Below are 144,179 nucleotides of genomic sequence, written 5' to 3' on the forward strand. Positions count from 1 at the left end.
CCATGCCGTGTTATCTCCGTGGTTAAAAACTAATTCGTATGGTTTCCCATTCATCTATACCATTGTTGTATGCATAAGAAGCTGTGTAATTGGCTTGCATGTAGAGAGATTTCCGTTCGCCTCTTCCGTATTTACACAAAAATTATATATCCCGAGAAAATAATTTCAACTTTTCTCTCTCTCTCTTTTTTTTTTTTTTTTTAAGAGAAGGATGATATAATAGAAGATGTAAACATGTCATGTAAGTATATAACGGAGCATACAATGCAACTAATTATTTAAATTTCAACAACTCGTATGTAGGCTACTATTAAATTATATAAAGTGAAAAAATTATAAGTCTGAGGGCTGGTTTCACCAAGCTTCACTAAGTTTTTAATGATTCATTACTTTATTTACTGGTTCATTAAATCATTTTTATATCTCACCAAGCATCTTTAGCTAATGAACCAGTAAAACTACCATTAAATTTAGTGATAGAAATTTGCGTCTTTAAATTTTCAATGGTTCATTAGTTACAATATTAAATGGCGGAACGTTTCGACGCAGAATTGTTATATCTGAAACTGTTCGAAAATTAAGAGTCAGATGGCGATAATGTTAACCATTTAAGAAACGATCATTTTTAAAATTTGAATGACACAAAAATTCACGAAAGATACCGCGTCATGAAGATCGTGGTACTCAAAATTTTAGAATAAATAGATCATAGGTTAGAATATCATAAAAACTGCTGAGACAAAGCTGAAACTAGTCAACTAGGTAACATACAATTGAGTTTTTATTTTAACACTTGAAAGTGGATATTATAACTACATACCTAAGAAATATTAGTAAATTAATACATAATGTGCATTCAAACATAACAAAACTGAATTGGTATATTAATTTTCATTTATTAGAATTATATTATACCTAGCGATAAGATATGTTTGCACTGGCTTTAAAACAGAATTGAATGAACTGGATTCGTGGAATTTATAATCGTTTTCTTTTCGAAGGAAATTTAATTTTCCACCAGGATAACCACCACGCGCACACCGCCATAAACGTTCAAAGATGGTTCTTGGAAAGGCATGAAAAAGAGGAAGATTGACAAATACCGAGACATCCCACCTCAAAATCCAGATCAGTTTTGGGATTAACTTCTGGCTACCTGGGAAGATTTCGCTAAGGACCAGAACTATTTCCGCGATCTGGTGGACTCAATGCCCCGAAGATGCCAGGCAGTGATAGACGCCGATGGCATGTGGACAAAGTATTAGATTCACATGTGTATTTTTTTTTTAGCTTTTCTTTAATTTGTTTATCTTAGTTTTATTTCGGGAAGAAAATTTATCTCTCAATAGTTTTTTTCAATTCTCCCAGTGGAGCCAGAATTGCGAAATAATTCATTCCACTACAAAAACTGAAGAAAGGTAACATGTATAAAAATTAGTTACGTTAATAAAAAGAAGTTCTCGCCAAAAATCGAACTCGGGTTCCAGGGATGAAAAGCCAGCTCGCTACTGACTGTTCCACCGGAGAGCCGTGATGTAGCCTACAGTATTTAGCGCGACGAGGCATACTGTATATAGCTACTCGGCTTGAAGTCTACGGAAACAACGCACATATATATGTACTACTCCTGTAAATCGCGGTCAAAATTTTAACATTTCCACTATCAGGAGACACAACAAAACTGTTTTCTAATACTGTACACGATTTGCGATATAGTAGACTGGTTTCGTAGAAAGATGTTATGAAAAATTCATAGATCGCACGTACTTATCCGTAATGAGCCATTACTTACTGTTCATTAAATGTTAAGAAAATTTGGTTGGTGAGCAGCTCACATTTTAGTGAATCGTTAAATATTTTAACGTTCAGTAGTTAATATTTCATTTGGACTGATTTACTAAAGGTTAGTGAAACCTGCCCTGAATATCATAAAAACAATAACAGAATACATGCGAACACTATAAATCGATAAAGATACAATACAAGAAAGAGAGTGAGAGAGAGAGAGAGAGAAAGGGGAGTTGGTGAACGAGAATAAAAGTAGAAAATGGATAAGGGAGAAGTAAATGAAAAGAGTGAAAAAGGAGCAGGAATATCGAAAGAGAAGAAAGAAAAGTTAACGGGATGAAAGAAAATAAGGAAGATAATTTGAAAGTGGTGGAAGAGGAAGAAGAGGAAAAAAATGGAGGAAAGACGAAAGGACTGGAATAGAGAGACCAGGGAGAAAATTAATAAGGGAGAATTAATACATTAAAAGAAGGGGCATAAGACAAAAGAGAAGAGAAAGAAGAATTAGGATAATGCTGAAATGGAAGTAAAGAAATAGAAGAAAAAGTAGGAGACGGAAGAACATGACAAGAAAGGATAACAGGAAAGTTGTCGAGAATGAGGACAAGAACAAATGAAGAAAAGTGAAGAAACAGAGGAGAATGAATGGCCGTAAAAGAAGAGAAAATGAAAAAATGAAACAGAGATAAAAGCAGAAAAGAGGGAGGAAGAGAAAGCGAAGAACGTGGAGGAAGAAGAGAAAAGAAAGGAGAATAAGAAGACGAAGTAGAAGAAGAGAAAGGACATGAAAAAAAGAGAGAAAAATTCGATAAATATGTAACAAACGAAGAACTTAGATGAAGGGATAAGGAGGAGGAAGAGAGAAGAAGAAAGAATGGGAAAATTTAGAAATAGAAGGAGAAATAGAACACGAATACAAGAAGTGCAGTGACAATTGAGCTACGTCTGGGTCGAGTCAGTACACTTGTCACTCAGAAACTCTGAATAATTTAAGGTTATAATACGGGATTCCCTTTAATGGGTAAAGCTTTGTGAGGCGATGTTCCGCGTAGGGAATCGACCCGCTTCAGAGTGATTACGAATTCCGTCATGACACTTTCCGTGATAACGAATATCGGCTGCAATAAACATTTATAGGTGCCCGTGTATTTCGGGTCATCGTGCATGAAGTGTTGGTTATTTTCAGTCTCGCGTAGCATGCAAGTCGGGGCGATGTGGGGATGTTAATATTCGCTACGAGGCATTAGAGCTCCGCATTTCATTAAGAATGACCGACCGAGAGTGCTGAGATTCCTTTAGCCTGAGCGGTGCTGTTAACGACGCAGCGACTATGTTTGTAGAGGAAAGAAAGAGACAGAGAATACCTTTACGATCCCATTCGAAAGCAGTGCTCGCGTGTATACAGATAAAATCGGGAGAACAATCTTGTAGCATGTCAATGAAACGAAGTTTACATGTGTACTAAATTTTTCATTATTGAGCAACATTTGCACTGGAATTTAACAACTAAACTTCATATAACTTTCAAAAGTAATTAAATAAAATACATAAATATAATACATTAATTCTATGAATAACAAAAACTAGTAACTACAGTTTGACATACATAAATAAAACGTATTTCTATGCATAAAAAATATCAGTATATGGTTGACTGATGTTTATGTAAATAAATTACAATATACATTCTGATTGTAACAAAAGAAAAAGAGGTGGAGTCGGGTGAAAAATCTATGTTGGGTACTTGTACTCCGTGAGGTGGACGGGAGTTCTTCCTGTTGTGTTTTAACGTGAATTTTCATATTTTTACTATGTCTCCTTGAATTATACTGTGATTGAAAGAAATGTATTTTTTTTTTCGCTTTTATTTCCACATTACATACTTTACAAAATATATTACACTCTTTCACACAAAAGTACTCACAGCCAAATTCGTTTACCAATATTTGTTGCATGTTGTGTTTTATTATTTTCGGCATATTTCTGAACGTTCTGACTACCTCTTGTACTCGTAACAAACTAAATGTCCATGTACCTGAGTAAAGAAAACAAACCTTCACGGGACGACTTCTTTTGATATCGTATTCTCATTGTGAGTGTACGTTCGTAATTCTATACTTCAGACTGCAGCTATAGTCTAGACACCGCTAACCTATTTTTAATGTTTTGGTTAAAGGAATCGCAGCTCTGGTCATGATAATACGCGCGATCGTTCGCTCGCTTCGCAGGCTGGCTGCCGCGTGTTCTGACTTCGCAGAAAGCAAAACTACCAACCGAAGCATCACGTACGACCAGTCGTCCCGATCATACGAAGGGTGTCATAGACTGAAAACTGTCTTCGATCGATGTGTCTACAGTATGCGTTATGGAAATTATTAAACTGCCTGATGCCCTATCACTTGTTTAGTGAACTTAAAAGGTAGGCTATAAGATTGAATAAAAAATTACGATAAAATATTTAAATAATAAATACATAAATGGATGAATAAATAAATAAATAAATAAATAAATAAATAAATAAATAAATTTTAACAAACTATGTTCTCTATAAGAATATAAATATAAAGTATAAGCAGCACTAAAAAAAAAAGATAAAAAAAAACAAAAAATATGTTCGTGTTTGTTCTGTAGTTGAATGTAATAGTTACCTAACTTATATTATGTTGTAACTGTGTTATATTCGTAATGGCACAGAACAAAAGTAAATACATTAAAGGAACCAAAGAGGAAATTCTATATAAGATTAAACAAAAATTACTAATTTTAAAACCAAATGGCGATTTTCCATTGATTCTTTTAATTTTAGAATAACTTCAGCACGAATTTTGTTTGCTTCATCCTGACATTTCGCGATATGGTCGTTGAATGTGGAATAACAGAATCTGCATATATATCTTACCATAAGTAGCTCCAACGTCAATCATTGTCTGCGATTAAGCAACTCTTAATATACACTATTGTATAAAATGTTAAACAAAGTATACATGTAGATTTGGTTTATTTTTGTTAAATACTGTGATGAAATAAATTATGTCCACTATTGAAAAAATTTGAGACGCATCACAAAATCTCTGTTCTTTTTATGCAATCACATATTTATTAAGCTACATTAAATACTTTCGTTACTGATATAATGAGTTCGATAAGAAGGAAGCTAAATAACATTATTGATTATAAAAAGCATTATTTCATTTAAGGAATTGTGTTATTAAAAATTAATGTTTCCTTGTTAAACGTTCAAATACTTACTAATTTTCGTGCTATCTGAAATAAAAACAAAATGGTAACCTTCTTAGGTAGGCTGGTTTGGGTATCAGACATTAAAAGTTGATGTAATTGCAGTACAAGAACCTCGAGCGCTCGCGACCGATCGACCGAGTAAACATGTCAACTGATCGGTTATAAAATCTCGAGCAGTCGATAGAAAACAAAAGATGTGAAAACGAATGAATGAGGTGTATAAGCAATTGAATACTCATTCATATTTAAGTATAAAAATATAGGAGTGCCATTTGAAATTTCAAAGTGAGGGTGGCTGGGGGTAGGGGTGAGATCTAATTAAGTCTGGTTTCAGACTTCCCTCTCAATATCTAAATTGACGTGTTTTTGTTTAAATTGAATTCAATTTAAATAATTAGTTGCTTAGACTGGGAAAATTTTGAAATGAAAGCTCTGTAGCCTATAAGTGTAACAGCAGTTGGAAGAAGAGCAGTTTGACTTCAGGGAGGAAAAAGTTATGAGAGATGCAATTGGACTGCTGCGAACAGTCAGCGAAAGATATCTAGAGAAGAATAAGAAGTTTATGCAGTATTTGTGAACCTAGAAAAGACTTTTCACAGAGTGGATTCAAATAAACTGATGGGGATCCTAAAGAAAATATGTGTGGATTGGAGAGAGAGAGAGAGAGAGAGAGAGAGAGAGAGAGAGAGAGAGAGAGAGAAGGGTGTTCAGTAATCTTTGTATGAAACGAGTCAAAGTCAGGATAGAAGAAGAAATGTCAGAAGGAAGTGAAATCGGGAGAGGAGTACATGAAGGATGTTCCTTATGACCTATCCTCTTCAACATCAACTTGGAGGATTTAGTAAATAACTGTTTTCAGAACATGGGAGGAGGAAAAAAAAAAGCGCATAAGAATTGCTTAAGATATGGCGTTATTAGCAGAAGAGGAGATGTTACTAAGGGACATGCTACAGGAGCTAAATGACAGCTGTGAGTAGTATGGAACGAAGATAAATGCAAATAAGACGAAGACGATAGTCATAGGAAGGAAAATAAACAAAGTAAACATGCGAATTCTAAATAAGATAGTAGAGCAAGTGAACAGATTCAAATACTTGGGGTGTACTAAAAGCAGTAACATGAGCTGCTGCCAGGAAGTCAAAAGAAGGCTAGCAATAGCTAAGGAAGCTTTTAATAGAGAAGGAGCATTTTCTGCGGACCTCTGGAAAAAGAACTAAGGAAGAGACTAGTAAAGTGCTTTGTGTGGAGTAAGGCATTGTATGGGGCAGAAACATGGGTATTATGACGAAGTGACGAGAAGAAAATAGAAGCATTTGAATTGTGGATTGGAGAAGAATGAAGTGTGTGAAATGGACAGACAGAATAAGAAATGAAGCTGTGTTGGAAAGAGTGGGTGAAGAAATAATGATGCTGAAATTGATCAGGAAGAGGAAAAGGAGTTGGTTGGGTCACTGGCTGAGAAGAAACTGCCTATTGAAGAATGCACTGGAGGCAGAAGAATATATCAAATGATAGACGACATTAAGATAATATATGGATCGTATCGCATGAGGAGACAAAAAAGCAGTAAATAGGTAAGACTGAAAAAAGTTGGGTTTACAGTGAAAGACCTGCCCTTGGGCGGAACACTGAATGAATGAATGAATGAATGAATGAATGAATGAATGAATGAATGAATGAATGAATGAATGAATGAGTGTATTGTATTTGAGGGAGGTGAAATGTGATGCTAGGGACTGGATTAGTTTTGCTCCAGGATACGGTCCGATGGCGGGTTATATGAGGAAGGCAATGAACCTTTGGCTTCTCTAAAAGCCATTTGTAAGTTAGGTCTATAATAATAATAATAATAATAATAATAATAATAATAATAATAATAATAATAATAATATTAATCTTGCACAGGATAGGGACCGATGGCGGGCTTATGTGAGGGCGGCAATGAACCTTCGGGTTCCTTAGGAGCCATTTGTAAGTTAGTAAGTATTATTATTATTATTATTATTATTATTATTATTATTATTATTATTATTATTATTATGAAAGAATCCCCATGTCATGTCGTTCATAAATTGAAAGAATTCTCGTCGAGTGCTGTAGCATATTTTCTACGCAAGTAATCATATGAGAGATCCTTGTGGGACGATGGTACAAGAGTCATCTTGACAACCCACATTTATGTGTTGGGATATTACTGCACCATAAAACAGATGATATCCCGAAATGAACATGACCTACATTGATCCGATCATGATATAAAAGTCATGGAAGAAGCTTTCACAGAATTGAAAACCATACAGAGGGTCATACACTGAATGTGGGAAGCGATGAGCTTCGTGTATTCAGTTCAATAAATCTATATTATACGATTCAATGGAGAAAAGTACCCAAATTTAACATTGAAGAAAGAATATTCACTATTTGAACATGAACCTTTTTTGTTTATTGTCTCAGGACGAGTACAAAAATATTTTATTACTTTATTAGGTTAAAGGAAATAGCTTTCACAAAAGCAGACAAAACAAGTTCATGGAATCTTCTTTTCTAGAATGGTGAATTCTTAGCCAGTGACACGCGATATGGGACCACACATTTATTTTTAATATCGTGTTTAAACTTAAATTCTCTAAGCAATGAATTGGTAAAACAAGGTGTAAAACTATATTGAAATACAATTCCGTAATATGTTAGAAGTATAAATTTAATACTTCAGTCTTTGACTATAAAGACCAATTTTGGGTTTTCAAACAGTGCATTGAGATTTCTTCGACTTTCCGGAAATATTTAAAGATTCTAACCATATAGACCTATACAAAATTTAATCAGTTGTTCGGAGCATTCAGACTCAAAAGAGCTCACAAATCAGAACCACCTTCAACATCTCTGTGAGGACGAACATGTGAGTAATAAATATTTAATTAATATTGGCACCGCTATGATGGAATACAATCATTAGCGTCATCAGTATTTCTATTATTATTTACTTTTTATTGTTATCATCAGGCTTCGGTTCTGGGCACAGAAGCGCATGAAGTTCAGAACGCACGGGCTATAGTGTTGTGTTGGTCGAGTAGAGTGGGAGATGGAGCGCGCCGTTACTTCGTGTCTCAACATGTAAACAGTCCGTCACAGTACGGCACAAAATATATTTCACCCTGTACAGATGCAGTATATACAGTACATTCCTAGTGTAGACAATAAATGCCTACTATTAAAGTATTAACGTGAGTTGTAACCTTCAATCAGGTGTCCCTACGCCGAAGCCTGTTACACGTACCGTAGCCAAGCAGCAATAGGCCTACACACAACGGTAATGCATATTACGGACCCACCTGACTGCACACATATCATGACGTCATTTATACTCCGTGTACTATAAACCTCATACTGGTTACTCTGTGTCCCTAGGCCGAAGCCTGGTTATCATACAGGCATTTAATCTGAAGAACAAAAGATTAATAGCAAGATTTCGTTAACTATTTGGATCAGAAACATGCAGTAAACACCATTATTTTATAATTTTAGGCCTATTTAAATTTAATTTCTGTTTCACTTATGGCTATTATTATATTAAAAATAACATTGTTCTCAAACACTATTGGGGTTTTTCCTGAACTCATTAAGAGCAAATGCTGGGTAACTTTCGGCGCTGGACCCTGCACTCATTTCACTGGCATTATCATCTTCATCTCTCCAGATGCTAGCTAACCTTAGCAGTTGATAAAACATCGCCAAATAATCATTTAAAAAAGAATGGAAAATCAATTTACATGTCTACCATACGATGTGATGGTGTGTGTACCACATAGATGTCCAATTATTGTAACTCGTACGAGGTAACCCCTGGCTTAAGCAACCCGCAGCACATATTCTTTAAGGTCGTTTTCCCTATTTTATATGGAAAGTTATTGACCTTAGCAGAGCATGCTTGACGTGCAATATCTCCTGATTCCATAGGCGTTTGGACACCCATGGTGTACCGTATAAGCAGACAGCTTTACTTTCACGATATTGTGTAAGGCGTCTTTCCAATTTATCGTTTCCAGTATCAAAACTGTCTCTTAACAGCTGTATAATGGTTACTGCAATGATATGCTGTATAACTGAAGTTACTTGTTACTTATACAGGGTCATCATTTTATTTTTACTTCAATTTTATTGTACCTGCGTTTCTAAATGTACTTGACTCCCAACCATTTCACTAGTGTCCTTGCTAACTTCACTCACACAAACTTACGGCCGCTGTTGCTAGCAGTGAAATAAACAGTACAGAGTACAGTGTGTTTCAGAAATATGTTGCATTTTCTATAGGAGTAAAAGCTTATATTGTTGAAGTTTATTTTCACACAGGTATGGTGTGTAGCATAATTGAATTTATCTGTGTGGACTGAGCACAAGTGAAGATTAGAGTTACCGAAAGTACGGTACCCTATAATATGGTACGGTACTTAACAGCATTATTTAAACAAGAGTTTTGTTTTACTGTTTGTAGGTATGAAGTACGATAATGGGAACTGGAATTACAATATAACCGAATGTGAACAACAGTTTTTCTTTTTTTTTCACAATTTCCTGATTATATCATTACGGAATATTTTCGTAGAAATGTCATTAATGTGGTAGATAAATTTAGAGCAACAGAGTGTACAGAAAGGAAGAAAAGTGTAAGATGGCCAACAAAGGTGACAGAAGATACTGTAGATAATGCTAGAGAAAGGATGCAGCGAGGTTCTAATAATTCTGTCAAGAAGTTAGCTGTAGAAATTGGGGTTTCTTACGGAAGTGCTCACAAAATTCTCAGGAATAAATTAGGTTAGTAATATGCTGAATAAAATATACATTACATAATGTATATAATCACCTGAAGACTTGAGTTTGTGAAAAAAAAAATTGTTACTATTCTACTGTTTTTTGATAAAATACTGTAAAGTAATGACCAAACTGAAAATCGTAATACTATATTTCCCTGTAGCATAAATGGAGACATTACTTTTCTCTCCTCCTATGGCTAGTAAAATGATTTGTTTACATATTGCACTAGCAACTCCAAACTCCTGTAATGGAAGGGGGGTAACAGTGTTTCCGAGCATAGCCAGGTTAATGTTAAAAATGTTAGTAAAAATAAAGTGATGTCCCTGTATTTCATTATCTGTTATTAACACTATCTACCAGGAGCATTTTTGTATTTGTATTTAATACTGTTTTTAAAATTATAATCATGTAAATTCTTATCTCTCATTTTTTGTCACTTTAACAATGTCGTATTCTTAACTTAGTATGTTTATGTACATGTAACGTTTGTTTGTTTTTGTTTTTTTTTCCTATTCTTTTTAAATTTTATATATAAAGTTAACAGTTTATTCACAGTTGTAATTATTATTATTTTTTTTTCTATCCAGTTTTCATTATTGGTCACACCCGACCCCTAACATCTTGCTCTTTCGGGTGTGATCCAGTTACAATTCCATTTATACAACCATTTTTAATGCATTTGAATATGAGATTGGTAATCTATTTCGAATTCTAAAGAATGTTCATATAAGAGTATTACAGTAGTATTGTAAAATCTTTATTAATGTATGTAATTTTTGCTTGCAATAATAAACTTAAACTTAAATATCTGTAACTTCAACTCCGTTCTTATTGAGATGGTAACAGTTAAAACAACGAAAAACAGAAGAGTTTTCAATCGTTACATTGCAGTAAGTGACCGTAAAACACAATATTCGTTTCCTAGCACATGCAACTGCTGCCATTGAACCTCGTAAAAGTATTAATTTAGAACAACAAACAAAGAGTCCGTAACCGTCCGAGTTGGGTGAATGAATTTACGCTGCACTTGGAGTACTGTACAAATAAACCACTACTACCATCATTATGATCGTTCAGGAACTGAGTCCTGTGTGTATGTGAGTGCATGTACAGTAGTGGCAAAAAAACCGGACCGACTCTTGTAGCTGATTTTAGAGCCTTGTTCACAGTGACAGCACGATAGACTGGTAACTAAGACTTTCGTGGTTCGAATCCTGCCTGGTAAGGAAACTTTTTTTGTTCCTTTTTCAAATTTATTCCCAATACTTTTCGATTGCAGCGATATTTTATTACTTAATTAATTTATTATTCTCAGAACATGAATTTTACCAGCAATCGAAAAGTATTGGGAATAAATTTGAATAAGGAACAAAAAACGTTTCCTTCCCAGGCAGGATTCGAACCACGAAAATCTTAGTTACTAGTCTATCGTGCTCGAGTGAACATAGCTCTGAAATCAGCTACAAGAGTCGGTCTGGTTTTTTTTTTGCCACTACTGTACATAGCTCATCCGAAAATTAGCATCAATACTGATAGTATTCAGCTTCTTTAGCGGTAGTAAGCTGGTAGTACGAGGTGGAGTGATGCCTGATATGTGTTAGTTCTATTTGTAAATTATAAGGTAATATTCATATTTAAACTTTATATGTAGTGATTGTAATAATGCAGCCGTTATCTGCAACGTGAAAATACCAAAAGGCATAAATAAGAATAGAATCCACACAAAGTTATATTTATTGTTTTTTTATGATTATGAATACAGTCCTAAGATTAAGCTCCTAATCTAGCCCGCAACGTGTAGCATTACGTTTGTTTACTGCTGCGCGATGCAGCATAATATTGGTGACAGACTACGACAGACTACAGTCGCTAATCGCGATGAGCTTGGTCCCGTGTGGTCAACAGCTGAATTACTATAGAGTATATGTTTGTTTCCCTTCTGGACAACACCTAAAGTTCATACTTTCTTTTGATGTTTGTTGTTTTTTTTTCTTTTTTTGTTGTTTCTTGCAGCGTGATATGGGAATATATTTGTTAAAATTGGTATTATGCTTTACAATGTAAACTGATACAATTTATATCATTACTATTTATATTGTTTTGAAAATAGATTTTATAACCTATAAAATTTATATAACCATGCCAAAAATTTATATTATTTTGTAATAAAACATATTTTTAAAATCAACCCTAACCTCAACGATAGCGTCGTAATGGAGACTGAAATTGAAAATCTGAAAAAGAAACCAGTTCCAATTTGTAATCCATTATTTATTGAAATGAAACGTCTTTTAGCAGTCCTCTCTCTATCTCTCTCTCTCTCTCTCTCTCTCTCTCTCTCTCTATATATATATATATATAAATATATATATATAATTCGTCTGTCATTTGTTAATATATTTCTTTTTACTTTCCTCACATCTGCATTAAATTTCTCCACTACGTCTAATAGGAGCCAAATTAATTTTTTAGCCATTCATTTTCGTTTCTATTTCATATAATACAATGGAAGGGGTAAAAAAATTCCACAGCAGAAGCTATCACGACTTCCTAAATAATATAAATCAAGGTGGTTCGAAACCAAAGATTACTAAAATGTTACTTTTGTCCACTGGGCCGTGCCTCAGCGCGATTATCTAGTTCTGGAAACATGATTTAGCTCCTGATCGCGATCGGGACGGTGGCACACTACAAACCCAATCGCGATTAGGTCGATAATCGCAATTAGTGACTGTAGTCTGTCACTAGTATAAGGTACGTACAGTCGACTCATAAAGACACTCATGCAGTAGAACCTCAAGCTCCAAACAAAGCGGACAGTCTCATAAGTTTTTTGTGTGTTTAATAATATGATTAACCAAAACTTTTCACTTATTACTGAAACTATCACCATTTTATAATCATTGCAGTTGCCAATGTCTGAAGCTATGAAAACAAGTGGACAATATCTCACATATTCTTAATGGGTTACCTAATGTATCTTCATAATACAGAGGAAAAGATACAGCCTTCTCGGAGATGTATTTTAAAAAATGTGGTCAAAAAATTCATTTAATTTATCACAATCAGGTTTGAAAGCCATGAAGTCATCTGTAAAATAATCTTTCAATTAAAAAATTAAAAAGGAATACCAAAGAAATAAAGTAAGAATTTTTCACTCCTCGAAAACACTGCAGAGAACACTTTGGACAGTTTCAGATCGCATATTTTATGTTACAAATTTTTACATAGATGGAAAGTAGAAGAACGTATGGTAGGTACTATTGGAGAAAACTTCATATACGAGTACAACACTATGTTTAGATGGTTCAAAATCGAAACCAATGACTGAAGGCTGAAATTTAAACCAATGGATTTTAACGAACCAGTGTGTGTGTGTGTGTGTGTGTGTGTGTGTGTGTGTGTGTGTATGTATGTGTATGTATGTATCTCGCATGATTATAAAAATGACTGAATTAATATTAATAATAATAATAATAATAATAATAATAATAATAATAATAATAATAATAATTTATTTTATTTATTTAGAATATTAACGTGCAAAAACAACAGCACAAGGCCAATTACAGTTTAGTACAAGACACAAAACAAAACAAAAAAAAACAGAAGAAATGATGATGAGACTGAATGATAGAAATGGCAGTGAGATGGAATACAATCATTATAATAGTCATCATTAATTTTTTACCAAATGCAACAAAATAAATAGCAATATCTGACAATAATAAGTAAGGATATATCATGATAAACTTAAAAGGTGTATACTACATATTAAATGGAACCAAGTTCAATCTATGCAAATTAGAATATTTTATACATCTGCAGACCGGAGAGAGAGATTTTGAATTTCTATTATAAAAAAAATGTTATGAAATCTTAAACCCTTAGCATGAATACGAAGACTGATATTGCTTATGAATGATTCACAATCAATACCACCCTTAATTACTTTACAAAAAAAAATAAATAATCAAGATCTTGACGTCTGGCAAATAAACTGCAGCAGTTAAAATATTTACAGTTAATCTCATATTTATAGTCATCGGAATTTGGTAGAAAATCAATAAGAACACAAGGAAATACATTTTCTTTGAATGTTCTCCAATTTAGCCGAGTCAGTGGAAGTAATGGAGTTCCATACAACAGATACATATTCAAGCTTGGATCTAACCAATGTATAGTATAAAATTAATATAAATATAGGAGTAGAAAAAGAATAAGTTATAGATCTAATTAGACCAAGCATTCTTAATGAATAATAATAATAATAATAATAATAATAATAATAATAATAATAATAATATGAATAATATTAAAAATGAAAATCGTCACAATGGATGAGTACTAGCGAGCTGGGCTTATAAACAGAGACCAGAGGTTCAAATCCCGGTAAATCCTCCCTGAATTTATAATTTGTGTTGGAGTAGTCCGTAGTTCAGGCAACACAGGGCTTTTCTCCGGGCACACCAGTTCCCCTGCGACATTCCAACTATTCTACAATATCATTCATTATCAGTGTAATGTAGGCCCACCGCGTGTGGTGCCCTCTGGATAGATTCTGGCAAACTAAGTGGTCTAAGCTTCTAGGCACTAGTGGCATCTTTGAGAAAAACTCGTAGAGTCCGGTAGAATAGCGGTAGGTAAGCTAAGGACTCTGACAATGCACAAAGAACAAACGATAATAATAAATTGAAAAAATTATGCACAATTACCGAAAGTATTTCAATTAATGCGTTCCCACAATCCTGTAAATATGCCTACTATCTTCTTTTGGTTCTTGAAAAAAGCACATATACACTGTATCGCTATAAGCATGTAATGCCAGACAAAACAGTGGACTACAAGCCAGACATCATCTTACGGCTCAAACTTAATAGAAACCATTAAAATCTTGATGTTTCTTTCAGAATCAACTTCCAGAGAGAGAGAGAGAGAGAGAGAGGGAGGGAGGAAGGGAAGGAGAGAGAGGGGGAGAGGGGGAGAGAGAGAGGGAGAGGAAGAGGGAGAGGGAGATGGAGAGGGAGAGGGGGAAGGGGAGGGGGAGGGGGCGGGGGAGGGAGGGAGAGAGAGAGAGAGAGAGAGAGAGACAAAATCTTAAAATATAAAGCATTACAAAATGAGATTTAGAAGAATTTGAAGCAGAGAGAAGTTGCAGTGTTGTAATATTTCTTACTGCTACAGAAGTAATGCTTAAGTCAATTGAAATAAAATTATTAAAATTAGGTACTGTTAAAGCAACAAAAATGTTCTACCCGAATTGTAAAATCCATTATATTCCTGACATAAAACATCAAAAAGAAGATTCTGAATCTTATTTAATTAATTCATTCATTCATAGTGCTGCCCAAGGGCAGGTCTTTCACTGCAAACTCAGCTTTCTCCAATCTTTCCTATTTTCTTCCTTCCTCTTTGTCTCCGTTTATGAGCCATAATCTTAATGTCGCATATCATCTGATATCTTCTTCTGCCTCGAACTTTTCTCCCGTTCACCATTCCTTCCAGTGCATCCTTCAATATACATTTTCTTCTCAGCCAGTGACCCAACCAATTCCTTTTCCTCTTCCTGATGACCATCAGCATCATTCTTTCTTCACCTACTCTTTCCAACACAGATTCATTTCTTATTCTGTTTCTCAATTTCTTGGGAAAGATAAATGCGGTAGCTTCTCGTTGCTTTCCGCACACTACTCTTAAGATGTGAAAGATCCCAAAGGGATCCCAACGTGGAGGTTAGGAGAGCGAATTTGACTAATTAGGCCCTCCGAAATTAACCGCAAGAGAAAAATAGCAGTTCTATCAGAGTGTGTTTTTGATCCGATGAGAGAGCGGGAAATTCCAATTAGGCTCTTATTCCATATTGAAGAAAAATTAATAGACTGGATAATATGAGAGTATCTACAGTATGTACACTACCAAATAACTTAATGAAACGCTACCGTTATAAATGAAGAACATGTTCATTACAAATAGTCTAATCAAAACAGATGTACTTTACCATGATAAAGTGAAATGAACTTTCTCTAGGCGGAATTAATGAACGCAGCGGTAAAAACAAATTAACAGTACACGTAAAATACATTAAATCAGTTTTCCTGTTTACCAAATGATATCTATATCGTGTATTTCAAGAGTCACTACATAATTTTTTTAATTGTGTTACGGAAGCGTGTTCAAAACCAAAACTTTTTTTTAAATCCACCAACAATTTTATTTATTTTTTTACTTACGTCCTTTCACAAATAACCGATTTAATCTGTGTAGACTGTTGCATAGACTCATTTCGAGGAAGAAAAAGTGAACTATCATCAACTGGCTAATTGTAATGTTTGAACATTTTACTGCAGGGAACTGCTTAAGGATTAAATAATATATTTTTAATTCTTATGGAAATGATAGGAGGAAATGACCATGATCTTCCGTTTTCCGAGAACTACGGAAGAAGATGTTCGACCTTGACAACACATGGTCATTCACTCTCCAGACCGGCCGTCATAAATGAACAGCTTTCCGAAACAATATTTAACACAGATTGCGATGTTTCATTATTATTATTATTATTATTATTATTATTATTATTATTATTATTATCATCATGACAACGAAAATATCCATGTCCCTATGTCGATAGACTGCTAAACACAATGATTCCAAAAGTAGCTATTATTATTATTATTATTATTATTATTATTATTATTAAAGTAGCTATTATTATTATTATTATTATTATTATTATTATTAAAGTAGCTATTATTATTATTAATTATTATTATTAGGCCTATTATTATTATCATGGCAACGAAAATATTCATGTCCCTACGTCAATAGACTGCTAAACACAAGGATTCCAAAAGTAGCTATTATTATTACTATTATTATTATTATTATTATTATCATTATTATGACAACGAAAATATTCATATCTCTATGTTCGATAGACTGCTAAACGCAAGGATTCAAAAATAGCTATGAAAACATTTGTAATCTGGCGCAAATTTTTATGGGTTCAGCACCGTGCCATAGATGCAGAATTACTGTGTATCATAAAAGAATGTAAGGAAATTAGAATTTATTTTTATACACTGATCTTTTCAGATGAAGAGTAATGACAATCTGTGTAAATTGCATCTGTTTTTGATGCATTATCCTATTTCTCAGACAATGAGATTTTTTGAGAAAGATTAATCTTTAAATACATCTTTACTATTATAAAGTGTTATCAAGAGTAACTAACACAGTAAAAATTAATATAATTTCTTAACAAATAGAATAATCAAGATGAAGCGGCTATGGAATTATTATTATTACTATTATTATTATTATTATTATTATCATTATTATTATTATTATTATTATTATTATTATTATTATAGCCCCGACTTCGGCCCAATGGCTTGAGCGCAAGACTTATAAACCTGTGAACCCGGATTCGAACCCCGGTGTAGGATACTCTCGATTCGTAACTTGTATTGAGCAAGTTCGTGGTCCAGGTAACACAGAGGTTTTCTCCGGGAGCTCCGGTTTGCCTGTGGCATCCCAACAAATCTCCATCATTATCCTATGGCGAATCCTGGAACGATTCTGTCGGTAAATTGGTCTACACAACCGGCTTCATGTGGGTGAATGACGAAGTCAAGTATCCGTCATTAGCAAAAAAATATATTATTTGTTTACTTACTTTTTTACTTATTTATTTACTTATTTACTTATATGTTTACATGCTTAGTTATTTATTTACTTATTTGTTTACTTATTTACTTATTTATTTGTTGTTTACTTATTTATTTACTTGTTTACATGTTTATATATATATTTATTTATTTATTTATTTACTCTGGTGGAGTTAAGGCCATTAAGCCTTCTCTCCCACAGCACCAGTCTATTATTACTATGGCTAAAAATACATAGACTTCTTTGCTGCTAAACATAATAAATTGTAGCCATAAATTTTAAAGAGCAACGGATATTCACTACTTCGGTACTTCTCATCATGCGGTTAGCATGCACGTTCGCTTGAGACAACAAGTAATATAATTGTAGTATATGAGTAGACACACGGTTCCTTAGGAAAGGAGATGAATTTGCTTGTCTGCAGGGAACTGCACCCATCTCCACTAAATTTTTCAGTCCTATACGCTATAGCTTCGGCCGCACGACAAAATCAAATAGAAGTTGTCGGAATATTTTCTTCCCTACTTCGAGTAAAGCTTTCCCTATTTGGGCACCCCTAAAGGGAACAATAAGACATTACATGAAAGGAGGGTAGTTTCTGTTAAGGGATGATGGACGGTAGATGAGGTTACTTCAGAACAACAGGACTTCGTTACTGCACAAGACAGGTCTTTCTAACAATATATAACGTATTTTCATGTCACCTTACTTCCCTGATTAGGCTCCTCAACTACGCCCAAAGATGAGCCAAAAGCAATAAGTTGATATACTTACTATAACATTTATAATATTCCGTATGGCTATCTGGTATGCACTCAGTTTTAATGTTGCTTGGAAGAAATAATGTTACAAGCCGGGAGGTTACGGGTTCTTCCCGATGAGATAGTGGATTTTTCCCATTGATCTAGACTCTAATCCTTCCTGCAGCACTTAATACAATGTTTGGTACCAATAGTGATTTAATCTCTAATCGTATATTTTCATCTTTTTTTTTTAAATTTGTATTTGAATTAGATTCCTTTCAGTTATAAGCTCTTTTCTCTGCCATAGTTTTGTAAAAATATAGGCTATATATTTCTTTTTCCTTCCTTTCCCCTTTTTGTTCTCTTTATCGGTCGATGAATTTATTATCATAGCCTTTTTATCGTGAATTTTATTTAATTTTCGTATTTCTTTTCTTTTTTATTATTATTTTATTACATTCCATTTTGATATATTCTTCCTTATGTTTTTCCATATTAACTATTTGTACTAAATGAGTTGCTTTCACTATATTCCAATGTATTTTACTTTATTTTTTTTTCTATTATGGTATTATTTTCATGTTGTTTAGTGTCGATTTTATTATTATTATTATTATATTATTATTATTATTATTATTATTATTATTATTATTATTATTATTATTATTGTAATAAGTTAGTATTCTGTTCCTTAACCTTTTGTTAAATTTTGACTGATTGTATACTTTGTGACCTGGTAAAGTGTAAGAGAAGGCCCTATGGCCTTAACTCTGGCAGTATAAATAAAGAATTATTATTATTATTATTATTATTATTATTTGAATCGGTCATTGTTAAAAGACACTGAGTCAATTCATCATAAAATGGAGATTTTGATGGATTTCCTATTTTTTTTTTATGAATTTAATGGAGGATGAAACAAACCAATTAGCGAGTGATGCGTAAACACAACCACAACAGAACCATAACTTTAAAACTATGAGGCTAGTAGAACAGTTTTCTTCGATTGTGAAAATACTGAAAGAAATGACTTGGTGCCTTCCAACTATGACCGATTCTTTTTTACTTTCATTAAATATTTATTTTTATTATTTTCTTCGTCTCTCAGCATTTTCTTTTTGTATTGGTACTTCTGGTGACGTGGTAGAGAAGACCCAATATCCTTAACTCTATCAGATTAAATATATAAGTAACTAAACAAGTATCTTAGTAAATATATAAATAAATAAATAAATAAATAAATAAATAAATAAATAAATAAAAATAAATAAATAAATAAAAATAAATAAATAAAGTTAAATTAAATAATAAATAAATAAATAAAGCTAAATAAAATAAATAAATAAACAAATAAATAAATAAATAAATATAAATTAATAAATATCTAGTTTCACTCAGTTGTTGGCATAAAAAAGTGTCATGGTTTTTGTTTGGGGCAAAGGCATTCAGCACATGGACTGACATCTCTACTGCTACTCAGTGCCGACTGTTCCGTAAGATGGGAGTCTTAACATCCCCGTCACCCTAAGGAACTTTCGGAGTCTATAATTTGATAACCCTTCTTTTTGTTTGGAAGATGTAGTAGTTCATTTGAATCCGTCTATGGATTTGCATCAGTTATCACATGGACACGTAATTTACTAGTAAACCCTCGTAAAGGGCTTGAATTGGGAGCTCGTTACATTTTTTAACGTAAACTGCACGTAATTTACTAGTAACACCCTCGTAATGTAATTTACTAGTAGAACACCCGTAAATTGTTTGCACTGATAGCTCATTATATTTTTACGTAAATTACACGTAATTTATTATTATAGTAATTTACTTCGTGCACAAAAACTGTTTTCTATACAGTTGTAAAAAAATAATTTTATTTCGTGCATTAATACTAGGTCTATAAAAGCTACTTACATTATATTTTAAACTTTAATATTCCTACATTATATCATTATTTTCTAAGATTTTTTATAAAGCCAGTTATTAACAGATTTAAAGAGTAGGTCCTATACACCAATTCTTTCATTTCTTTTATTGAGAAAACTGGTGATATCTACTTCTTTTACTAGTACTTACAGAATAACAATTCATTTGTATTGAACTTCAAAATTTTATTTTGAAGTTAGCTCTGTGGTAACGTGTCTGCCACCAGACTAGCCGGCCCGGGTTCGATTCCCGGCGGGGTCAGAAATTTTCATATAAAATTTCTACCTCGAGACTAGGATAGATGGCGGCGCACAACTTCTAATCACTAGATTGTGCACCAATATGCCTGGGTTAAATCCAAAATTTCTCCGCAGTGCATATGAAGAGAAGGCATATGTCACTGTTGATAGTGATTCGTCCGTCGGATAGGGACTTTAAGCCTGGCGGCCCCCTTGGTGCTATTCGACAGGAGTAGGCTACGTGCCGGCACCGGTTTTCCTCTTCTCCCTTCCTCATCTTCATCATCATCATCATCATCACTCATTCCAGACACTACACTTACACGAACACTCACCCTAGTACACGACATAACCCGCCGAACTAGAAAATGGGTCACAGTTCTGCCAACTATCCGCAATATGCGGAACCCGAGTGAAGTGTGTAGGCATTTGACACACGCACGCAAGCACACACAATCCTGGAGTTTACTTTCATGTGTATGTGCAGAAAAGAAACACGTTTTATGTTATGCCCGAAAGAAAAACACTGTTGATTCAACAGAACATTTAACTGCTTTTTTTTTAAATGTTGCTGATTTTACTTCCAACACAGACAATATCACTGGTTAACACTATAATTATTCTAATTTTCACTGAAAAGAAATTATACACTATAAATGTTTAGACTTGTCACTTTCACACACAATTACACTAATATTCACAATTGGTACGATCTTGTAGATTAAGTGCGTAATTTGAAGCAGTTTCTTGAAACTTTCGAAGCTGAGCCGGTTTATTGTGATACTGTGGGTAAAGCACTACTGAGAGAAAAATCAAGTTCGGCTATAGATGCTGAGATGTTCGGTGGCTTGAAATCAAATTCTGAGAACTACTTGTATGTTACCATTCTGACTTTCTTTCGTACCACATTATCAAAAAGAAAGAGTTTTTCCTTTATGAATATGAAGGCTAAGAGTAAAAAAAAATAAAATATGACGCCCACAAATTCGAAACGCGATACTTACATAATTATGATAATGATGTAGCAGTTTGTAATGTTCCAATAAAGATTAAGAGTACATAGACAAAAATTCCGAAGGAAACGCTTCTTTTTAAAGCCTTTTTGTTTGCTGTATTGAACAATATTAATATTAATAATAATAATAATAATAATAATAATAATAATAATAATAATAATAATAATAACTAGAGACCGGATTTTAAAGGGAATCCCTTTTTTTATTTCAACATGAAACATGAAATAAATAATTACGATGTTCAAATTATGTGGTTTTGGCTTCCCTTTTTTCCCTTTTTTAGTCCATATTCTTTTTTTTTTTTACCCTTTTTTTTAAACATCTCTTATTTTGGTCCCTTTTTGACAAATATCGCAAACATTTAGATAATTTTCCTTTATTTTTTTAGATAGGCCTATAACTTCCTGAGCAAGTGAAAATAAATATCGTTCTTCTTCTGATTCCAGAGATTGAAAAACTAATAAAGTGTGCTGATTTAAAGTTCATAATAAAAAGAAAATTTTCACCTCTGGTTTCAGTTGATGTTGAGCGGTCATTTTCTGTTTATAAAGACATTCTACATTCAAAGAGGCAGAATCATATTAAAACATATTGAAATGTTGAATGTGGTCAAATACAATACTTTCCTTATGTTGTGAAGCGATAAATATAAGCTTGTGTGTTTTATGTGCACTCATGAATGTGCTGAAGTGTGTTTTCAATTAAAATTGCTCCCTTATGATGGAGCAATATAGTCCTTTTTGAAGTCCTTTCGTAACTATATCGAATACAACACTTTCCTTATGTTATGAAGAGAGAAATGTAAGATTGTGTGTGCCATTTATATCCATGAATGTGCTGAAGTGTGTTTTGGGGAGTAATATAGTCCTTTTTCAAGTTCTTTTTTTGGCTATAACTTTACCTTTTTTAGTCCTTTTTGACAAAAAAATTTCTCATTAAACTTCGGTCTCTAATAATAACCATCGCAAAAACCATGTCCTCTTTTAATGTTTCTATTTTTCTTAGTTTTTTTTACTGCGTTACGTTTTCTGCGTGAAATTTAAGTGTTTCGTAGAAAATATTATTTTTACGCGTAATTGCACAACTCTGATTTACAACCAAGAAATCCTTTGCTTTACAAGGAATTCGAACCTACGTTCCTGATCTGTAAGTAGCGAAATGCTTCGCTTTAGTTGTTACGTTAACTGCGGCCTATATAACAAGGTCCATGGCGTTTCATTATAGCATAACAGAAATATGATGATATGAAATGAACAGAATTATACCTAGGCTGAAGGTTCTTCCGTTTATTTATTTTTATATTATAATTTATCCTCATCGGACGTAGCATGTTAGCCTAATGACTGGCGTGACTGTCTCGCTTAAACGATTTCATATCAAGTCGGCCATCGAGTTCATATAGCTATCCGATGAATTATACACAGTGCTTTTTATAAATATTCCTTTTTCACTCTGATGAATACGTACTATTCTTTCTGTTCCGAAACAACAAATTATCCATTGAAACTGGATCTGCTACTTCTTGATAAGTCTTAAGTTCTCTTCTACGATGGTTGAATGCTCAGACCTCCAGCCTGTCACGCAGACGGTCAGGGTTCGATTCCCGGCCAGACCTGAGATTTTTCATTGGGGTGCTTGTTCGAAACCTGGGTACGGAGTGAACCTTAGTGTAATCAGCCGGTGTGGATTTGGGAATGTACAGCTGTCAAAAGAAAAAGTGGCCGCTCTCCTGTATCAAAGTTCCCTTCGGGTATCTTCGCTATAATTCGGAGACAGGCGATGTTACATGTTGTTGGACCACGTTGCCTGATATCTACAGTTATAATTGAAGTATACTGTGTGTTATTCGATAGCATAATGGTAGCATTCAGGCGTCTTATTCATGAGGTCCTGCGTTCGACTACAACCTCGTGCTTTTTATGTCCTTTTTTGTTCTGTTTTTGAGAGAGACAAACTAGACATAATGGCTCCTTTTTCTTTTATGATTATTTTAGTAATTAACATCAGGTTCATTAATATATTATGCCATGACTTTATCATTATCATTATGATATTGTGGCTGCAAATGGAAAGAAAAAAGATTTTATTCTCAATAAAATATCTTTCGTGGCATAAACATAACAAATTTACTGGCGTCGGCCTTAAAATATTCAAACAATTAAGCGTTCAAAAAACAAAACAAAAAGCCACAATTCAATATTTAGTCTATCTTCCTCTTATCTCGATCATCTTGCAGTCGAGTGGGCATGGAATTGACTAGTCTTTGCAAATAGCGACTGTTCTTAGACACGATATTCCAGGCATTCTGAACATACACACATAAATGTTCTGTCCATGGGCAGGTCTTTAACTGCAAACCCAGAAATCTCCAATCTTTCCTATTTTCTGCCTTCCTCTTAGTCTCCGCATATGATCCACATATCCTAATGTCGTCCATTATTCTTTTCAACCAGAGACCCAACCAATTCCTTTTTCTCTTTCTAATCAGTTTCAGCATCATTCTTTCTTCACTCACTTTTTCAAACACAATTTTATTTCTTATTCTGCCTGTCCACTTTACACGCACCGTTCTTCTCCACATCCACATTTCAAATGCTTCAATTCGTTTCTCTTCATTTCGTCGTAATGTCCATGTTCCTTCCCCATACAATGCCACACTCCACACAAAGCACTTCACTAGTCTCTTCCTTAGTTCTTTTTCCAGAGGTCCGCAGAAGATCCTTCTTCTTCTATTAAAAGTTTCCTTTGTTCATGTTTGCAGTTTTCTTAGGAAGGATAGGCCTAAATGCGGTAACATCCCGTTGCTTTCCGCACACCACAATCTCTTTCGCATTTTATTAAATTCCAAGGGGCCCAAGCGTGGAGATGAGGAGAGTGGATTTGACTAATTGGGCCCTCCGGACTTCACCGAAAGTCACGGCAAGGGTTAAATATTAATTCTATCAGGATGTTTGACCCGGTCAGAGACCGGGAAATCTCAATTAGCCTTTGCCCCCCGCATCCTGGACTAGCTTCTACGAATCATCAGAAGATCTTAGAGTGTGATTGGGCCAATTTTTCTAAAAATTTTTCCACACTTTTGCTCTCGTAGCTCAGCGGACGAACGTCGGAATTTAGATGTCAACGTCTCAGGTTCAATTCCTCGTTACTCCTTTTCATTTTATTGTGGTTCAATTGTATGTAATAATACAAAAAGAAAAACTAATACCAGTATTATGCAACTGGATTTTTCCAAACCTAATATTAAATTTATGTTATTTATATCGCTAAAGAACGATTACAATATAAATAACTTCAATATTATTTATACAGTCTCACTAAAGAACGATAACAGAATATAAATGATAAATATCGGTTTGTTTAATTAATATATTGCGAAAGAACAATAACAATATAAATAACTTGAATATTGTTTTATAATGCTAATGAAGGAAAACAGAATATAAATGATAACTTGAATATTATTTAAATCGCTAAAGAACGATAACAATATAAAAAACGTGAATATTATTCATATCGGAATTTCACAGATTTATTACAGATGTATTTAAGGAATTGTAGAAGAATAGTAATTAGTAACAGTGTCCTATTTATTCTTCTTGGAGCCAAATTTGTAACTTTTAAAAGTGTGGTTACTATGTTGAAGTGTATGTGTTGTAACGGATGCTTGATTTGTTATGTATGTGAGTCAGTTATGTGATGCTTGATGTCGTCGCAATGTCGTAATTATGGTTTGATTGTGTTTGTGTGACTATTGTGTATTAATTTATGATGTATGGTACGGAAAGCTGCATATTTGTGTTATAGAAGTGTTACGTATGTGTGTTGTTAATGTTTTTGTATGTTACAAATTGATACCTGATATTTGTTTTGCAATCGCAATGCCTAATTTACGGATTGTTTATGTTTTGTTTACATCGCGTAAGCTAATTTAATTTTCTTTTCCATTTCTCTTTATGCTTATCTTTTTTGTGTATAAAACTATAGCTCTAACATACATATGTAAAATACGGCTAACCCCCATTGGAAATACAATAATAATTATTATTCATATCGTTATAATACGATAACAGAATACAAATGATGACCTGAATTTTGTTCATATCTCTAAAGAACGATAACAAAATATAAATAACGTGATATCCATAAAGAACGATAACTGGATATAAATGATAATTTGAATATCATTTACATCGCTAAAGAAAGATTAAAAAATAAAATGAAAACTTGAAAAAGGCCCGAACCCACGACCTTTGAATCATTAAACAAGCACTCTACCACTGGTCCACGAGGCGTAGATATGGAACACTTTCATAGTTCCGGAACTGCTTGTACGAGCACATGCATCGTGTAACATCGCCGCGACCCGAAGTGGACTTTGAAAATATTCGCTGTTCACGAGTGCGGCCACTTTTTTTTTTTTTTTGACAGCTGTACCTACCTTAAGGGTTAGCGGAATAAATGAATCGCACTTTTTAGAAAGGAACTAAGTCAAAATGTTCTATTTTTCAGGAGAGCAAAAGAACTTACTTTCATGAATAAATACCAGTGTACCAGTGCCGTAATATAAACATCATTTCGATGTTAGAGATACAAGGAAAGATTTGTTTAAGTTCCTTCCTTTGTTTATCTTTGCGTCTTGGAAGTATTAATCATTTCATCAGAAGAAATAAAAATGACAAATTTTGACTTAGTTCCTTTCTAAAAAATGCGATTCAAATCTTGAAAGGTCTCAGTGTTGGATCATAGTGCTCCCTCAAAAAAGTTCAATTTCATTCCAATCCATTGCATTCAAAGTCTTAAGTTCGGATGGCTTCATTGTACTACTCTGAATGAAATGGTTGCGTGCTCTAAGGTCCTCCGAGCGTGAGATTCCCTCTGAGCTGCCCAAGCACTCCTCTATAGCTAGCACAATTCCTTTACTGCAGTCTCACAATCCCAGGTCACTTGAACTACCATGGGTCCTCAAGAGAGAACCTATGGTATATAGCACTACCACCAGCAACTAATGGCCACATAGCACGGGGTCCAAGTTAAGTCAGGAGAGGCAGTCCATCCTGACATATTTTGCCTACAAGTTCATTATAGATAGTGAACCGATGATATTATTAAAATTGATCCGAACAAATGTAACATTATAAAATTTCTTTGGGGAACGAAAAAGTTGCATTTGTTTGGATCAAATTTATGCAAATTTAAAGGACAAAACTAAAATTCTTTCAATTATTTATTATCATAATACGCTGCTCTCTGAAATTGAGTGAGCATATTGGGAATTAAATCAACGGCTTTTCCAAACCACGTTATGAAATGTTTCATATAAAACAATTTTTATCTCGAAAATGAAGCAAGAACAAGCAAAATTATATTAAATTTTTTTGTTTGAAATATCTCAAATAATACTCATCTGAAATTAATGGCATTACTATTCACTCTGTATATTTTATACCTCATATTTTTACGTTTTATATTACCTGTATTTTCTACGGGAACTTTTCCTAAATTTATTCAATTTTAGACCACTCTCTTTCTGTTCCACCTAATAATGACCTTAAAATTCTCACTTAATTTCCCTGCAGTTGCCTTTCCTCCTTATTCTGGACCCATTTTCAGTTTCATTATTAATAATTTATGTTTCAATATTAAAAAATTAGTGTTACTCATCTTACTGATAACAGCTTTCTAGTAGGTCTATATCCTGTAACTGATTCTGGTATCTTCTCCTTCCATAATCAGTAATCAGACTTCTGAATATTTAATACTGTTTACGTATTCTATTGTGTAATCACTCAATCACACCTTAATCTTCAATTTTCTTGAAAGCCAGTCTTGGCAGAGGGAATATTTCTGTTATATAGAGTGTAAAAGCTACAAGCTGCCAAGCTTATATAGATGGTAGAACTCAGTCCACTAAACAAAAGAAATATAATGATATTATTGTCTAATTACATTGATTCTCCTAGAGAGAATAAATAGGATATTGTAAGTAGGCCTATTCTGCTTTTATAAAAATGAATGAGATTGTAGGGTTATGAAACTTATCTGACAAAGATCATCAAATATAAACCTATGAGCCTAGCTATTAGAACCACCAGCATTAACAATTTGTACCAGACAGGTAAGTATGGAAGGTGGTGTTTTCTTTCCGTTCACAATCTTCATGAAATTCACTTAATACAGGGTTGTTTCCGATCTCTGATAACAAATTTGAATGACTCATGTGCTGAATTGCGGCGAGAGGTGACAGACCAGTAGTGAATGATTTCATAATCAGAATGCACGGTGTATCACAGTAGCAATGCCCAACAAAATAGAGCCTTTTTGGAAGAGGTACATAACAACCCTTTTTTGATGCCAAGTACAGTTACGTGAAAATCATAGGAGCCTGCAAAAAACGTGCTTTCGTTATTTACAAAAAAAGGCATCTTCTGTGTACCTAATAAGACTGGCAAAGCTCGGATGGGATTAATTACAGAGTGGAAAAAGCAAGTAAATCCACCCCCCTCACAAGTCGCCGCACCCCACGAGATGATACAAATTAATTCCATTCGAGCTTTACCAATATTATTAAGTACACAGAAGATGCCTTCCTTGGAAATAACGAAATCTCGTTTATTGCAGACTTCTTTTATTTTCATTTAACTGTACTTGGCATTGGAAAGGATCGTAATGTACCCCTCCCAAAAAGGCTCGATTTTCTTGGGAATTTCTGCTGTGAGTCGCTGTGCACTCTGACTATGAGATCACTCACTACTGGTCTGTCACCTCGCGCCACAGTTCAGCTGTCGTGTGACTCCTGACGCACATGATGTCATTCAAATTCGTTATCAGAGATCGGGAACAACCCTGTATATACAGAGGAATAATGGGCAGTGTCTAAAAATCAGCGCTTGAACTTCATCGAGAACGATTTCCGAAACGCCACCTTCCAGCAAATTTAACATTTGCAGGAACTGATTGCTGTCCATTCTACAAATGCGATAGAAATGTTTTATTATTTCGAAGTACGAGATAGAAGAAAACTTCATGAAACTTATCTGTTCACTGGACTATGCTGTTCCACATGTGCACTCTTGGTAATTCATAACATTTACACGTTGTGTTATTCATCTAGGTCTTATGCGCTTTTATGTTTTCGCCGTGAATGTTCCTCAGGTTAGTGCTACGAAGGGACATGCTGAAGTCGAAGTATAAGCAATAAAATTACCTGACGTTGCGGGACAAACATGCATTAACAAAGATTACAATCCGAAACTATCTGCTCCATAACAGACTACAATAGTGAACCGCTACAATGAAGGTTCGAAGACCCAATGAGATCATGACTGGGTACTCGACAAGTTGTCAAATAGATTGACCTTTTCATTCTCCAGCGATTTATTTCTCCGAGTTTGGAAGTAACGTTATTCTGTGAAAGTCATTACAGACTACAATTTGATGGCGTAGATCTAATACCACGTGGTAAAAATCATCAGACATAAAGACAAGAACGATATATTTATTCTATAAGAAGAAATTTGACATGTCCTTTAGCTAAACCTAAATGTTATACAGCCACTGGAATAAATCATAGCCAGAGTTACGGCCAAGGTTTTTTGATAGTGAATCCTGACTTAAGTTATTTTGATTTTAATAAATTTAAGGAAAAAATTAAGCAAATTATTTAGTATTAATGCTTCTTTTTTTTTCTCCTTTTTTTCTTAATTTCACTGACTATTTATTCATTCCAAATTATATTCTGTTCTTGACTTAATTCTCTACTTTTATCGTTTATTAATCTTGTTTTGTAATAATTGTATTGATTTAATGATTTTTATTGAATCTTTGTTATGTTCCATTCAGTAAAAAATAATTACACAAAGGAACCGACACCGAACACGAGCTTCCACAAATGGATGTGTACTGCGTCAACAATATGTACCTATTTATTTTGTATTGTATGTAGCAGCAACTACTACTTACCCTACACACAAATATACGAGTACACAAAAACCTATATTCACGCAGATATTACATAAAATTATGTTAACATACGTTAATCCAAATACCATACTGTAGGATATATACAGCACGAATTCATAGGTCTGCGACCTCAGCATAAACCGTAGTCTAACCTTACAATGGGGTCAGTGGCACGAAATGATGTGTGGTTTTATAGAAAGCAATAAATGAACCGTAAAAGAAGAATATATAACAGGGATGAATTTCTACACGGGCACTTGAGTAGTCTGTCTGTCAGGTAAGCGACGAAGTTGGGTCCGCTCTTCCACCCATTTGTATGTATCCTTACGAATACAACCAGGTACAACAAAGTAACTTTCGTGCTAGCTGAAGCTCCAGTCTCCAGGAACAGCAGGGCTCGTTGTGCTGCGACGATAGCGGAGTCTGCCTTCAATTTGAAGACGCAAGTTTCTTTTATAAAATTAGAAAAAGTTTCCATGTGGATCAGTGAGTTTTCGAAGATAGAAATCAACTGAAGTCTGCCCAGATCTCAGGATTGCAATTGCTTTGATTTTTTTTTTTATAATTTATCACTGTTCCATGTAAGTTACCTTACGTTGCTTTAACTGGCGATTCCGTGTTACTGTAACTGCTGTTATAATCTAAGAAGGAAGAGGTATCTAAGTAGCATCAATTCCTGACAGAATTTAGAGGCGAGTGTTTTGAAGTGAATGGGGAATATATTTCTTGGAAACTGTGTAGCGTAAACATGCGGGATGACAAACGTCAATATGTTCAGAAGGCATTGTAACACTAGAAAACATACAGAAAATAGAAAACTTGTACCGAAAAACAAAAGTGAAGATCTGTCAGCAGGTAATAGCATTTCAGATAAACGATCACAATTTTAACTGGATTTGTGTGAGATTATGGTAAAGGCTGGTGTCCCGATTTTCTACACTATAAAATTTCCACCTTAAAGTCTTTATTGAAAAATACATAAATAAAAACTTATCACTATATGTAACATTAAAGCAAAGTTATTTTAAAATATGTTACGATAGCACACTGCATTAAATAAGACATATGAAGAGTTCTTAAGGTTGATGTCATTATCTAATTCATGGATCACTACAAAATTTAATGTTGTTCTTATGAAAAATGGTGAAAAGGAGAATTATCACCACGAATACAGTAATCCTTTCCTTTATTTTCTATAGAAACAGCACTACATCTTGCAGTTATAGACTCAATTAGATCATTATCTAATCCTTAACAGAAATGTGACATTCATCGTTTTTCTCGCGAACTTTTCATATATATTTAGGTTATTTTCATTTTTAATATATTATTTATTTAATTTTCTATAAATGTTTTTATGTAACCCATCGTTCCTTGCAAGCAGTGTTTATGTTCATTAGACGACCAACATAGTTGTATAATATTAAAACTCAAACATCAGTGCCTGATTCTGAACTACACGATCAACACACATTCAGCAGTAAACAACGCTCCTTGAATTTTGATGTTTCTGTAAACCTCAATCTTCTGCAACTAGCAACGAAGCTTCAGTGTATACTCCGTGTTGCAGTCAATTTAACTCATCGACCCCCCAAGATGCTATGTCTTATGATGACTATAATTAAGGAAATGAACATACTAAGATTGTAAGGAAAGCAACATAATAATTACGACTATGACTTACTACTTACTTACTTACTGGTTTTTAAGGAAACCGGAGCTTCATTGCCGCCCTCACATAAGCCCGCTATCGGTCCCTATCCTGAGCAAGATTAATCCACTCTCTATCATCATATCCCACCTCCCTCAAATCCATTTTAATATTATCCTCCCATTTACGTCTCTGCCTCCTCAAAGGTCTTATACCCTTCGGCCTCCCAACTAACACTCTATATGCATTTCTGGATTCACTCATACGTGCTACATGACCTGTCCATCTTAAAAGTCTGGATTTAATGTTCCTAATTATGTCAGGTGAAGAATACAATGCGTGCAGTTCTGCGTTGCGTAACTTTCTCCATTCTCCTGTAACTTCATCCCTCTTAGCCCCAAATATTTTCCTAAGAACCTTATTCTCAGACAGCCTTAATCTCTGTTCTTCTCTGAAAGTGAGCGTTCAAGTTTCAAAACCATACAGAACAACCGGTAATATAACTGTTTTATAAATTCTAACTTTCACATTTTTTGACAGCAGACTAGATGACAAAAGCTTCTCAACCGAATAATAGCAAGCATTTTCAATATTTATTCTTCGTTTAATTTCCTCCCAAGTGTCATTTATATTTGTTACTGCCGTTCGAATATATTTGAATTTTTCCACCACTTCGAAGGATAAATTTCCAATTTTTATATTTATATTTCGTACAATATTCTGATCACGAGACATAATCATATACTTTGTCTTTTCGAGATTTATTTCCAAACCTATCTCTTTACTTGCTTCTAGTAAAATTTCCATATTTTCCCTAATCGTTTGTGGATTTTCTCCTAACATATTCACGTCATCCGCATAGACAAGAAGCTGATGTAACCCGTTCAATTCCAAACCCTGTCTGTTATCCTGAACTTTCCTAATGGCATATTCTAGAGCGAAGTTAAAAAGTAAAGGTGATAATGCATCTCCTTTACGACAATGTTTAAGGAAAAAAAAGTAGTTATGACAGTTATTTAGGAAAAATATACAGGGTGCTCTAAAATTCCCCTTACAAACTTCTAGGATTTGTTAAGGGGACTGAGTAGATAATATTTTGAATTGGAGCCCATGTCCGGAAACGCACCGTTTCCGTGCTACAGCCGTTTGAAAACATGTTTTTAACGCGACCACTTTTACAAGTAATTTATTTTATTATGAGGCGTGACCCAGTACATCACTTGTTTTTACAATTCAATTCATTAATAACCAAAGAAACAAAATGGAAACTGAATCATTTGTCACAAACACTTTTGTTTACAGTTCAACTTAAACTGCTTTTGTCCTTTTAAAATTATGCTTAACATTCAAATCCACTACAAATGCGGTTCGATGTGGCGACCACCAACTTCGTTGCACGCATTGCACCTACGAATGATGTTTTGGTAAACGCGCTCTATCACACCTGGTGTATCTGCAATCTCTCCTGCAGCGACCACAACTCGTGCCACCAGATCTTCTGCTGTCTCTACAGGAGTCTCATAAACCAAACTCTTCATACGACCCCAGAGGAAAAAGTCCAATGGAGTCAAATCCGGTGATCGTGGAGGCCATGCAATTGGACCACCTCGGCCTATCCATCTTTGTTCGAATCGTCGGTCCAGATGTTCCCGAACAGCAAGTGAAAAGGGAGGAGGTGCGCCGTCATGCTGAACCGAGAAGTAGGATAAACGTCAATTAACATCACATGATCTGACGTAAGCACTCATCATGTAACGCTGCAGGCGGACGAATCACGAAGCTATTACTTGTTGAGACACGTGACGTACGTTCAGGCAGTGCTTGCTTTCAAACGGCTGTAGCACGGAAACGGTACGTTTCCGGACATGGGTTCCAATTCAAAATATTATCTACTCAGTCCTCTTAACAAGTCCTAGAAGTTTGTAAGGGGAATTTTAGATCACTCTGTATAATAACGACTGTTATTATGAAAATGAAGATAATGATGACTGTTTTAAGGAAAGGAAGATAATGATGACTGTTTTTAAGAAAAGGAAGATAATGGTGAGTATTTTTAAGGAGAGGAAGATAATGATAAATATTATGAAGCAAAGGAAAACAGTAATGTCTGTTATTAAAAAAAAGTAGATAATGATTATGCTGAGTAAGAAAAGGAGGATAATGATAAATATGATGAAAAAAGGGATAATTTTGTTTGTGATTAAGACAGGGGACTGTGGTCAACAAAAAGAAGACAAGATAATGATCATGAAGAGGAGGAAGATAATAACTGTAATGAAGGGAACGCACACCATGGTGGTTCCAACGATGAATAATAAGTGGGAGGGAGGAAATAGAGGAACAGAAAATTTGGAATGTTATGAAAATTCCCGGTCTTCCAAGATGGACGATCTCTTAAGAAAGTTGATGAATGAAGGAATAACTCATGAATGGGGTCCCCTACCTTGCAATCCCCTCTCCACATTCTGTGCACCGAGACGAGATATATGCTCTTACACAGAACTGGATAGCGAAGTCCCCCCTTCCTTAATTTCCATATCCTTCTTTAAGAAACTCCTTTCCTCAGCCGTTTATTACTATGAAAAGGATACGACGAAAACAGGTTGTGACGCGGTTTTTTTATTAATACTAACCCCTTTCACCTCAAGCTTTTTATGTCTTAAAACCTCGGTCGTTACCGGCCACAATTCAAAATGTCCCCCAGCCCCTTCTTTAGCATCCCTAAACTCTTTTGACCAGGCATTTAAACTACCATCAGTTTGTCTTGATGAGATCAAACAGATGCGTTCTTTAAGATGTATGATGAGGATATTTCATTTAGAGACCCTCCGAAACCTCGCAGTATTCTGAACCCCTTCCTTTATACTCATTCTAGAATTGATTACCTCTTTTAGATCATATTGTACAACGCCTACTTTGAACACCCACCATAACAAATTCGATTTATGACCGTTATATCTCATTTATTCATAGTCAAAAGAAGGTTCAACAAGATAAACCTCAGATTATCCATCTATATGAAGAAGCATAACTTTCAACGTGACGTAGTAATTGAGATTTACAATTTGATTTTATGAACTCGTTTAAATTCTTATCAAATTTTAGTCTTCATAAACTAGATGGTACAAAATTTTTAATATTTCTTTATTTAATTTAATCTAGCATAAAACATAGACTACATAATACAGAGGGGTTCCAAATACAGGGTGGTAAATAATTTTATATGACGAAAACAACAGAGTTTCCGAATATATTCTCAAATTTAGATGTCAGAACTACATATTTCAATTCCATAATTATTTATAACTTAATTTCATATTTTACATAGTGTGAAAGACACAAAAATTGAATGGTTAGAATTTTTTCTTAAATTTATAGAATGGATATAAGCAGAATCCACAATAAAATTTAAGATTTACGATGCTCAAATATTAATAAACTAAGAATATTCAATTTATTAAGGACAAGACGTTACTCAGACCCTCAATTGAACATAAAATATTCCAATGCTGGATTGTAAGTGATTAAGAAATAAATATATTTTACTATTTCTTTCATTGATGGACATAAATAGCAATAGGAAATAATTATTTAAGAATAATTAAACTTTTCGAATTTAAGGATCGCAAAATCCACACTTCTAACATCAAAACATTCGACACAGCCCGAAACAATGTCTGGTGTGGTTTAAGTACAGAATTGTCAGGTTATGCTTCTTCTATGGAGCAATAGTAACTGGAACCGTGTAACTTGATATGCTGAAACAGTTCTTGTATCATCGAGTAGCTAATCTACAGATCATTGTATTATTTCAACAGAATAAGACTTTCCATATTTGAATCTGCAAATCCGAGTCTCATAATAACATATTTCCAGGTCGCTGGATCGGACGCAACGGGCCTATTTCGTGGCCACCACGTGCACCCTATATCACTCTCCCTCCACTGTAATTATTCTTATAGGGGTATACAGTGTCTGACTTTCCAACTTTACCATTCACTCAATATCCATCCATCCATCCACACATTGATGCATAAATATAACATCAGCCTATTCATGCCAGTTGTCCTTGGTGGTCTTGCTGTTATCTGATAGCCAATGAATTTCAAGTTATGAGGTTCAAACCCGATCCAAGACAATTTATTTGAAAGGGCGATGAAATATAGCATGGCTTCCTCAAATATGTAAATAAAACTGTGAGTCCCATGTTATAGATTTACAACAAGAAAGATAATGATGCTTGTGATTGAGGAAAGAAACGTAATTGTGGTTGTTAAGGGCATGAAAATAATGATGACGTTTATTAAAGGACAGGAAGATAATAGTGATTGTATATAAGAAGACGAACATAATTATGACTGCGATTAAGGAAACTAAGATAGTGGTGAAGGTTATTAAGGAAAGAAATATAATTATGCTCGTTAGGAAAGAATGATAATATAGCAGTTATAAGGAAACAAAGATAATGATGACATAAGGAAAGAAACATAGACATGACTGATTAAGGAAAGAAGATGACGACTTATGAAGGAAAGAAAGATGATGGCAGTTATTAAGGAAAGAAAGATGACAGCTATTAAGGAAAGAAACATAATTATGATTGTGATTAAGGAAAGAAAGATAATGGTCACAGTTATTAAGTAAAGAAAGATTATGCCAGTTATTAAAGAAAGCAACATTTTATGATTGTGGTTAAGAAAAGAAAGATAATGGTCACAGTTATTAAGGAAAGCAAGATAATGATGGCAGTTATTAAGGAAAGAAATCAATGCACACATGTACCTATTGATTCTTTTATAATTTGTTCTTTCTTTCTTTCTTTCTTTCTTTCTTTCGAAAGTCTGATAGCTGATTAAGTAGTTGTTTTTCACATTATTCTGTTTATCATTTCATTCCTTTATTAGTCTGGCTATTATTTCACTATTATTTATTCGTTTCAGCACTGATTATTACTATTCGACCGAGGCGAGTGGAGCCGCGGGCGTAATGTGAACTATCGCGATGCGGTATTACGAACGCAGGAGCAGTAGCGCCACTGATCCGGGCTGCAGGACTCTAATGGCCAATATAATCAGCAATTTTTTCATTCTGTAAATTGATCGTCTGAGTTTTATTTAGTTCATTTATTCATTAATATTTGTAAGTAGTTCCTTTGATAATTCTGTCATTAATTCAGTCATACGTCTTATATAAAAATTATTATTTAATTAACATTCGTCAAATTTTTAGTCAATTAATTTTATCATTAATTCGTTCCTTTATTTATCTATTCCTCAGTTAATTAATTGATTAATTAATTAATTCATTCATTATTTGCTTCTTTCTTGCATTCATTCTTTGTTCGTTCTCTTACACATCGATCTATGCATCCGTCTTCTCATTGAGCTGTACATTGATTTACGCACGCAGTCTTGCAGTAACTTATTTGGCTTTCCATTTAATTAGCGAACTTGTACTTCATTATGAAGTTTATCATTTCACTGCATATACAGTTAGCCATTATTTGTAATACTTTATGTAAATTATGAAGCTTTGTGAAGTTCACTCAGTGAAGCACACCAAGAATCACCCTGTATAAACTTACTGGTGCCCTAAATTCGAATTGTGCGGCAACACCTGGAAGATGGTCTCGCAGCGCCGTGCAATTATTCGTCAATCTTATGCTCTAAAAGAAAGGAGCTTTTCAACCAAATGCTTTAGCCAGAAGAGTGTTCCTTATGCTGCCCTCATAAGTCATATGGCCAGCACAGAGAAGGGAGCACCTCTACCCTTAGGGCCAATATCAAGGTAACAGAACGCACGCTACAAGGGTGAGCTACCAGCATGTCCCGAATGACATCTTCACGCTTCACCCAGCTGTGCCACTTGCAACGATGTGATTCATTAAAGTAGGCAAATTACATTTTTGGGGCATCATGCCTTTTCCCTATTTACCATTCTTGTTTACATCCTCCGTAACTTGACAATACCAGACGTTCTCTGGTTGCTAGGCAAACAAAAGAAATCACAGTGCTGTTCTAACTATTTCTGGCCGATAACAACCTTACCGATATTGTTGGTAGGTCTTAAACTTACAACATGCGTACTGTAAGCAAATAAATCAAATCAACTTTTATTTCTTTACTTAAAAGTAATGAACTATCAGTGTCGCGCACCACTATGTGCTATGATGAAATAACTAAATGTCATATTATACCTACTAGCCGTACCCGTGCGCTCCGCTGCACTTGTTAGAGATAAATATAAAGTAATTACATAATTAAAATAGGACATTTGCCCCAGGGAACATTCGTGTTTGAAAGAAGGATAAATAGTTTAATATGTTACTTAATTTAAATTGTATTCAAGTAATTAAAATGCAATCATTTTGGTCCAGAGACCACTCATTTGGTCCAATGATAATTCCTTTAACATATTTCTTATTTTGTTATTACATGCAAACATTTAAAATATGATAATTTGGTCCAGAGAACATCCGTTTTTGATGCAACGATAATCCGTTTAACATTTTTCTAAATTAGTGTTGAATGCATCTTTAATAAATCACTCCAAATTAATAGAGTGGATTGTGTACGAAGATAATTTTTCTGTGCGTAAAGATCTATTTTCATCTTACCTCATTCCTTATATGTAGTATTACATCCATCTAGAGAAACTACAAATTTCAGATAGTGAAGGATTTATCCAAATTAGCTTCTGAGATTACTTCATACAAACAGACAAATTTAATATTCTCTGTATATTAATATTGATAAACGTCAAGGTCGCCTTAAATAGACGGAGTCATTTGTTTTAATTTCATTATAGCCATCGATGTCGTTCCTGCAATAACTCCTTTGTGACATATCGATTTTCAGATTTTTGCTCTATTAAATGACTTAAATAGTTATACAGCAAATAATACAATCTCCTATAAGTAATTATATTTCTTTCTTTCGAAAATGTAAGAATTCACGATCTCCTATGTAGGTACCACTGCCATAGAATGAATAAATCTGTTTTTTCTTCCTGCTGAAAAATTTTATATTTAGCATATAGGAATTACGGAACAACGACACTATAATCTGAGGCGGCATTGAAAATGTATTGTATTGTTATTTTAAAACTCTTGTATATCCTTAAATATCAGTCCTATCAAAATTTTGCCTGGAATAAAACTTATCGGAAATAATGTTTAAAGAAACTTTTGTTATGTAACATTTATCACAAAAATCAATAATAAGCGAGATATTTCGATTTATTTAATTCAGGCCCCCTTATAGCCCCCTTTCAAATAAAGTATTTTGAATGCAATATAGCCTAAAATCTAAGTTACAACGAACTTAAATTATATTCGAATTTTCATCGAAATCCGTTTAGCCATTATCGCGTGAAAAGGTAACAAACATACAGACAGACAGACTTAAATATCAGTCCTATCAAAATTTTGCCTGGGATAAAACTTATAGGAAATCATTTTTAAAGGAACTTCTGTTATGTAACATTTTCCACAAAAATCAATAATAAGCGAGATATTTCGATTTATTTAATTCAGGCCCCCTTATAACCCCCCTTTTAAATAATGTATTTTGAATGCCATAAGTTAGAACGAAGTTAATTTATATTCCAATTTTCATCGAAATCCGTTCAGCCATTATCGCGTGAAAAGGTAACAAACATACAGACAGAGAGACAGACAGACATACAAACAAAAATTTAAAAAAAGCGATTTTCGGTTTCAGGGTGGTTAATTATATATGTTAGGACCAATTATTTTTGGAAAATCGAAAATTACCAGAAAAATTTCGGCTACAGATTTATTATTAATATAGATACTCTTTATAAATTAATTTATTGGACTGGAGATTTGTAAGAAAACAGGAATTAATGTGGATAAGACGTAACTGTGAAAATAATTTCTTACGACTTCCGGTTGTTGCTCTGAGCGCCACCCATGGGATCGTGACTGAGCGCGAAAACATCCATGGAGTAAAATACGTATTCAAGCATTAACCTATACCTACAGGTATGCAATTTATTTACATTGATGTATAATTAATGTATAATCTACAAATATTTTCTATAAGTTATATATAATTAATGTGTCACCTACCTACTTCTTTGAAGACAAAACTAAACTTTCCATAATTTATTTTATTACAACCTTTTGACAATCATCGCAGAATAATAACAAATGAATGACACTTATTTATAAATATGAATAATAACTAGAGACGAGAATTCCATGCAAATGCATGTTTTTATAGGAACATAAGACATAGCTCAAACTTAGTACTTATCCATTTCATTACTTTTCAGTTCCAAATATGTGTACTTTTTCCGTGCATGTTTGCATATTTTGGCCTTTTTGGGGATAAAAACAAGCATAATGCATATTTAAGCAATTTTTAGCATAATCATGCATATAATACACATTATATTCAGTTTAAATGCATGTTTAATGGTTTTGAGTGGACACCTCAGTTTCTCGATTTTTATGACCCTCATTTTAGCTTCAGGAATCAAGACTGAAAAAGGAAAAGAAAAAAACTAAGTAACAGAAAAGTTCATTTAAATTTGTACCCTCCTTCCTTCCCTTCCCTCCTTCCTTTCCTTCCCTCCTTCCTTTCCTTCATCCTTCCTTTCCTTCTTTCTTCCTTTCCTCCTTCCTTCCTTCTTTCGCTTCTTCTTTCATGTCTTCGTCCTTCCTTTCTTATTTTTTTATCTTTCCTACATTTTTTCCTTCCTTAATTTTTTCCTTCCCTTCTCCCTTTTTTTTTCTCCTCACCTTTCCTATTTTTGTTTGTTTGTTTCTTTCTTTCTTCCTTTACTATTTCTCTTACTTACCTATATTATATTCCGCTTTCGTTTCCTTCCTCCTATATTTATTTTTGTTCCTCATTTTTCATTTCTTTATATTGTTGTTGCTTTTGTGTTTATTTACTGTTCTCATCATTTCCTTTCTCTTTAGTTCTATTTTTATTGCTTTGTCTAAATCGTAATTTTCTTATTTTTCACTAGTATTTTATTACTTTACATTTACTCATTCCTCTTTCACTTACTCGATACTGATATTAGCATTCTCTATTCTTCATTAATCTTAGAAAGAACATCCTCGCTGCTAAAGACGTCGTTAAACAATCCTACAGTAATGAAGCGTATCTAGCATCTCAGAGATAGGGAGCCAGTCCACGGCTTCCTCCTCTCCGTTGTTCTCTGCTGTTATAGAAAACAACTTTGCATGTTTTAGAAGGGGACTGGAAGTGAAAAATCTAGAAGAAAAAGCCTCATATAAAAAAGGCCGAGCTTCCCCTGTTGGTGTCAGGTAGGTTTGTTTTCGAGGAACGGTACGCATCTGCTTTCGAGCGTCGTACAGCTGCAGCCTGGTGCGTAAGCAATCTGTACAATAAAGCTTCCATTCTTATGCGACAGGTTAGTTGCACGTGATAAGTTCCGGCCCCGAAAATTAAGGGATGATGAGTGGCGCAGATGTGCAACTTCCTTTCCAGAACGGAAACATGCTCTCAGTTAATTGATATCTTATTATTAATTCCATAAAACATCCTTTATAATGCATTATAAATTTTTCGAACCCTGATAGATTCTTAATACCATGTTCGAAATAGAAATTTTAGTATAAAATATTAACTTATGTTGAGGGTGAACTTTATTGTTATCAGATTAGGATGTCGAGACGTGATTTCTATATTGATTGAAGAGGTTTTATCAACAGTAATCTCAATAGAGGTTTTGATTTATCTAGAGCAGTGACCGGCATGTTCCGTGCTCTGTGACGTCATACCACGGAGCCGCCCCGCTCTTTGCTCGGCAATCTCTGCATACTGAGCACAGCGAGGAGAGAAGGTTCAACTGAACAGTGGTGGTACGGCGCCTATGCACTGACAGAGCGCGATCCATTCGTCTGAGGTAGTATGGGAACAGCACAATTACAATACATTTGTACGAAAACAAAACTGTACATTCGTGATAAATCAATTTAACAAAATATTTTGGTTTGTAATCAAATTTAATATACTTATAATAATATGAAATTCATAATATAACCAGCTGCAGAAGCGTTCGCATTATGTAGATGAGGCTCCGAAACTGCTATAAATATACAAATATAGAAATAAATAATTTAAGCAGTACTACAACACTTTGTCTACTAGGAAACTTGAAAACAGTTCAAGTGTTTTTAACAGACATTTTCCTACACAATATACAGATTGAACTATCTAGGCCCTAACTTGGTGAGTAGTATGCAAAGTATATTTCAACTTTTGAAACACATCATCACTTTGTGTTACTACCGTGCCCAAGTTAAATGCTTTTTCGAGATCAAACTGTGTTATGGAGTATGGAGGAATGGCGAAGTGTTTGATTTGTTGCAAGCTGTTTCAGCATGTAAAGAAATTTAATATACAATGTCATTATTCTCTATGCCACACAAATGATTATGACAAATATGGGGGAGAATATCGACAAGTACTAGTGCAGCAATTGAAAGATAAATTGTTAAGTGAAGCTAGGGAACACACTGTCAGTGAATCAATGGTAAGCTTAAGGCTTAAGCTATAGGATTTCACTAGCCATTGCAAAGAACATGCGTTCTTTTAATGACGGGGAATTTGCCAAGAATGTTGCCATCATGACCGCAGAGTAGTTATTCCCTAGCAAAATACAGGAATGTGATTCCATCGATTTATCTCCAAGAACTGTCGTATCATTGCTGCACTGACGCCACTGCGCTGGTGCGTGTTAACAGTAATACGACTCAACTGCTCGCTCTTCCAAGCTCTTGAGGCCTAACTGGCTCTTACGTCATAACTGCAGCTTCTGCCGGCCACTAATCTAGAGGAAATCAAAACTCGAGTGGGATTTAATTGACTATTACACGATTAGAAGAAAGTATGCGAAGATTAGAAGTAACGAAGTACTCCAATACAATAAAATATTGGCTTACGAAAATACAACTGTCTTCAAATGTATTATTGTACCATCTCTAAAATACAAATATTACGCTAGATGGCAGTAGTGTGTTATGATTAGCTGTTTTCTTGTTATCAGTTGTGCCAACTATGGAATCTTCATTGAACTCTGTGGACGGTTACTACTCAAGAAGGCTTTGTTGATTCAGTTTCATTTTTATTAAAAAGTTGCATTGCACTTCAATTATCCGGACCCCAGTAATCAACGTCACTTGACAGATGATTTTCAATAAATCTTAGTATTAAACAATCTCTGATACGTGACTATTCATAATATCATATAGTAGAAGCTATAACATAACCTAAATAATATAAACAAGTGTTACAAAAGTTTTAATTAGGAATGATGAAATAAACAAGAAAAGTTCTAATTAACGATGTTGAAATAAAAAATTAACATTAATAATTTTAAAAGGAACAATTCTTGAAATTACAATTTTCAAATTTGAATATTTTAGTGGTTGGTGGTTCAGTTGATGTTATGTTAGACGTGTACGTAAAAGAAGTGAAACTCGATGTACATGATGTATTCCTCAACTTATTCAGGATTTCCGAATAGTGCTCCTCATTTATTTGCAAATAGGATTTCAGGGAAAATGCATAGCTATGACCAGTGATCTTTATTAATTCTTGTTCTTGAATGCCAATGCGAGTCATATTTGAAACTGCTGTGCATCGACTGGAGTGGTTTGTAATTTTCTGTTCTTTTTCTTTTTTTTTTTTTTTTGACGTCAAGACCAGCGCAGTTTGAAATGTTGGCAAACAAAGAAACAAATGCTAGGGTAGTGATAAAAATAAACAAATGCTAGGGACGCGATAAAATTAAACAAATGCTAGGGACACGATAAAATTGTGCGAATAAGCAGCCATGATTGGTTGAAAGACGTCCTTTCGTACCGTTTTATTGGTCAAAAGTAGTATGACGTAGTAAAAATGTAATAGTCAACTGTAATCTCACTAGAGGTTTTGATTTATCTAGAGGAAATCAAAACTCGAGTGGGATTTAATGATTATTACGCGATTAGAAGAAAGTATATAAAGATTAGAAGAAATAAAGTACTCTAATACAACAAAATATTCAGTGATTTACTGAAATTCTATTTCACTAATGTTAACTTCACCAAAACGTTTGAACGGAGCCGCCATTTTCAGTTGACTGTCTATGCTGTAAACAAATGACGATCGCAAAGCATGTCTTATAGTACCGTAAAGAATTTCCGGTTTGAAATGTTGGCAAATAAAGAAACAAATAGTATGGAGGTGATAAAAACAGAAGAAAGTTTATAGAGACTAGAAGAAATAAAGTAACCTAATACAATAAAATAGATATTAATTGACTTGCTAAAATTCTATTTCACTAATGTTACCTTCACCAAAATGTTTAAACGGAGCCGCCATTTTCAGTCGAATATCTATATGGGAAACAAATGACGATCGCAAAGCATGTTTTATAGTACCGTAAAGAATTTGCAGTTTGAAATGTTGGCAAACAGAGAAACAAATGCTAGGGTAGTGGTAAAAACAAACAAATGCTAGGAAAGCGATACAATTAAACAAATGCTAGGGAAGCGATAAAATTGTGCGATAAGCAGCCATGATTGGTTGAAAAACGTTGTTTCGTACCGTTTTATTGGTAAAAAGTAGTATGACGTAGTAAAAGTATAATAGTCAACATTAATCTCAGTGGGATTTAACTGGCTATTACACGATTAGAAGAAATAAAGTACTGTACTCTAATACAATAAAATATTGACTTACTAAAATTCTATTTCACTAATATTACCTTCACCAAAACATTTGAACGGAGCCGCCATTTTCAGTTGATATCTGTGCGAGAAACGAATGACGATCACAAAGCATGTTTTATAGTACCGTAAAGAATTTGCAGTTTGAAATGTTGGCAAACAAAGAAACAAATGCTGGGAAGTGATAAAAACAAATAAATGTTAGGTAAATTAAAAAAAAAAACAAATTCTAGGGAAGTGATAAAACTGTGCGATAAGCAGCCATGATTAGTTAAAGACGTCCTTCCGTACAGTTTTATTAGTCAAAAGTAGTATGACGTAGTAGAAGTGCAATAGTCAGTGGAAGTTATAAACCTTATTTCTTCCTATAAGCTAATGATCTTCTATTCCAAATATATGACCTAAACATCCAGAGAGTCGAAGTATTAAAAAATTAGCTTGTAGATAGAACACGCTGTGCTTTCACAATAATAACAGCACAGTATATATTGCTTCACAACAATTATTTTAGTCGTAATCGCCTCACACAGTCATCGTATTTCTAATTAAGTCACAGTCTAATATACAATCCCTCTATCGCCGCCATTCTCATGGCTGTCCTGGCGATGATATTTCTTCGAAATTGTCCTCGTGGTCGCAGTCCCGTCGTCTTAATCGTGTTTTCAATCGTATCCCTTGGAAATTGTCCCCGTGATCATAGTCCTGTCGTCTTAGTCATCCTCACGATCGCAGTCCAGTTGCCTTAATCGTCCTGGCGGTGGTATTCTTCGAAATTTTCCCCGTGATCGTAGTCCCGTTGTCTTAATCGTCTTCGCTATCGTATCCCTTCGAAATTTTCCCCGTGATCATAGTCTCGTCGTCTTAATCATCCTCACGATCGTAGTCCAGTTGCCTTAATCGTCCTGGCGGTGGTATTTCTTCGAAATTGTCCCCGTGATCGTAGTCTCATTGTCTTGATCGTCTTCGCAATCGTATCCCTTTGAAATTGTCCTCGCGATCATAGTCACATCTTCCTAATCGATCTTACGATCGTAATCTCGTCGTCTTAATCGACCTCGCGCGATCTTATCACTTAGAAGTGTTCCTCGTCATCGTAGTCCCATCGTCTTAATTATCCTCACGATCGTAATCCCGTCGTCTTAATAGTCCTCGCTTTGGTATTCCTTCGAAATTGGCCTTGTGGTTGTAGTCCCTTCGTCGTAATCGTCCTTATAGCCCTAGTATTGTCGTCACCATCGTTCTCATGGTCGTCGAGCCGTCGTTCTCATCGTCTTCGTAACCTTCGACCCGGAATTTTAATCGAAGTCATGAGTGTTTAAGCGTCATCATCATGGTCCTCATGGTCGTAGTCTCATTTTCGTAAGGTCATCATCATAATCATCATCATCATCATCGTCATCGTTGTCATTGACCCGTCGTTACCACTGGTCTCCTAATCAAGACCCATAGTAGTAGTCGTCCTCGTGGTCGTCGATCCGTCGTCGTAATAGAGGGTTTTACCCTTCATCTTCAAGATCATCGCATTATCATTATGGTCCTAGTGGTCGTTGATTCGTCAGTGCCATCGTATGTGTTGCTTTTCGGTCATAGTCGTCTTCATAATCTTTTCGCTATCTTCATCGACATAATCTCGTCACTGTTTTCGTCTGTATCCCGTCATTGTCGTTTAATCAAAGTCATCGTTGTCTGTAATCAACATCATCTTGCCACGCAATCATTATAATCATCATTATCACTTTCGTCGCCATCAGCACCGTCTTTATCACTATCAACATAATCACTACCAGCATCATCATCATCATCATCATCATAGCCGCAGATGTAATCAACATTATCACTCTAATCATCACAACCATAATGAAGTATTTCAAGCGCATAAATTCAGTAGTAGCATTACACGGACTTCTTCATAACCATAACTCCACTATAACATCACGTGGAATAAGCACGATACATTTTTTTTTTTCACTTGATAGAAGATAGAATTGGAACAATGTATATAAGTATTTTCTATTTTACAATAATACGTGAGTATTACTGTTTATTATTGAAAGCATACACGAAATGTTTGTATGAAAAATATGTAAACCAACTATTTAAAATTTTTTTTTATAGAAACAGATGATCTGCACGAAACTTACCACTGCAAGGAAAAAATATTCAAAGAAAGATAAAGAAAGAAAGAATGAGAGAATGAAGTCCACCGATATGGAGTAACAGCGCGTCTGACCGGGAACCGAGCGAGCCCGGGTTCAAATTCTGTTTGGAACAAGTTACTTTGTTGGGGTTTTTTTCCGGTGTTTTCCCTCAACCAATTGGCGTAGAATTTTTGGTTACTTTCGGGGTTGAACCTAGGACTCATTTCGCCATCATTAATACACATATCATCATCATCATCATCATCATCATCATCATCATAGCTCGAGTTCACGGTGCGGTTGTACTTGCACAAGAGCGCGGCCGTTCAGCTACCCAGTCATTCACAGAATAGGAATGGTCAGGAAAATAAGCCTCAGGCTGTAGTGCAAGCCTTCGGGTCTCTCCTCCGTACAAGAGAAAAAAAAATGAGAGAATGAATAATCGAAAGAAGAAATGTTGTTGTTCAGTCAACTGTCCGAAGACAGGTTTGAACCTCTTGAGTCACACCAATAAGGCATTACTCATGAAGCAACTAGGCCAGGAGATAATGGGGTAGGGTGGCCAGTTCTTTTCTCCTCCAATGCATACATCGCCGATTAGCTACATATACCACTAATCTGAGTTCAGATGCATACAAATAATTTTACTTCCTCTGACACATCGTCAAGTGAGATGTACTGCCTGATAATAGATATACATAGAAGAAATTAATGAATTAATTATTAATTAAATAACGAGAAACTGAATAAATGCTGTGTTGTAAGAAGAAAAGAAGAAAACAAAGAAACAAATAAGAAAAGAACAAAGAAAATAGAAGAAATGAAACGGAAAGGACAGAGAAATAAAGAGTTGAAAACAAAATGGAAAGAAGAAAGATAAACTGAAACAAGCAGAGGTTGGAAATAGTGTAAAATTTATGTACCTTCTATTTTGGCATCCGAAATGGATAAATTTACAGTGTGTGTTGTCAAAAAATCCCTGAAGGCAGATCATTCACCCTTTTTAATGCCACTGAGCAGTTACAGGTGTCAGCCTGAGCCCGAAGCTGCTCGAGTCGACAGTGACAAACCATACCAACGCTAGCACAGTGAGCTGGGAATTCAGTTAATTGGTGGCACTGCTTCAAGAGGATACGAAGCTCATAAAATTCTTATCACAGGGCCATCCAGTATCAGCAGTACAATACGTTCTCGTCCTACTCTTGTCTTTCTTTTATCCTACTTCGTCTTCTACTCCATCTTTATCTTCTTTACCTTTCTATTTTCGTACTTGTTAGGCCTATACCTCTTCTCATTCTTAGCTTCGTCTACTAATTTATCCCCTTACGCGCCTTTATTTCTTTTCTTCACCCTATTTTCTTCTTTTTATATACTTACGTAACATTCTGTAGGCCTACTTTTCCTTTTTGGTTATTTTCACTCTTTTTCTCCTTCTTTCTCATAGAGAATGGGAACAAAAGACTGGATTGTTCCTCTTGAAGGCGAGAAAGATTTGAACTTCAGCTGTTGAAGTTTGTGACGCGAACTGAGGAACGGATAATAGCACCCACCCAACTGTACACTTTTATGTCTTTTAGGTTAGGATATATTATATAATATGTTTTATTGTGCCATTTCCATTTTAATGTGTGTGTGTTCTTTTAGAGAGTATTAGATGTAATCATAGGTGGGGGCGGGAGGGGGAACCTACAAAGGAGGACTTGTTTTGGGTACAAAGCACGTACGGTCAGAAGACTCGTGCATAGGATTTTAGAGAAAATTATGATAATATAAAATCTGTATATATCTTAATATTACTCAATAAACATATCTGTCTGCCTGTCTGTCTGTCCTTCTTTCTTTTTTTCACCGTAGTAGCTATTATTTTCATATATTCCGTTTTCTTAAACTTCTTCTCCTACTCGTTTTCTTACCATTCTCCTTCTATCCCTTAACTATCTGCTACATCTTTCATCTCCTCTATTCTTGCCTCTAATTCTTCACGTCATATACTTCTTCTGAATCTTCTTCCTTTAATCCTATTTTACTATCTTATTCCTTTAAGTTCCACCAATAACATTTTCCCTTACTTTCTATTGTTCTTTACCCACTATTTTCTTATATTTAACATTTTTAGGTATCTTTTCCTCTTTTATTTCAATCACCCACTTACATTCCTTTTCCTCCCTCCTTTTCTCTCCATTTTCTTACACATTTTTCGTCTCATTTCCTTTTTTTTCGCAGTTTATTTCATCTTAATTTGCTTATTTACGACGCTTTATCAATTGCAATGTTTTTCCAGCGTCAGTCGACAGTCTAGAGCCGAAAGTTACTCAGCACTTTCTCTTTATGGGTTCAGGAAAAATCTCAACCAGCTAACTTGTCCCAATCAGGATTTGAACTCGTACGCACTCGTTTCAAGATCCAATTTCTTCTTTTAATCTTACTTCCTCATACTTCTAGAATAACATCATTGTACAGAGCACACCTAGGTCAAAAATCATGGGTAGACATAACGGCTCGATTAGAGAAGCCAACGTATTATGGTAGTAACGAACGATCATGATTTTAAAATCGAATGTAGGAAACAGAAAACGGATGTAGGTAAATTCTCATTTTTAAATCGAACTATAAATGAATAGAATGACCTACCTGCAGCGATATTTTAGGGCTGTCCTTCCTTAAGGAGATCTAATAAAAATAAATAAAAAAGTTGTGTATAAAGTGTAAATTAAAAAAAGATGTTACATTACTTAAGGTGACATGTATTTACTTAGCTTGACGAGTTATTCCCTGGGTTTAACTTTTAACTTATTTTAAAATAGCTTGTAAGAAGGTCTTAGACTACAAACGTTCAGTTTAATGTAGTTCTACTTACTGTATAAGTATGAATAAGGATGTAATTCTGTCGTCGACTTGCAAAAGGGGACACGTCCAAAATAACAAAGTGTTGGAAAACCGCAAAAAAAACCATAACACACTTAAAAAATTAAAATGTTCATGAATTCTAAATGTATGTTTCCATAGTGATCTAATTAGAAAATAATATATTAACAATTTAATCTGTTAACTTAGTTATAGTTTTTGCGATCTTTAAACACTTTATCATTTTGTACATGTCCCTTTTTGCAAATCGACGACAGAATTGTTTTCTTATTTGAACTGTTGTATCAGTGAAGCATGGTGAGTCAGTGAAGTTATGGTTTACAATGGCAGTGAATAATTTCGATCAGTGGTAATTTATAATGTGTTCTATATATAGTGTCAGTGAAATGTGTTCTAAAGTGTCAGTGAAATGTGTCATAGTGCCAGTGCAGTGAGTGAGATGTGCCATAGTGCCAGTACAGTGAGTGAGATGAGAGTGAAGTGAAAAGTTATCAGCAGGGAACGGATTTATATGGACTAAAAATATATGAAATATGTAAATATATATGTAGTTATTTTTACCAAAATATGGAATTAAATATGGATTTTTACCAAAATATGGAATTAAATATGGACTTAAAATTATAAAAAAATGACTATGTACGTTAAATATTGGTACATTTTAATCAAACTAAACAAAAAATATAATGGACGTACCTTATCTTCCAATGTAGTTTCAACAAAACACAATTTTTATTGTCTGTTACCATAACAATAGGTTACAAACATTTCTTTCAAGTGCTGAAAAGTGAATCTTCTTCTATTGTCTCTGAGGATAGATTTATACTGACTAAAAGAGCGTTCGACGTCACAAGAAGTAACTGGTACATAATTCAATTTCACAATGTCTGCTGGGGATAAGTCCAAGTTAATCTTCACTGTTGATTCACCACTCATCACAGCAACAACCTTTTGTAGTTCTTCATATCCAGGGTTTTTTGAAAGTACAGTGTCCACCTTAGCTCTTACTGCATCTGCAACTTTACCTCTACCACGATTCAGTTGTTCCACAGTACTATTTATAATTTCAAAACTTTCAGATAGTGAAAGGTGCCTATTTTGGAGACTTTTGAGCGTTTTTATGATGCATGAAAATGTATGCTGAATGTGAGCTAAGTCATTCTTCACACTTATGTCACAGGTAACTGTTTTCGCAGTATCAATTGAGACTGCATCTTCAGAGTCCAATGCAAGGAGAACATTGTTAATAGAGTCTATATGTTCGGCATAATATTCAACTGCTTCTAGCCATGTACCCCATCTAGTTAAAATTGGCTTTGGTGGCAATGGAATTTCAGGGTACATTTCTTTCAACACGTTAACTCTACTGGGAGCTTTGAGAAATACTTTTTTCACTGATGAAATCAACAAATCTACTTTAGGGAAATTGTCTCTGACCACTTCTGCCACACGATGAAATGCATGCGCCACACAAGTAAAATGAGTCAATTTAGGATATACAACAGATAATGCTTGTCCAGCTTTGACCATATAAGGGGCAGCATCGCTAATAAAGAATAACACATTATCGTACATAATACCCTTTGGCCACAGGATACCCATAGCTTCGTTGAACAGTTTAACTATAGTTTTGTTATTGCACTTTTCTAGAACATCACAATGTAAAAGAATTCGTTCAGAATATTGTTCACTTAACAAACCGATAACTACATTACCAACAAGTCTACCTTCTTTGTCGGGAGTCTCATCAATGGAAACCCAAATTGAACTATCTTTAATTTCATCTCTTATCTTCTGTATTGTCTCATCGTAGATGGATGGAGCATACGTCTTCCTAAGTGTTGACTCATCCGGGATTGTATGTTGAGTATATTTTTCAAGGAATTCCCTGAAGACCTTATTCTTTAGTTTGTAGAGAGGAATATCAGCAGAGATGAGAGAACGGCACAGGTCGATGTTAAACTCAGATCTTACATTCGATGTTGTTGGTTGTGTTAAAAACAATTGTCTCTGCTTGGAATTTAGTTGTTTGTTGGCCTGATGTTTACTAGTTGTAATGTGTTGTTGCACCAGGAACTTTTGTGTAGATGATACTGCACACTGACACAAATTACAAAATAATATTTTATTGTCAGTTGATAAACCATCTTCTTTAAATTCTGAAATGTAACTTGTTAGTTTTGATTTTAAATTGACTGAATGACGTACTTTTGGCATATTTACCGTCTTTATAGTATGATTTACAAAACTGAACCTATGTGTACTCTGACTGGCATTTAACTGTTGAGCTGCACAACTGAAGTCTGTTAAAAATTTTAAATTAAATTAATACAGTTTTGTAACTTACTTTCCCATTGTTGATAGGACTGCTAATTTTCAAATAACTCTGATGTTAAAGGGATTACTGAACATGTGTTTAAATCTCTATTGTTGAAATGTATTTTTAAAAGTTAATGGAATTTTGTTTTGTTTTATTGTTAAACCTAATATAATATGGACTGTTTTATATGAAATATGGAAAATATATGGAAATTAACGAAAATATGTACTAAACTCTAAAATATGGAAAAATATGGAAAATAAAAGTAGGATTTTTCAACCCTACACATTGTGAAACATAAAGATAATGCAAAATATAAATTATATTAGCTTTATAAGTAAATATGTATTTACATATAAATCCTTTCCCTGGTTATCAGTATCAATATGAAACTTATGTAGGACCTGTACATATGTGGGTTGTAATAGAAAACTAGATTCACTTATTAATTAGGTTATTTTATGTATTATTATTAATGTAATTATTGTGTATTATTTATATTGCGTATTTTAATTGTATTGTGTATTATTTTTATGTGTAATTAAGTTACTACTGTCACCGAGTATTTGCCCACTTGTACTGTAAATAAATATATACATAAAATTCTTTTCCCTCCATTTGCTACATATTTTTCTTCTCTTCTAATTTTTATTTTACAGTTTCTTTCTCTGTCAGCTTTGTTCTCACCCTTCTTCTTCCTTCTACTTAATCCACTTTCTTCTTTGTTCTTCCTTCCTTCATCTTTCCATCAGTTCCCAATATTGCTTTCGAATTCATTCAGTTTTTCTTCTTTCCTCCATCTCTTCATTTTATTCTTCTTCTATTTCTTTCTTTTTTCATTTAGGTCAAAATTACATAAATTCTTATTTAACAGATTAATTACTGATTAATATTTGTTACTTACAATGAAACTAACTTCTGTCCATTCTTATTATTACAATTATTTTCTCTAAATAAAATACAAAATCTCATGACATTAATATTCTCATTATATCAATATATTTTAGATTTATATCTTGTTCCCTATAACATAGTTCTAGTAAACTTCTATTAAATTAATTCTCATCATTTTAACCAACTAGTTTTCTCAGCTTAATTATAATTCTTTACATATTGCATACAGACTGAATTGAATTACATTAGCTCATAAATTAAATTATTGCTTTATCTTACAGGTTTCATCTCAATTTAAATAAAAATGTACTAGTCGTTAAAACTTAACTGAAGAATATTGCTGGAGAATCTTTTAAGTGTGTTGTAAATATTCATAATTTAAATATGAAGAGTCTACTGCAAGAATGATGGATGTCACTTTCTTGTCGAAAATGAACCAAGACTGTCAATGCATAGCTTAAGATATATAGAATGTACATAAAGAGTTATATGGCATTAACACTGATAGTCATTGTCCAGTAATGATCGGAAAATCACAGTTTAGCTTTGAGCGCTAAGCATTTCAAACTTTCAATTGCTTCTCCTGCAAAATGTATTCCAAATGACATCCATCATTATTGCAGTGGACTCTTCATATGTATGTAACTATTATATTGATTAAGGCTGGTTGAGTGGAAGAGAAGACCTTATGGCCTTAAATCTGCCAGAGAAAATAAAGCATTCCATTCTATTCTATTTCTTCTTTTCTCTCTTTATTATTTTGTTCTACTATTCTCTGCTTACACTTCTTCCCGTCTGTTCCTATTTCTGCGTTTTCTCCTTATTTTCATTTCCTTCTTTCTCTATAGGTTAATTCTTGTTTCACTTTCACTTTATTTTCATGTTTCCGCCTTTTATTTACTCTGTTTCCGTTATTCTCATTATTAACATTCTCTTTATGTTACAATTTCTTAAGAATTTATTTTCTCCTATTGCTTTTCTTCCTTTCAACTATCTCTCCTTTTTCCTCATTTCCCTTTTCCTTCTACCCCTCTTCTTGTCCTTTCTAGGTTTAAGTAATTTACTGCTTCTTTGATCTAATAAAACAACCGAAGAAATGGACTGGACAACCTAACTTAACAACAAACTGACGTATCCATACTTAAAAGATTCTGTCTTTCTTTATACATATCCATGGACAAAGTCTCCGATTTTAAATCACGCAAAATAATTACAGTATTCGTATTCTGTACAAATGATAACACTCTTGGATTTCATGGAAACGTAGTTAAGACCCCCACATCGAGACTTTTAAGGATTAAGAATCATATCACTTATTCATAACATCAAACTTCAGTAATCCGAATTATCAAGTCACGTGCATGTTTCCGAGCGAGTCGCGTTGCTATGACAACTGTCCAATTCTGTCACAATGCTCTTCTGTTAGCATAATGACTGAAATCCTGTTACGCATTTCTTTTCTCTGAATGCAAATGACGCAATTATGCATGGACGCCGTGCACTTTAAACAGATTAGCACGCCAGGTGATCGGGCCGGCCCGTTCTGCAGAGGGTCCTCAATGCCACTTGACAGAGATATATGACGTAACGCGCGTGCCTCGCCAGGTCGCCTGTGTACTTAGCGACGGCCAACTACTCGACGCTTCATGAGTTAGACCGGATTTGTGCCATGTTTTTCTCGCCATGCTACATCTATTTTTTTCACTTCTTCCTCATCTCCTCCCTCCCTTTATAATCTTTCCTTTATACCTCTTGTTTTCTTCTTTCCGCCTATTTTTTACTGTTCCTTTACATTTTGCTTTCCATCTCTTATGTCATCTTCCATTTATTCCTCGTCCACATTTCTCTCCATTTGTATTTAGTATACGACTTTAATAGTTCATGTAATATGTGCACATGAACGTAATTACATTAACATTTCAAAATTCCAATTACGAAAATTAAGAGATTGTAAGTTAATTCATAGTGCGCTATTCCGAATTTACCTGATAGAGCTGAGAATCATGGAACTCCGTAACTTAATTCTCGACCTTCTCAACACGAAATAAGCAAGCTACAATCTGCCTAGTCCTATGGCTGAATATGTTACGCGAGCGTGTATGTATGTATGTATGTATGTATGTATGTATGAATGTATGTATGCATGTATGTATGTATGCGAGATGAACAACGATCGAGAAAGCCGAGAACCCGCACGACAATGTTGTATACGTCGCGTCGTTGACGTAAAGACTGCTTGTGAGTGTTTCAAGACGTCGAGATTGATCACTCCCGAAGTCCCGGACGTCATGCAGCCTTAAATCGCAACAGTTGTTTATACCTGACTGAACTTTTATCTACTTTGACAATTGTTGAATATGTATAAACAATCAAGTAGCCTATTTGAAACTTCATCTTTATCTTTCAATGTATAATAATCCGTTCCCCAGTCTTTATTTAAATACTAGGCCCTTATTAAAAGGCTAGGAATTTTCTTTCCATATGTTTGAGATCAAGTGTGCAATCTCAAGTAAAAAGATTTAAGGCTAATGTTATGTTTTATGTTTCTTAGAAATGCACATTTATTTGAGAATTGTTTTTTTTTTTCTATTTATATAACCATAGGTAATATCATACTGTTCTGTTTTGTCTTTTTGTTTAATTAAAAATTTATAATGTTGTTTAGTTCAATGATGTATGTTATTCAAAGTTACGAAATCTTTCCATGCCGACAAAATGCTATTTCGAGAATGATGAGCGAGACTCGAAGCACACGAGAATGACGAGACGAGACTCGAAAGACAAATGCAACGAACACAGCGAGCGAGAGCGGCAGTTAGTTTTATTCATTTCTAGTATATATGTAGGCCTATGTATGTATGTATGTATGTTATGTATGTATGTTATGTTATGTATGTATGTATTTTATATTTTAGTAGGTTATTTTACGACGCTCTATCATCTTAGGTTATTTAGCGTCTGAATGAGATGAAGGTGATAATACCGGTGAAATGAGTCCGGGGTCCAGCACCGATAGTTACCCAGCATTTGCTTATAATGGGAAACTCAACCAGGTAACCTCCCCCTACCGAGAATCGAACCCTGGCCACCTGGTTTTGTGGTCAGACGCACTAACCGTTACTCCACAGGTGTAGACTCTATCTATGTATCTATGTAAGTATGTATGCTTGTATGTTTGTTTGTTCCTCGGCATACACTAACTCCAACCAGTTGCTTAAAGACTTCTGTCAAACCATGAACATTGTTTACGTAACATTCACAATGACAGTGCATGTAGTATTATCTCAGAAGCAACTCTTGGTGTTATGACGTAGTCAATGAAAACGCCTAGACCTAACGGTATTTGAATTGTTGTTCAAGAAGTAACCGTACAAGAGATAATCCAATCATCCTTCAAACTGAGGAAACAGAATTAAGCATTCCTCACAATCGTCTTTCATTGACTTACAAAACTCTAATTCCCTTGCACAGGTTGGCCTCTACTATGGTCGATTAAGAGCTTTTCTGGCAGAGTGTAATTTAATTTTGAGATGAGGGCACCTGTAAGGTAGAATTTAATATCTTAGAACATACCGTGATAGATGATGATCAGTAAAGTTTAATTACTATTTCGGTGAGGACATGACAGTAAATTTGATCTGAGGCCCTCTCATATAGTCTTTGTTTTTTTTTTCTGAACTGACGCATTCGTCTGTTCAGAAAAATCAAGAATGCTATGCATAGACATTTCGCTAGCCCACGCTACGAGCGTGCTAAATTAGCCCCGGCTATCGACTGATTACTTGTACAGGATTCATATCATATCATATCATATCATATCATATCATATCATATCATATCATATCATATCATATCATATCATATCATATCATATCATATCATATCATATATCTAACACTGGTTTATGAATACAAAAAACGCTAGTTCGCTGATCATCCACCGGAAGTCAGCGCTAAGAATGTCTATGAATATGACCCTATTTCTTTTATGTGCCACAAATAGACCTGTATCATTTCGGCCTCTAAATGTTTTATTTCTTCTATCGTACTATGTTATTTCATGCAATAGCCTTGCAATATGTAAGGAATTGTGTGCAAATATTTCGGTATTTGTTTAAGAAACATGGATATAAAACAATACCGCCTTCATTTTATCCCCTATGGTAATAGTTTTCCAATGAATGTGTCACGTAGTCTATTTTAAGTTCTGGTGTTTTAAGAATGGTCATTCATGAAACGCCTGTCAGTTTAGACTACTGTATGCGCACGCCTTTCGATCACGTCATATACTTGAGCATAACACTGTCTCAGTCAGTTACGGGTTATTAATCTTTCAGGAAACTCAATGGCCAAAGCTTCAAGTAATTAATTCATTATTCAATCCATCCATCCATCCATCCATCCATCCATCCATCCATCCATCCATCCATCCATCCAATACTTACTTATTTACTTACTTACAAATGGCTTTTAAGGAACCCAGAGGTTCATTGCCGCCATCACTTAAGCCCGCCATCGGTCCCTATCCTGTGCGAGATTAATCCTCAAATCCATTTTAATATTATCCTCCCATCTACGTCTCGGCCTCCCCAAAGGTCTTTTTCCCTCCGATCTCACAACTAACACTTTATGCATTTCTGGATTCGCCCATACGTGCTACATGCCTTGCTCATCTCAAACGTCTGGATTTAATGTTCCTAATTATGTCAGGTGAAGAATACAATGCGTGCAGTTCTACGTTGTGTAACTTTCTCCATTCTCCTGTAACTTCTTCCCTCTTAGCCCCAAATATTTTCCTAAGAACCTTATTCTCAAATACCCTTAATCTTTGTTCCTCTCTCAATGTCAGAGTGCAAGTTTCACAACCATACAGAGCAACCGGTAATATAACCGTTTTATAAATTGTAGCTTTAAGATTTTTTGACAGCAGAATAATGACAAAAGCTTCTCAACCGAATAATAACACGCATTTCCCATATTTATTCTGCGTTTAATTTTTTCCCGAGTGTCATTTATATTTGTTACTGTTGCTCCAAGATATTTGAATTTTTCAACCTCTTCGATGCGTAAATCTCCAATTTTTATGTTTCCACTTCGTATAATATTTTCGGGATTTACTTCCAAACCTATCGCATTACTTGTGTTAAGTAAAATTTTCGTGTTTTCCCTAATCGTTTCTGGATGTTCTCCTAACATATTCACGTCATCCGCATAGACAAGAAGCTGATGTAACCCGTTCAATTCCAAACCCTGTCATACCAATTAAAATTTACGGATAGGCCTATATAATAATGGTAATTTTCTTATCAGTAATTTAGCGACGTTGTATAAACTACTACTATTCTTTCTAGCTGGTGAAATTACCAATAGTTTGGGGAAATAAGGCCAAGAACTTTCCATTGGATTACATGACATTCGCATTTGTCTTTCAGTTGTAGAAACTTAATTACGACCGTCTTCACGGTCAATATTTAATTATTCATTAAAGATAATGCGTCCGTTGTTGTTGTTGTTGTTGTTTAGTCAATAGTTCGAAAACAGATCTAAACCTCACAAGTGATACCAAGAAGGCACCACTTATGAGGCAACTAGGTCAGGAGACAATAGTGTAGTGTGGCAAGTTCCTTTCCCACTCCACGGCATAGGCCTACACCACCGACTAGCTACATATTACACTACTCAGACTTCAGATGACAATTATTCTTCCTATGACACATACGTCAAGTGAGATGTACTGCCCGATAATAGATGTACAGTTGTCAAAAGAAAAAGTGGTCGCTCTCTAGATACTAAGTTCCCTTCGGGTATCTCCGCTACAATTCGGAGACAGGCGATGTTACATGTTGTTGGACCACGATGCCTGCTATATACAGTTATAATTAAAGCTTGCTACGTGTTACATTTGTAGCGTAATGGTAGCGTTCCGGGCTGGTATTCGTGAGGTCGTGCATTCGAACACCAACGAGTGCTTTTTATGTTTTTTTGTTTTTAAGATAGAGAGAAAATATAATTGCTGCTATCTCTTTTATGACTGTTTTAGTAGGCTTAATTAACATCAGGTTCATGAATGCATTATGCCATGACTTTATCATTATTTATTATGACATTATGGCTGCAAATGTAAAGAAAGAAACATTTATACTCAACGAAAATATCTTTCATGGCATAAAAATATCTTTCATGTGATATCTAAATAACTGATCAAAAGTGTGTTCTAATTCCACATAGAAACTATCCTTTATAAGGTCGTCTTTCTCTTCTGTAGGGGTGTGAGCATATCTCACCATCCATCCTTAAGTAGGCTACTAAATACAATAACCTGTCACTGATAACTTCGACCTTTTTACTGCTGATTTTATTCTTATATGAATAAAGAATTCTGTTCCTAATTGGTGATTATTGTTTCCCTTCCTATAATAAAACAAGTAATCTCCTATTTGTGATATGCCATTCTCCTCTAATCTAACCTCCTGTACTCTCACAAAGTCTATTCTATATTTAGCTAGTTCCTTTGCTACTAATGTTACCCCTCCTATTCTATATAGACTTGTAAAATTCCAAGTACGAAATCTTATAACCTTATTTTTTTGCTGCGATCGTGCGAGGCTTATTTTTAAGTTTCGTAACAAGCTGTTTTTTACGGTGATTGGTTATTAGCCCTTCGTGCAACCCCCAAGCTGGAGGACCACCCATCATCGGCTGTCCGAAACTGCTTATTCAGTATATTCGCAGCTACCCTCCATATCTTTCCACCATTCGTCTCGTTTCTCTTATCTATACTCTAATCACGACATAAATACCAGATCACTTATCTGTGGCACGTTAAGTATACCTCTTCATAGAACATCTCGTTATTCATCATCTTTTACGGTATCCACTTCGCGACAAAGGTCCCTGTCACAAAGTATTAGGGGCTGCAAGGCAATAAACACTATTAAAAACAGCTTAAAAGATAACCTTCTTAGCATTTCACTCCAATCATACTGACTTAAACTATCACTGACTACATTGTTACTCCTCCCTTTAGACACGTATCCTGATAGCGCTGTATTTTCAAAATTGTCTCATAATAATCTCTTTCTATTATCTAACATTATTTGAAATATATTAACATTCTATGTATTTTAGCTTAATTCTGCTCCATAGTTTGTATTTCAGTGTTTAATTAATAGTTCATAGTACTTTGTTGTTTAATTCGTAAATAACTCTTGTATACATGTAGCTCTTATCTAAATCAAATTGTTGAATTCTTTGTAAGTTCATACATATGTATGTATACTTTTTGCTGGTTGAGTGGAAGAGAAGGCCTTATGGCCTTAACTCTGCCAGCTAGAATAAATTATTATTATTATTATTATTATTATTATTATTATTATTATTATTATTATTATTATTATTATATCTGGAGGCAGTCTCCTCTATCCGCAACCTGAGGACGTGCTATGCCATGGTGACAGGGACCCATAATACATAAATGAATGATATTAATAATAATAATAATAATAATAATAATAATGTATTATTACATAGTTAACTAATAACATTGTTAAAGGGACATAATTAGTGTACCGATCTGGGTGTTACAATATGTTGACTTTTGTGTAAGTTCCTAGACAATGAACTAGCTTCCTCATACCGATAGAGGGACTTGATACTCGGACCGGGGTTTGGCGGCCACCTGATAGTGACCACAGGTCTACAATCCGTGCTGCAGATGTGCACGGCGACATCTGGGGACGCGTGCCGCGAGGCACTTGGCACGCGCTCTCCGTCATCGGATCATCAGGGGGCAGTGGCGAATCTAACTTCGCCAGTGGAGGATCTCAAAGCCAAAGTGGTGGATCTGCTGCACAACACTGATCCAGTCGTAAATAATACAATATGAGATTATTGTCTCATTTTTCACGGATTTTAACAACTGGGGCTCTGATCCATCCAGCGACCTTCTCACATTTCAACCATTCTTAGCAATATTCGTACTGATACGTGTTATACCCTAATAGTTCTTGTTGATTGTGATATCAGTTAATTACAGAGGTAACGACTGATGATGTCTTTACCTTTGTTGTCAAAGTTGCACAAGTGTATAATCTTATAATCAAGATCTATATGATACATTATTGCAAGCACACACATGTTATTGTTGATTGAAAAAGTTTATGATTTTACACATCTTAGAAATTAATTACCATATTTTCATAAATTACACATTTCTCATGAAATTATATTCTTACAGATCCTATTTTTGTTCCATTAGTTTCTGTATTTGCTAATTGAGTCGTGTAGACACAAGAATGGACTTGCAAAGATAAAGATAAACTCTGACAGGCCAAATCGGCCCAGAGGGTGGCGAGAGGTTAAGGCTCCTACTTTTAGAGACAACCTACATTTAATGACAGTAGGGATGTCAGCCTACGTGCTCGCTGCCTTTACGCCCAAGGAAATGTCCCTGATACTCATTTCTGTTAAATATGAGAAGATCCCAGGGCCATAGTGCTGCTGGAAGGATTAGATCAATGGAAAACTCTACGATCAAATCGAGAATCGAACCCGTGACCCTCCGGCTTGCAGCGTTACGCCTTAACCGCGACGGTACCGCGCGCTCCAATACACTTGTAGAATAGTTACACCTGTACTATGAAAATACTTCTTCTCTTCTTTCTTCTTTGCGGCCTGTAATGAATTTATTTTTTGTCAATAATTGCCTGCTCAAAATCGGAATGCGCCTTATATTCGCATAAAATGCGACATTTCACGAAAGCATGTACGGTTTAAAAGCTATTCGCATAATGGGTCCTACACGATAATTATCTAATAAAGTTAATTCCACATTTCACATTCACAACAATGGAACCCTTCTGTCTAGCCTATTATAAAAATATTACCGGTATATCTACTCTTTTTTTGTTTTACTTTTTACACTTTTAATTTTCGGGAGTAACTTACATTAGTATGCGGTTCATATTACAAAATATAAATTTATGTAATTGCAACTGAAACCTCACGAAAACACGGCTACTGTTGTTTTTGTTTATTCAACTGTCTGAAGACGGGATTGAACTCCACACGTGACACCAATAGGCACCACTCATGAGGCAATTATGCCAGGAAATAATGGGGGTAGGGTGGCCAGTTCCTTTTCCTCTCCATTGCATACATCGTTGACTAGCTACATATTACACTAATCAGACTTCAGATGTATACAAACAATTTATTGTTCTTCCTCTAACATATATCGTCAGGTCAGATGTATTGCCTGATAATAGATGTATATATCAGCCAGAATCTTATTCAGAAGTAGAAAGCACCATTATGAAAGTTTTTCTTTGCAAAAAAGTATTATTTTCTTTCAATTACAAAAATAGTTTTGTGTGGACATGAAAGACTGTAACATATTCTAATTTCAGTATTCAGTATATACTAGTATTATATCCTTTAGTAAAATAATGAAGCTGGATTATTGTGAAACTCATTAAGCCTATAACATGAAAGAATCATATTCATCACAAAGGTAGGAATTCAAACAAAATTAGGGTTACAAGATTTGGGGATGGGAAATAGGGAACAACTTTTATTGAAATCCAGTATCTTAGAAACTCAATATAAAACAGATTCTTTTTAGTATGCTATAAGAGGAGAATATGTACGTAGGCTATTAACTATTAAAATTAAACATACTTTGATTCCTGGATTAGGCCTATGAATTATAATCATCCATTACAGTACAATTATACATACAATAATTTATTATATGCTGCGAACTTTCTTCTTATACATTCCAACATGCCACATATATTTTTCCCTTCAAAATGCCACATTTAACCTTTTTTCTAAGAAAATATTATTAAAAAATTCAAAACAATTTTCATCATTGTTGAAGTAAACACAAAGTTCATATTTGATAAGGATTGCAGTACTTCATTTTATTTCATCCCTCCATTCTACAGCCATTATTCACTCCGTATAAAAACTAGATTAAATATTTTTGGAAATTAAAAACTGAGCATTTGGCGTTATGATTAAAGACTTGCACCGTATGTGAAACCAAAGGCTAAAATCATATTGTTCTTAGTAAAACTGTAGGGTAAGGTTGCCTATTTCTGTGATACCCCTTATCCCCTGATATATATAATTTTTAAATTGAATGTCAGTCAAAGCTTTGTCGTTCGACCATAGCGCCAGACATCTTTCTCGAAAGATTGCTTCTTTCGCTTACTTTTGAGACATCGGTGAACTTCACAGCAAGATACCCAATCCCGTGACATTCAGTGAAAAAAACGTATCACGGAATTAGGCAACTTTACCCTACATCTGGTAACCCGAAATAAAATTTAAAAATTGCGGTGAAATGCCTACTTTTTCTTTGTCAGGAATCGAACCAGAATAGTAAACGGTGTACCTCAGGTAGTAGCTAACTGGACTTATAGTCGTGGGAATGGGTTCAAATCCCTCCTGATTTGATTACGTTGTTGATAACTTTGATAAGCTTGTTGTTAATATAGCATCGTTATAGCCTATATCCTATAAAGAATTTAGATTCTATGTTTAGCAGACTAAGCAGTGTTACCGTTACTGTATTTGACGGTTATAAAAATAATTCACATTTCACAGGTAGTAGAGAGCTCAATGGGATCTGTTGAGGTCTGCAAACGAATATTGCACGATACCGTGAATAAACATACCTACAACCGCTTTCTGTTCCAGATGTGACACATACGAAGTACGAGGCCTTTTACAATGGAAGCTTTGAAGTTGCCTGTCATTCCAATGTATCAGGTTTCAGCACCCTGAAACTACAACTTGGCCGTGTAATTCCATATTTTCCTAATCCTTTGAAACAGGTCAAACAAAAGGTTCGCCTCCTATTCAATATCAAGCCACTTATACTAATATTAACGCACCTTTCACTTCCGACATCTTTCCGTTAGTAGAAGCTCTGAATAAAATTAACAGAGAACGCTAGCAACTCAAAGGATAACTGAATATTTAGTGCAATGAATCTCAAAATGTTCTATAAGAAATTTCCATATCTAAATAATTAAAAATATCAAGATATAAATTTTTTTCAGCAGTATTTAACATCAAATGAAAAGTATTAAAGCAGTATAAATAATAGACAAAACACAATATAAAACTTACAACGCAGACATTAACACCAGAAAAAACATCAACAACAAGACCACAACAATAGGCTTCTAATAATCACAAAACATCAACATAAACTTAGTCGGCCTGGGTAGCTGGCCTTCTGTGCTCGAGATTGCGGATTCGATCCAGGCCCAGGTCGATAGCATTTAAGTGTGCTTAAATTCGACAGGCTCATGCGAGTAGATTTATTGGCATGTAAAAGAACTCCTGCGGGACAAAATTCCGGCACACCGGCGACGCTGATATAACCTCGGCAGTTGCGAGCGTCGTTAAATAAACCGTAATTTTTTTTTCGACATAAACTCGAATACCAATAGAATCAAAACAAAATCCGACATACACACTCGCGCCCACGCGCACACACACAGATAAAACTATAACACCAACAACAGCCACATCAACATCGAAGTCAATACCGACACATCCTCTAACTTAATCAACACACACACATCAAAACTCTCATCGAAATAGGCTATACCCAAACTCCAAACTCTTATCGACACATACGTACACCCAAACACATCGATATATACCCAAACTCACTTCGACATGCACTCAAATTTACATCGACGCGTACACTCAAACACATCGACATATACTCCCAAACATATTGACATATACATCGACATATGCACCAAAATTCACGCGATACATACACCTAAACCCACAGTGACATGCACTCAAATTTACATCGACGCATACACTCAAACACATCGACATATACTCCCAAAGATATCGAGATATACATCGACACATACTCCAAAATCCACGTGATACATACACCCATATGCACATTGACACATATCGATATAGATATATCGAAATTGATTTCGATTCACAACTCAAAACCTATATCGACACTCACACAAACACTCAAACTCACATCAAAACATAGGCCTACTGTATACCTAACTCTTAGCAATACATATACCCAAAATCACATCTACACAAATATCAAGCACTCAAATCCACACTCACAACACCCATACCGAGACAACAATAATATTCTCACTCACGTCAAGCTGGACATTATATTTGTTATCATTTATCATTTTGGACGAAATTCTACTCTTTTGGTTTAGACAAAGAAATCTATTTATATTTTCTTCATTACATATTTTATTTACATAATAGATCTTTGAACGGTTTTTAGTATCCGTTTTTGTGACTTTAAAATTGACATTGTCATTTCCTTATTTTTTTCTCCAACTCTGATTCCATTCATTTTGCGTTTGGATTAATATGAAGCCAAACTACATTGTATATAACTCAAATGTAACTACTAAACCCATTTACCGTAAAAGTCTAAAATATAATACATTAATTCTCAATATCTATCTTACTTTCAAATTTCTTGACTTTCTACAAAATAACCCTATCATTTCTGTAAATCATATTTTGGAATATGCATAGGTTTTTCCTTCTAAGCTACATTTCCATAAATTAAATTCGTGGCGAGAGAGCCCATGAAGGGACAAACCCCATCAGCCGACATCAGAACTCACGTCTACATGCCTCAACACTCAACGGAGGTGAACGATCTTCCAACTAGAACGGAGGTATCATGTGATTAGTACGATGACCTCCAAACAATTATACTTGGTTTTCATATAGTACGTAGCTCTTTAAATTCATCTCGAAACTGGGTGAGCACCAGTTTCATACACTGACCTAAATTTTATTTTATGAGAAAATTCTTTCTCCATGGGGACTGGAACCAGCATGCATTTCGTAACACGAGTCTAGGTACGATGCCTTAGGTCACGACGCTACTGTGCTGCAATTTTTGAGGATCCAAGACGCTTGGCCTATCTTTAAATCCGCCACTGAGAGTCACTGGGGTAGGTCATAGCGTGGCCCGGGTGGAAGAGGCAGCTGTTGCGTGGATATGCCAGAATTAAGGTGCAAAGCGAACAAGGTAGGGTACAAAAGAGCTGGAGAAGGTAGTTGGAGGGGGGTTTATGCACGTGCCCCGGGCTCACAAGGGGAACATCTGCTACCCTGCAGGCGTCAAATAGCTGATACAGGACCATTCTGCACCCCTCTCACCCCCTGAATGCTTCCGTCCTAGGACTGAATTTTAAAAAAATCCCCACCCTCTTTTACACATACTCATACATCCACCCTCCTAGAAATCATGCACAAATAACACGTGCACCAAATCCTCGTAGCTTTCACCGAGCCAATTACCTGCAACTGCTCTTACAGCGAGCTTCGCGCGGGCACAGGATATCCTCTTCTCAGATGCCCACAAGAGCTAGTTGCGATTCCGGGAAATAGACTTCATCCTCCCTCAACTCGAGATACTCAGATCTCAGGATGGTTGTCTTCTTCATCGACAACAAACTTGTTTTTCATTACCATCATCTTCATCATTATAGCCAGGATGTTTATACTTACTTACTTATGGCTTTTAAGGAACCCGGAGGTTCACATAAGCCCGCCATCGGTCCCTATCCTGAGAAAGATTAATCCAGCCTCTACCATCATATCCCACCTCCCTCAAATCCATTTTAATATTACCCTCCCATCTACGTCTCGGCCTCCCCAAAAGTCTTATTCCCTCCGGTCTCTCAACTAACATTCTATATGCATTTCTGGATTCACCCATACGTGCTACATGCCCTGCCCATCTCAAACGTCTGGATTTAATGTTCCTAATTATGTCAGGTGAAGAATACAAAGCGTGAAGTTCTGCGTTGTGTAACTTTCTCCATTCTCCTGTAACTTCATCCCTCTTAGCCCCAAATATTTTCCTAAGAATCTTATTCCTCAAACACCCTTAACCTCTGTTCCTCTCTGAAAGTGAGAGTCCGAGTTTCACAACCATACAGAACAATCGGTAACTGTTTTATAAATTGTAACTTTCAGATTTTTTGACAGCAGACTAGATGACAAAAGTGCCAGGATGTTTATAAAACTAAAAATTGACAGACGGAAAAGACAATAAAAACATGAAAAAAAAAAAATGAAATTTAAGAAATGACACAGTATATTTTATCACATAATTTATATGATACCCTATTGATGCAACACACCTTGTTATTCATTGCACATTATTACATGGTACATATTTCATATTTTATGATATTAAATTTTGGGTGGAAAACTACGAATGGACGGATGAAAGAAAGAAAGAAAGAAAGAAAGAAACATTTAAAAGGTACGAGAAAACGTATGTTGAAAAATAGCTCAACAATTGCTGTCTGTTCCAATAAATCTTTCCATGAAATAATGTTTTCTTTCTGTAAACAGCCTCAGGCAAGCTAACTTTCTGGATGGCCCATGTAATTGCGCTCGAGTTGCCAAAATTTGGATAAGCACTTATTTTGGAATCTTTATTATTTTAACATTATTACTAACTATCAATATAGATTTAATAATTAATAATAGTCTTTTAATTGTGGACTGGAATGAATGGTTGGACGAGGAATATACTGTTTCTTATTATTTTTGTTGAATTTAATTTTTAAGTTAAAAAGCTTATTAATGTAGTGGAAGAAAAAAATAACTTTATCTTCCCCCATGAGAATGTTTGCTTGTGAGTGTACACAAAGAAAACAGAACGACAAACAACTTAACAGAATATAGGGTCTACAAATATTAATACATTTACATCAACAGAATATTTACAAATTATAGCCTAATAATGTGATCAATGTTAGAAAAGTCAATGTTATGAAAAAAAAAATAGTTATTTTAATAAACAATAAGATTGGTGACATTTGTAATGGGAATTTATTTTCATGAAATTGTGTAATAAAAAAACTTTTAGTTATTTTAATAAGCAATAAGATTGGTTACATTTTTAATGTGAATTTCTTATCGTGAAATTGTGTAATGAAAAAAACTTTTAGTTACTTTAATAAACAATAAAATTGGTTACATTTTTAAAGTGAATTTCTTTTCATGAAATTGTGTAATGAAAAAAAAAACTTATAGTAATTTTAATAAACAATAAGATTGGTTAAATTTGTAACGGGAATTTATTTTCATGAAATTGTGTAATAAAAAAAACTTTTAGTTATTTTAATAAACAATAAGATTGGTTACATTTGTAATGTGAATTTCTTTTCATGAAATTGTGTAATAAAAAAAACTTTTAGTTATTTTAATAAACAATAAGATTGGTTACATTTGTAATGTGAATTTCTTTTCATGATATTGTGTAATGAAAAAAAAGCAACTTTTAGTTATTTTAATAAACAATAAGATTGGTTACATTTTTAATGTGAATTTCTTTTCATGAAATTGAATAATGAAAAAGCTTTTAATTATTTTATGCTCGACCATGCTGAAATGTTATAATTATACACCTGGTAGCAGCCCTTTAATGGACCTCATTAAAGTGCACCTATTCATTAAAGTTCAGGTGTTCCACCAATCAGAAAACACCATTGTAGCATTATGAAAGCGTAAGTATCGATTATTCTCGGATATGCAATCGAAAGACAACTAGCGAAATGTCACGGAGGCTGGAAATCCAATACTGTCGCAGAAGGTTATGTTCTGTTACTATAATAATTAGCGTTAATTGTAAATAATATTCAAATAAATTCAATTTGTCATCTCGTTTTTCAATGTCTAAATCAATTTCAAGGTTATATCAAGATTAATGTTTATTTTATTCTCTAGATTATATCAAGGTCAATGACATTTGTTTCTAGGAAAAAATCAATACTTTCGCGTCTGCGCACATCTCACAATTTACGAGATATTGCACAAGGTCAATTCCGCCCCCCCCCCAGTCAGATAAGAATAACATGAATACTGATGAATAATTTCAAGTTAGAAATATGGTCGAGCATAAAAAGTCATATGAAACTTGCCTATAATGGTAATTAAGACGCTCGTATGAAAATTATGAAACTCGCTTGCACTCGTTTCATAAACATACTCGCGTGTTAATTACTACCATTATGTAGGCTTGTTGCATAATGTACTATTAATAAACAATAAAATTGGTTACATTTGTAATGTGAATTTCTTTTCATGAAATTGTGTAATGAAAAAAAAAACTTTTAGTTATTTTAATAAACAATAAGATTGGTTACATTTGTAATGTGGTGGTACGAACAAAACCTGAAATCTATGAGCTCAATTAGGCCTACATACATGAATAAAGACGTTTCACGCACTCAATACAAAGGGCTTCATAAATCCGTGTCACGTTTTTCTTTCCATTTTAATTTTTTTCTCATCTCATTCAGCTACTATTGTTTATTATACTCCCTCCTTCAATCTACTGTCTAGACTGGACTCGAACCGATGACCACGACTTCAGATCTGAATTTCAGTCGTTGTGTACACAGCGGCTAGCAAGAAATCGATATGAACTGGAATTAAATTCGCTAGACGGGGTACGCGGTCGCATAAATAATCTGTCTCCCCTAACCTGATCACCATCATTACAATTAGAAGTAAACATGGTGAAAAAATTAGTAGGAAACCTGTTTGGGGCCGGCAGGACTTGTCCTAGTGGAACAAGTCGCAGCCTATTGAAACCGAGTGCGACTTGTTAGGGGTGCGACGCGTCCACTACTAAAGAAATTAGCATGACTGAACTGAAGGCACATGTGGCGGAGCACAGCTCCACACGCAGTAGGGATTGGCGAATCAGAAAGGGGACGGGCGGGCGTCAGATGCCTAATGGTTCATTATTTAATGACTATTCCACTTCATTTTGAATAATTTCACTAGAGACTATGTTGTGACGCTCGGTAGGAAATTAAACGCAGAATAAATATGGGAAATGCGTGTTATTATTCGGTTGAGAAGCTTTTGTCATCTAGTCTGCTGTCAAAACATCTGAAAGTTAGAATTTATAAAACAGTTATATTATCGGTTGTTCTGTATGGTTGTGAAACTTGGACTCTCACTTTGAGAGAGGAACAGGGATTAAGGATGTTTTAGAATAAGGTGCTTAGGAAAATATTTGAGGCTAAGAGGGATGAAGTTACAGGAGAATGGAGAAAGTTACACAACGCAGAGCTGCATCCATTGTATACTTCACCTGACATAATTAGGAACATTAAATCCAGACGTTTGAGATGGGCAGGACATGTAGCATGTAAGGGTGAGTCCAGAAATGCATATACAGTGTTAGTTGGGAGGCCGGAGGGAAAAAGACCGAGACGTAGATGGGAAGATATTAAAATGGATTTGAGGGAGGTGGGATATGATGGTAGAGACTGGATTAATCTTGCTCAGGATAGGGACCAATGGCGGGCTTATGTGAGGGCGGCAATGAACCTCCGGGTTTCTTAAAAGCTAGTAAGTAAGTGAGTAAGTAAGTAAGTAAGTAAGAGACTGTGTTATATTATTCAAAATATTCTCCATCAAACTTTGAACAATAACACCACAAGTTCCGATTGTTTTCTGACAATTTCATTCACCTAACCGAATTCATCTTTTCATGATAAATTATTTTATAATTTATTTTTATTTATTTAACTAGCTAGCTAGCTAGTCAGTACAAATTAAAATTATAAAACAAAAATGTCTCTAGCCATTACCGTAAGAGCCAGGCTCGTGTACTGTGTGGTCTTAGGCAATAATATAACACAAAATTTACAGGGGCAGTTTACTAAATACAGTAAGTAACTTAATTCAAACAAATAAACAACACACAAGAGCAAAAAAGAAGAAAGAGAAAAAAGAGAGGAAAAAGACATAAATTGACAATCAGACAGAAGCCAGTGATATTCAATAAAAACATGAATATAGTCAACAGAAATAGAAGATAAAAAATACAAATATTTGTTAATATTATATATCATGAATAATGTTATAAATTTATTTTTTAAAAGCTTCAATTTTAAAATATTTAAAATTAGGAAAATGGTTTGTAATTTTATTATAAATTCTTGGGCCGAAACTAGCACCATGTTTAAGAGCTGCACTTGTATGACATTTAGGCTCAATTAATGGGAAAGTAGACTTTTGTCTTCGAGTTCGATATTAATGTCGATTAGATTAATGTTTTACTGATTTCTGTGGTAGTAAGGTAGTAAACTATATTTAGAAATTTCTTCAATAGCTAATACTTTAAAATCTGTATACATTAAATTTGTTGGGTAATCCATATTTTTGGTTAGACAAATTTTTATTAATCTTCTGTGTAATAAAATTAATGGATTAAGTGCAGATGATGCTACTCCATCCCAATTTATTATTCTATATTGTATTAATGTTTGTACTAAAGCTAGAAATATTATTCTCAATGCCTCCTTAGGGATAAAATTTCGAAGTAATATGAATTTATAAATTGTCTTTCTTATACTTGTACACATAAAATCAATTTATTTATCCCAACGTAAATGCTGAGCTATAATAATTCCTAAATATTTGACTTGTGTGGAAGGTGTTAGATGTGGGCAATTACAATAATTGTTTGTTAATTCATTACATGGAATATTATGTATTACTAAGTGATAATTATTCATACGTGGAGGTAAACCTTTCGTTGCTAAAGAAAATGGAATATAGGTAGTTTTATTAGTATTGAAGGACAGGAGATTAGAATCAAGCCAATTTTTCACTACGTTAATTCCATTGCTAGCATTTAAATAAGACGTGTTATTCCAATTTTCCCCATTAAATGTTAGTACAGATCATCTGCAAAAGAAAATATATTACCACCATATCAACAATTTTCAGCAGATTATTAATATAAGATGGTGCTAATACTGTACCTTGTGGAATTCCAATATTGACCAATTTATAATTGCTATTATAATTGTCAATTTTGACTTTTCAATATCTATTTTATAAATATGAACGAAAGAAACAAGAAACTTGAGTTTAAAAGGGAATAAAATTATCACAGAAAATTATCACTACGAGTTGTATTCGGCTACGTAATTCCCAAGCGAAAAATTAATTTATGAGAAAGCAGAGCTTATGCCTTCATATCCAAGCCTTTAGGAAAGAAAATATTTAAGAAACTGAAGATCTTGGTCTCCTTGCAATAACATAAGTGAACATTTGAGATTAATATACTGCATTATAACGCTTTATTGTGAAATGCGCAAGTTTTATGTTTTTATTTTAAAAATTATGTATGTATGTAATGCTATCCACTTCGCTTTTACGTGATTCGGATTCTGCATATTGCGGATACATGGTAGGACTGTTACCCATTTCCTAGTTGCACACCACTTCGACGGGCCATGCTGTACGTGATGTGTATCTGTGGAGAGTTATGTCGTTTACTAGGATGAGTGTGTGTTCGTGTAATTGTAGTGTATGAAATGAGTGTTGATGATGAGAAAGAGAGAAGGGGCAACCTGGTGTCGAATAACACCAATGGGACAGCCCGACTTAACATCCCGTCCGACAGAGAATCACTATAAACAGTGACGTGACGTATACTCGTACCTTCTTTTCATATGCACTGCGATGAGATTTGAGATTACCAGGCATATTGGTGCACAATCTAGTGATTAGAAGTTGTGCACCGCCATCTCTCCTAGTCCCGATGTAGAAATTTTACACAAAAATTTCTGATCCTGCAGGGATCGCTCCCGGGTCGGCTAGTCTGGAGGCAGACACGCTACCACAGAGCTAACTTGGCGGACAGTTTGAAAATTATTAGGAAGATAATGATGTAACACTTTATTTTGATCTTGATATTATTCGGTTTTATTTCAAAATTTTACATTATACTTTTTATTGCGAACTCACAGTAGTCAATAGTTGAAAGAAAGAAAGAAAGAAAGAAAGAAAGAAAGAAAGAAAGAAAGAAAGAAAGAAAGAGAGAGAAAGAAAGAGAGAAAGAAAGAAAGAAAGAAAGAAAAAGGACTCATTGGAAAAAATACTAAGGACTTGTTGGGAAAAAAAAACTGTCAATTCTTAGTTTTGAGCAGCATAAAAGCATAAATGTATACTCTATAATACGAGTGCTGATAGTTTTCCGGTAATTTAATTGACCTTAATAAATGTTTGTTGTCATGATAATTATTTCGAGATCTGAAGTCGAGAATAATAAATCAATTTTAATTGCTCAATTGTTAATATTATGTTGTGCCGTGTTCAATATCTCGTCAAAATGGCAGAAGGAAAACTTATTTCGCTTGCAGCAAACTACAGAGAATTAGGCCTATATAATTTGAGGCATCCCCATTACAGCAATCAAGTCTCTTTCGTTTACTCCTCTTCAATTAATAAGCATGAAACAATTACAAATTCTTCTTCGCTATGACTCATGATTAATAGGCCTAACCTCAAAATTCCACTATTTTTAACAATGTCAATATCATAGTCATATGTTTCAAACAGCTGATAGGGAATCCTATGGGGCGATGAGATAGAGCCGTTACAGTGAACGCACTGCACTTAAAATATCCGTTACGTGCGATTCGTCCGAGGAGTGCGATACGATGTAGTGAACGCTTACCTTTGAGAGTAGTACGGGTTTTCAATTATATAGAAAGGGGTTAAGGCCCGGAGCCTGTGAAACTTATCACGCTACTCGTGTGCGGATGGAATCTGCCTCTATCAGGGGCTAAGGCAGGATGACGCACCTGTCAGCATCGGAGTCAGTCACGAATTCTTCCCAGGCCACCTGTCGGACTTGGACTCTGGAATTCGCTACCTGCTATCATCAGGGACTGTCGAAATAAAATTGAATTCAAACGCAAACTTACTAGGCACTTGGTCAGTAATTGATTTCTTGTAAATAGTTTCGTTAATCTATCACAAAATATTTCAATATCCAGTAATTTCATCACTATACAATTTTGTTATTCTAGGTTTAATTTGTAATTCAGTAAATATAAAATATTCTTTGTTTTTCTATGACTATTACACTCTTACTACGTCATACTACTTTTGACCAATAAAACGGTACGAAAGGACCAATCATGGCTGCTTATCGCACAATTTTATCGCGTCCCTAGCATTTGTTTAATTTTATCGCGTCCCTAGCATTTGTTTAATTTTATTGCGTTCCTAGCATTTGTTTAATTTTATCGCGTCCCTAGCATTTGTTTCTTTGTTTACCAACATTTGAAACTGCACTGGTCTGGACGTCAAAATATATATATATATATATATATATATATATATATATATATATATATATATATAAAATTACAAACCACTCCAGTCGATGCACAGCAGTTTCAAATATGACCCGCATTGGCATTCAAGAACAAGAATTAATAAAAATCACTGATCATACCTATGCATCTTCTGAAATCCGATTTACAAATAAATGAAGAGCACCATTCGGAAAGCCTGAATAAGTTGAATACACCATGTAGGCCTAAATCAACGAGTTCCACTTCTATTACGCACACGTCCAATATAACATCAATTGAACCACCAACCACATTCAAATTTGAAAATTGTACACTCAATAATTATTCCTTTTAAAATGATTCATTCGGAAATTCTGAATAAGTTGAATACACCATGTAGGCCTAAATCAACGAGTTCCACTTCTATTACGCACACGTCCAATATAATAACATCAATTGAACCACCAACCACATTCAAATTTGAAAATTGTACATTCAATAATTATTCCTTTTAAAATTATTCATGTTTATTTTTTATGTCATCGTCGTTAATTAAAACTTTTCTAACACTTGTGTATATTAGTTAGGTTATGATATAGCTTCTATTATATGATATTATGGATAATCACGTATCAGAGATTGTTTAATATTAAGATTTATTGAAAATCATCTGTCAAGTGACGTTGATTACTGGGATTCGGATAATTGAAGTGGAATGTTGCATTTTAATAAAAATGAAACTGAATCAACAAAGCCTTCTTGACTAGTAACATTGCCATCGTGTGTAATAGATCGAGAACTTCTCGACGAGAAGGCATTGCTCACTACTGCCATCTAGCATGCATCTAGCGTAATATTTGTAATGTTGAGATGGTGCAATAATACATTTGAAAACAGTTGTATTTTCGTAAGTCAATTAATTTTTTATTGTATTGGAGTACTTCGTTACTTCTAATCTTTATATACTTTCTTCTAATCGTGTAATAGCCAATTAAATCCCACTCGAGTTTTGATTTTCTCTAGATAAATCAAAACGTCTAGTGAGATTACTTTTTTAGTAGGTTATTTTACGACGCTTTATCAACAGCTTTGGTCATTTAGCGTCTGAATGAGATGAAGGTGATAATGCCGGTTAAATGAGTCCGGAGTCCAACACCGAAAGTTACCCAGCATTTGCTCATATTGGGTTGAGGGAAAACCCCGGAAAAAACCTCAACCAGGTAACTTGTCCCGACCGGGAATCGAACCCGGGCCACCTGGTTTCGCGGCTAGAAGTGAGATTACTGTTGATAAATTATCTAGCTTTCATTAGTCAGGTAATCTTTTCGTACTTTGATTTTTATTGTACAGTGAAACCTCTCATTTACGGACATCCAAAGGACGTAATAATCTGTCCGCATCTGGGAGGTGTTCTTAATTGGGAGGGAGGGTCCCCAATCTAATAGTAAATTTATAATATGCGTTATGTACCCCTTCTCGCTTTAAATGAAATGTATTACTGTAGTTTAATTCTGAATACAGCTTACTGTACTACAGTAAATTCTTTGCGATTTTGAAGTACAGTAGACAAGACCGAGAAAGAAAAATACAGCACTGTGCCATACAGTTTTATTCTAGGTCTACAGTTATGCAGTACTGTAATTTACACTTTTCAACTTAACCTTTACGTTCAGGTGCCATGTCTCTCGAAACAGAACAACTGATTGAAGTGAAGAGAATAATCCTACTAACCCTATCATGTGTCGAATACAATTTCACTATCGCGGAAGCCTTGGACCCATCAGACAGGTTAAATTTTATGACTTTCTTTATCCATCCAATTCCAGCTAACAAGGGGTAGCCGGCTGGGCTATAGTAGTAGCCTACGAGACCCTTATTGCCTTCTTTCATGTTAAGGAATTTTTATACAGTTCTCCAAACTAAATTTTCCATTTTTGTAACCCATTATGCCTTGAAATTCAGTTCTGTCCGCAGTGAGGAGGTAAAGCAAGAGCTAGGACTGTGAAACTGCTGTCCATGTCCGTGTCTGAGAGTGTCCGTAAACGAGAGTTAAATTTATCTTCATTTCTATATTATTTGAGTTGGGACATAAAAATCTGTCCGTATATGAGGAGTGTCCGTATCTTGGGGGTGTCCGTAAGGAGAGGTTTAGCTGTAATTGCAATTGTAAATTTAATACTAATTGTAATTTTATTTGTAATTGTAATTGTAAATTTAATACTAATTGTAATTTTATTCTTCATATTATAGTTGGAATCTCCTGGTAGAGGGGCTGAGAAGGCCTGCCGGCCTTATCTCTACCAGGTTAAATAAATAAATACTACTACTTATCCTGGACAGTCATCGCATAATGGGAAAATGTGTGCCTAAGTGTAAAGACCCATTCCGGATCCAGCCCTTGTATATTCAAACCAAGCTATATTGTATTTCCGCGGAATGTGCAGCCAATGCGTTGATGCCAACCCGTACCTCTCAACATCCAACCGCAAGAATAAAATTATGAGTGCAATTTTTTACATGAACAGAAAAAGACAAGAATAATAAAACTTGGCATCCACTTTACCAGCCGAACAGTTTGACGTCTTTCTCTGCGCCGAGCCGACAGGAGTATTTTACTTTGTGTGTGTTTCCTTGGTACGCATTTTTGTAATCCGAGGTATGAATGCGGGCAAACCATTCAGCTTGTTTCCACTGCCCTACTTACACAGTCCCAAGCATAGAAATTTCATTTCTTGGGCAACAAATCTAGTGTGACCACGCCTGCCAGAGCTCGAGACGCATCGAGGATGCGGGCGGTACAAGACGGAGGTCATGTCTGTCTTCTCCGTCGTGACTCTCCCGGAACGGGCATCCCTTCACAGGTGCAGTCTAATACGAGTATTTTATTACGCTCACTTCAAGGCTGCAGCCATCGTCAATATGGCTGGGATCGACTTCCTATGAAAGAGCCCAAATGAAGTCGGAAATGTTCATCTCGTCATACTAGCTTCTAGACTCTCTCTTATCTCCAGTCACACTTAAATGAAATTGAATGTAGGATCCAGAGGTCTGCATCGGACGTTTTCGCTCGAGCGCCAAGTAGTTCATAGCATAATCCGATAGGTAGCGCACATGCATGATGGGTAAAATTGTCGCGAGCTATAAATCCTCGAACGGTGCAAGCCGAGCGTTAGACATTCGTTCTTGTTACAGTGATGAACTGTGTAGTAACATCATAGATGTTTATCATTTCAAAACTTTGCAGTGTTTAACTAACCTCTCCATAGTACAAATACAAACCTTGCTTTAAGATGTAATATAAATGTTGTAGGTATTTCCCCCCCCCCCACACACACACACAGGAAAGATTTTGTTTTTGCCACATCTGATAGATGTTATTGGATGTAAATGTAATTATTATAAACGGAGAACACACTCACGATAATGCAAGAACCATATCAAGTTTTCTAGTAGTCTAATTATAATAATCTCTAATAATTATTGTATCAATCTTTGCGTCTGTAACAGTTGTGCAGCATGATTATTCGTTTTATTATATTTTCTGTGACGTTATATCTGTACTAATATTATTAATCTACTGTACTGCTAAATCAATAATATTTTGTAAAACGTTTCTACATTGTCGCAGTATACAGGCGGAACACTATGTATGGGCCTATCACTTACGTGGTAAATGAAATATTGAATAATTATTAATTAGCAATGATAACTGTATATCGAAGTTTCTCATCCTATTTTATTTATAACTTCATGTTACTGTTTTGATACGTTTCATTAGACTGTTCCATTAAACGTTGTCATAAAAGCAGAAAATAAAGTCTTATTTTTACCGTGTGAGCAAAACATGTGTATCTTATCTGTCGCCTTCCATACAAGATAAAACATGTCGGTTAGATGACCTTTTACTGTGCTTCTATTTATTACGAGCGTATCACGACCGATCTTATCTCACTCGAGGTTGCGACACTCGACCGAGTTCGAGCGATTTAACTCCAATGCAGCACTCTGATAGGATCCTTTTCGTGGATGAAAGGCAGCAGGAACGTGGACTGAGAAGTTGGTACACAGAACCTTCGACTGCGTCTCATTCTTACACTTACCACAGTCTAGTATATAGGCCTACAGTCACGAAGCTTGAGTTGTGAGGGTGCTAGGAACAATAGACTGTGCCGGTACTATTTCGCATTGTCTGTAATGAGGCGATATTAGCGATCCTAGTGGTTGGCAACTATCTATGGATGCATATTTATTACATATTGAGCTTCGTGACTGTACATACTAGACTGTGGTCTTACGAATACTGTAAACCGTGGCTTATGCAGAGTTGAGACAGAAAACATTACTAATAAACCATGCATAAGCGATGGATGTATAAGCAGTCGGTAACTATACAATGGGAATTCCTTTCCAGTAGTTATATACACAAAACCCCTTGTTTAAGCGTTATATATAGAGAAAAAATGGCCGCCCATCTAGCAGCTGTTCGTATCGACTGTCATTTTATGAGCCGTTGAGAGCAGAAGTGGTGCAAGTCAAAAATGGGTAATGAGGGTAAAAGTAAACATTCTGTAAAATACAGCGCAAAGTAGCAATTAATATTCAATTTATTTAAACTATTAGTAGTCAGTGGATAGCACGAAGGACATATTAATTGCTACTTTGTGCTATATTTTACAGAATTTTTACTTTAAACCTCATTACCCAATTCTGGCTTAAACCACTTCTGCTCTGAACGGCTCTTATGATGGTGGTTGCCTTGTAACCACAGAAAAACAAACCAAAGAGCACAGAACAATTAGAATAATATTGCTGTAGCTTTTACTCTTTGACCAAAATATAGTGTGGTAATCGATCAGAGCCAGTTGTACTATCGATACTTAACACGGCACACTAGAGCGCTCTACCGGATGCAATAGAGAATCTCAGATATCCTATTACCTTTCGTAATGAAATACTGACGAAACTATGACGTAGCTGTGTAACAGTTATACTGTTATACACGACGTATGTAGTGATTATTAGTAAGGAATTTACACACGACTTATAAACGAGCTACTCATTGTATAAGCGTAAGACAGTTAAACATCTGTATATAGGGTTTTTATTAGTAAGACTGTTAGTCTATTATTTAACGACGTTATATGAACTGCGGTGTTATCTAGCGTCTGAGGATTCACTATGGTATTCTTGCGGTTTGGGAAAATCTGAAACAAAAAAAAAGGACATATGCATAGCTTCACTATGTTGCATTTCTTTACGTAGAACTATGTGCGAACGGTGCGAGAAATGAAAGCAGGAGAAAAAAGAAGAACGAAGAGAATATAAGGATAACGGGAAGACAAGAAGAACAAGAGGTATACAAACATAATGAAGGCAAAACAAGGACAAAAACAAAGTGAGAAAAACAAAGGGAATTGCAAGGAGAGCAACAAGAATTCAAGGAGAATGCCAGGAGAAAATGACAATGCAAGGAGAGCAAGGAGAATATAAGGAGATCAAAAGGGAGACGAGTAGAACGCGAGAAACACAAAAAGAACAACGAGAAGACAAGGAGTACAAGGTGAAGACAAGGAAAATAAATGTAACATAAGGATAACAAGAATAAGAAGATGAACACAAGGATAAGAAGAGGAAAATAAGGTGAAAACAAAGAGAGCAAGGGGAAGAACGGAACACAAGGGGAACAAGTAGAATACAAAGAGGCAAGTGGGAATGTAAGAAGAATAATGAGAACACAAAAAGAACCAGGAGAAAACAAGGAAGAAAATGGGAACACAAATAGTACAAAGAAAATACAAGGATAAGAAGGGGAACGCAAAGAGAACAAGGGCAGTACAAGAACAGAGGGAAAACAAAGGAAACATGAGGAACACAAGGAGAGCAAGAGGAGTGCATAGAGAACGAGGAGGACATAAAGAAAACACGGAGAATAAAGGAAGGCGTGAGAAATACAAGAAGAACAAGAGTAACACAAGGCGAACATGGAAGACACAAGGAGAACATAGAGAAGACCAGGAGAACATGGAGAAGACAAGGATAACATGGAGGAGACAAGGAGAACATGGAGGAGACAAGGAGAACATGGAGGAGACAAGGAGAACATGGAGGAGACAAGGAGAACATGGAGGAGACAAGGAGAACATGGAGAAGACAAATGACTGTATAAATGCTCCGGCCTAAAGGTATAAGCTTAATTACAAAAGTGAGGTTAAGTAAACTGGGGAATAACTGGATATGGGATGGAGCACAAAAACAATAATTGATGACAATGAAGAAAAATGTGTACCACGTCATTAATCTGTGAGTAGGCCTACAATGTGAGACTCTCTTCACCGACCCTGCCCGGAGGAGAACATCACAGGGAAAGCTGGGAGTTGGGATGTAGTGGCACTGATGAGAGGTATTGACTGGCTAAAGCTTTGACCATTCAGCTACCGCAGGGGTTAATATATTGAAGGGCACAGGCGTAAGACATGGTAACTGACATTTTTGTAAAAAGTGAGATATGTAGCATATTATGGTATCTTACATTCTGCGTCTAATGCAGTAGTTTTTTTTTTTCCAACATCTCAACAGATGGTAGAAGTATACAGATTTTATTTTCCTGGAAACTATACAAACTGTTGCATGTATAAATGTTTTACTTCAAAGCACTAAAAGTCACTTACCATGTTTTACTCCCGATCTCCTCATTATGTATAGTGATTCGTTAATGTTTTATGAAGCTTGTACTGTAGACGTTACCAGTTCGGAAGCTGGCGAATAGGGACGTGGTTTCAAGTAGCTTTAGAGTGAGTAACAGTTGATGTATTACTTTTGCATTCTTCATAGAGCCGGTGAGGTGAGTCAAGTATAATACAAATGAAGGGCAAGAGAGAAAAAACAGGGACTGTGCATTTTTAGCGAATTTATAATGTTTATCTCATTATACTGGTGGGAACTGGGTCTACAGAATTGTCCAATCACAGAATTGTCCACAATGTTCGTTTAGGTAACGTTAAGCATTTGATGCAGCAGTTACAAATTACAAATATCCGTTCGAGGACAGTTTTCGCAAATCGTTTTTCCCAATCTATTAGTGCCAGTTATGCATTATCCCAATGACCATTTCTCCCAAAACATTTGTACCAGGGCCAATTCCAATTTTCCCAATCTAATATTCCCACTGTTAAACCATCCCAATGGAATTTCTACCAATCCATTTTTTCCTAGTAAGGTGCTTAGGAAAATATTTGGGGCTAAAAGGGGTGAAGTTACAGGAGAATGGAGAAAGTTACACAATACAGAACTGCACGCATTGTATTCTTCACCTGACATAATTAGGAACATTAAATCCAGACGTTTGAGATCGGCAGGTCATGTAGCACGTGCGAATCCAGAAATGCATATAGTGTTAGTTGGGAGGCGGGAGGGAAAAAGACCTTTTGGGAGGCCGAGACGTAGATGGGAAGATAATATTAAAATTAATTTGAGGGAAGTGGGATATGATGATAGAGACTGGATTAATCTTGCTCAGGATAGGGATCAATGGCGGGCTTATGTGAGGGCGGCATTGAACCTCCGGGTTCCTTAAAAGCCAGTAAGTAAGTACATGTTGTAGTGAATGCTATTTATGTGTGGTGTAATAAAAAATTCCAAAATAATTATGTCATAGATTGTAATTTCACCTGCAAGAGGAAAGAAATTACTGCATAATGAACACATATACTGTACTATAGAAGATACACAAAAAATGACAAAGATTACTGCTAATGCTCTCGAAGACAGGAATGCAGAGCTACTGCAATTACACAAGGGGTTGGAGAACAAATTACCATACTGAAAAAAAAGTATTCATTTGCATGCGCCAAACCAAGAAACTGTCAATACAGAATTGGTGGGTCAACGACTGAAAAGAATTGTAACTGAAATCCAAAAATACCTCCTGCACAAATTCTTCGCACAGAACTCCCAAGAGTTGAATCGAGAATTTAAAACCAGCTACCAGATCGAGAAAAATCTGACAAAAATCTTTACGCCGTGCTAGGAGAAGGGAACTGCCTACAGAATCAAATAATTTAGAAGATTTAGGGGAAATCGCAAACTGTTATAAGATGACACTGGCTGGTGAGTTTCAAAAGCAAAAGCATCTGCCACAGGGTCAGTTTGTTGAGGCAAAGCCTAAGCAAAAGTGGGTTCGTATGAACGAAAGAATAAGAAATATTGTGCTTAACTATAATCAGTACAAAGAAGATAAAAGAACTTTGGATTATCTAACATCCATTTGCCACAACTTCTGATTGTAACTCAACATTTTTCATTTCTAAGTAAACAATTTCGGAAAACTATATATTGTTTGAATTTTTTGGGAATGCAAATGCAAATGACTTTTGGGAAAAGTGGCCAATTTAAGAATTGGGAACTTTAGTCTTGGGAAATTGCAGTTTGGGAAAATATCTTTGGAAAAGAGACATTGGGAAAAATTGTCATTGGCAATTATAGATTGGGCAAATGTACGGGAATCATGAATGTCACAAACTAAAACTTGATTTTCTCAGTAGCACTATTCTGTGACATTCCTTGTCTCTCCTCTTACCATTCAAATGAAAATGTCACGGTGAAATTGACAACCATGTCTCTGACACCACAAATAAAATCGAAACGTACTTCTTTCTCATTTTATAATTTTTATCACAATGACAGAAATATCGCCGTTGTATCACTATTCAGCTAAATGGTAAACACAGTAAAATAAATAAAGAATTTTTGACAAAAAGACTCAATCTAGTCTAACAATAAAGAGTGTAACTCAAACATTTATAAAATAAATAATTTATGACATGCATATTTTTCATTCTGAGTAATAAATAAAATTATTTTTGCTAATTAAACTGTTCGCGTGCGGATTTTGTACTTCATATTTCACACTACATTGTAAATGTAACCTTTCTCTGCCATCTCATTTAACAATTGATTCAGTATTGCCAAATAATGGTTATAAGTCTGGACAGCATCTAGTTCAGTGGGAACATGAACATAGTTGCAGCTTATAATAATAATGACTACGGTGATGATTGTGCCTATGGTTGCATTTGTATGTCACGTGACAAAGCTAATTATAATGGATAACTTCATTGAAATATCCCATACTGCGAGTCTTTGAAACTCCTGGCGGGAGGGCAGACACAAATCAATTGCACCGTCAATCAACCGCATTTGGGTATTTTCCAACTGGCTAATTAAATAAGAGCAGAACTACACAGACAATCACTTGTAAAGTGCACAGCCAATTGAAAAGGGGCTGAGTTGTTTACGCGCATGTATGAAGACGTATGGGCCCCGTTAAGTATTTGAAGGAAGCCTCGAGGATATTCCTCAGCGTTTTATTGTTCTCCGTGTAGCCAGGCAAGGTTTCGCCATGCAACAGCAGGCCGGTGTTATCAATGCTCCTTTTTCTTCTTCGTTTTAACAGTAACAGATGGCTCCTCTAGAACTTCTTTTGTTTTTTGTTTTTTTCATTTCTGTTGCTAGGAAACCATCTTGCTTTCTGGTGCTGAATATTCGCATACTCAATGCCAGATGGCTAGGCAAATGAATTGTAATGACTTGGCTAATTCTGAACAAGGGGGATTATATATGAGGCTGTAAATATGTTCAGAATATCAGTCGGGGGATTTAAATGGAAAGGCGGATCCCTTTAAAGAGAATACCTACACGTGGTCATCTGAAATGAGTTTGAGATCAGGAAGTCTGCTAAACATTTCAATCAGTAATTGCTAATTTTTTATTAATGCCACAAATAACCTGTGTAGTTTATTTAGAGGAAGATTTTAATTATAGGTAGATTAGACAGATCAGACACACAGACATAGAAATAAGATATAAATAAGACATACCAGATAGGCACAGAGACATAAGACAGAACAGAAGAGGACCAGATAGGCAGGTGGGCGGACAGACAGACAGTCAGACGGAAAGACAGTAGAAGATAGGTAACGAGGTTGGTAGATAGGTAGCTGGATGGACGAACGGACAGATCACACCGAAGGATCGATAGACGACACTGACGCACGGTAGACAGATACAGCTAGCTAGTTAGCTGGATGGACGGACAGACAGACGGTAGCTAAACGGACGGAAAGATGGTAGACAGACAGATAGACAGACAGATATAAATGCAGAGACAGACAGATAGAAATGGACAGACAGAGACAAACAGATAAAGACATACAAACAGACAGAGACGGACAAAGACAGATGTACGACAGATACAAAGACAAAGACAGACAGATAAATGGACAGAGACAGACAAACATATAGACAGAAACAGATAGATAAAGAGACAGACAGAGATAGACAGACAGAGACAGATAGATAAAGAGACAGACAGAGACAGACAGGCAGAAAGACAGACCGACACAGATGGATGGACAGACAGAAGCAGAGACAGACAGATAGACAGAGACAAACAGGCAGAAAGACAGACAGAGACAGATGGATGGACAGATAGGTAGAAACAGAGACAGACAGATAGAGACAGACAGATGGACAGACAGGCAGAAACAGAGACAGACAGATAAACAGAGACAGACAGGCAGAAAGACAGACAGAGACAGATGGATGGACAGACAGGTAGAAACAGAGACAGACAGATAGACAGAGACAGACAGGCAGAAAGACAGACAGAGACAGATGGATGGACAGACAGACAGATAGACATAGACAGACAGGCAGAAAGACAGACAGAGACAGATGGATGGACAAACAGGTAGAAACAGAGACAGATAGACTGACAGACAGACAGAGACAACAAATAGACAGAGCCAGACAGGCACAAAGACAGACAGAGACAGATGGATGGAGAGACAGACAGAAACAGAGACAGACAGATAGACAGAGGCAGACAGGCACAAAGACAGACAGAGACAACAGATAGACAGAGACAGACAGGCAGAAAGACAGACCGAGACAGATGGATGGACAGACAGACAGAAACAGAGATAGATAGATAGATAGATAGATAGATAGATAGATAGATAGATAGATAGATAGATAGATAGATAGATAGATAGATAGATAGATAGATAGATAGAAGTCTGGGGTGAAATGTCCAAGAAGTGAGCTGTGAAAGTCGTCCCGTTGCCCCGCGTGTCTTTTTCTCTGATCGACAGGGGGCAGTGGGTGCCCGCACTCTCTTGAAGGTCGCACCCAGCTGCGGGTACCCGCGCGGTGGCGGAGCGCCTGGGATTTACTGCGTGATCCACGTCTTGGAGAACTCGGCCCACTGTCACATTATACTGTACATACAGACTGCTGTTGCAACATCACATCTACACGAATCTGATTCTCCATTGCTGTCAAGTGTTTTAAGCCTTATCGGGTAAGTGGACTCGAGGCCTGCACCGATCATGTTGCAAGTAGATACAAATTAATAGGCCTAAATGACTTCCAGTATTTTCTTCGAAGTTAGGCCTATAACATTTTTACGGCTTTAAAATGCTTCGTTTGAGGAATTAATGACAATAGAAACACGCTTGTTAAATTTTTGCAGCACATATATTTCAGTTGAACTAATGATGCTAAAATGTCGAAGAAATTAGGTATTTGTGAATAGAATGGCAACACTGAGCTGTTGTAATCTGTGTTTTGCTTGGGAAAATGAGTTTAGAAGCTCATCACCAGGCCAATGATGAAAATTCACTCAAAATATCTATTGTTTTCAAAGGGTTGAAACAGTATGTCAATGTCGAAATCGTAGTGAAGAATGAACTTATAGCTCATGGTGATAGTAAGTTGTAGCTCTTTAGTAAAGAAAGAAATTTGGAGAGAGCACAAAATCAACTGAAAGGAGAAATTGGTGTTGCGGAAATAGTCTTTGCCCAGACTAACATCAGGAGAAATGATTCGCCACATTCCAATAATATACCCAAGAGTAAGATATGTTTGCGGATTTTGGGTGCAATATAATCTTACTGAAAATCAGAAGAGAAAATTGGTTCATATCTGCGGTCATCATTCAGCACAAGCTGGGATTCTCAGCACAGTTTTCACTTATGATGAGAGATGGTCTACATATTTTAATTCTGAACCGAGACCGAAATCTACAGTATGGAAACACCGCGATTATTTTCCATCAGAACAATTCACATTAGTCTTTTTTTTTTTTTCTTTTTTTTTTTTTTTTTTGTAAAAGTACGCTTAGTCTCTTATTTATTTCCGGTGGGATTTTTCTGCAATAATAACAATAAATCAATGCGAGAGAATTACGCTAGGCACCTTCTTTAGAAGATACTTGAAAAACGTGTCAAAGAAAAAATGAAAAACCTTTTTTCTACGGAAAGTGATTTGTTCTTCAAGACAGATTTGGGCAAAAGTTGCCGAAATCTGCTTGGAATACGTGTCCCGATCAGTACTTCTACATTATGTTGGTGACTTCTCACAGTCTCATATATAGACAGGGTGAACTGTAAGTAATGTCATTAATTGCAGGGGGTTATTCTTTGAGATATTCCAAACATAAAAGTTCAATACAATTTTGTTCATTTTGCTTCGTTTTCGAGAAAAAAAACTATTTTGTATTAAACATTTCAAAGCGTGTTTTAAATATAGTAAGATTAATAACACTGAACAACAAAATTCTACTTTTTGTCTTGCTCCGAAATAAAAATAGGTCAATATTGCTAATATGTGTGCCCTAAATCTGAATTTGAAATCCAAATTTCTCCATCACGTACCATTTTTCGGGGGAAATGAATTTAATTTGTATGACAAAATTTATTTGTTTTTAATTTTTCACTGCTAGTAATAATATTACAACACACTGGGATTCAAAATGCCTCATAATACTTGAAAAATGTATACTGGATACAAAAATGATGTTACATAGTTTAAAATACAACAACAATAAAAATATTTCATGAGTATAATGAGCAAACTCTCGGAATTTGAATTTACATCTAAAATAATTTTCTGGATTACTTCTGTTTATAACTAGACCCGGAATTGTATTTTACAAGGAACCAACAATAGTCTGCAAGCATGCTGGATGATGATCTTCCTTTATATCGCCTTTCCATTTCAGATATTTCTTTCCCCATGCTCGTCGCTTACCGCTCCAAAATTAGGAGAAAAGAAATACAAATGAGAATGTAAAAAGTGTATTTTGAGAGACATATTATACTCTACTTTGTCATATGCACTGAACATTGTTTCCACAACAAGTTCTATGTAGTTGTCTGCCTTAGAATTTCGAAGGAAATTTGAGCAAGCGTCTTTGAAAGCGCGCCATGCAATTCTTTCTGTAACGGAAAGTTTTTCCTCAAATAAAAGGTCAGTCAAAACTTTGTGAATTTGTGGACCGATGAAAATGCCCTCTTTTAATTTGTCTTCACTCAAACTGATAAACTTCTCCTTTAAATACTGAAAAACCACACCCTTATTTGTTCATTGCCTACAGCTCACTTTGAACTGTTGTGAAATTTATTTAATAGACGGGACCAATATCTGTTTATTTTTAGAAGCACAAAAGAACATGCCACAAACCATAAGAAACCGAAAATAAGTCATAAACTCATAAAATGCATTAGCTTGTCTTCACTTAAACTGATAAACTTTTCCTTTAAATACTGAAAAACCACACCCTTATTTGTTCATTGCCTACAGCTCACTTTGAACTGTTGTGAAATTTATTTAATAGAAGGGACCAATATCTGTTTATTTTTAGAAGCACAAAAGAACATGCCACAAACCATAAGAAACCGAAAATAAGTCATAAACTCATAAAATGCATTAGCTTTTGTTTTGATTTATACACCAACCCGCTCCAGATGTTTCTTGGGGGAGTGCTTATCGAAAAGTGAAATCATAGTATATCTTAAAAACCTGACGTGATACGAAGAAAAGAGATACATTTTCGGATTCAGCGCACATCAATCCATAAGGGACACAGTGTTTTAAGTCGGAGCAAAATTCTTGTTGTTCAGTGTAATTTATTTAATCTGGCAGAGCTAAGGCCAGTAGCCGTCTGTTCTGTTTTGGAAAAGCTATTGATTTAATTCTCAATAATAATATGCTCAGTAAATTTAAGAGAGCTGTGTAATATGATAATAAATGATTGAAAGAATTTTAGTTTTGTCCTTGAAATGGCAGAAATTTCATCCGAACAAATATAGCACTGAAAAAATTCTTTTCACAACGAAAAGTTACATTTGAAATGTTTCATATAAAATTATTTTCATTTCGAAAATGAAGTGATAATGAGCAAAATTGTATTAAACATTTTATGTTTGAATTATCTCAAAGAATACCTTCCTGAAGTTAATGGCATTACTTACGATTCATCCTGTATATACACTTAAAGATTTTGAAGTCTCGGCCGTCTAGAACTAGAAAATCAGCAGTCTTACTCGTATTTTTGGAAGTTGAACTGAGGTTTGGTCGAGGATTATTCTTGTAGGTTGTGGTTCTGTGACTAATCACCAAGCCAATTCGAACAGTCCATGAGGAGATAGTAGATAGACTCTATCTCTCAGTGAAGTTACTACGCCCATCAAATCCGTAAGCACATCACAGCGAAAGTACATCCTTTCCACCTATTTCTTTTCATGGATAATTGTGATTTGAGACAGCGGACAAAAGATAGGGAAAGTGACAGTACTCCGAGAAAATCTACCCCAATATCGACTTCCTTTATCACTAGGGAACGTACTTTCTCCCACAGGGCTAAAAGATTAAGTATTACTGAAGTTTTCAAATGGACGACGTGCGTATATAAGCGAAGTATTTGACTGACAGTTCACGCGACTCTTGTTTGGTCGGTTCAAAAGCCGATTGTCAAAAATACTGCTTTTTGTCTCTAAAATATGATCTTTCTATATATATTACTTTTGTAGTATATGATTTTAATTTTTAATAGGCTATATCATTTTTCTTTATTATGTTAATCGTTCCTTTGGTCCAAATTATCTATTTAACACTGAATTGTAATTGTTTAACTCTTAGAATTACATGTAATGAAACACGTCTATATTTTGCTCTTACAATAATAATAATAGACCTTATAGTAATAATAATAGTAATAATAATAATAATAATAACAACAACAACAGACCTAATAAGTTAATTATACATTACATTAAGTTCATATTTGATAGTCAATAATTGATCTTGTTCTAAACAATAATTGCAACCTCTTATCCTGTTTTTACATCGCAGAACACTATCTTGCCAATAGATGCGTGCTAAATCCACATGCTGTGACCTACAGATACCACCACCACCACTATTATTATTGCTATTGTTATTATTATTATTATTATTATTACTAGCCGTATCCGTGCGCTCCGCTGCACCTGTTAGAAATAAATATAAAAGTAATTACATAATTAAAATAGGACGTTTGATCCAGGGAACATTCGTATTTGTTAGAAGGATAAATCGTTTAATATGTTACTCAATTGAAATTCTATTTAAATAACTAAATTGCGATCATTTTGCTCCAGAGAGCACTCATTTGGTGCAATGACAATTCCTTTAACATGTTTCTTATTTGTTATTACACGCAACTATAGTTTAATGAAGATTGACATATCATTTAGTTTTAATGTGTAAACTTTATATTACTTGCTATATGGTTCCATTGAATTATGGTAATAACTTAATTTTAACCCTTGTTTTTTAGGTCTTCAGTAAAAGGCGCTTGGCCCACTATGGTTCTGAAACCTTCAAATAACTTAAATAGTGATACAGCATAAACAGTGATATGTAATTATATTTATTTCTTTCGAAAATGTAAAAATTCACGATCTCCTATGTACCATTGCCATGGAATGAATTAATTTGTTTTTTCTTCCTACTCAAAAATTTTATATTTTGCACGTGGGAATTACTGCAGGAACAACAACGCTACAATCTGAGGCGGCGGTGAAAACGTATTGTATTGTTATTTTAAAAGTATATCAGACCTACCAAATTTTGCATAGAATAAAACTTATCGGAAATCATTTTTAAATAAACTTTTGTTATGTAACATTTTTCACAAAAAAGTAATAATAAGCGAGATATTTCGATTTAATTCAAGCCCCGTTAAATGAAGTATTTTGAATGCCATATAGCCTAAAATCTAAATTACAACGAACTTAATTTATATTTAAATTTTCATCGAAATCCGTTCAGCCATTATCGCGTGAAAAGGTAACAAATATCCAGACAGACAGACAGACATACAAACAAAAATGTCAAAAAAGCGATTTTCGGTCTCAGGATGAATAATTATACATGTTAACACGAATTATTTTTGGAAAAGCGAAAATTACCAGAAAATTTTCGGCTACATATTTATTATTAGTATATATTATATTATATTATATTATATTATATTATATTATATTATATTATATTATATAAAAAGTGCGTTGATAACGGATGTACTCCGATAAGAAAGTTTTTAATTTGTTGTGGGGGCTCTTGAATCTCAGAAGCAACAACTTTTACAACAGCGCAACATAATCTGCTTGGCTCATTACTCAATTTTTTTTACATTGTATTTATTGCATATATAGTCTATTTTATGTATTTTAACACGATTCGATTGAGCATAGTTAAAATTTGAATTATAAAATAATGGATTGCTAAGTTAACGTACTATTACTGCATACTAAATCAATACACTCTCGTTGTTCGGTCGTTAATTCTCTGAGATTAAAATGAGTGTGTACATAAACATTATTTTAAGAAATACAGAAAACGAATGTACAAAAAAGCCTATCAAATTTTCTGTGCATAGGAAGCTATTTTAAACTTACCTGTCCTCGATTAACTAAGAAGTTACTATAATAACATTATAGCAGTACAGTATGTCCATCTAGAGAAACTACACTTTCCAATGGTGAAATAATAATTAATTATACATATCGGTTAATTTAGCTTCCGATATTACTTCATACAAACACAGAGACATTGTCTGTAGGCTAAGTTTAATAGCTTTCGATTGTTGTTGTCCAAGGCCCCTTATAGATGAAGTCACTTGTTATTTCATTGCACCGTCTTAGACGGCTTTATTTTAATTTTAAAACTAATTTATTTCATTAAATATCAGTCCTATCAAAATTTTGTAAAGAATAAAACTTATCGGAAATCATTTCTAAAGAAACTTTTGTTATGTAACATTTTTCACAAAAATCAATAATAAGCGAGATATTTCGATTTAATTCAGGCCCCCTTATAACCCCCCTTTTAAATAAAGTATTTTGAATGCTATATAGCCTAAAATCTAAGTTACAACGAACTTAATTTATATTCCAATTTTCATATAAATCGGTTCAGCCATTATAGCGTGAAAAGGTAACAAACATACAGACAGACATATAAACAAAAATTTCAAAAATGTAATTTTCGGTTTCAGGGTGGTTAATTATATATGTTACGACCAATTATTTTTGGAAAATCGAAAATTACCAGAAAATTTTCGGCTACAGATTTATTATTATTATTATTATTATTATTATTATATTATTATCATCATCATCATCATCAACATCATTATCGTTACTGTTGGTTGACTAAAATATCAGGGATAGGCCTATATAGCCTATGAGGTTTGAATATACCGTTGTTATGAGACGTTTGAGATGGGCAGGACATGTAGCATGTATGGGCGAATCCAGAAGTACATATAGTATGTTAATTGGTAGACCGGAGGGAATCAGGCCTTTAGGCAGGCCGAGACGTAGATGGGAGGATAATACTGAAATGGATTTGAGAGAGGTGGGATATGATGCTAGGGACTGGATTAATCTTGCTGAGGACAGGGACCGATGGCGGGCTTATGTAAGGGCGGCAATGAACCTCTGGGTTCCTTAAAAGCCCTAAGTAAGCAAGTAACACTAGTTCACAATAATATTAACAAAAGATTTACCCTATCGAGCATTCACTGTTCTATTTCGCCTATATGCCTCTAGAGAATAATGAATAATTAACAAAATTAAGCTTGTAACGCAAGTTATTACTACATTAGATACATAATTTACTAACGTATTTATTATTTACACAATTTGGCTCCATTCAGTTACTTGAGGTTCGTTTGTGTTAATTTATTTACTTGAATTTTTAACTATCTTGTCAATTTTTTGCTCGGCAGCTGCCGTGAATACTTTCGAACATTCCATCATTGCGAAAATACATAGTATACAAACTAACCATGACGTTCTAAACTAAGCAGGAGGAAAAAAGTTTCCAAACAATAGCGATAAAATAAAATCTATAATTTAAGATAATATTACAGATTCGATCGGTTGAAATTGAAGGAATTCTTGCACTTTACTGGTGAATAGGTTCATAAATGAAATAGCCACTTAAATTTTTATTCCATATTACCCTTCTTAAGGGATTAGGTACAGCTTACAGCAGTAAAATTTTTGGAAATATTCAAAATTGTTTCCTCTATTACTGTATCTTCTACAGTAATGAAAATTAGTATGTGTAAAACACTGTCCTTCTGCTATATGGAAAAAATAATTTTATGATTAATATATATATATATATATATATATTTTTTTTTTTTTTTTTCAAAATTTATAATAGTGGTAGTTCATTGTGCAGTGATAAAGCGTTTCCCTCATAATTCATAAACTTATTACATTTTTCATTTTATCTATCTCTTATTTTATTGCTGAAATTCACATTTACAATATCACGGTCTTTCTGCTACATTCCTTAATAAATAATATATATTTTTTTTTATTTTGTGTTAGAAGTAAGTACTGACATTTGACCATTTTTTAAATAAATTTATTTTTTATCAGACAATCTATCAAAGATAGAGAAGTGATCTTGCATCATATTGTAGATATTACATGCATAAATACACACACAAAATTTCATCACAGAATATTGCATAGTTTTTTAGTTATGTGGGAAACGCTACATCACTGCACAGTGAACTGAATTTTGAAAAAAATATGCAAATAATTTTTTTAATAGTAAAAATATTTTTGTCATATAGCAGAAGGACAGTGTTTTATACATACTAATTTTCATTATTGTACAAGATACAACTAAAGAGGTAAAATGTTGAATATTTCCCAAATTTTACTGCTGTAAACTGTACCCAACTCTTTAAATCTTTAGCTGTCACCATACACAACATTCCATCACGTTTGGTGGCCAAGAAAAATAAATTCCTTTCAATATAATACAGTACAGCGACACACAAACCTTGAAAATTATCCCGTATCATAGTAACTACTTTACGTCGGCGTACAATTAGACAAACTGTATTAGATAGCAGCTTTGTATTCAATTGTAATTAATAATAGGCATGAAACTGTTTCAAAGAGACATTTTCTTTCCGCCCCTATTGCATTGATATCATTTCGAAGGAGATAAATGCATTTAATTGGAATGGAAATTAACTACAACTTAAAGACGAAGGATCTTGCGTATGTCCAACTACCTAATACTCATAAATAACAAACTAAATTACACAGGAAGCAAGCCATGATGTATGTAATGGACAGAGCGCAGTTTTAACCCTGCGAAGTAGCAACGGTCTGACCTTGAATTTCTCAGAAGGTGGTCATGTTTGTTCATTGTCAATACGCTGTAGTAAATTGTCGTAGGTGGAGGACTATTGTCCATCCAACATAGAGTGAACCTAGTGTCAACAAATGCACGTGTTCTAATATCTCATTATTGGCCGTCTACCAAAGTACACCCCTAGGCGTAAATAATATAGTACTTATTTATTTATTCACTTATTTAATTACTTATTTATTTATTTATTCATTCATCTATTTATTTACTTACTTATTCACTTATTTATTTACTTATTCATTTATTTATTTGTTCATCTATTTATTTACTTATTTACTTATTTATTTACTTCATTATTAACTTATTTATTTATTTATTTATTTATTCTGGTGTAGTTAAGGCCATCAGGCCTTCTCTTCCACACCACCAGAAATACAAATACAATAATAGGAATAAAAAGAAAAAATCACACTATAAACAAAAAATATACACAGGTTGCAGTCACACAAACTTTATATGAGTCATTATCAGCTTGTTGAATTTCTCTCCGGTGTCTCCAGTGCTGTCACCTACTCTCGATTAGTGGTCAACATAACATAGTTTTCACCATCCTTAATTATGATTTCATCAGACGTGGCAACGTAAATGACGCAATCTTGAGAATCGTACTCCAGTTCAAAATAGCTTGGCACTCCCACGCCCCAGCTGATAGTGATAAGTACTGCACTAGCGCTCGATTTTCAAGGTCAAAGCCACAGAAGTTTTGGTAGTACAGTAGTAATGTTATATCATATATTTTGCACATGTATGGGAGAAGCTAGGGCCTAAATAAAATTAAAATGTAACTAAACATTTTTGCTTAGTGGATTCTTTGTAAAGAACTAACGACATCGACACTTTCAGCTTTTTTTATGTTCAGTGTTGAAATGTTCTAACAATACTTGAAGAAAGTGGTCATTAGTCGATAAAATAGTATGCATTATTATAGCAATCTAGTCTTTATCAACAGTAATCTCACTAGAGGTTTTGATTTATCTAGAGAAAATCAAAACTCCAGTGGGATTTAATTGACTATTACACAATTAGAAGAACGTACATAAAGATTAGAAGTACCGAAATATTAATTGACTTACGATAATTCTGAACTGTCTTCAAATTATGTATTGTTGTACTATCTCAACATTACAAATAATATTCCGCTAGAAGGCAGCAGTGTGTTATGATTAGCTGTTTTCTTGTTATCAGTTGTACCAAATATAGAATCTTCATTGAACTCTGTGGACAGTTACTAGTCAAGAAGGCTTTGTTGATTCAGTTTCATTTTTATTAAAACAGTTGCATTCCACTTCAATTATCCGAATCCCAGTAATCAACATCACTTGACAGATGATTTTCAATAAATATTAGTATTAAACAATAACTGATACGTAACTACCCATAATATCATATAACTGAAGCTATAGCATAACCTAAATAATATAAACAAGTGTTACAAAAGTTTTAATTAGGAATGATGAAATAAACAAGAAAACTTTTAATTAAGGATGATGAAATAAAAAATAAACATAAATAATTTTAAAAGGATCAATTGTTGAAAGTACAATTTTCAAATCTGAATATTTTAGTGGTTGGTGGTTCAGTTGATGTTATGTAGAACGTGTGCGTAAAAGAAGTCGAACTCGTTGATGTACATGGTATATTCCTCAACTTATTCAGAATTTCCGAATAGTGCTCTTTATTTATTTGTAAATAGAATTTCAGGGAAGATGCATTGGTATGACCAGTAATCTTTATTAATTCTTGTTCTTGAATGCCAATGCGAGTCATATTTGAAACTGCTGTGCATCGACTGGAGTGGTTTGTAATTTTCTGTTTTTTGACGTCCAGATCAGTGCAGTTTGAAACGTTGGAAAACAAAGAAACAAATGCTAGGGTAGTGATGAAAACAAACAAATGCTAGGGAAGCGATAAAATTGTGCGATAAGCAGCCATGATTGGTTGAAAGACGTCCTTTCGTACCGTTTTATTGGTCAAAAGTAGTATGACGTAGTAAAAGTGTAATAGTCACAATAAAACATGGAGTGTTGATGATTTTAAAATTATATAAGTAAATATTCTACAGAGAATTGATAAAAATTCGTTTGTTGACCGTTTTCTTGTCCTATGTCACAATAAAATGTATTGGAACGGGGTGAACCGGTTTTGTGACGTAATGGCGAACACAAATTATTGGAAACGGTGGTACAAAGCGTGGCAGATGTGAGAGGTCCCGCATCGCTCACACGCCTCTCTAGAATTTCAAATTCTCGTTATTGAAAACGATATAGCACCTTGCACGCGTAAGACGGGGGGGGGGGGGGCGACAACACACATATCGACTCATGTATTTGGAGTGTTCTTTGTTTCAGTGTGTCAACCGTTTTACTGGCCAAACATTACTTTGGCAATAACTACGGTAAACAGACTGGGAACTGGCCTAAGTGAAAATACATTGCTCTCAACTCCTTCTAAACTGTACGCTAATATACTTAAAAATATATATTTTACTCCAAATCTTTCTAGGAGATGTACAATGTAGCCTTAGAAAAGACAGAAGCATCACCCTGAAACAATTATAAAATTGAGACAAGAATTCAATCTTCCTACTTACATATCATTAATCGATTTCGCAAAAGCATATGACTGTAAAAATTATAATAATTAATGGGAAAATTGTGCACTAAAAGCATTCCGCCGTAATAAAATTCAAAACACTATTCAAATTTGTAACAAAATTCCTATATTTCATTAGAGCTAGAATTAACAATGCATCAAATTTCACACAAATAAGTTGAGTAAGACAAGGTTTATATTAGGCATCTACATCATTCCATCAACATCTCTCCATTTCGTGATCATTCCATAGCATTACCGAATGCCGACTGGCGACGCACGGAGGGGGCTGGTCTAGGGACGAGGAAGCTGACTCATAGTGAATGTCCTTCCCCTTGAACTTGAACTTAGACAACGAAACAATAGCCTATCAGGGCTCTAAATCGAGGCCTGGAGTCTTTTGTCATCAATTTCGACGTACAAAAGTGGAAATTTCTGCAAACCTCGTCGGTAAAACTGGAATTTTGAGGATTTGGTGGAGAAGGGGACTATATCATACATACAGACGGATCTAAAACAGAAGACAACGCTGCAACAGCCATGGTAGCTTACTCTAAAAATTCGGAATTGTTCTTCAAATCAATGGAACTAAATGTGTAACGCACATAATGTACAGTTTTTCAGGACGAAATGAAGTGAATCACTGGCGAAGCCCTTAAGAGGCTTTTGAGGCTTAACCGACCTAAAAAATTTGACTTATTATATCTAGTAACAGTACAAGTTCATAATAACGATGTACGGTAACATTTGGTTTCCCTCCGATCATTTCATAAATTAAATTCATTGTTGGCAGTCATTCCACTGCGAGAGGCTTTTGGCAGAAACCACACCATGTTGGTGTTCTGTGATTGCGCTTCATTGTTGAGTGTTAGTTTAATCAAAAGTGCATGCAAGTGTGTGTGTGTTACAGACTAATTTTGTGTAAAATGTCTCATACTAAGAGAGTACTGAGATTATTATTTGCAGAATTAAAACAGAAACTTTATCAAGTTGGGCGTATGAACAAAATGAGCTTACAAAAATGGGATATCGATACATTTACCTATTAAAACAGAAGCTGGAGGAAGACAAAATAGAAAATTTCAATTTTCATGGTGGTATAAGAAATATCCTTTGCTAAATGGGTGCTCTGAGACAATTAAGTTAGTATATTGTTATACTGTTTGGGAATGAAAATGAATGGCCATCATCTTCTTGTGGAGTTTGTGTCAAAAACATTTGATAGAAAGGCTGATCAGTGTTTACACCTTAGCTTCGCCACTTTGGGGACAAAAATGAATCATCTTCTTGTGGAGTTTGTGTCAAAAACATTTGATAGAAAGGCTAATCAGTATTTACATTTTAGCTTCGCCACTTTGGGGATAAAAATGAATCATCTTCTTGTGGAGTTTGTGTCAAAAACATTTGATGGAAAGGCTGATCAGTATTTACACTTTAGCTTCGCCACTTTGGGGATAAAAATTAATCTTCTTCTTGTGGGGTTTGTGTCAAAAACATTTGATAGAAAGGCTGATCAGTATTTACACCTTAGCTTCGCCACTGGTGAATTCTGATGGGTGTGAACTGGATAAAACACAATATAACACAAAACAAGGAATATATTATCAACGTGGACTCGCAGGGAGCTCTTAAAGCTGTCTCAACAGTCACATCTAGTCATCAAGATCAAGATCATCACTTTCTCTCGTCACGCTAGATAAAGTAACATTTTACTGGATTCGAGTACATATAGTGCAGTTTTGGGAACAAAGAGCGGACTTTCTAGCAAGAATTTACTCCACGATACGCAACAGAATAAAATATGATGGACTCTCCATATCTATCTGTAAAAAGAAAATCTCCGACTACTATAAAATTCTTTGGAATCGTTGTACACATTCTCTCCTAAAACCTTCCACACTAAATTATTCGTTCCGAAAATCTACTCCAAGCAGAAGCCAATATCTACCCAACATTTACTCTAACTGAATTTCAAACCACCACGGCAAATTTCAGCACTATTTACGTAAAATTGGCAAAACTCTTTCCCCTTTATGTCCATGCGAAGATATGACAGCCGTACATCTCATCATCACATGCACACTTCAGGAGCATAACAGACTTCGGTACGTCAAGAACTTCGCTGCAAACCTCCACAAAGTAATCTCAAATCTAAGGACACTTAGATCAATTGATCACATATGCGACACTAACTGATCAGCTGTAAAACTGTGTCAGACAAATCTGTTAAGGCTACTGATAATACTCGTGATATACCCACGGGGTAAAACGCGGGTTGTACTTCAGATCAAATTAAAAAAAAAATGTTACGCTATATCCTCAATTCCATTCTTTTAGCGTATACATACGTGTGTATATAATATACACGTATGTATTAGTAATATGCGTTACAAGAGCGGTATGTTGACGTTTTCATGTTCGAGGAAAAGATTAAAAAAGCTCAACTGCGTTTTTTTTCAATCTTTTCCTCGAACATGAAAACAAACATACCGCTCGTGTATCGTACATTATTTTGTGCGAAGATCGTTTGTTACATACCTGAAAGAGGAATTTCTAATTAGTTGCAATGAAATCTCCATCTTGGTTTCTGTTCAATGACGGCAACTTTGGAAAACAAATATATCTATCTTCAACATTGTTCCTATAAAATGTTTTCTGTGTTTACTATACTGGAGCAGGCCGTGATATACGTCTGTCTTTTTTTCCCCCCAGTTTATGATGAGTCTTGAATCTTGTTGATTTTTTTCACGGCTTCCTTAATGTTACTTGCATTACAAACGCAGTAACTCTTGTGGTGTTATAGAGTTTACTTAATTTTTGCAAATATTTAAAAACAATAATTAACATTGCAATTTAGGTGAAATTGCAGTGGTAAGTTTCCAATTTATAATTATTACTATATTGAACGTCTTTAAAAATAATATGTTAAAAGCCTAAAGCAGTAAAATGAATATGACGCTTAAGCGGTAAGAATAGGGAAATTGTTGTGTGTGTTACGTTGGCAATACTGAATGTGGTATTTCACACTTACCGCGTATTGGTTTTGTGCGGAAAGCAAGCAAATACGCACGATGTCGCACAAACATACATACATATAGATACAAGCAGAGAGAGATAAACCTAAGTTACCGACATTCTTACCAAGCCACGAAGTTGCTTCTTGATGACCAGTGTGTTGGCTTTTCGAGTTAGTATGGGAAAAATACGTGAGATTTTCTTATGTGCACTAAACTGGCGACCGAATTCTGCTGACACGTTGCATTGCCAATTTCTGTTAGTGAGTTGTCTTAACTGTACTGAAAAAATAAAGTTAATGACACTGCACAAAAACGAATTTTCCTTGTTGAAACGTGTCTACTGCAAAAGAACAAGAAATCGTACGAATTGCATTTACACTTCAAACAAAGTATTTTCTTATCGATAACGCAACCTGTTTCTCGCCATTTACTTAATAATTTAACACAATGTTTCAATCGTCGTGTAGCCTCCCCCGCCAAAAAAGTCTGAGCTTGCGTAATGCAAAAGAATCACAAAGAAAATATGTTTCTTGAAGCGGATTGTCATTGTCATTATTGTAAAATTATGTGAAGACTATTCATATTTCTATAGATATTTGTTCAAGAAGAATGTTTTTGTTTCCTTTCCTCTAATTACTTAATGAGATCATTTATTTTATTATATTTATAATATAAAAGTATTATTAATGACGAAGAACAAGAATTAATGATGGAAATTAAGACTAAATGGGAATATGTAGAACATTTCACTGCTATCGGTATAACCAGATAGTTAAATGAACATCAGGAAATAGCCAAAATACTCAGGTTAGTAGGCCACAGGAATTGAATAGTAGCTTTCCGAGATGTGAAAACGACGTCCTACAGTGATACTAATATTTTTTTAACTACCTGTAAGTGCCTAGGACGAAAGTATTGGATTCCACTCCACTAACAAAGTTTTACTTCCATACGCTCTGACACCTCTTAGAAACAGAGTAAAAACATTTTATTTTTTCTTAGTGTACTTACCTAAACGCCATTTCTTAATGTAACTTAAAAGAAAGAATACGCACACATTTTATTACACATACCCGGATCTTGTTTAATATTCCGAAGTATGCAAACTGCATTATCACATCTGCATTCTAACAGAGCAAAACTCGCTTCTAACAATATCGGGACACTTGTCTTCCTGAATCCAATTAAGACTTTCTGAAGCATTTAAGTACAGCACTCTTCTAAATTAGTTGCACAGGCCAAGAAATTAAATAACTTGCAAGTCGTATTAAGCACAAAACCAACATACATTACATTACATTACATTACATTACATTACATTACATACATACATACATACATACATACATACATACATACATACATACATACGGCTATAAATACATAGATAGAACATGGAAATACACACACCCTACTTAAGGATACCGTAGGCCTACTGTTGCAACAATTTGAAGTAGTTGAAATACTTGTGACGTCTGCACAATTCTTCACGTTTATTTTGGTTGACTAATTGGGAATAGCCTTCTGTTGAATACGAAGCAAAATATACTAGAATACTTAATTTCAATGTCATTGTCTCAAGAGTCAGGACATAAAGTTAAATGAAATGAGTAATCCAGTTGATAGCCTGTAGCAACATCAACCCGTTTTCGATGCAGTTCTTTTTAAAGTCCTTCATTTTGCATGCACTTGGCACAACGCCCTGGCAAATAAGAAGGAAATGAGATCAGTTATTACAATATCTACGTGTGGACCAATATTTCCAAATAAGGCTACTTGTTGTACAGCTGTCAAAAAAGAATGTGGTCGCACTCGTGAACAGCGACTATTTTCTAAGTCCACTTCGGATCACGGTGATGTTACATGATGCTCGCGTCATTCGAATCTGTGTCTCGTAAAGTAGCCGTAGAGTGCTCGCTTAATGATTCGAAGGTTGTGAGTTCGAGCTTTGTTCAAGTTATCATTTTATTTTCTTGTAATTCCTTAGCGATATAAATAATATTCAAGTTATCATTTGTATTCTGCTATCGTTCTTTAGCGGTATAAATAATATTCAAGTTATCATTTATATTCTGTTATAGTTCTTTAGCGAAATAAATAATTTTCAAGTTATCATTTATATTCTATTATCGTTATTTAGTTGATATAAATAATATTCAAGTTAACATTTATATTCTGTTATCGTTATTTATCGGTATAAATAATATTCAAGTTATCACATACTCCGGTAACGGTTTCTTAGTTGGTTATTTAACGACGCTCTATCAACTACGAGGTTATTTAGCGTCTATGAGATTGGTGATAGCGAGATGGCATTTGGCGAGATGAGGCCGAGGATTCGCTATAAATTATCTGGCAGTCACCTTACGGTTCGGGAAAACCTCGGAAAAAACCGAACCAGGTAATCAGCCCAAGCGGGGATCGAACCCATGCCCGAGCGCAACCTCAGACCGACAGGCAAGCGCCGTAATCGACTGAGCCACGCCGGGGGCTCAGTTATCGTTCTTTAGCGAAGCAAATAATATTGAAGTTACCATTTATATTCTGTTATCATGCTTTAGCGATATAAATAATACTCAAGTTATCATTTATATTCTGTTATACTTCTTTAGCGTTATAAATAATATTCAAGTTATCATTTGTATTCTGTTATCGTTTTTAGTGACATAAATAATATCGAAGTTATCATTTGTATTCTGCTATCGTTCTTTAGCGATATAAATAATATTAAAGTTATCATTTATATTCTGTTATCATTATTTAGCGATATAAATGATATTCAAGTTATTATTTACATTCTGTTATAGTTCTTTAGCGTTATAAATAATATTCAAGTTATCATTTATATTCTGTTATGTTTTTTGAGCAAAATAAATAATATAAATTTAATGTTAGATTTGAAAACATACAATTGCATAATACTAATGTTAGTGTTTTCTTCTTATATATTACATTATACTATCCTGTAACGCAATAAAATGGAAAGAAACGACGAGGATTTGAGCCTGAGGCGTTGACAGATGAATTCAGACGTTCTTCCATCTGAGCCACGGGGGCACAAGTAGGAACCTAGTGATATGCGGAAAAATTGGTCCAATCCCCCTCCAAGCCATCCTGATGATTTGTGGAAGCTCGCCCAGGACATGTCCACTCGACTGCAAAATGTGATCGAGATTGAAGGGAGATGGACTAAAATATTGAATCGTGGGTTTTGGTTTGGTTTTTTAACTTTTAATTGTTTGAATGTTCTAAGGCAGACGCCTTGTGTTGTTTATGCCACGAAATATATTTTTGTTGAGTATAAAATTTGTCTTTCTTTCTTTCCATTTGCAGCCATAATGTCATAATAAATAGTGATAAAGTCATGCCATAATGCATTCATGAACCTGATGTTAATTAAGCTTACTAAAACAGTCATAAAAGAGATAGCAGCAATTACATTTTCTATCTTTAAAAAACATAAAAAACACTCGGTGGTGTTCGAACGCACGACCTCACGAATACCAGTCCCGAACGCTACCATTACGCTACAAGTGTATCACGTAGAATACTGTATATAACAGGATTGTGGTCCAACAACATGTAACATCGCCTGTCTCGAATTGTAGCGGAGATACCCGAAGGGAACTTAGTATCTAGAGAGCGGCCACTTTTTCTTTTGACAGCTGTACAGCTTGCAGCACTACCGGGGAAATACTGTCCAAGAAACACTTCCGTCGAAGACACAGCGATGAATTAGTTACAGGTTCAGGATTCACTTTTGTTTGAGTAAATACCAGCAGAAGGATAAATTATTGTGTACGTGTTTTCGAGTTACAATTCTTGCCTCTTCATTTTCCCTATTATCTCCATCTACTTTCGTATTTTTCTCTTTCTCCTAGTCATTATTCATCACGCTCTTCTCTCTAATTTCCTGCAAATTCTCTTCCTCAACAATTTTTTTCTTTTCCTCCTATTTGCCTTCTTACTCTTCGTTTCTTCTCATTTCTTTTTCTCTCTTGCTTCTGTTTCTGATTTCCCCTCTTCGTCTTCTTTCTCTTCATCTTCCCTTCCCTTTCTGCTCTTTCTCCTCTTCGTCTTCTTCTTGCCCCTTCATCGCCTTCTCGCCTTCTTAACTCCACCTTGCTGTCTTCATCTTTTCCTTTCCTCTTCATCTTTTCCTTTCCTCTTCATCCTTTCCTTCCCCTCTTCGTCTCCTTCTTCCCCTCTCCATCTTCTCTTTCCCTTCCTCATCTTCTCCTTGTCTCCATCTTTTCCTTCTCCTCTTAGTCTGCTCCTTCTCCTTATATTCATCTTCTCTTAGACTGCTCTTTCTCCTTATCTTCTCCTCCTCTTCGTCTGCTCCTCATCTTCTCTTCCTCTTAGTCTGCTCCTCCTTATCTTCTCTTCCTCTTAGTCTGCTCCTCCTTATCTTCTCTTCCTCTTAGTCTGCTACATCTCCTTATCTTCTCCTCCTCTTAGTCTGCTCCTTCTCCTTATCTTCTCCTCCTCTTCGTCTGCTCCTCATCTTCTCTTCCTCTTAGTCTGCTCCTCCTTATCTTCTCTTCCTCTTAGTCTGCTCCTCCTTATCTTCTCTTCCTCTTAGTCTGCTACATCTCCTTATCTTCTCCTCCTCTTAGTCTGCTCCTTTTCCTTATCTTCTCCTCCTCTTCGTCTGCTCCTCATCTTCTCTTCCTCTTAGTCTGCTCCTCCTTATCTTCTCTTCCTCTTAGTCTGCTCCTCCTTATCTTCTCTTCCTCTTAGTCTGCTACATCTCCTTATCTTCTCCTCCTCTTAGTCTGCTCCTTCTCCTTATCTTCTCCTCCTCTTAGTCTCCTTTTTCTCCTTATCTTCTCCTCCTCCTTACCTTCCCCTCTTCGTCTCCTTCTTCCCCTCTTCATCTTTTCTTTCTCTTCCTCATCTTCTCCTTGTCTTCATCTTCTCCTTCTTCTCTTAGTCTGCTACTTCTCCTTATTTTCTCCTCCTTTTAGTCTGCTCCTTCTCCTTATTTTCTCCTTCTCTTAGTCTGCTCCTTCTCCTTATCTTCTCCTCTTCTTAGTCTCCTTCTTCTCCTTATCTTCTCCTCCTCCTCTTAGTCTGCTCCTTCTCCTTATCTTCTCATCCTCCTTTTAGTGTGCTTCTTCTTCTTATCTCCTCCTCCTCCTCTTAGTCTGCTCCTTCTCCTTACCTTCTCCTCCTCTTAGTCTGCTCCTTCTCCTTATCTTCTCCTTCTCTTAGTCTGCTCCTTCTCCTTATCTTCTCCTCTTAGTCTGCTCCTTCTTATCTTGTCCTCCTCTGCTTAGTCTCCTTTTCTTTATCTTGTCCTCCTCGTCCTCTTAGTCTGTTCCTTCTCCTTATCTTCTCCTTCTCCTCCTATTAATCTGCTCCTTCTCCTTAACTTCTCCTTTCCTTCAAGTTAGCTCATACTTCTTCTCCTGATCATATTTTTCTGCTCTTTATTTTATGTTTCTCCTCTTCATCTTACCTTTCTCCTTTTTATCCTTCATTCTCCTCTTTATCTCATCTTCCTTCTCTTTATCTTATATTTCTTCAATACCCGCTATATATTTTAGTTTCTCTTCTAACCGCCTCACCAAATCACTGAACACAAAAAAAGCTACAGAAAGTCAACATTAATAATTGGTGTCGCTTGAAGAAAGATCACGTCATTGAACCCTTTGTCTTTCAGGGAGTGTGAGTGTGTGAGTGTGTGAGTGTGTGAGTGTGTGAGTGTGTGAGTGTGTGAGAGTGTGTGAGAGTGTGTGAGAGTGTGTGAGAGTGTGTGAGAGTGTGTGTGTGTGTGTGTGTGTGTCTGTGTGTGTGTGTGTGTGTGTGTGTGTGTGTGTGTGTGTGCGTGCGTGCGCGCGCGCATATATACACTTGTTTGTGTTACTGATCTGCGAGTTCAATTTCCCACTACACTAAAATATATTACTTGACATTTAGGTCTATTTATTTCTTTCCTTGGACATCGCTCTCTGACACTTGTACTTACTTTCTTATAACCATGTTCCTTTTGTGATCAACTTTCGGCTGAGCATTTTTCTGATCACAGCTGCTCCAAATTGTTTTAAATATGTACTCATACATGATCAGGATTCACTTACGTACAAAAGTGTGGAAAAAAAAAAAAATGTTGAAAATGTATATTTTAATACGCAAGCCTATATTGTTTTCCATCCTTCAAGCCTCATCATTCTGATGTTATACAAAATAACTACCACCTTGTTAACATCGTAATTTTAATATTAGGGAAGCTGTCCATTAGAGACAATTTTCCCTGTAACATAGACGTATAGAGAAATTTAAAAGGCAAATGTGTTAGGAGGAGGTTGGAGTTTAACTAATTATTGTTTAATCAACGACAACGAAACTAGGAAGTAGTGAGCCACCTGTCAAAAAAATTGAAATGCTGTACAGAGGTTAGAGCACGGCCAAGCGGTGTCGATGGCAGGTGTTTCTGCCAGTCACCTGCTGGCTGGACCACACCAAGGTCACTGCTTGCTTGCACTTTATCACTCACGCTGCAGTTCTTCAATCCCGTCACCGTCCCCAGCTTCTCACAAAACAAACGGGATTCCTGTGGACGAAGCTGCTGCTAACTAGGTTTTCCCAGAGTAATTACATTTCCCTCTTACATGTACAGGGTGTATCTGACACACTTCGGCAAAACTTATCACATTGCCGCGTTGGCAATGTGCAGGGCCAGGTATTCATGGGGATTGCGGAAATCACGACATAATATGTAGATATTCAATATATTTTTACTAATCTCTACGAATTAAGTGATTCTATTTAGGGATGGGAGGTTATTCGAAAATAACAGGTTATTTTAAAATTAATTTAACCTGAAGGAAGTTAACCGATCAAAAATAACCTGTCAACCGCTTGTTTTCCGCTTATTAATTTTTTTTTTTTTTTTTAACATTTTAAAGTCATGAATTTAGTACTTACTTACTGGCTTTTAAGGAACCCGGAGGTTCATTACCACCCTCACATAAGCCCGCCATTCGTCCCTATCCTGAACAAGATTAATCCAGTCACTACCATTATATCCCACCTTCCACAAATCCATTTTAATATTTTTTTTGTAGGGGCGTGAGCATTTATAACTACGATATTGTACCATCTACCCTTAAGTACTAAATACGATAATCTATCACTGATAAATTCGACCTTTTTTACTGCTGATTTTATTCTTTTATGAACAAAGAATCCTGTTCCTAATTGGCGATTATCGTTTCCTTCCCCAAATTCAACAAGTAATCTCCTATTTGTGTTATGCCATTCCCATCTAATCTAACCTCCCGTACTCCCACAATGTTTATTCTATATCTAGCTAGTTCTTTTGCTACTAATGTTACCCCTCCTGTTCTATATAGACTTGTAACATTCCAAATACCAAATCTCATAACCTTATTCCTTTACTGTGGTCGTGCCAGAGAATCAGTCCCATTCCGAGACTTATTTTGAGGTTTCGTGACAAGCTGTTTTTTACGGTGATGGGTTGTTAGCCTTTCGCCCAACCCCCAAGCTGGAGGACTACCCCTCATCGGCTGTCCGCGACTGCTTATTCAATTATAATTATATTCACAGCTACCCTCCATATCTGGAGGCCGTCTCCTCGATCCGCAACCTGAGTACGCGCCATGCCGTGATGACAGGGACAGGAATTTAGACGGAAAACAAAATGAGAGGCTACTTGCAATAGAAATCAAATAATTTGCAATCATCTGTAATGTAAACCAATCACAAGATAGTTAAAAGAACGTCATTAAATGCTGAAGACCATCAATGACATCTCTGAACAAAATACAAAAAATAATAAGAGGTTATGAAATTGCATGTAGTTAATCACTTCACTCACAATTCGGATTATAGGTAAGATAAATAAAAAATAACACAAACTACATAATTTTTACAATAATAATCTTGAATCTTGATTATGATGCATTTCGACGGGCAATCTATTCTCCTACAACCAATAAATAATGAAGCCAAAGATTCTCGACGTATGAACAGAGAACATCTATGACAATATCAATCCTTGAAGTCCACCTGTGAAAATGATCGCTATTGGGGAGCTAGAGATCTAATGAGACAATGATATATAATATCAATAACCTATGACATTAGAAAAAAATTTTAGCCGTTTAAAATGCTCCAATATTCGCAGATATATATTATAAACCAACCAGAGTCTGCGACTAATATAGGCATTATACTGTACTATTGACATTGTTTCGAGTCGAATTTAATTTTGCTGTCTATGAACATATGAATTAAGTAAACCAGTAACGCATAGCCTTTCCCATTTAAGAATGGCCTACGAGACAATTTGTATAGTACAAAGTAATAATAAGAACAGTCTCCGACTGACATTAAATGTGAGATAAACGTAAAATACATTTGATTGGGTGTGTAATTTAAAAAAAATAACCGGTCGTTCGGTTATTAAGGAAAATAACCTGTTCTCAGGTTAAACCGGCAAGCAAAAATAATCGATAATTAACCGGTTAATCGTATGAAAATAACCAGTTATCAAAATAACCGGTTATTCTTGCCCATCCCTAGTTCTAATTAATAATATGCGGATAAAACAATCGCAACAAATCGCGAAATAGAGTTCTAGTAGCGAAATATGAACACATTCCCGAATTATTACTATTGCGTCGTTTTATAGTGAATTTCATATTCTTAGTTTTTTCGGATTTTTTTTTTTCACTTGAATTTGTTATATATCCAAGTAGACCACATTACATGATATTCTAGATGTCCTGATTACATCAGTGAACTCAAGACATAGAGAATTCAACATTACACTAATAATTTGAAAGTGTTAATTTTAGGGCTGCAAGTTTTTTTCGTTTTTAATAAATGTATATTAAATACAGTCTCAATCCAAAAAAATTTGGCCATATCGAAACTTTACCAGAATCCAACGAACCTTTAATGTTAATTATTTGGAGAGTAATATTCCTACTGAGTTAATACTCCAATTCCAAAATAATTGTATTTTCCAAAATTTCCATTAATCTCCGCCAAGAGTACAAATCAATCTCCAACAATCTCCGCCGACACCAATATTAAAAAACACAAATGATAAAATTAATCTCCATAAATATCTGGCCCTGGCTATGTGGATAGCGTATGAACTTCTCAGGCATTCCGTTCTTGGTTTGATTCCCGGCGTGGGCAATGAAAAATTCATATTCTGTGTACACTGAGTCAAGTGGCAATTTGTTGTTGTCTCAGCGGTGGCCCTTTGCCGTGCTGACCACACAGTCAGGGAGGTCTGTAATGTTTTCCTGCCTGTTTCTTCATTCCATACAAGAAAACCCCGTACATAAACACATGCACGTGACTGAGATCTTTTCTATTTATTTCAGGACAAACCTCTTTACGACACCTAGAACGCGACTACAATTAGTTACTTGTCTGAAAAGACAACCTGTTATATATCGTCGAAGACTTAATAAGCAATTTGCTGTTTTTTTTAACGCGAGAAGGTAACACGATGTACAAAGCAGTTGTAACATTGATAAGGGCTGTCAAGAAAGTAGTCTATGTGATTTTGTAGGCGGGGTCAAGCACGCACCGTTAGCAATAAGGCCTGATAATATAATAAAGAGGCTGTGTTATTTATCTATGGCTGCGTTACCACTCAAAACCTTAAAACTTAAACACGGAGATGGGAATGGTGTTCGATCAGTAGTTTAATAGTTTGGGCTATAATGGCTGAGCAAGTTTACGATAATTCACAGTTGAAACATCATAAGGGAAAACGCTTTAGAAGCAGACGCTTCATAAGATAGACACATTCTTGTGAAAATCTCGCATGTATTCGATGCTTATATTAGGTTGTTAGTTTGAAATAATTACTGTTATGTCCCGTCATCTGTCATTGATCCATACGTGTAGAAGCACGATTCATTTCCCATAGCGAATATAAGATCAATCAGCGGTTAGGGCGCGAAAAAATTTTGAGTTGTTTTTCGACATGAGGAGTATTCTTATATGGAATGAGGATTAGTGTTGGTCCATAGTTATATGCTCTCTCATGCACTGCATTGGATTCTAAATAGGTATCATAACGAGGAGGTAAAATTGACAATCAAATTGAGAATGGATAATTTGTTATTGGATAGGAAACACTTCTCAATGGAAAGTGAATTCTTGTAATACTGAATACCTTAAAGTCTGAAATACATATATAGATATATATATATATATATATATATATATATATATATATATATATATATATATGGTAGTGAAATGTGAAACCGACAATATTGCAGTGACATATGGCTCTGATTAATAGAAATTAACGTATTCTTACATTCAGTTGGTGAATTGGTACATAAGCGAGGGAGAATAATTTCCCCAACGGCATCGTTTACAAAATTACAGAAAAGAAGTTTTAAATTAGTCTCACATTATAACAATTAAATGGTTGAAGAATAGTCCGTGTCGGTTTTTACCTTATGGCCTAAGTGCCCCGAAGCAAAAAATAAATAAATAAATAAATAAAATAAAGATAACGGGAAAATGATATGATTGCAAAGGAAAAGACAATAAAGAAAATTATAGCAATATTAGGCAAAAGAAAGAAACGAAATTGAGAGAAAAAGAAAGGGAAAACCGGGACAGAGAAGTAAATCCAATGAAGGTAAGTATGGTAAAAGGCAAGGTAAACGCTAAGTTCTTCATTATTTAACGTGACTTTTAACTACAATGCAATAACGAAGGAATTGTGAAATGAAAATTAGAATACATATTATCGAAATACATAGTAAAATAAATTTTCTGAAAAGTACGAATATAATAATAATAATAATAATAATAATAATAATAATAATAATAACAACAACAATAATAATAATACATTTGTTTACTTATTTAATTACTCATTTAATTACTTTTTTACTCATTTAATTATTTACTTATTTATTTATTTATTTATTTATTTATTCTGGCGAAGTTAAGGCTATCAGGCGTTCTCTTCCACTTAGCCAGAAACAAAAGAAGCTGATACAATTTGTAGCAATACATATTAAATCTAGCATAATCGAACCCGAGTCCTTTTCCGAGAAATCTTTAAGTAATAGACTCAACTATGTGGCAATCTGACAAACGAAACGATATCACCAACAAAAGAAAGGAAACAAAAGACGAGTACAACGATGCGAGAGCGTGAAGAAGGTTGTGGCTATGGTGATATACTAGAAAGCAGGTGTTCAATGGGTTTGACGAGAATTTTTTGTCGCAATGTAGGAATGTTGTTCCGTTGGTTTCCAGAATACATGGAGTAATGAGGTATGCGGGCGATCTGTAGAGTCTGCCCCGAGGTCGAGCTCACAACGGTAGTTAAACGGCGCGGCGTCTGATCTCTCATTCACGTCTGTCCGCTACTCCACACACGCGTACACACACATTTTCGTCTGCTATCGATTGTGTCCTTATGTGTTTTTCACCTTTCATCTGTCTTCATTTCAGACTTTCCCTCGTTCTCGCGAAGGAAGGAAAAGGAAGGAAGAAATGAATACAGAAGAAACGAACAAAGAAAGATAAAGAACAGAAGACGGAAGGAAAGAAAGAAATAAATAAAGAAAGAAGTAAGGATGAAGGAAGATGAGAAGGATGAGAAAAGAAATTAGGAAAGTACGAATGAAGATAAAAGCAGAAGAAAGGAGGAAAGGAAGGAAGAAATGAATACAAAAGAAAAGAACGAAGAAAGATAAAAATGGAACAGAATAAAAAGGGAAAGAATGAAGAAATGAATACAGAAGAAAAGGTCGAAGGAAGATAAAATGGAATAGAATGAAAAAGAAAGAAAAGAAGAGATGAATACAGAAGAAAAGGACGAAAGAAGTTAAAATGGAACAGAATAAAAAGGAAAGGAAAGAAAAAATGAACCAGAAGAAAAGAATGAAGGAAGATAAAATGGAACAGAATAAAAAGGAAAGGAAAGAAGAAATGAAGACAGGAGTAAGGATGAGAAAATAAATTAGCAAAGTACGAATGAATATAAGACCAGAACAAAGGAGGAAAGGAAGGAAGAAATGAATACCTAAGGAAGATAAAATAGAACAGAATAAAAAGGAAAGGAAGAAAGAAATGAAGACAGAAGTAAGAATGAAGGAAGATTAGAAGAATGAGAAAAGAAATTGAGATAGTACGAATGAAGATAGGAAAGGAAGGAAAATGAGTATAGAAGAAAAGAATGAAGGAAGATAAACTGGAATAGAATAAAGAGGAAAGGAAGGAAGAAATGAATACAGAGAAAAGGACGAAGGAAGACAAAACGGAACATAATACACATTCCTTTCTACCATCATAGGTTTTCTACATTCAACCATCCACTCTTTACTACTGCCATTCCTCTTTCATCCTTCATTCCTCTTACTCCTCTTCCATTTTCCCTTCCTTCTTACTTTCAGATGTTTTCCTTTTATTCTTACCTCCCCCTAATGTCTTTCGTTTTTCTCTCCCTTGCTTTACTTCTCCGCTCTTTCACTTGCCTTTCTAGATTCTTCACTTATCTTTCTAAATGTTTTCGCTTTTCCCTCAATTTATTTTTCTTCGCCTCCCTGCTACTTTGCTTTACATTTTTCTTCTACTAAGTTATTCTTATGTTTCTCTCTATTTTATCTTCCTTTTCTCCTTCCTTCTACTCTACACTATTTCCTTTTTCCTTTCTCGGTTCTGAATTTCTTTCTTTCTTTTCTCGTTCCCTTCTTCCCTTAAACCGTCCTTCCCTTACTCCTTTCCTTTCCAGTCCCCTATCCTGTTACTTCTTACCTTAACCCGCATACCCTTTTTAATTTTTCTATTTCCCCGAAACTTTTTACGTCCGTTCGTGCCTTCTTCCTCTTTCTCCTCTGTCATTCCTTTCGCTACTTCCTTCTTTTCTTCTTTTTCTGTTCTTCTATTTTTGTACTTCCCTCCTTTTTTGATCATCCTTCCTATCTTCCTTCATCTTTTTCTTTTGTCTTCATTTCTCTTTCCTTTTCCACTTTCTTCATTTCCTTTTTATTCTGTCCCTTTTTACCTCCTTTTGTCCTTTTCTCTGTATTCATTTCTTCTTTCTTTTCCTTTTTATTCTGTTCCTTTTTACCTTCCTTTGTCCTTTTCTCTGTATACATTTCTTCTTTCTTTTCCTTTTTATTCTGTTCCATTTTACCTTCCTTTGTCCTTTTCTCTGTATTCATTTCTTCTTTTCTTTCCTTTTTATTCTGTTCCTTTTTACCTTCCTTTGTCCTTTTCTCTGTATTCATTTCTTCTTTCCTTTCTTTTCCTTTTTATCATGTTCCATTTTACCTTCCTTTGTCCTTTTCTCTGTATTTATTTCTTCTTTCCTTTCCTATCCTTTCCTTTTTATCATGTTCCATTTTATCTTCCTTTGTCCTTTTGTCTGTATTTATTTCTTCTTTCCCTTCCTTTCCTTTTTATCATGTTCCATTTTATCTTCCTTGGTCCTTTTCTTCTGTATTCATTTCTTCTTCCCTTTCCTTTTTATTCTATCCTATTTTATCTTCCTTCGTCCTTTTTCTGTATTCATTTCTTCTTTCCTTTCCTCTTTATTCTATTCCATTTTATTTTCCTTCGTTCTTTTCTTCTGTATTCATTTCTTCTTTCCTTTCCTTCGTTCTTTTCTTCTGTATTCATTTCTTCTTTCCTTTCCTTTTTATTCTATCAATTGTATCAGCCTTCGTTCTTTTCTTCTATATTCATTTCTTCTTTCCTTTCCTTTTTATTCTGTTCCATTTTATCTTCCTTCGTTATTTTCTTCTGTATTCATTTCTTCTTTCCTTTCCTTTTTATTATATCCATTCTATCTTCCTTCGTCCTTTCCTTCTGTATTCATTCCTTTCTTACTTTCTTCTGTTCTTATCTTCATTCGCACTTTCCTAATTTCTTTTCTCATCATTTTCATCTTCCTTCATCCTTACTTCTGTTTTCATTTCTTTCTTTCCTTCCGTCTTCTTTTCTTTATCTTTCTTCGTTCATTTCTTCTGTATTCATTTCTTCCTTCCTTCGTGAAATTTTATTGCTTGAAGCTGACACACTGAATCTTACGTGCCATAGATCTTCCACAACTTCATCTGTCTACCGAACACAATGTCAATGTTTTGAACAGCGAATACGACGGAAAACGTAGTAGTCACGAAGTATCGAAAGAAATAGTGACACGCGAACAGATTCGTACCAATCAATGTTCATACTGATTGATCCATGTCTGAAGAACAAGACGGTCTTACGAGCCTAGAAGTAAACGTACAAATGCTAATCATTTCTCCGTACCTTGGTGCTATATTTAGCGGCAGGTGCATTCACACGACACGCACATGACACCTGATTTTCGTGTCAAATGCTGTTTTTGTACCCGTAGTATAAAAGCAATTATATATAATAATTTTCTGTTGCAGACACACAGACGTAGGCTACACACGTTACGCAGAAGAGATCCAGGGACACCCGGATGATATGGAAATGACCTTCGTTTGTATCACAAGTATCAGAAAGTCTGATAGAGGCTCTTTAAAATCCATTGTCATTGTTTGCCGGGGCAGGTGCTCCATTTGAATTTCTACATGCAAGGATCCGCATCACAGCATCCCTCATACCGCCCTCTTGACCTTTCTCGCGTGGCTGCCGGCACAACACTTGCGATGAATAGCGGAACAAGGCGAATTCAGAAGGCCACAATGTACACGCCAGTTCTCGATTTGAGCGCCGCATATGTTGCTGGAAGAACATATGTCTACTGCAGAGAATTACGTATGCTTTCCCGTGCCTTTAGGCTAAACGTATGCCGCTGCAAACTAATATTTCACAACGATGACTTGGAGGACGAGCATCACAAATGCTTATGAAATCTGGAATTTCATTTCCAAGCACAGACTTCAATCCATAAGGAAAATTTGCCTGTCAGTACTATAACGTCCCCAATTTATTAATTGCATATTTTATTACTATATGTAGCTAAGAAGACGACAAAAATATCAAGTACGGTACTACATGTTTTTACATATTTTAAATATTTATGTATTTTGAAGTAGCCTATACTGCCTATTTTTGAAAACAATACAAATTTATTTTTAAGTCAACTTACCTCGATCTTCTCAATTAATATTTGTTTGGGAATTGCTTATATCTCCCCCTCCCTCTCTCTCCCTCTTCCTCTCACTCTCTATGTCTCTCTCTCTCTCTTTTTCGTGCATGAACCAATCAAACACATACCTACTATCTTGGCACCTCAGTAGATTAAAATTTGACAATTAAAGAATGTACATTATTATGTCATGTAGAAGTTTGTATAATATATGCCTTACATAGTAACGATATATCGATGGCCAAGAAGTAATACCACAGTCTAGTATATACAGTTACGAAGCTCAATAAGTAGTAAATTTGTATCCATAGATAGTTCCTAACCACTAGGATCGCTAATATCGCCTCATTACAGACAATGCGAAATAGTGCCGACACAGTCAAGTGTTCCTAGCACCCTCACAACTCAAGCTTCGTGACTGTATATACTAGACTGTGGTAATGCCTCGCATCTGTAAATCTGCATGTGAATAAATGAACTGTTTTAAAATTTAAATTTCGTCAAAATAGACAACGTTTTATACAAAATGTTCCTGCATTGAAAGATCTTTTACTCGGGGACAAAATATTAATTAATTGTCCAATTTTATTTATTTTTCTTTTCGTTGTTAACTGTATAATATCTATTACGGTTTTGCTAACAGATGGAGTTACTTGTCAACAATGTGAAGCTCAAACGTGTGTTCAGTTTACTGCTCGGCGAGTCATGGTAATTATATTGACAGGGAATGTTCATTTTAAGCCACTTAATGGTGTCTGTATTATTCTATTATTATTATTATTATTATTATTATTATTATTATTATTATTATTATTATCTGGAACGAGAGTGAGGAAAATGGGAGTGTCATGAGAAAATCCATATGAAAAAATGCTTTGTATAATAATAATAATAATAATAATAATAATAATAATAATAATAATAACACTATATTATTATAATGACTGTGAGGGTAATGGAAGTACCATAAGAAAAAGCTTTGTTCATCACAAAACCCATTTGAACGTGTTACGACTTTAATACATATTTCTGGCGTGGAAAGCATGTATAGGCTATATCATGTAATAGTGTTAATTTTTCTAATAAAAATTAGTTTAAAATCTCGGAATCTTAAATCCAGTCTCTCCCTTGTCTCTTAGAAATTGTTTTTAACTACATAAATTATAGATAAATTCCACGCTCTCGTCACCAACGTCGTCGTCATCATCATTATCATTATCATTATTATGGTGGTATGAAGATTATCATTATCGGCTTGTATTCTGGAGGTTCGGAGTTCGATCACAGGGTCTACTAGCTTTACTTGTGTTTATTGTGGCTTCCTAAGTCCCTCTATGCGAATTCTGAGACAGTACCAATTTCAAATACCACGATCTTACTCCTTCCCGATTCAAATTAATTCTTCAACATCACATCGTATCGTCTCTCCGCGATGGGTCTGTAACCTGTCAAGGTATGTAGATCGCAAAAGTGCTCTCTGTAGATACGGTGTTGAACCAAGTGTGCACCATGGAAAAAGCCGAAAAAATTATTATTATGATTATTATTATTATATTATTAAAATTATTATAATTATGATTATTATTATGATATTATCATTATTATTATTATTATTATTATTATTATTATTATTATTATTATTATTATTATTATTATATCATCATTGATTGCAATGACGTTGAGAAAACAGGAGAATGCCACGAGAAAATCTATACCAGTGGTCGTCAGCACTCGCTGAAATGGGTAGAGTGCATGGAGGGTAAGGAAACTTGTTCCGTCGTGCACAAGGGATAGAGAGATAGCATACCCGCCAGCAGCCACGAATGCACGCTAGGGCAATGTCTTGTCCGCGGGTAAGAGACTCTAGCCCGAGAGTGCAGTGCTCTGATGACCGCTGATCTATACGATACACCACACATTTCATTTGAACTTACTACGATTTGAATGCGCCTGTATATTTATTGTGTAACAGTGTTACATTTTATATTGTAAATTAGTTAAAAACATCAAAATCTTAAACTCTCTCTTTCCTTTGTCTCTTAGGAATGTCAGTAATTACATAAATGATTGATAAGATCAATTTTATTCCACACGCACATATTTTAACGCAGCATGCAGGTAATGCGTAATAAAGTAAGATTGATGGCACGGCGGGACAAGGTGTGCGACTGTCTTGATACAGCTTATGTAAATTATAACGTAGCACGGGCCCACATCTGGATGACCACAAAACACGGAGCCAGTGACATACTGTACCCTGATATTAATTCTCAATAATATCCTCACGACGTGCCATCCACCACAATAACTGGAAGACCGACGAAGATACACCGGCACCACTGCAGTGTAAGAACTGTCAGTAGCTGAATAGTTGTCGTGCTCATCACTGAAGCCGAAGTTCGTCGGTTTAGACCTCCCTTAGATTGATGCAGTTTTTATTACTAACAATAAAAATAAAATCGGTAGTGAGTTTTTGTTCTGAAGAGAAACTGTTTTCTTCCAATGGCAAACACTCGACACCTAGGGTGACCAAATTCACATCGATAGAAAAGAAGACACAAAGCTTAGCCCTATATTATACTATAAATTACGTCAATATCTATTTTCTTACAAAACATTTACAGTATAGATTTAGGCTTATACCATAGTTAAAAGTATGATAAAACTTAATAATATTGATTTTACAGTTAGCTACGTATGAAAGTCAAGGGAATTATAATTATTAAAGGGGACAGAAAATATCTATTTATATTTAGGCTTAGACCTATATAATACTTAAAACTATGTCAATATCTATTTTATTACAGCATACCTATGATAAAACTTAAAAATCTATATGATTTTACAGTTAACTACATATGAAAGCTAAGGGAACTATAATTATTATCAAAATACAGAAAGAGACCGCACAAAATGTGAATTTAATATTACTTTGTAAGCAAAGAATTATGATCGTTGGCAAAGAGTAGGCCTATATTTCGTCGATGCTGCTGCCACCTACAGGCAAATTACTTGAAAAAGGCGTCAAATCAGATAATTTCAAAATATCAGGCATATCTACAAGTTACGAAAAGGAGGACATTTCTTGATTTTTTAAAAATCCGCCCTGACCCCGGACAAAGGCCTAAAAAGGAGGCATGTCCGGACAAAAGAGAACGTCTGGTCACCCTATCGACACCTATTTGCAGTTCTTAACTGGTTTCAGCGTCATCTGTAAGAAGTATGGGATGAAGATAAATGCAAACAAGACGAAGACTATGGTCATCGAAAGAAAAATAAAGAAGGTAAACGTGCAAATGAGGCAGTGGAATAAGTGGACAGCTTCATATGTTTGGGTGTACTATAAGCAGTAACATGAGCCGCTGCCAAGAAGTCAAAAGGAGGAGAGCAATAGCCAAAGAAGATTTTAATAGAAATAAGAGAATCTTCTGCGAATCTCTGGAAAAAGAACTAAGGAAGAGACTAGTGAAATGTTTTGTGTGGCATTGTATGGGGCAGAAAAACGAAAGTTACAACGAAGTACAGAGAAACGACTAGAAGTATTTTGAAATGTGTATATGGAGGATAATGAGGCGTGTGAAGTGGACAGACAGAATAAGAAATGAAGCTGTGTTGGAAAGAGTGGTGAAGAAAGGAAAATGCTGAAACTAATCATGAAGGGAAAAATAAATTGACAATTAATATTTGAGGAGAAAAATTGGCTCCGGCGCCGGGGATCGTACCCGGGTCCTTGGTTCTACGTACCAAGCGCTCTGACCACTGAGCTACGCCGAATTCAATCCACAGCACCGGATCGAACTCTCCTCCTAGAGTGTTATTTCCCTTTTGTGGACTGACTCCAAGTTGGGCATATACGTTGACGTTTATATTTCAAGTTAACTGCCACTATACAAGGAGCGCACTCAGCTGAGTGACTAATGGCCGGGATTCCGCAGTAAAGTGCACAGCAATCTGTACAGAATCAAGCACTGCTAGCTAGACGAATTTACTAAAGATGTTATTAATTAGTCCAACACAATAATATCTGTTATAGTTACAATATTTAAGGAGAAAAATTGGCTCCGGTGCCGGGTTCGATCCTAAGCTAAGTACTTATGAAAAATCTTAAAGGAAGGCACAAAAATATAATTTTAGACCACTCTGTTATAGATATAAATCAAAGTGTAAGACAAGTACATCTTATTACACCTACTTTTTTTAACAGTTACTTATATTGACGTAGGATTCAAGAATGGCAAAGCCAACTTAAGATAAAATTTGTATTTGGGAACTGGATTTTAAACACTACATTGTTTGCAAACGTTCAGATACTTTTAGCCGAATTGGAAAATGAATTACAAATGACAGTTCTCTTTCACATAACATAACACAGAATTATAAATTCAGAGAATCCAGCAAGAAAACTAAAGATTTTCAAAGTTAGACCTCAAATTTCTGAAAAGATCTAAAATCGTGATAGATAAAAACATTTTAGAACAAATCAATCATTTTAATTATTTAAGTAGTGGTATCTCTCATAAACGTCGTTAAGATTTGCAAATAAAACTGCATAAATTTCAGCCTATGCTAGGACTATTAAATGAACCGTCAGAGATAAAACCAGAAAAGATACCAAAACGAAATTTTATAAAGCAATGACCACACCGACATTATTATATGGATGCGAAACCTGGATAGTGAATAGAACAAAACAAAGAAGTATTATAGAGAGCAACGAAATGAAGTTTCTACGATATGTAGCCTAGCTGGATATAACAGAAGAGATGAAATCAGTAACTTCACAATCTGATAAGGAATGCAACTTTTTTACTTAAATTATATACTTCAATGGTCGAATTCTTTGGACTTTTTCCATTATTAATTTCTAAAAAATTGTAGCACAACGTTTCGAAGAGTGGAACTCTCTTCGTCTTCACGTGAAAACCTTCTGTGGGGATCGTTACAAACAGGTAGCCTGTCTAATTATTATTATTATTATTATTATTATTATTATTATTATTATTATTATTATTATTATTATAGTAATAATGGATTTATTTAGCCTGGAAGAATTAAGGTCATAAGGCCTATTCCAAAACTCAATAGGACAATGTATAAAATTATGAAACTTTAATAATAAAATGATAGTGAAGTATAGAGTATAAAACAAACACAATTTTTAGGTACACAAAAAAGATAAATTACAATAAGTACCATGAGTTCTTACATGGCAGGCATTATAGGGAAAAATAATGAAACAAAAAAGAAATAAAAATAAAATAAATATCACTTACTTACTTGCTTACTTACTGGCTTTTAAGGAACCCGGAGGTTCATTGCCGCCCTTACATAAGCCCGCCATCGGTCCCTATCCTGAGCAAGATTAATCCAGTCTTTATTATCATATCCCACCTCCCTCAAATCCATTTTAATATTATCTTCCCATCTATTTTTCGGCCTTCCCAAAGGTCTTTTCCCCTCTGGCATCCCAACTAACACTCTATATGCATTTCTGGATTCGCCCATACGTGCTACATGCCCTGCCCATCTCAAACGTTGGATTTAATGTTCCTAATTATGTCAGGTGAAGGATATAATGCGTGCAGCTCTATAACTTCATCCCTTTTAGCCCCATATATTTTCCTAAGAACCTTATTCTCAAAACCCCTCAATCTCTGTTCCTCTCTCAAAGTGAGAGTCCAAGTTTCACAGCCATACAGAACAACCGGTAATATTACTGTTTTATAAATTTTAACTTTCAGAATTTTTGACAGCAGACTAGATGACAAAAGCTTCTCAACCGAATAATAACAGGCATTTCCCATATTTATTCTGCGTTTAATTTCCTCCCGAGTGTAATTTATATTTGTTATTGTTGCTCCAAGATATTTGAATTTTTCCAGCTCTTCGAAGGATAAATCTCCAACTTTTATAGTTCCATTTCGTACAATATTCTGATCACGAGACAAAAATAAATATCACTAGATTATATAAATGTAGAGAATACAAAACATGTAGATGAAAAAAATTGGTATACAATTCGTGCCAAAATAGCTTCAGTGCACTCGTGGGTTCTAAAACACACTCTATGGTCGTGTGCTAATCTGACCCTTTCTTCCAAAAAGGCTTACTTTTACAACCAATCGTATAATACACTATTATCTGTTCACTGACAACATCCTTCTCGTTCTTCGTCATTTCCAAGACTTCTAATGAACAGATTATTTTTTTCCTCTTATCTTCTTTTGATGAGAATACGTCTTCAAAATCAGACTGAGATATGGGGCACCAGGACGAAAAAGGCGATGTTCCTTTTGATGTGAAGTCTTCGATTGAATTAGTTCCACTTGGCCGCAGATGATTTGAAAAGATTTTCTTTTTTTTTTCATCGTTGTAATTATCATGAACCATGTTGGTTATTCGTATCGGTCACAATTTCCTCAAAACTTTGTGAAGATATTATAAGGCAGTGTAATATTAAAATGCAATTACAAATGAGATGAGCATGTGTTAAAATGTTTCGGGCCTTGGTTGCGGCTACTGGTAACATTTTTTATTGCTCGCAAGCATGCAATTTGTTGAGCGCCTGAATATTAACTGATTTCTAGGAAGGACCAAACTCCAGAGACTAGTTCCTCCGCAGCAGACCTCGTCTCCTTCCTATCATTCCTGCACAAGTTTCACTGATTGATAGGAAATCGTTCGTTGAAAGCTTTTCTTTAGGATATCTGTTCCCAGAACTTGCCATTGATGATAAATCTAAAGCCTTTAATTCCATTTATTACGACATTTCGTTCGTTTGAGACTGACCAGCTGTGGTTTTCCTGGCTACTAAGGCGTAGTTTTAAACTACGTGCAACAGCCGTGGATTCGAAGTCTGCCCCGCACTGGCAATTTCTGTTATCAGTTATTTTGTATTGCCCCAAACCGAGGTACAGCCTCTTCACGACAGCACTACCATTTTGTCGTTATAGTTTGAAGATCGACGAGCAGTACAGGTCTATACTTACTGTAGATCATAAAATTTAGTATAAAAGCTGTAGCGCATTTCAAAAGTTTACAAAGAATACTAAGTTTCGTTTTACTCTTTTATACATTTCCTTCTTTATTTCTTTATTTTCTGCTTTATTTTACAACAATTTATTAATTAATTTATTCTTTCATTCTATCGTAATTTTATCTCAAGACTTCATTTTTTTATACCTAAGTTTTTCAGTCATTCCATATTTCTTCCTTCTTCCATTTCTCCATAACCAGCTATAACGGCTGGGGGGGATCATCGTGCTAACCACACTATACCTTCATTCTGATTGGATAATCGTCCACCTCTGCTTCGGCATGTGGACGTGAGATCAGCAGCCTGCTGGTAGGTCTTGGCCCTTCATGGGCTATAGCGCCATGGATTTACTTTACTTTACATTTCTCCATTCCTTTACTCCTCGTTCTATTCCTCTATTATTTCATTATTTTCATCTTCAATTCTTTCGACTTTTCATGCTTTTCCTCTACCGTTTGTTCATGCTTCTGCTCTGCCGTTTGTTCATTCTTTTCTTCTATCGTTTTCCATGCTTTACATATATCTTTCATCCCTTTTCTCAATTGTTTATTCACTATTTTCCTCTATCGTTTGTACATGCTTTTCCTCTATCGTTTGTTAATTCTCTTCCTCTATCGTTTGTTAATGCTTTTCCTCTATCGTTTGTTCACACTTTTCCTCTATCGTTTGTTCATTCTTTTCCTGTACCGCTGTTCATACTTTTCATCTACGGTATCGTTGTTCATTCTTTTCCTCTATAGTTTGTTTCAAAAAATCCCTCTATGATTTATTCACGCTTCTTTTCTATCGTTTCTTTCCGCTTTTCCTTTATAATTTGTTCATGCTTCTCCTCTATTGTTTGTTTATGCTTTTCTCTTATCATTTCTTCACGTTTATTGGTTTATTTTACGACGCTGTATCAACATCTAGGTTATATAGCGTCTGAATGAAATTAAGGTGATAATGCCGGTGAAATGAGTCCGGGGTCCAGCACCGAAAGTTACCCAGCATTTCCTCGTATTGGGTTGAGGGAAAATCCCTTGTTCATGTTGCTTCTCTGCTGTTTGTTCATGCTTTTCCTCTATCGTTTGTTCATGCTTTTCCTCTACTTTTATTCATGTTTTTCTTCTACTGTTTGTTCATACTCTTCTTCTATCATTTGTTTGTTCTTTCCTTTCACTGTTTGTTCATACTCTTCTATCGTGTGTTCATGCTTTTCTCCTATCGTTTGTTCATGCTTTCCTTCTATTATTGTCTATTCCCCTCTATCGTTTTCTTTCTTTCTTTTCTTCATTCTCTTTCTTTCCTGCTTTTATTTTTCTTTATTTCTTGCTTTGTTTCCTTCTTTTTCTTTCTTCCTTTCTTTTTCTTTCTTTCTTGCTTTACTTTTTCTTTATTTCTTGCTTTCTTTCATTTTCTCTCTTCCTTTCATTTTTATTTCCTTCTTTTCTTCATTCCCTTTCTGTCTTGTTTTACTTTTTCTTTATTTCTTGCTTTCTTTCCTTCTTTTCTCTTCCTTTCTTTTTCTTTCTTTCTTTTCTTTACCCTCTTTCTTTCCTTCCTTTTTCTCTTCTTTTTTCTTTCTTTTCTTCATTCTCTTTCTTTCTTGCTTTCTTTTCTTCTTTTTCTCTCTTCCTTTCTTCTTTCTTTCTTTTCTTCATTCTCTTTCTTTCTTGCTTTTCTTTTTCTTTATTTCTTGCTTTCTTTCCTTATTTTTCTCTTCTTTCTTTTCCTTTCTTCCTTGCTTTTTTCTTTCTTCTTTGCTTACGTTTCCTTTTTTTCATTCTTCCTTCCGTTCCTCGATTAATTCATTAAAAATTTTATTCATTTTCTCGTTGTTTGTTTTCTCTCTTCTTTATTCCTCTCTTCTTCTTCTTCTTCTTCTTCTTCTTCGGTTGTACAGCTAAGACTCAGTGGGTCTTGTTCTGAGTCATATCTGGAATGACGTTAAATAAAACAGTATGAAATTATGCATATTAAATCAAATATTGCGATCGTTTTTGTATCTTAGATACGAGGAAGATCGGAGATGAATCATTATCGCTAAGCAAATGCGCACGTAAGATGAAAAGTATAGTGCGGTCCAGGAAGATCAATCAAGCAGGGCAGACCAGCCGCAGCAGCTGATGGGGCAGGTTCAGTTACTCTCGATTTTGGCAGCAGTTCGTCGTAAATTCGATGCCGATCGGCAGCACCTGCACAGCCACCATTTACATACGTCGCTATACCCGGGGCTCGTCAACTTCACTCCGATCTCAGATCTCCGCAAGAAAACGCGAGGAATACTTCCAACAAGACAGTCGCAATTCATTATCAGAGAGCTCGGATGTATTGTATGCAGAATACATGTTACGTCCGCGACTTTAAGGGCCGAAACGAGTGAAATTACAACTATTTCTGGTCACATATAACTTTTACATTTCACGGTAAATATAAATCTACAGAACCTAATCTATCACCGAAGTTTCAGGACCCTACCACACTTGAAACTCTCAGTAATGGCATCATAATTAATAGGCTGCACTTTTTAAATACTTCGTTGTATACTTAACTTTGAAAGTGATTTTTCGACACTTCCATTTTTAACATATTTCTGCATATTCAAAATCTAATGAGATCAACAATTTTTAAGTCTTACATGCTGATTTTTTTTTCTTAATGGTCTATGACGTATGCTTAATTAAACACATTATTGCATTTTTTATAGTTTGAACTTTTGAAAAAATAAATAATATCTATGGAATTCACAAAAACTTGAAAATTATGTCTCGAGCAAGTAAATGTTCCGTTCTTTCCTCTCAGGACACATGTTTAAATTATCGATACCGGTACTAGTGTTTTTCTGTACAGGGTGATTCAATAGGATTTATCGTCCTTTACGGAATTTATTTCTGAAGACATTTTGAGCAAAAAATGTCATATAAACATAGTTCCTATTCTCAGTATTTTCAGAGTAACACCAATTTAAAGTTGTTTGTAAAATACGATTTTTTTTTTTTAGTTTGAAGGTAAAAGAATAATACTCGTACAGATAGAGAATGAACCATTCAGAAGTATCATTTCTTTAATTGGAAAGTATTATGAAGCTAAAAATGTGCTGTGAACTCCTTAGTTGCTTCGTACAGATATCTTTTTCTATTTTTAGCTAAAAAATTACAATATTCTTACGCACGTATCACAACAATTATTACAAATCACATCACTTCCACCGACTTAATTATTTGCAGTTCAATTTTGCATTCCAATTTAGAGTCTTGGAGAGTTTACAACACATTTTAAAAAATGTCGCCGTCCGCTTGAGTACACTTGGCCGCACGCTTGTGAACGGCACTCGTCGCGCTACGTAACTGCATACGGCTGTCTTTGATTTCCGTAGCGCTCGCGCTGGCTGCTGACTGCACGCTGACCAAGATCACGCGTTCACAGCAATCCGTTCCATTAACGAAACCTAACTCTGTAAATATTGAGAATAGGATCCATGTTTATATGACATATTTTGCTCAGAATGTCTTCGGAAATAAGATCCGTAAAGGACAGTAAATCCTCGTGAATCACCCTGTAAATCAGAGGTACTATATAGAAATCTGTTGACCATAAAAATTTGTACAGGGAGAAAGTTTTTTAATATATGTCACATCATCCAAATGCATATGATCACATCTGTACTTAAAATTTGTGCAGGAAGACAGATTTTGAATGCAGGCTCTACACCACATTTTCCAAATTAAAAATGCATAACTCGAAAACTACGTAAGTGAAATGAATGATATTTTGTAGCATGTATACATATGTCAAAAGGAACATGTGTGCAAAAATAAACTCTTCAGTTAACAAATTGTAGAAGTTAGAATTTTTTTCCATCTCCTCCTGCAAGTCATCCATCACCATCATCATTCTTTAAAATTCAACATCGATTTACTGTAGCAATTTATGTTGTTCGAAGCGATGTTTTCTTGTATATTTTATTTCTCTTTTGTCAATTTATTTATACCCCTAGTTCTGAATTTTAAGTTGTCCTATAGTTCAAGTTTTTTTTTTTTTTTTTTCTCTCTGGACACCCAGTTATTTGCATAATCTCTTATTTTATAATTCAATATTTTAATTGCTCTTAAATATTCGTATTTATTTAATAATATTTTATTCTGATCATTTTTTTCTGTTTTGAAAAAGCTCTTGACAAAGTAAATAGAGTCAGATAAATGCAAATTTTACGAACTGAATACGTACCTCAACATCTAATAATTATCCTCAACGCAAATCAATCTGGTTTGTAGGCCCTGTTCCGATTCTATAATGCGTCCGTCCAAAAGTCTCTAGAGAGGTCGAAATTAAGTTCACTTAAATTATGTTTTATTTAACGACGTTCGTAACTGCCGAGATTATATCAGCGTCGCCGATGTGTCGGAATTTTGGCCCGCAAGAATTCTTTTACATGCTAGCAAATCTACATTTAAGCACACTTCGATGCGGTCGACCTGGGCCGAAATTGAACCCGCAACGTCGGGCACAGAAGGCCTGTACTCTACCGACTGCGCCACTCAGATCGACTAGAGAGGTCGACATTGATTTCTTCCACGGGGTAGTATTTCAGGATTTCTGTCTATTGGATGAATATGATGAGTTCAATTTTATTACAGCGGTAATTTTTAATTCTGTCAAAAACTGGGTTGATTGACTTGTGATAAAATATCTTGATTCGTTTTGTAGCCTTGCCATATACATTTTGCAGTTTTTAAATTCATTTCTCCTGCCATGCCGTGCTTTATCTTGTTCCCTTATTTCACATCCCTATAAAGTGTAGGTACGGTATAGGATTGTTTCCGATCTCTGGTAACGAATTTGAATGACATCCTGCTATCTATTCACAATATGCGGAACCCGAATCACGCAAGTGAAGTGACTAGGTATACACAAATAGAGTAAGGGAGGGTATTGTCGGATACCATATTGATGTTTCAAAATAAAGGTAATTGAAAAAAGTTAGAACTGGAATTACTTAGTATTATAATAACCTCTTGGGGTTCCTGCAGATTGTACATAAGTATTAGGTAATTTACATAATATGTATTTGCTGTATAACTTGCAAAGACAAAACAGAAATAATATCATCACTGACAGAATAGGAAGCTAATGTCGGATACATTAGACATTATTATGTAAGAGGTATGATAATGCATTTAAAATAATATATTGCATATCAGAAACTATTACAATAGTGTTCTGTTTAGCCAACTGATATGCAAGCCTTTTAACATCATTTTTGGTTCATCCATAATATTTTCTCTCCATCGTTAACACATAGTCAACTAGCTTCTCTTCAAGTGAAGCTGGGAGTATTGGTTTTCGTCCAAGTTTCGATTTAACGGCTTTGGTGGGCTCAGAATTAGACCGTACATAATCAAATAATGTTGATCGAGGTACATTGAATCTTTTGGAAGCAGCAAGATAGCCCATTCTTTTCTCCCGTACTGCGACAATGGCATTTACCATATCTTCAGACTTCCATTTTTTTAGACTGAATCTTTTTTTTATTTTACTTTAGGCGTCTAAAAATATCACAAGAAGAAACAATTTGTTACTTCATAATATTCGATTAATTAGAAAATTAATTACTTACATTTATTAAAAATGCCCAGGAGTAAAAATGTAGTGGTTTGTTATATTAAACATATAAATGGGTTTAAGGCAGCTTTTATGTAGAGAGCAGCATTGAAAGACAGCCGCTAATGTCGAATACTATCCGACATTGCCCTCAGCAGTATCCGACATTGGCCGACTCTTCACAAACAGTAAAACAAGCCAGCTGCATGAAACATGTTGTCGATAGCATTTCTGCAATTAGAGAATTAAGAAGCCTTAGCTATGGTATATCATACAGTGCATACCATGTTGTGTAAATATAAGAATAACTTGTAACGAATAAATCACATTACTTACCCTCAAAAAGTTTTTTTTTTTTTTTTTTTTTTTTGCAGTCACGTTGAAAACACGCTTTTCACACACAGTGAAGCACTCAACAGTAATGGCTATTCATGTAGATGTTCGTCTACTTGTAGAGAACGTAATGCATTATTTTCACATCAGATTGCACCATTCGATGGAAAAGAAATATATTATCCGAGATTATCCGACATTACCAGACCTATCCGACAACCTCCTCCTTTACTCTATTATAATTAATTTTAATTCAATAAAAATTATTATTCTTATACAAATGGGGGTGGTTATTAAATGCGGTCCACACCTGTGGAGTAACGGTTAGCGCGTTTGGCCGCGAAACCAGGTGCTCGGGTTGGATTCCCGGTAGACAAATTATCTGGTTGAGGTTTTTCCGGGGTTTTCCCTGAACCCAATATAAGCAAATGCTGGGTAACTTTCGATGTTGGACCCCGGACTCTTTTCACCGGCATTATCACCTTCATCTCATTCAGACGCTAAATAACATACGACGTTGATAAAGCGTCGTAAATAATCTACTTAAAAAGAAAATAAAAAATTAAATGCAGGACTATAAAAACAAAAAAATGTTAATTTAACTTAGTCTAACTCTAAAGTATTTAAATTGTAGAACAATGGAAGGAGTCCATAATTGTACCTATTTTTAAAAAGGGGGACAAAACCAACTGTGGTAACTTTCGAGGAATATCACTTTTGTTGACGTCGTACAAAATTTTGTCCAATATTCTTTTGAGAAGATTAACTCCGTACGTAGATGAAATTATTGGGGATCATCAGTGCGGTTTTCGGCGTAATAGATCGACTATTGATCAGATTTTTTGTATTCGACAGATAATGGAGAAAAAATGGGAGTATAAGGGTACAGTACATCAGTTATTCATAGATTTCAAAAAGGCTTATGACTCGGTTAAGAGGGAAGTATTATATGATATTCTTATTGAATTTGGTATTCCCAAGAAACTAGTTCGATTAATTAAAATGTGTCTCAGTGAAACATACAGCAGAGTCCGTATAGGTCAGTTTCTATCTGATGCTTTTCCAATTCACTGCGGGCTAAAGCAAGGAGATGCACTATCACCTTTACTTTTTAACTTCGCTCTAGAATATGCCATTAGGAAAGTTCAGGATAACAGGCAGGGTTTGGAATTGAACGGGTTACATCAGCTTCTTGTCTATGCGGATGACGTGAATATGTTAGGAGAAAATACACAAACGATTAGGGAAAACACGGAAATTTTACTTGAAGCAAGTAGAGCGATCGGTTTGGAAGTAAATCCCGAAAAGACAAAGTATATGATTATGTCTCGTGACCAGAATATTGTACGAAATGGAAATATAAAAATTGGAGATTTATCCTTCGAAGAGGTGGAAAAATTCAAATATCTTGGAGCAACAGTAACAAATATAAATGACACTCGGGAGGAAATTAAACGCAGAATAAATATGGGAAATGTGTGTTATTATTCGGTTGAGAAGCTCTTATCATCCAGTCTGCTGTCGAAAAATCTGAAAGTTAGAATTTATAAAACAGTTATATTACCGGTTCTTCTGTATGGTTGTGAAACTTGGGCTCTCACTCTGAGAGAGGAACATAGGTTCAGGGTGTTTGAGAATAAGGTGCTAAGGAAAATATTTGGGGCTAAGCGGGATGAAGTTACAGGAGAATGGAGAAAGTTACACAACACAGAACTGCACGCATTGTATTCTTCACCTGACATAATTAGGAACATTAAATCCAGACGTTTGAGATGGGCAGAGCATGTAGCACGTATGGGCGAATCCAGAAATGCATATAGAGTGTTAGTTGGGAGACCGGAGGGAAAAAGACCTTTAGGGAGGCCGAGACGTAGATGGGAGGATAATATTAAAATGGATTTGAGGGAGGTGGGGTATGATGATAGAGACTGGATTAATCTTGCACAGGATAGGGACCGCTGGCGGGCTTATGTGAGGGCGGCAATGAACCTTCGGGTTCCTTAAAAGCCATTTGTAAGTAAGTAAGTAAGTATTAGTTTCTAAATTAATCCAATTGTCTCTATTGCCATGACATCAATTTCAAACAACTCATTGGCATCATATTGATGTGTGAATCTCTTCGACTATTAATTGCATTGTCGTCTTGAGACTAGGCCTCATGGAATGAGGAAGCGATTATAAAACAGTTAACGGGAAGGCTTCGCATTATTATATTTAAATGCGGGCAATATGAAAGCAGAAATGAAATATCGAACTTTTATTTAAATTCTCAAACATTCTTACAATCTGAATCATGCTCACAATAGCAATAACGAAAAGCATAAACTTTTCATGCAATGTAGAGATTCAGTGAATCCCCCGTCACTCTTCTACTCCCCACAGTCATCAAGTTGTGTGTACATAGGCTGTAGCTCACGTCATTCACTACAGTCGCGTTCGCCGGATCATCGGATATTCTTCAGGGGGATAAACTCGATCCCAACATTTTCGTTGTCTTTCGCAACAACTTTTTTTTAACGATGAACATTTCAAGGTGAGCCATTTCTCTTTCAGTGTTGTCCTTTGCAGCCGATGTAAGAGATAGCGTCCGCCTTATTAAATAATGAGCTCCAAACCAGAATGCGAATGTAATCTCGTTCTTGTTCATTTCAAATACTAATAATTTAATAATTACAAATATAAGTAAGTTCTTAAATGTTTAACTCATACAGCAAGTCTACTATGAATGTAATGTATTTACTTACTTAAAAAATGTCTTTTAAAGAACCCGGGGGTTAATTTCCGCACTCGCATAAGCCCGCCATCGGTTCCTATCCTATGCAAGGTTAATCCAATCTCTATCATCATATCCCACCTCCCTTAAATCCATTTTAATATTATCTTCCCATCTACGTCTCGGCCTCCCCAAAGATCTTTTTCCCTCAGTCCTCCCAACTAACACTCTATATGCATTTCTGGATCTCTCATACGTGCTACATGTCCTGCCCATCTTAAACGTCTGGATATAATGTTCTTGATTATGTCAGGTGAAGAATACAATACGTGCAGCTCTGCGTTGTGTAACTTTCTCTATTCTTCTGTAACTTCATCCCTCTTAGCCCCAAATTTTTCCTAAGAACCTTATGCTCAAAAATCTTTAATCTCTGTTCCTCTCTCAAAGTGAGAGTCCAAGTTTCACAGCCATACAGAACAACCGGTAATATAACTGTTTTATAAGTTCTAACTTTCAGATTTTTTGACAGCAGACTAGATGACAAAACCTTCTCCACCGAATAATAACAGGCATTTCTCATATTTATCCTGCGTTTAATATCCTCCCTATTTGAATTTTTACACCTCTTCGAAGGATAAATTTCCAATTTTTATATTTCCATTTCGTACAATATTCTGGTCACGAGACATAATCATATACTTTGTCTTTTCGGGATTTGCTTCGAAACCTATCGCTTTACTTGCTTCAAGTAAAGTTTCCGTGTTTTCCCTAATCGTTTGTGGATTTTCTTCTAACATATTTACATCATCCACATAGGCAAGAAGATGGATATCATATAAAGTATAAGAATAAAAAGTAAAATTAAATATTAATAAAAATAAATAATTATATTGTGTTCGTTAAGTCCCTGCAGTGACTGGTCGAGGCCATCGTCCTACAACGCAAGGAGTTTCTGTTGAATTCCCGGTCAGGCCTAGGTTTTTTAATCGAAATATCAATGGTGACATTTCAGCGGATAAGTTCACAGAGTTTTTCTCGGGGCTCTTCAGTTTTCCCACGCAAAGTATCAACATTAGTCTATTCAAAATCATCATTCCACAGCTTTCCTTGATCGTGGATGTACAGGAAAGCGATAAAATTACTTTTGAGAAAATGGGATTTACATTAAAACAAATTAACACTTGATGTTTGAGGTGTTTTTTGAGCAAATTATAACAGGTACAGAAGTGATTAGGGTGGCCAGACGTTCTCTTTTATCGGACATGTCCTCCTTTTTAGTCCTTTGTCCGGGGTCCGGGCGGATTAAAAAAAATCGAGGAATGTCCTCCTTTTCGTAACTTATATGCCTGATATTTTGAAACTATCTGATTTGACGCCTTTTACAAGTAATTTGTCTGTAGGTGGCAGCAGCAACGTTCATAACTCTCTTTGTTCCTCCTTTTGATAATAATTATAGTTCCCTTGGCTTTCATATGTAGCTAACTATAAAATCATTTTATATTGTTAAGTGTTATCATAGGTATGCTATAATGAAATAGATATTGACATAATTTTAAATACAATATAGACCAAAGCCTAAATATAAATATATATTTTCTGTCCTCTTTAATAATTATAGTTCCCTTGACTTACATATGTAGCTAACTGTAAAATCATTAAGTTTTATCATAATTATTTTGTAATAAACTAGATATTAACATACTTTTAAGTATGATATAAGCCTAAATCTGTACTGTATATTGACGTAATTCAAAGTATAATATAGGCATAAGCCTAAATCTAAGTAGGCTACATATTTTCTGCCCTCTTTTTTCTAACGATGTTCTCCTTTTTGAAGCTTTGTGTCCTCTTTCTTATCCATGTGAATCTGGTCACCCTAGAAGAGATGCTTATCTTTATGTAACTGAAGATGCGGCAACAATGTAAATGTTAATCTTCAATTTTCGGTGGCCTATTTCCTTGTCATGTTGTCACAGGTTTACGGCAATGAGCAAATTAACACACCATTTGAGTGAAGTTACAGAGTTTTTGGAACACATAGTAACAGGTACAGAAGAGGTTATCTTTTTGTTATTGAAGATGTGGCAACTATGTAAATGTTAATCCTCCATTTTCTGTGGTTTTCATCCTTGTTATGTTGTCACATACTCACCCCAATTTTATCGGCAAGTCTTAATAAGAGATTTGCTTGCTAGACGAGAGCACATGGAAATGACATTTTTCGTGATTCAAATCTGTGCGCCATTACTTTAATGTAATGTAATAAATTTATCTTCCTCTGAACAGTATTTAAAGCTACAATTTTCAATAAGTTGATAATTCTTACTTCGTTTGCGTCTGAGAGAAGAATTTAAACTTCTAAATGTAAGTTTGATTCTGTCACTGTCTCAGCATCTGTATTAAAATGTGTACCGATGGATTTGGGAAGTAAAAATTCCCTTTTGAAGTATCGATTAGGCCTAAACGACTTGACATCATTGGTAGTTCTGGTGGTACTTTCATGTGGATGTAGTACTGGAAGAAAATATGATCACTTTCATAGTTTTCTAGTATATAATCTAAAATATACCTCTGATTGAGGTTCTGGCTCGTATGTACAGGACATCAATTATTATCAGACAATACATCTTACTTCACAATCCTTGTTAGAGGGTAAAACAATTGCTTGCATACAAATTTGTTTCAGATCCCTGATAACGAATTTGAATGACGTCATGTGAGTCAGGAATCACACCGTCAGCTGAATTGCGGCGAGAAGTGACAGACCAGTAGTGAGTGATTTCATAATCAGAGTGCACGGTGTATCACAGTAGCAATGCCCAAGAAAATCGAGCCTTTTGAGAGGGGTACATAACAACCCTTTCCGATGCCAAGTACAGTTACGTGAAAATCATAGAAGCCTGCAAAGCACATGGTTTCGTTATTTCTAAGAAAGACATCTTGTGTGTACCTAATAAGACTGGCAAAGCTCGGATGGGATTAATTCCAGAGTGGAAAAAACAAGCAAATCCATCCCCCGTCACAAGTCACCCCACGAGATGATAGAAATTAAATCCATTCGAGCTTTACCAATCTTATTAAGTACAAAGAAGATGTCTTTGTTGTAAATAACAAAACCTCGTTTATTGCAGGCTTATTTTATTTTCACATAACTGTACTTGGCATTGGAAAGGGTCGTAATGTATCCCTCCCAAAAAGGCTCGATTTTCTTGGGAATTTCTCCTGTGAGTCGCCGTGCACTCTGACTATGAGATCACTCACAACTGGTCTGTCACCTCGCGCCACAGTGCAGCTTTCGTGTGACTCCTGACGCACATGACGTCATTCAAATTTGTTATCAGAGATCGGAAACAACTCTTTCTATCTTAAGTCTGATTAGTGAAGTCACTAATCAGCGATACATGCGATGGAGAAGTAAAGGACCTGGCCACCAAACTTCATTATCTCCTGGTTTAGTTGCCTCATGAGTGGTACCACTTATAGTGGTGTCACTTATGAGGCTCCAACCTGTCTTCGGACAGTTGACTAAAAGTACAATCTAAAATAGACATTAGCTCTGGAGGTATCAGGACGAATAATATGAAGTTCTGTAAATGCACAGATAATATTTCTGGAGGTATTTATGACAAACAGACCAATGGTTATATGGTAAATATGGTTATTTAACTCCCTAAATGAGAATGCTAAGGGATGCAACGTTAGCAGTGGTATCAAAGAATTCGTAAGGAACAAGATTATAATCTATATTAACAATCAGCAGTCGACAAGATAAATTGAAAAAATTCGCAAGTGAAGATGAATTAAGGGAGAAAATTCACAATGTCGAGGCATATCAGCGCAAATAAGAGCGAACGTATAAGAAACTGGTAGCAAACGATAGAGAACGATAGTTACTATTGCAATTGACATATTATAAATGCATACAAAATGGTTATTTCCAAGATTCCCAGCATAGGAGAGGTATATAAGATTTTCAGGGTATCTGGGAAGAAAATATGTTGGTTGTCACTACTGACGTTTACCGTAACAGTTCTATCAACGACATATTCATAGAGCTATGTCATAGAGCCTATCCTGGTTTTTTTCTAACATGGGAATTTAAGTAAGGATAGCTAATTGAACTTATAATATCAAATAGTTTGTTTTATTTTCAGTCTATCACTTATCAAAGTAGTGAGGCAGAAAAGAATTCTGTTACATCAATTACAATATGTTAAATTATGCATCACGAATATTTTCGACTTTTTAAGTAAGTCATCTTCAGGTGATGTGATTTGCTGACAAATTCAATTGAACATACGTGAAAGGATACAAAGATAAAAATACACATATATAAAACAAAATATAAAATTTAACCTTGCTTGCTCAATTAAGTGAAGTATATTTAAGTGGCAGTCATATTCATTTAATTGGTTTTAATTGAATGTTTTACTTCAATGCTATTTTGGAGCCATGATTTATAATCATTTTTTAAAATGAGCAAGCGAGGTTAAATTTTATATGTTGTTTTATATATATGTTCAATTGTATTTGTCAGCAAATCACATCACCTGAGGATGACTTACTTAAAAAGTCGAAAATATTCGTGATGCATAATTTAACATATTGTAATTGATGTAACAGAATTATTTTCTGCCTCACTACCTTGATAAGTGATGGACTGAAAATAAAACAAACTATTTGATATTATAATTTACGAACTTATCTGAATTCTTAATATGACATTAAAAAAAATAATTGAACTTAGTTCATGCGGCTAATTTCATTGGCACATTATTATTGCATAATAGTGTCCCGGATTTTATTTTAAAAAATCTGTTCATTATACTTTACATCTTGATTACACAACTTTTAACACAATATCACACGGAATATGTATTGCAAGTCTTTCTCGTGTTAAATTTTACCGTATCTGATTAACATGTTTCAATCTGTTATGGGCTATCTTCAGAACTACACAAACTCACCCTCATAAGAAACACAAACAAAAGGCGCCAAGATGATCACCAACCAGTTCTGAAGATGACCCATAATAGACTGAAACATGTTAACCAGGCACGATAAAATTTAACACGAGAAAGTCATATAATACATATTCCAATCTGTCCATCCTGATCTTTCATGTGGATGTCATGCTAGAAGAAATTCTCATGATGGACATAGTTTTCAAGTGCATCATCTAAAATCAGCATTAACCCGGAAGATATCAGGACGGATACTATGAATTTCTGTAAAATCATCAGTATTTTTTCTGGAGCCAATTAGGCCTATGATAAACCGACCAATGACACCCTCTGATTCTGATCATTTAACCATTTAAATTCATTTTCCCGAAGTGGAGACCAAGCTAAATGGTTTTGTCACATCCGTAATCGATAGTCACCACATTTATCAAAGTCCTTAGGCCCGTTTTTAAGATAAAATTTACAAATATATAATATTAGTCTAATATTACCTGCTACAAATTACATCCAAGTGTGCTGTTCTTATAGTATAATGTGCTACAGTTCGAAAGAAAGAAGACCGAGACCTTCTGAGACGAAAAAATTATCTAATTCTTTTGTGAGGATGATCAAGACGTTGGGCCACGCGGCAGGTTTCTCACTCCGCTGCGACGGAAACAACTGCCCCGAACACCTTGCGCGATCGTTCGACTGTAAATCAAACCGACTTCCGTTCCGGATACGATTCCCTCAATCCGTTTTTTAAAGACTTTCAAGGAAGAACAGATGTGAAATTTTCTTGGTTGAAAGAGATTTTTATACGTGGTATAGCCTACATATTTTTCTTTTTTGTTCTTCCTGACAAATTTACATTCATGTATGATTCAATGAGGTTTTTTGTGGTGACCATATGTGACATTAAAAGATGCATTTATAGTACGCGTTACGCAATGCGTTCCTGTGAATTCGTCTTCAAAATTACAGCTCATTTCTCCGAAGAATTAAGAGTTGAAGTGTAAGAATGTCGTAACTGAGCTGAGTGAAATATGGAGTGTGAAAACAGTACCAATAATATTTGGATCTATTCGGCATATGAAGCGTACAATGAAGTTTAACAGATAACCTGTCAAACCTAAGAAAGACAGGAGGCAGTATGGAAATAAAAGACATTGCGTCATTTGGGTATGATCATATTCGATGAAAAATTGCTTTACAAGAAGAAAATGCTCTATCTTCAGATTTTCTACTCTATAAGCTAAATGTGACTTGAAGAGAACCTCCGATATTACACAAATACAAGATATTTGTGCATAATAATTGTAGTAACAAGAGTAGCAACATGGCAATATTAACCTCTTCTCTGAAAAAGGCATTTCAGAACAACATAATCAGAAAGCAAGTACCATCACAGCAAAAAATAATAATAAGTACTCAAAGGTCAGTTCTGCTGGAACCAGCAGATGTACTCAGACTATTTAATCGACAGATTAATATTGATATAAATTTAATATGCTCCATATTTATATTCTGTACGTATTTAACATCGACAATATGTCTACAGCTACAGACGTGGACAAATTATTAGACTGAAACGTTTTTCTTGGACACATAATATAATTCGTCATATCAACTATCAGTATAATTCACAGAGTCTCTATTGTTGTAAGTATGATTGTTTACATCTCCTGGTATATTTTTCCAATGGTTAAGTATATTTTTTCTGGCAATGTTGGTAGACCTACTACTGGTGTTTTAATTATATTCTGCAGAAGATAGTGTCCCATGGCCTACAAGAAGACCGGACATGAACGAAATTGAAAATCTGTGATCTATACTGAAGAAGAAAGTGAACAAAAAGAAGCTTACAACAAAACATGGACTCATTTAAGCACTGTCTGATATCTTGCTAAATGATGCTGATATTCAAAGAAAGAGTCAAACTTTGGTTTCCAGCATCCCTGACAAAATCAACGTGTTAATAAAGAATAAGGGAATGTTCACAAAATATTAGTAACCTCAAGACTCAATTTTCTGTTCATTATATCTGTGCAAAATACATTTTTCTTCATTATTCCTACCGATAAATACAGCTTCGTTGCACATATAATTAATTTAGTCTAATAATAATTTGTCCACGTCTGTACATTAATTACCATGCATAGCCATCAGTTCATAAACATACAGCAGTATTATGAACTGCGTGTAATTTTTTCGTAATTGCAAGCATAATTAGAAATAAAATTATCTTCGAATTTGCTAATATGAAGAATAGTGTTGTTTCCTGGTCTCACAAATTTCTTTCAAGTTGGGGGAGATGGAAGAAAGTTGAATTCTCATATCTGATGTGGCATCAAGGCGATGATGAAATTTTGATTTTGTTGCTGCATATCGTTAAAATCCTACTTCACATTTAGACATTTCCGAATATTCCTGAAGTAGGCCATACCAGAATTCGGTGACAGGAAGTTCGCTAAATCTCGTTTTCATCATATTTTCGTTTTTTGGTTGCTTAATCCATTTTTAAATTAGCAGTGCTAGGATGTGATACACGACAAGGTGATCGACTGGTTTCTGAATTTGCACAACTATAATTTTTATTGTCTTTTATTAGCCACCGATCCATTGAAACGAGACAGTTTAATATGAAAATTAAAATTATTATAATATTAAATTAATATTATTATGTTCGGAATCAAAGACACTTAGTTATTACAGACAGCGCCAGCATTTCTGGCGTGTGTCCTTAAGTAAAAAGCCAGTCAGTGAGCACTTGTTGCCAGCCAAATACACGTCATGTCAGCAATCTGCCAATCACAGTGTTTGTTCTCACTCTTATTGTCCACTGACTGCGGTAAAGGCAAGACACTCGGACTTCGCGCTTCTGGGACGTGTCCTTGAGTACTTTTCCCAATCAGTGGCATCTGTTGCCACTTCGCCTAAGAGAGGCGGCATCTCCTAAACAGAAGTCACTCAGCAGTCTGCCAATCATAGTTGTCAGCTTTCTCTTCCACAGAACGCGACAAAGATAAGATATTCGCGCTCAACGTTCCCACTACTTATTTCACACGCCAGAAACGATGGCTTTTTATAACACACAGTTTAACACGAAAATCTCACATAAGCCTGCTCGTAGTGAATGAATAAAAACTGACTTCACAATATTTTTATAAACTTAGGTAGTTTAAAAGCCATTCCTAGATATAATGTGCAGCCCATTAAATTAATTAATCTATTCTATGATTATATCTTCAATGCAGATTCGCAATAGTTAAAAACAGGCTGTGGTGAAGTTTGAAGAAGTATTATTTTCGATATTAATATAGGCAGGGTTTGGGGTTCCGCATCCTAGGGCTTATCAGGTACTCGTCTGGGGATGGAACTTGCCTCTGTCAGGGTGGAGGCAGGATAGTCCATCTGTCAGCATCGGATTCACGAATGCCATTCGAGCCACCTGTCGGACTTAGACAATCGTCGCATATACAAGGTGCACAATAGGCTATTGTAAACCGTGAAACTGTTAGTATAACTTATAAGATAGTTATATTATGTATTATGGCTTAATCCTAACATAAGTTGTGCAACTCGACACATGTTTAGCAAGCAATTCCATAAAGTAGAACGCGTCTTTTAATTTACACTTTAATTAGTTTTGATATTGTCCGACAGTCTCTTATAATGTTAGGAAGAGAATTCCAGAGCCGTGGAAGTGATGTACTGAAAGATGAATAGAAGAATGTTCTATGCAGAGGAATACAGGGTTGTTTCCGATCTCTGATAAAGAATTTGAAAGAAGTCATCTGCGTCAGGAGTCACATGACAGTTGAACTGTGGCGCGAGATGACAGACCAGTAGTGAGTGATCTCGTAGTCAGAGTGCACGGCGACTCACAGCAGAAACTCCCAAGAAAATCGAGCCTTTACGACCCTTTCCAATGCCAAATACAGTTAAGTGAAAATAAAAGAAGCCTGCAATAAACGAGGTTTCGTTATTTCCAAGGAAGACATCTTCTGTGTACTTAATAAGATTGATAAAGCTCGAATGGAATTAATTTGTACCATCTCGTGGGGTGCGGCGACTTGTGATGGGAGTGGATTTGCTTGCTATTTCGACTCTGGAATTAATCTCATCCGAGCTTTGCCTGTCTTATTAGGTACACACAAGATGTCTTTCTTGGAAATAACGAAACCATGTGTTTTGCAGGCTTCTATGATTTTCACGTAACTGTAGGCCTATTTGGTATCGGAAAGAGTTGTTAAGTACCCCTCCCAAAAAGGCTCGATTTTCTTGGGCATTGTTACTGTGATAAACCGTGCACTCTGATTATGAAATCGCTCACTACTGGTCTGTCGCCTCTCACCGCAATTCAGCTGTCGGTATGATTCCTGACGTACATGACGTCATTATAATTCGTTAGCAGAGATCGGAAACAACCCTGTAGAGAGAAAGTACATTTATTGTCTTAGACTAAATTCATAGCCACAATCCTGGCTTTCAGGGGGAGTGTCTAAGCTCCGTCTTAAATGCTGCATACAGCATGAACAGAAAATTCTCCCTATTTATTATGATAATCATAATAGGAGTAATTTCGCTGGGCATTATGCCGTAGCCAGAAAATTATTTATAACTAAAATGTACTCGTTACATAGTCGTCTTCATTCTAGCTACAGTCTTCTATTTAGAGGTAAATACTTCAGTTATATGCATCGATTACCTCACTCAGTACCGTTGTGTTTTATCAGCATAAACATTGCCACACGTCAGAACCTATTTAAGGCCTCGAATGTTGAAGTTCACGGTCTTTGCTATTAACCCAATCAACTTATTTGCATTTTCTTTTACTGTAATTTGATCGAAGCAGGTGAATAGACAACTAGTGAGGCTTCTTTTTTTTATCGAACTTAGAAGTTGCCACAAGGAAATAAAATATAGAGTGCTTGTGTATAAAAAGAGAAAGAAAGGAACGATTCCCGTCAAAATACGTCTAGACTTGCTTCGCAGGTCACAAATTAGAGAAAAGAAGATGGATAAAAGCAGCAACGCCGTTAGACTCGAGGAGTTACCCATTTTTTGTTGTCTGGCGCCGACGTATTCTGCCAAAATTTTAATTTTAATTAGGCCTACCACTTTCAAAATGTGTTCTTTTTTAAGAGGTCAGCATAAAGATTTTAAATGTTAGAATTTGGCAGAGGAAATACTTCGCGTGATATTAGAGCCATACAGGAGCTCTGCGAAAATAATAAGGTACAAGACAAGGATGTGGCTTACCTCCTCCTCTATTCATAATTTGTATTATACAGCTCATAAAATAATGGCGAAGGACTCCAGGCTGGAATAAATATCAGTAATGTTAAGCGTTTTCATTTTTTACGATATACGGATGATTTTGTGTTAATTGCAGGAAATGAAGGTGAGTTACAAAGAGCAGTTTTCAACTTGCAGAGTCTCAATTTTTAATGTCAAATTATCTTCACAAAAATAATCATGAGATTTCCAGTTCAAGAGTCCATTAGAAGCAAAATCTGTATTGAAGATATAATCATAGAATAGGTTAATGTATTTCATAATTATTTAGGCTTCATATTTGTGTAGAAGAAAGAGAAATGACTTCAAAACTACCTGAATTTATCAAGTTTTTAGACCTTAACAAGTGGAGAAACGTGCTACAGTAAAAGTTTATAAAATTTTAGCTCGGCAAGTCCTAGCCTACGGAAGTGAATAATGAACTCTCAGAAAAGCCGAAGAAAGATCACTTGTAACATCGGAAATGAAGTTTATGAGAAGGATAGCAGGATTTACACTACTGGACTACCGCAGAAATAACATATTGGACGAACTGAAAGATGAACGCATCCTGGAATACATGCATAACTACAGAAGTCAATGGAAACAACATATTGATGGCTAATCAGTGATATATCGTATCTCTAAGTTTGAGGAGAATTAAAAAAACTGTTTTAAAAATTAATTTTTCTCATACTACACAACTTTTTTCTGTATGTTTCTGCTTTGCAAGATCTTCTACTAGAGAACAATATATTACTTGTAGTTAACTATCCAATTTTGTGAACATATTAATAATACATTCAAACACATAAATCCTTCGAAGAGTACTTGAATAAAAATGTATATTGGTTACTGTTTCATACACTTTAGTCTTGTATCTCAGTAATGATAAATGGTTAAAACTTGTTAAATTAACAACTTTAATGATGTACTGCGTAACTATTGTTAATGAAGAAGGTACATCAGCTACCTTTGTGATTAGTTTCGGTGTGATGCTCGCCATTATCAAACGTTATAGCGAGGTTTTCCGCATTGTACCAGCTTCTTCTTGCTGTGTTGGGGGAGATGTTTAGGTAGCAATAGGGATGCGTTTGTGATTAGCAGTGTTGTATCGGAAACGATGTGCGCTTTAAAATTCAGTTGAACTTTGAGGATATGTTATGTGTGTTTTTGTGTGTTTACATATTTCGTATTCTTTTAGTATGTTTAGTTTTTCGTTTTCGGTTCAATATGTAAAATTTCCATATCAGTTTTCTATATTGTTGTAGTTGTGGTTGGAGTTAGTGATGTGTTCTGCGTAGGTGGATGTATTGTGTGAGTTGATTACGGTCGTGATGTGTTCGCTGTAGCGTTTTTGAAAAGGTTTCCCAGTTTGTCCGATGTAGAAGTCTTTGGCCCTTCCAGTAGGGTCTATTAATGTATGGCACCAAAATGTGGACACAAAAAGCCGAGGATAAATCAAGAATTAGGTACTGTGAGATGAAATTTACGAAAAAAAAAAAAAACCTGTAGAATATATTTGGTCAGATTATAAAACATATGAAGAAAGTGTATTGAATTGAAAAGAATCTCAGTTAAAAATTTAGAAATATGAATATTGGTTTGCACATGTACAAGGGATGTCACGAGAACGCCTCCAAGAATAATGAAATACTATCAACCTAGAGGAATAAGACAGGAAGAAAGAAATAAGATGAAATAATTATTATGGAATTAATAGTGTGTACTAAGTGTCCAGGCATCTTGAAAAGAGTTATAGTACAGTTTGGAGATTTCTAAGATGACATCTTAGGTTTACCCATATAACTAAATCCAGTGTTCGCAATGAAAGAAAGTGACAAGTAGAAAATACGTTATTATTTTTACTCATTTGAGCTAGCAGAGATTCAATTTAGTATTCATTGGCTGAACAAAGTTTTCTGGATAGATGAAGAACACTTATTTCTTAACTGTAAAGTTAACACATTTAATTGGAGAATTTGGTCCCAAAATCATATCTAGATTTTAATTCAACGAAGTCTTTATGATTTGAATGCCACTTCACTTCGCAATTCATCACCGGTTCATATTTCTTGGAAGAAGACAGCAACAATAGCATAATAGAGACTATGATAATAACGGGGAGCACTAGTACAGTACGCATACTATAGAACTTCGTCACCCATAGACTAAGAAATGACGACCTGGAAAACATAATATTCATGCAAGATAGCGCACCGCCTCTGCAAAACAATTATACGGATCTTTGGCGATCGTGTCAATACTAGACACTTTTCAACAATATGGTTTCCACGATCTCCAGATATTAATTCAGCCGAGTTTTTAGTTCTGAGGTTACCTTAAGGAACGAATTTTCGTGACATAGCCAACAAACTTGCAACAAATGAAAGATGCCGTCTCGCGAGAATTTATGAATATTTCAAGACATTGTTTGAAAAAACTGTGCATGGTGTCGCATAAACAACGGTGTTCGTTGAGCAAGAGAACGGGAGACATATTCCAAATGTTTTGTAAAACTAAACCCCATTTTTGTCCAACAGAGGAATGCTTTTTTTTATCTAAATATTATAATATTTATAACGTTTTATAGTTTGATGTAGGTTTTGAATTGCCTTATATCACGAAAACTTTGTACAATGTGACTTTGCTTAAAGTCGTTCGACTAATTTTACTGTAAAACAGAATCGAACCTCATCCTTGTAATTACGAAACCGTCTGTCTTCAAGGCGTCACTTTGAGATGAGAGTGATGGAAGAGGTAGCCATTAACCGTTGCACTTCTGATGGTTGGAGAGTATATAATTATTTATAAGAATTGGAGGTCCTTGATGCCCAAACACGCGCTTTCAGGTGCAAGGCACGTGCCACTTCCTGACAATAATTTTCCTCAACCCCTAATTTATAAACGTAGAACACGACCTTGTTCTGTTTGTAATGCATAAACCCATTAGCTCGGGACTCCTACTTCAACACTGGGAGAATTTATTATTCACATGATTTGCTAATTAGTTACTTGAGGGAACAGGAAAAGCTGCAGACGGTTCCTCTTTTTGACCGGGAAAGCATATCAGATCATAATAACTGCATTACATTTACTTTCAAGGTTTAGACCTTATGAAGCAATACTAGTTGTCCATCAAACAGTGGGACTAAAATTTGCAGATCTCTTATTTTATGTTTCGCTTAAAATACGCTATGCATGTGCAGTAGCCTAAACAATAGCCCCTGCATATATACTACTTGTGCAAAGTCGTGCTAAACTGTTGCCTACATACAGGTGGATTCTCGTCAAGACGCACTTCAAATTTTAATTCCGTATCTGTACATATGATCAGCATGACGTATGAAAATCACTTAATATGGTAAATAAAGTGTACATTCTGTATAGCAAATTATTAACGAGTTTAATAATTCCATTATTTAGTCTCAGTATTATTAGTCTATTATTATTATTATTATTCTTATTATTATTATTATTATTATTATTATTATTATTATTACGTACATAATTGTTTCATTGGTATGTTGGGAAGATAATAGGAACTGGTATTGTATTATACTAATTATATGTATTATGTATTGTATTATATTAATTACGTAATTCTCTATCGTAGTGGGTGAGTGGAAGAGAAGGCCGAATGACCTTAACTCTGCTAATTAAAATAAAACATTATTATTATTATTATTATTATTATTATTAAGCTTCATAAAGCATAAAGACTCTTGGCTGCCCAACGAACAATATTCTTCCATTGGTCTCTATTGTCACAAATTATCTCTCATTGTGGATATCCAATAAACTTCATAATCTTCATTGATATTGTCCAAATAGCGCAATCATAGTCCGCTCAATGGTTGTTTTTCTTTTCAAATTTCAACTGCAGGTTGGTGAATTATGCGTTGTTTCGTTTTATTCAAACCATTTTATTCATCTTTCTTTAATTTTAGTCATAACATTTTAGTTTCTTAAGTAAATCATACATTTCCTGATTATGCCGGTCTGTTGAAATACACGACCAAGTATTAGCCCGAACATTTTTCTTATTATTATTATTATTATTATTATTATTATTATTATAATATTATTATATTATTATTATTATTATTATTATTAACCCTAAAATTTCTCTCCCTGTTTCACATTTTCTCAATTTCTCTTTTTATTTGCTCTGTGTATCTTCCTATTTTTCTTCTTTCCTTCTCTTCTACTATTTTATTATTTACTCTTTTCATCATTTTCCCCTAATCTCTATCCTTTCCTTTCTTATACAATTTCTTTAACTTCCTTTACTTTCTGCCCCATTCTTCCCTTTCCCAACAGTTTACGTCTGTTAAATCTCCCTATGTTCTTTATTATTATTATTATTATTATTATTATTATTATTATTATTATTATTAAATGTCTTTATTGAACTCTTAGATGCCTGTCCTACAGCTAGAATGTACCTTCAGACCTTCTGAGGTTAACAAGTCTCATTACAGCTTTGCGCAAATCATCAATACTAGAGCGCAGTTCTTTGGCCGGACAAGTCCAGTTCAACGGGCCGCAACCGCACCGAACGCACGCTCCACTGGAGCCCGAGCTGGGGCCGGTGTTCGCTTGAACCTGCTGACTCGAAACTTCCACCTGTCGAATTTTCCTCAGGGGCAAAGTCCAGATAATGGAGGGGGCAACACTGACTGATATCTTGCTACTTATTATACGATGTACTTCCTCAAAAAATAACAACTTTTCGGTACTACGGATTATATTTCAGCATTTGCTACTTAAATTTACATTGGATGCCGCTCTATGCATTGTACGTACCGTATTTAAAATTCCGAGTGTAAATTGAAACTTATTTATTATGTTCTCAACAATAAGGGCATTG

This window comes from Periplaneta americana, chromosome 4, assembly GCF_040183065.1.
Source record: "Periplaneta americana isolate PAMFEO1 chromosome 4, P.americana_PAMFEO1_priV1, whole genome shotgun sequence".
NCBI lineage: Eukaryota > Metazoa > Arthropoda > Insecta > Blattodea > Blattidae > Periplaneta > Periplaneta americana.